The following is a 143,026-nucleotide window of genomic DNA, read 5'->3' on the forward strand; positions in this document are numbered from 1 at the left end:
CCGCATCTGGAGTATTGTGTCCAGTTCTGGGCCCCTCAGTTCAAGAAGGACAGGGAACTGCTAGAGAGAGTCCAGCGCAGAGCCACGAAGATGATTAAGGGAGTGGAACATCTCCCTTATGAGGAGAGGCTGAGGGAGTTGGGTCTCTTTAGCTTAGAGAAGAGGAGACTGAGGGGTGACCTCATTAATGTTTATAAATATGTAAAGGGCAAGTGTCAAGAGGATGGAGCCAGGTTCTTCTCAGTGACATCCCTTGACAAGACAAGGGGCAATGGGTGCAAGCTGGAACACAGGAGGTTCCACTTAAATTTGAGGAAAAACTTCTTTACGGTGAGGGTGACTGAACACTGGAACAGGCTGCCCGGAGAGGTTGTGGAGTCTCCTTCTCTGGAGACATTCAAAACCCGCCTGGATGCGTTCCTGTGTGATATGGTCTAGGCAATCCTGCCCCGGCAGGGGGATTGGACTAGATGATCTTTCGAGGTCCCTTCCAATCCCTAACATTCTGTGATTCTGTGATTCTGTGATTAATAATGTAATTGAAAAATAATAGAAGTTGCTATTTGTAAGAGATTCCAAATCAACCCCTTACATCTTCCTGTAGGTGATGGTTCTAGCTAAAATGTACAAGGAATACAGCTACATTTTAGACTGTCATCATGAGTGCTGCTGTCAGATTAACATGGTGATTAGAGTAATCTACATTATTTTTAACCTTTTTAAAAAGGACTCCTGATCTTTTATAATTGTCAAGAAGAAATATTGCCTTGTGACTGCACACCATCTTCCTGTTTTCTCTCTTTCTCTCTGAATTCTCCATTCAAAGTGTTTGGAGACATTTAAAATAAGAAAGCACACTCAAAACTAGCAGTCATGATAGATAGTTCTCTTCAGTATTTGGGCAGGCAGGAAGTAAAGGAGTCTCTTATCTTGCTAGTTTGTTTGTCAGAAACCAATGCAATAAAACGTTTTCTAGCCTTATTTACCTCTAAAAACTAACAACAGTTTGAAATGGCAAGAAAAAGCTGAAATGCCCTGAAAATAGCTGAAGGAGCCAATCTGCCTGCAGGCACATTGTTGTAGGTTCTTGTGGAAATCAGACATCATTCCTACCCACTGAAGGAGGAAATATTGGTAACCCAGTCATAAAAGAAAGCTCTGGTATGACTCTGCTGCTTGAGGCGTTGTGTTTTAAGATGTAAATGTAAACTGAAGGACTTGATCATTTGTGACTTAAAAATCCAAATTCCACTTTTTTGCATTAGCAGTAGGTTTTTCCTAGGTTTCTGGCCTACATCCAGTTAAAACAACTATATATGACTACTTACCTAAACATTCTCTTTTTGCTCAGTTGATTATGGTATTATTCATTTTCTCTCCTGAAGTGTTGAAATACTTTTGTACACTATTAAAAAGCTCCTTGCCTTCTCCTGGAGGTAGTTGCATTTCAATCATGAGTGATGTAATTCCTTCAATAGACTAGTTTGTAATTGGTTTGTAAAGTTTAGCATGCACTCTGGGATCTTTTCAGGAAGGGCTATAAACAAGTATCCATCATTCTTGCTCTCTAATATGTCATCCCTGGACCTTTCCTTAGCAGGTCTAAAAATTCCACAGCTGTGATTAAATATCACCATGCCACGGTGTACTGAAGCAATGTCATGATGTAAGGGCAAGAGTTTTCATCAGTCAGTAGGGAAGCAAGGAAATGAAAAAAGATTCGGTCTATTCACCTTAGAAATACAAAAGAAAGAACAGTGTGTAAAAACCAGCAATGGCTCATTCGAGAATATCTATGGAGAATGGGGAGTTGAAAAGTTTTATTGGAGTATAAACTCCAAGGTTTGGCTTCTGGTACGGTTAGAGAACTCAGTAATATGATTAGAAAGGGAAATGTAACTGGGAAATGTGACACTTGGAAAAATAAGTTAATTACCGAAAGACTAGAAATGAGTAACATCCAAGTGCTCTTCACATCAACAGTAGCATAGTTCTTTACTTTATAGTCAGGGAAGCAGTAATAAGATGTTACTACTTTTGACTTTGCTAAGTAATGATGTATGTCACGGTTTAAAGCTGGGCCGGCTATTAAACCTATGGCAGATGCTCTCTATTGACACTTTCCTCCCCCCAGGAAGGGAAGGAAAAGAGAAAAGGGAGAGAGACTTACAGGCTGGAAAATTAGAACAGTTTTAATAAAGAATAACAATGAAAAAGAGCATAATAATATTAACAGAAATAATTATATACAAATATATACAAAACCAATATCGAGCTCCCCCGACGGTAATCACGTCACCACCGGCACTGCAGGGCAGGCTCTGGGAAGTCCCGGACTGGACTCAGTGATGGACGGGAACTGGATTCAGGAACATATGGATTGGGATCGAGAGCAGGAAGAAAATAGACAGAGTCCTCTTCAGACGCTGGCCATAGAAGGAGAGAGCGAATCCTCATAATCCCTCAGCTTTAAACTGAATGACGTGTATGGGATAGAGTACCGCCCTGGTCAATTTTGGGTCACCTGTCCTGTCCGCTCCTCCCTGGAGGTGTGACCCTTCTATGACTTTTCACTTGTAGATAAGTGAGGAATTTAGCAGTAACCTTGGTTTCTCTAGGAATAAGTACAGCAAGAGCCTTTCTGCATACCATTCCAACCATTACATAGGTAATAACTATAAACTTCAAGCGTTATCAGTCCTAGAAGTGGACACTGTCTGCAAAACATGCAGTTAGTTTCAGAAAGTGCAGTTACTTAGAAGAAGCTTGGCTGAAAGGAAAAATCACTGAAAGGAAAATTGGTTCTTTTCTAGTTCAAACCAGGACAGTATGTTACTTCAAGGGTGTCAAGAAAAATAACCTGACATGACAGATCATGGAATAAACAAAAGTAGGTCTGTAACTAAAACTCACTGCTCTAAAATGACAAGCTTAATAATTAAGAGAACAACTGAATGAAATAAATCAAACTATGGAAGGGATTTCAGAATATGAATGTGAAAGATGTCTTAATTCAGGTCAAAAGGGGATGCAAATATTTGATCGTAGTTAAAGGTGGAAGCATGCGAATGAATGCGTGCAGGAATAGGCTTCAAACCTAATTGGTTAAACAACCATCTCAAGCAAGGTATTATGAATATGCAGAGTGTCAAAAAGCAATAGAAAAAAAGACTGATCCGTAAAAAAGTTATGTCTTAGAAGAGAGAAAATACAATGTAAAATACAAATTGTTAAAATCAATTTGAAGTAGTCTTAATGGAGATATTAAAACACAGAGCAAAAAGTTTTGCATGTGTGTTCAAAAACACAAGAAGGAAAGAAGCAAGATCTCTGTACTGTTAAACTGGAATAACGATTAAAAACAACAGATGGATGATGATTTTGGCCATGATGGCAAAGGCAGTACATCTTGCTATATTACTGCAGTGTCTGTCTCCATTTTTAAACAAGAAAAATGAAGCACAGTGAATCTACTTAGACTCCCATGCAGCTTTTGGTGTCACGTTACGGGGAAAAGTATGAACTGAGCTGGAGATGATGGAATTGGCAGAGGAAACATGAGGTGAACAAGAAACTGAAAAAAGGTTAGATAGTCATACATCATACTGAAAAGGAATAGTATCAGGTTAAAAGTCGCTAATGGTGCCTTCCTGAAAGATCAGTCTTGGGGCTGATTTTACTTATCATTTTTATCAATATCCTTGACATCACTCTGATGACAACATTAAGTCAGGAGACATCATGCAGGGAGAACAAAATGACCAGAACATGCGCAACAGGCATGCGAAGTGGACTAGTAAAAACAATAAAAGGCTACAGAATTCTCACTTTATAGTCAGTTATTTGGAAACCATTGAGGAAAAACTGAGGAAAAACAGCTGATCACAAAAAGGTAAGAAACCCTTTTTGTGAGGAAACGCAAACATCATCCTGGGATGTACCAGAAAAGTTCCAGGAGAGATAACGAAGCCGGTAAATTCTGCAAAGCATCAATAAGGCGTTACCTGGAGTATTTTGTACAAGTCACATTCAGGGTGAAGTCAGACTTGAATCCATATGTGGAAAGTCTAAAAGAGTGGTAATAGAAATGAAAAGCAAGTCTTATGACAGAAAACTTTTAAAAGCATGTCTTATTTAGGCAAAACAAAGGCTGATGAGAGCCTTCCTTTGTCTACAAATACATCAAGCAAAAACTATGAAAACAACCACTTAAGCTTACCTACTTGCCAGAAGAATAAGTGAGTATAAAACCTATCACCACCACATTTAGGCTGAAAATTACAAGGTTTCTAATCATTAGAGCACTCAGTGTTATAATAGCTTTTCATTAGAAATACTGATGGCAAGAAACCTAGCTACCTTTAGCAAGATACTTGCTCAGTTTAAGAAAGAGATCATTTGATGTGGTTGCCCGCTGGACTACATAGGTAAAGTGATTTCTTCCAGACCTCTCTTAGCAGTTCTGTCCTTGCAGTGATCCTGGTGGCTCCACTTCCTCAGATGCACCAAAACAGGGCTATTCACGGGTCCAGCACAGGCCTATGTCTCTTCCGTGATGCGGAGGGCCAGACATAGCCATGAAATATTTGAGAAGTTTATGGTGGAGACCTCTGACAGGCAGCTAGGAAGTTACAGGTTAAGCATCACTGTATGACAGGAACAGCACTGAATTCCAAATGGGATAGAGCCATACAGCTTAGTTAGTGTAAACAAATGGTTATGATTCCTGTCAAGAACAATTTTTCATCTCCATAAAGCCTAGTTTAATAACATGGCACAGGCACCACTGAAAACGGGAATATTAGCTTTCCAACAATTTCCCAAAATTGAAATAGAATCTGTTTTGGCAAAAACAGTACATTTGTCTACCAAGAAAAACATTTTAGGTAGTTATATAAGCAATAAAAATAAATGTTTTATAAAATTCACCCAGAAGGACTTATAAGTATTAAAAAACCCAATAATAATTAACCAGATTTCATGAAGTATGAAACAGCCAAAAATAACAACCAGTACAGCTGAAGATGGTGAAGTCATTTCTTCTACTGCCCTCCGAAGCCCGACCACCTGTAGAGAATAAAAAAATATATCTGAAGAATTAATTTTCCTAATATGGACACAGTGCAAAAATCTGTCTCTTAACATGACTTCATTTTGCCAAAGTAATGGAATTTTATGCAAACTTAATATGTTTTACAAGTATTTGTTCCTCTGGTGCAGAAGCAAATCATTGGGAAGACGGATGAAATGAAGGAGTGTCTACTGGGTTTCCTTTTGTGTTAAAAAAATGGTATTGTCTCCAGCCAGGCTCCTCCTCACCACTGCACCCTGAAGCGGCCTATTGTGCTCCACTGATGATGAAGGTAATTTAGGAAGAGCAGACATTGTTAACCTCTGTCAGAACCCGCCATTCCGACACAGAAGTGATAATCCTGCTCTGCATCAGATGCGGCATTTCCAGGAAAGGAAACCATTACTATCTCCTCACAGGCAAAGATCTCATTTAGTCTGTATGTAGACACCATGTTGAAAGACAGACTCTAACTCCTATCAGAACAGGTTCAGGAAAGAGCACGATAAGGACATAAATTAGGAGGCAACAAGGGTTAACTTTGTTGGCAAAATGAAGGTTGAGATGGGCTATGACAACACTTCGTATGGGGGAATAAATTAAAAGAAAATAACTTTTTAAAGTAAAAGGTAATACCAGTACAAGATCAGGTCCATGAATAAATTTACTCTGGAAATTGAAGTTTTCTGATCCGCTGAGTTTCTAGAATTGTTTTACATGCTGGACAGTGGAGCAAGGAACCTCAACAGTTTTAAGAAAAAGCTTGACGGTTTCATTTCTGTGATCCTTGAGATAAAATCTCCTCTTTGGATCTCTGATTATTAATCTTTGGATATCTGATTGCATTGACTTACCCCAAAAGACTGGACATACAGGACACTTGCTTACTACAGGCTGATCATAATTCTTTGCATGTATTTCTGGTATATTAATTATGATTCTCCATAATTTCTGTTGGCTACTTGAAAAGGCATTGGCTTTGAGGCTAGAGTAGCATGTTTATTTTACTTGGAAATATTGAAGGTGGGCCACAGCTAAAGGCAGCTGTAAGGCAGGATGCACTCATACTGAATTTTCAGCAAAGTCTTCCAAATACCTGGCTGGTGAGCTGGTGTCCAGCAGTTGGGTGAGGTAACACCAGTCGCGACACCTGCAGTGAGAATGGAATTGTCCCCTGCTGTAAGAGGCACAGAGATTCAGCATTTGCTGATCTTTTTCTGTCTGCAGTGTGCAGGCATAGTCCTTTCCCTAAGAATTTACCCAAACAAATTTCTTGTTACTGCAAGGACTAAGTATATTGATGACATCATTTTTTCCTCATATGAGTATGTGGAACAGATGTTCTATGAACTTTCAGGACAAAATATCTATTTCACAGTTCTTTGCAATCGAGGGTGAGGGGTGAGACCCCCCCCCATGAAGTAGCAACTTCATTTCTGTGTTTTCCTATATTCCTATGCAAAGCTGACCTATGGCGGATACAGAAATAAACAGAATAAACCCAGCTTCAAAATGAGTTATCAGCATTTATGAACTATGAGCTGTTCAAAAATCAAGTTGTTCTTCTGTAGGAATGGAAGATACCCTCTGTTTTACAGAGGCCATTTACAGTTGCAAGTGAAAAATGGGAATTGGTTATCTTTCCCTAGTTCCAGAGCCAAAAATAGCAAACAAGACACACCTCAACCATTAGATGTACTTAAGGTAACGAAGATTAATCTACTGGATTAGTCATGTTCTTTTCTCTTCTTTTCCCAGAACTAACGTTCTTTGAAATTATTATAAAAATAACGTTTTAAGATTCTGGCGTGTTTATTAGCATCGCCCTTTTCCTTCATTGGCCTAGACATCGCACCCTCAGGATTTGAGTGTTCAGTGCATTAGTAACTGAACACATTTCATGGGAATTAGAACTTGTACACCTGTCTCTCCTGCTTTTGATCAGAATTTGTTTCTTCATTTCTGTTTTGTTGTGTAGAGCAGATTATTAATCTGATCTTTCCTCTGGAATTTCCCCTCAGTTCTCAGTTCTGCAGAGCCTCATTTTCATCTGGATTTAGGAGTTCATAGGGCTGGACCTAAGGATGCCCTCGGGTGTCTCTGGCAAAGAACCACAGAAACATTTTCCTTCATAACTGGAAAAAAAAAGAGCTTCATTCGAGTATCAGTGTAAAGTCTTTCCCCCGCGTGCTTCGCTGTGGAATTGCCACATGGAAACTTCCTCAGTTCGTTTGGCTTCCTGCTAACCTGCAGCACAAAGGTGGGACTTGTCGTGATGGAAAAGCAATTAATTGGGAAGCCGACGCAAAAATCATCAGCGAGAGCAGCAGGTCCCTTTCGCATCAACGTGCAGGGACGGGCAGGTCACCTCCTGCGGGGGTCGCCACCCACCCTCAAACTGACGTAGTGAAGACTTTTAACACCGGATCAACCGAATCAGTGCGATGACACCAGGCGCACGTGATCCCACCGAGAACGGCAGCTCCCACCGCGAGCCAGCGCCCGCCTCCCTGCAGCAACGAGCCCGCCGGCGGCGCCGCCGCGCTGGGCGTGGCCAGCGGCCGCTGGAGCCGCGCTAGGGGCGGGGCCACGCCGGAGCCCTCCCGTTGGCGGGGTCGGTGACGCGCGTGCCCCAGCGCGCCCCTGCCTCCCCCACGCGACACCCAGCTTCCGCTCGCGGCGCCCGCGCGCCACGCAGAGCCCTTGGCCCCGCCCCCTTCCCCCACTGCGTCGGCCAGGACGGAGGGGCGCGCCTGCGCATGCGCGCCGCGGGGCGGGCACAGATGGCGGCGCCCACGCTCCCGACCCCGCGGTACGACCACGTGGGGCCGCAGGGGCCCTTCCGGGATGTGTATGAGCCGGCCGAGGACACCTTCCTGCTGCTGGATGCCCTGGAGCGGGACGCGGCCCCGCTGAGGGAGGCTCGGTAGGGGCGGCGGGGAGGGGCGGGACCAGCCCTCGGGAGCGGCCAATTGGGGGGAGGGGGCGGGGCCAGCGCGTGCCGCCAGGGGCGGGGGGGCGGCCGGCTTGGGGGAGCGCGGCGGGGCAGGGCCCGCTGCTCGCCTCGGGGGGCTTCGGCCTCTGAGCGGTGGCTGCAGGGCGGCAGGTTGGGGGGACACTGCAGGAGTCGCTGCTCGGAGGGCCGATTCGTGTTTTGTGGGCAGCAACACGCATTTGAGTGCGGTAAAATGTCCGTGTCTCAGCCCTGAAGAAGCTGCGGGAGTTGCACGGCCTCTTGGGCCACTGCCCACTGTCAGTGGCTGTCGTCTCCGCGGCTGTCAACATAACTTTAAACGCTGTAGAAATCGCCCAGGGAGTTAATCTTATGCGTGATTATTTTGAAATTGCCTGCTACCGCTGTTTGCCCAGAGCTGGCAGAAGCTCTCCTGAGGTGTTCTGCATTCGAGCCCTGCATTCGCTGTGTGGCCCCATGGTGATCTTCCGTAATTTCTGTTGGGAGTTCAGTCTTGTTGCAATAAACGTGTAATAAATGCTGTAGAAACACAGCGCGTCCTGTTGTGATATTGTTTAGTTAATAGAAACTTTAGTGTTAGGCATGGGGGAAACAAATGTGTTTCCCAAAGTGGCTTGTGGTAGCCAGGAATTGTCTGTATGGGCACAGGTAGACCTGGCAGCCGTGAAACAACATAACGTGGGCTTTGAAGATCATATGATCAGAAAGCCTTTCAGCCTGTTTGGGAGAAGGACACTGCGGCAGCAGGTTTTATAACACAGTCTTGACTAATTCTGCATCTGTTGGAGGTGCTTTTATATGTTACAAATAAAAGTCATCCAGAGTTTTCTGTCTTTAGAGTTGAGATCTGCCTTGAAATAGGCTCTGGATCTGGTGTGGTTTCAGCATTTCTAGCTTCTTCAATTATCGGATCCAGTGCCCTGTACATGTAAGTATAATAGCACTTGCTTAAACTGTTGTATGCAATAATAAAGAATACTTAGCCCTCACCTCTATACTTTTCATTTTCACATTTTAAAAACTCTTATTTTCACAAAGAAATATTAGCTCAATTCTACAGATTTACTAACTAAACTATTTACTTCAGGTTCTGTAACAATTAAGTAGTCGAGCAACTGAATTCCATTTTCCCACTGCATGAGACAAATTGCTAAGCTTACACTTGTGTTTGCAGAGTTGAATCCTAAATTTTAGCCACTGACTAGTCTTACTGATGACATAATATTAGTTACCTGGGTGTTGGCAGTAACTGAATTTTATTAGAGACTTCTATGCGTATACATTTATGCCGAGCTAGCATTGAAAAGGAAATCCTATACTTCAGCTTTCAGGCAGTCATTAAAACTTCCAGTGTAGTGTTGAGTGGTTTAGCTGCTGATACAGTGTGTATTGTAGTGGATATTTTTTGCTACTTACTTGCAAAGTAAAGGACGCTGGAAAGGATATTTTCATTGAGAGTACTTAAATTAGCATATGGTTCACAAGTTTAAACTTCCAGATACAGTAGCCAGTAACTTCATAATATTTTGCTTTTAGATGTACAGATATCAACCCGATGGCAGCTTACTGTACACTGGAGACAGCTCTGCTTAACAATGTTCACCTTCAGCCAGTCATTACTGACTTGGTAAGATAGATGTTTCAATAATAACTTCTTTATAGGTTTTGTAATTTTTTAATACTTATTAGAGATACTCAAAACTAACCATGAAGTCTAGAACAAACATTCTCTTAATAAGAACAGATGAAAAAAAGAAAACAAAATGCCAAAGTGTTTCTGAAAAAAGGGAAAAACAAACTCCTCAAGCTATAAAATTCAAATGTAAGCTTTAAAAATGAACTGAATTAATTTAAAAAATAAATTATGTAGATATAGTTTAGAAAATGCTGCACAAGGAACTCTGCAGTGACTTAACATTATCATAGCCCTTCTTCTAATGCTACACAGTTCTTGGTTCTCAACTCTTTCTGATTTCATTAGGAACTGTATATGTTGTTACTTTTTGTTTCTTACAAAATTTGATTTGGAGAAAAGCTTAAGTTTCTCCAAACAAAGCAAGACAGTTGTTTAAAATACCCTGAATATACATGTTTATATAAGATGATGAAGATAGATAGGCAACAATAAATGTGATCTAAAATGGATGAACAACTGCTCATACTTGAGAACTGATCTGCAGCTGTCACATATTGGTCATTTTGGGTAACAAATGTTAACCAATGATAAATTCTAAATTCTTTTATATCTAACTTAAGTTCTGAACTGAGCAAGAATAAAGTACTACCTTTGTGTCCGCATATGTGTCACTTGCTCTTCTACATCCCATACGTAACATAGTCTTAAGACTATTGAAATTGTTCTGCTGTGCACAGGTACTTCTTGATGCTTCTCTTGTACATAGAAAGCAAAGTTTAGTGTTCCTGAGTCAGGCTGAACTGCTTGGAATATCCAGCAGTATGTAACTGTACCTTAACAAAATGTTTACATTCTTTATGTTTCAAAAAAAAAATAACGAAAGAATCAACTTCATCTACAGGTCAAAGGACTGTCTCCAAGATTAAATGGGAAGGTTGATCTACTGCTGTTTAATCCACCATATGTGGTAACACCTTCTGAAGAGGTAAGAAAAATCTGAAATACACAATAAAAATGGTATTTCTACTGTCAGAGGAGAGATGGCAAATCAAATAAGCTCTGGCATGAAAACTGCAGGGTTTTTTTTAAATAGTAGAGGATGTTGTAGGACCAGCACTGTTTTAGTGAAAATTATTTACTAGAGCTGCTTATAAAGACTACATGAATAAGGATTGCTAGCTGCTGCTTCTCGATACCTACTTTCTCCATCAAGTATAAACCATGTAAGACTTCTGTTAGGCATGCTAAGGTATTCTTATAGAAGACTTTCAATAGAAAATGCATTTCTTCCCTGCAAAATAAATATCCTCTGCTTCTGCAGACTCCAACTCTCTGAATGGGACCCAGGAACACTTAAAGGGTTTACTGGCCACCTTTCATTGGCAAACAATTACAACAAAATACATACAAAGCATGTGACAAAATGTAGCTCTTTTAATTCAGTTTAAGAATAGAACCTGAAACAAAAGTAGTATGTTCATCGTGTAGAAAGTAGTTTTGAAGTAATTTTGCCACATAAACTATAATCTGCTGAACCAAAGTTGTCAGATTTCCAATGGCAGAAACCTAAAGGTTGTGGTGATGTTTCTCTTATAAGTACCACTAGCACTTCTGTCATTCTGTATTATGACAATCTTTTCTTTCGTTCTTCCTAGGTAGAAAGCCACGGAATAGAGGCATCCTGGGCTGGTGGCAAAAAGGGCAGAGAAGTAATGGACAGAGTTTTTCCATTAGTACCAGACCTACTGTCACCAGGAGGATTATTCTACTTGGTCACAATTAAAGAAAATAATCCAGGTGATCACTTTCCTTGGACCCTTAAACGTGCCAAACCAGATTTAACATTGTATTAGTCAAAATGTTGATCACAGCAATGTTCTGTAGGTTATCAGACTTCAGTAAACAAGAAAAAGTAGTACATAGCATCAGCTGAATCTTACACGTGCTAATAACAACTAATTGAAGATTGACAGCATGTATCAAAATTCATATAGGTGTTCTAGGTCATTTTTTAGAAATGCTACAGACAGCTAGCGTGTATCTGCATGCTTCATACAAACTGTGACATCTCCGTGGACTCTTCTATGTCTCATCTTTCAAGTTTGTGTGGGTTTCTAATCTACAGAGGGACTTTTTTACATAACCTAATGCCTCTTGGAATCCTTTTTTGGAATTCGTGCCCTGTGCATCCAGTATATGGTGAGCTAGACCAAAAATATAAGCAAATTTACCAAAACTAAGAACTCTCTAGGCTAGGTTGGAAAATGGTAGTATGTAGGTCCTGAGCCCAGCAGCTCTGCAAGACTTCAGTTCCAAGTCTGAAAGGTGACTGTAAGTCTTCTGAACTAAGCAACAAAGCCAGGCCAAACCTTTTTCATGAAAGAGAATGGCATTGTAAACTTGAAAGGCAAAAGCCTTTAGTTGGAAGTGTGAGGTCTTCCATTTTGACATGCATAGAGAAAAGACTCAGACTTGCTTCTTCCCATCTAATGCTTAATGGCTATACACTACCAACTAGTTTCAAGAAGAAAGATTATTCTTTCACACCTGATTGATGAAGCAGCTTTTGGGAGAAGATGCTACAAATTTCAGTTTCTCCTACAAATTAGCTTCATAATTGAATTGTTCATTACTATTAATAATAGCAAAATACAGAATTTCAGTTAGTGAATTGTAAACTTTATTTGTTCTTGGTGGAAGACTACTTTGCATAAAAATTACTGTCTAAAAGAGTACGAGGAGAGAGTTTATAATCATTGCTTACAGCTTGTGTTTGACAGATACTTTAGTGCTGCCTCCTATAGCAGATTTCTATATAAACTTGGCTGTAACACTGCACTTTCAATTACAGATGAAATTCTGGAAACAATGAAGAAACGTGGCTTAGAAGGCACCCGAGTACTTTCCAGGCAAGCAGGACAAGAGATGCTTACTATCCTCAGATTTAGGAAGTCTGGATAACTGCTTTTAACCCTCCAGCTACTAGGCATGAAGAAAGTTGAACAGAGAGTACTGAAGTTGTCAAATCAATTTTTAAGCCAAGATTTTCACCCTCTTAAGGTGTATCCTCACTTCCTGATTACTGCAGCAAAACTGATCAAGACTCTTATTTTTATTCTGGATGTTAACCAGCTATTATGTGCTGTCAGAGGTACAGTTGTCCTCTGGCTATCCGCAGGACAGTTGTGGGGAACTGTGAAATACCCTACACCTTGGTGCATTTGCACTTAAGCACTAAAGACTTTTTTCCTCTATAAATAGATATTTGTATATTTGTCATTGTGACTTATTAAAAAATGTGCTTGATATAATTCTTCCTGTTTTAACAGCTAATCTATACCTATGCTGGGTTTAAATGAATATTTGGAATCTGTTACTCATTTTGATGTAGTATCAGGCACTCTTACCGGTCTAAGGCACAATTACTGAGTTTGTTTCTATAGTAAGGAAACAGTGTACTTCTGAACAGAAAGATGCAGTAAGTGTATCTCAAGAGCTGGGACAAAGCCAAGCTATTACTCTCCTGAAGTCTTCTGGGCAAAATATTGTGGTGATTGTGCTCCCTTCTATGCCATTTTATGAGGAGGGTACTACTATGGAGATGTAGATTAGATGAAGAGTTCTCATCCATGAAAAGGTATTAAAGGGGGAAAAAAAGCATATGCTGTTAAAAAGGCTAGGTAGCTAAAAACAATGACTGTAAGTAGAAGTGGAACAAAAGTCCTCTCTCAAAATAACTACCCAGAAGAGAAAGCTATTTCCTGACCACCAGACCCTGATGAAGAGCTTTCCTCTGCAGCTTCCTCCCCCTCCCCGTGCCCACAGAAGGTTCCAATACCACATTGTCCCAGCGGCATTACAAGATGTGTGCTGTGTGGTGGGCACAGTCCTATGAGGAATGTGTTTTGCTCACATGCAGCACAAACGTGGAGACCATTCAAGTACGCAGCACCACCAGCCCCTGTCTGGGAGAATGCCTTCAAAGAAACTGACCTTTAAGGGTTTGTGTCAACAGAAACTAAGTGATGTTATGATAAAACATGAGATAGCTCTCTTATGAGGACTAAGGTCCAAGGCTTTTTTGGTAGGATGCTGAGGCACTGAAAAGACTATTCCATTTAAGACTTCAGAACTAAACTTACAACTCTTTACTTACCCACCTTGTACAAACATTAAAAGTTCTTCCATGTTTTGATCTGATCACCCAAAAAACTTCTCTAGAAGACTGAAAAAAGGAGTTTTTGGACAGGCAAAATAACACGCAAGAAGGGTAGGTACTGTTTGCAGAAACACGTGACTGCAAACCTGGCCAGACCATTTGAGATATTTTACCACAATGGAATGCAAGAAGCTGCTTCTGACTGATACAGGTCAAAAGTCAACTTACACTGGTCTGGCATAAAAGCTGTTCCTTATACCATCCTGAAGAAAACACAAAAAGTATTGGATAGCAGGAGGTTTGCAGTGTTGTTTTATATCCTAAGAGTCATCATTCCCCAGCTTTTAATTACAGCTAAAGAATTAGTTTTAAAAGAGGTAATCAAAGGTAAAAAAAAGGGCAGTCATCTGGCACAGTAGATCACTGCTCAACAATGTATGCAGTTTTAAATTATAAAGGACAGAATAATGAAAATCAGAACAGAAGATCAGAAAGTGTAATAAAACATAACATGCTTTCAACAAAACACGATTGCACTGGACTGTCTAACAACTGGATATTTGGACAAGAAAATATATGTGTCCACTTTAATAAATCATGAGTCAGTTTTCCTGGCCACACTGTATTGCTGTCTGCTGCAACTTCAGTGGAAGCACTTATCAAAACGCCATCCAAGTAATAACGTGGGTGTGTTCTGCAAGAACAGATTCCTATTATGCTGCCATCATCCTGGTGAAGACTGGGAACTAGCGATAGGCCAGATAACTTTTTTTTTTTAATTTTGAAACTTGCTATGTCTACACAGAGGCCTGCACGTAACCTTAGCATTTGCCAGGGCACACCAATTTCCTCTAGAAGACTAAAGAACACAACACTGTTTCTAGAGAGTTTTGGGAGGCATATTGCTGCATTCAGCACACATGAGAATAAGCCACATGGTAGACACAGACTTTCTATATAGTGTCAAACTTACCCAGAAGAAAGCAAAAATTCTGCTCCCCAGGCCTCTAGGCACTGCTCTGTCAGCAAATACCCGTCAGTGTGAAAAGACATACTGCTGCTTTGCCAGCACCTGCACTTCTTTGTTCTAGCAGAACCAAGAAAAAAGCTCTCCACAAGGCTGTTCCTAGTAGACAATTTGCAAGTTAGGGTCTGCCAGAAGAGTTTAAGATGCCTCTTTTCAAGCAATACCTGGTTAGCCACAACTAGCCTTCAAATCAGTTACTGAACTTGCAAATAAGTCAACTAGAATAACCAGTCTTGTCTAAATCAAAGTGATGCAATGGCAACAATCCCAGAGGTTTAGTATCAGTAATTATGAAAACAATACATCTTGCTCCTTAATCTGTGTTTTCACAGAAAAGTTAGACCTTTTCAATACCACTTTTAAATCCTTTCTGTTCTCTCTCTCTCAAAAAATGTCAAGAAATTTCTCTTCTGGAAGCCCAGTGTTACCTGTTAAAAGTATAGACTTAAGTTATCAACAGCTAAAAATCTTTTCTAGACCTGTCACCTCAAAAGGGACCAACTTTGAGAAAACATAGAGAATCTAAAAAAAAACAGCTGTTGAGGTCCAGCCAGTTGCGTACGCTATAAACTTGGCATCTGAAAATTTTTACTATTAATTTCTGAAAGTTTATCACACAGAGGAAGAGACAGCAATCCAGAGACTACAGAGATTGACAAAAGTAATTTATTCCTTCCCCTTTTATTGACTTTTTAAATAAATCCACCACAAATACCATCCAAGTTAGAATATATTAGTATGCTACTGCTGTTAAAAAAAAAAAAACATGAAAAAAAACGTATAGTTGAAGACTATTCTGATACATCTGTCACATTCACTTAAGAGTCCTTATTATTATGGGACAGTGGAAATACAATGTACATTCAGTGATAGTTAATTTGCCAGCTAATGAAGACATTAACTGAAATAATGAAAACAAGAATTGATCAGTGTGTATGCCTTCTCTTTAAAAGCCAATCGTCAATAAATAGGCAATGTTTTTCATTGTCATGCAGGAAAGATTGTACTCTCTCTACTTACTTGAACTTCAGAGTTTTCATGGTTTTAGGGTGCTCGATGGCTAAGGTTTTTTGGGAAAACGAGACTGTTAGAGATGAAAGCTCAGTTTATAAACATGTTAATTTAGAGCATGCTAAGTTTAAATTTTATGCTTTAACAGAAGGTTACCACCCTAGTTCCATGCCTTAATGTCCAACAGCAACAACATTTTTTCCTCTAAGAGGAACTATTATGAACGCTTAAATCAAAAATCAAGTCTTTATACCACCTATGTTAAATTCACCTGTTATATTAAAAGGCATGATCTGGGTTAAGTGCATAACACCATGTTAGAATATACCTAAAATAAGAGGTTTTAGTCAACTATGCTGTGGCTTAAACGCCACTTTTCAGACATAACTCTGCATTATTTCTGAATTTTTAACATCTCAATACCTTAAAAATATAAAAATTAAAATAAATTATTCTTATATATTTCTTTATATCAAAGAAGAATCTTCAAACTTACAAAAAACAGTCCAGAGGTAAATATGTGTCATATGCCCCTAGTCAAGAATTTAAAGTAACTGACATCATTATTCCAAGTTAGCTTCTTTCAACATACGGTTTATTGCATCCTCTTCATTTATTACTTAGCTCACAGAAAGAAGACAGACCGTTTTATTTCAGAAAAATGTCTCTCGACAGAGCGGACAGGTGGATTTGTTGCTGGATGTGAACCATTTGTACTGAAAGAGAAATACAACTATTTAATATACAAATGCAAGCTGAATATCAGGAACACTGGTTTAACCACCAGTAATAACTGTTATTTGCCAATTAATATAACTATCAAACATTAACTACAAGAAACACTAAAAAGACCCCTTTCCACTAGTGTGTGTATGTATGTATATATATACATGTGTATATACACATATTACACACACACACAAAGTTTTATTCTAAAAAACCTGACACAAAGGAATTCTTGTCCAGTCTCATTTTAGAATAAAAAGCTAGTGTTTTTAAAGCAGCAATGATTTCTCCATTGTATGGCCACACAGATGCCAACCTCTTCCAGTGTAGTCTGTAACCATACAACCAATGCCTATGATGACTTGGATATAGTTAAATATTAATTATCCAGATCAGTATAGTTTACTATTTATGCTGCATAAATTTGAATTTAACCTTTTTATTCCCGTATCTGCGCTGATAACAACAAGACGCTGTTGCTGCACCCTACGCAGATGTGATGGCTTATGTCTTAATGAGCACAAAACAGTTATCTGTGAAGTGTAGCAACCCCTTTCTCATTACATGCCCTTACAGCTTAATACAAAACCCATACAAGTACTTTATGAGTTCAGTTAATTCCAGGTACTCCAATGACATAATAGAGAATTCACGGTATTACAACAGAAGTTCCTGGTTCAAACTATAAATGGGTATTTTGCCTATTTAAAAAAATGTAGTCTAGGTACTTACCAAGCAAGCTGAATGAAACTTTTTCTTGCATGTTCTGCAAGCTTTTTTGGGAAGAGAATAGTTGGAACCATGAATGACTGAAAAACAGATCATGCAATCTTCAACGCCCTCGAAACGTTTATCCACATTATTTTTCCACAAAGACAAGCCTTCCATAATACTTCCATTCTAACAGAGGGAAAAGAGCTGTTAATGCTGTAGAATTCCTGTAGAATATTCTTACTGTTATTCCTAAGCACTGGAAGGAAACAAAGCCTGAAGGCTTTTAATCTGAAATTATACACAATATATGCAGTGAATAATTTATAAAGCCAACATATGAAATATAGATGACAGTCTAATCTATAGAAATGCAAGCATTTATCACAATGGAAAGAATGCACTTAGGAGCACTTAAAAGGGGATTTTAAAATTTTGAATCACTATTTCGTTTTGTTCTAACCACAGATGATGCAACTTCAGCAACCACCAATCTTTCAGAGAATTTAATGTACTGGATAGTTTCTGTCTTGTTTTTTTTTTCAAATTATAGTTGAGATGGCATTACCACACGGGGCAAACACTGGCCCATGTCTTAAGAGATCTAAATTTTCAACTTTGGCTATGGATTTAACAGGACTTATTAGGCAGATAATTTTGCCTCTCTATTTCAGCATCTGGAGAAAAGCAGATGGTAAGAGTAACCAGTTCTATGAAGTCCTTTGAGATCTACTGATGAGATCCATTATACAGATCTAAATAATATTACATTACTAGGAATATTTTTCTATTATCAGGATCTCTTAAGTTTTCAAAACTATGGGCTTTCTCTAAACTCACCTGATGTGTAAGATACGTGCTTAACTGTAGCATCCAGTTGCGCCATTGCTGTACAGCCACACCAACCCTCTTTCCACTCTCAACTGTTATGGATCCCAGTGGGTAATTTGATGGAAGCTGTATTATTAGTTCAATAAATATATCATCAACTGAATAGGTAGCAATGACTTCCCGTGCCGCAGACCGAGCTTTCACCTATGGAAAAAATGCACATATTAAAAAACTCCACAGAGATACATACCATCTCTAGTCTTTTTTTATATATATATATAACAAATACTTTATTATACACATTAAATAAGTTTCTTAGATCAGAAAAACACTTTTCTCAAAGAAAATAAAAATCCATTCATATCTTGGCAAACCAAAAAAACATTATCAGCCATTTTTCAATCTACTGATTGATTACATTTTTTAATAAACAAAAAAGAAGTATATTCATAAGTGTCTTCCACTTACCTCCTCAACTTCTCCAACATCATAAAACCCATTCTTTTCTACTTTTTTCCCAAACAGAATATTAATAAACATCAACTTAAAATATCAATGCCAAGCTAAATTATGTTTTTATCAGCCATTTGGAACAACAAAAATAAATATCATATCATATACACAACAATCATATAAAACACTAACACAGTCTGGTTCTGAGGAGTAACATTTCTTAAAATGTTTGCAAAAAACTAAAGTAAATCAAAAAAAGGACAAGACGTCTTACTAACCGTCATGCCATTAAATAACTGTGTGCTAGTCTGAACAGAAGATATTTCCTGTGAAGAAAGCACGCTGCTGACATATTTGCTTGTAAATTTATCTACAACGTTGAAGACACGTTTCTCACAGCTATTCCACCAAAGCCTGACCATGGCTGGCAAGTCTTTCAGCGTTATATGGTACACAGAGCAGGCCAAGTGCGGAATCTGGGATGACAGGACTCCTGTCCCTGGGAGGGAAAGAAAGGAAATTGAAATACTCTAACACATTAGTCACAAATGTTGGTTCCTCCACATCACATAAGAAAAATTTTGATATCGACAGAACTGTGGTAACTAGAATTCCATGTACATGCTCCTTCTAGATTTGCTACTATAAGTGCTTGTTTGACTCTGCCTTTCTCCATCAGTCTGGTTTCTTTTTTTCTTAGACTAACACTTCACGACTGGGAATTCATCTTCTAATTTCAAGATGAACTCTAGGTGGACTACCAGAAATCAAGAATAATTTTATATCCTAGAAATGACAAAATGCTCACAGTGACAGTCTGGAGTGAACAAACAGATTTTTGGAGCAGGTCTGAGGTTTGCAGTGTTCTATGGAAGTGCATAAAGAGATAAAGGAAATCTTTCTCTTGGGATGTCATGTTAGTAATTCTTTCTTACTGTCATCCAGATAAATTGTTCTGCAACACACAGTGATGTTCAAGCAAAAAATTAAGAAATGAAAACTCAGTATCTTTGCTTACATCTATACAGGTACAAAAAATAATTTAAATGAAGTAACTTTCAAAACTAATTCTCTTTTTCATGTTTCTCAGCTAAAAAAAACCTGTATCTTCTCTCATCATGGTTGATTAACTGGGTCTTCTGAACAGCGTGACAAAAACAACACACAATTTAACGTCTCAAACATTTCAAAAAATATATATTAAATTATATTTTAATTTGGTTTTATTTATGTACTAAAATAGAAGAAAAAATAAAAATTCCATTTAGCATTAAAAAAAATATCTAGAAGCAATGGAGAAGTCCCAGAATAGATCACACGTTTTTATTATTTTAGAATCTTTGCATACATTCAGGTTCAGACATTAGCAATGTATTATTTCTGTCCTAAGTAAATAATCTAAGCATTTCCTGTTTTGTTTTTTTTTCTTGATATTTCTGATAAACATTTCAACTTTGATTAAGATTCAAATGGGGTGTGTTAGCCAAAGATTTTTAAACATGTATGTATTTGTCTCTGTGTGTGTATCTATTATATAGGTAAGGTTTTCTAAATATGTATTTTTAAGCAGAAAAGCATATTTAAACTTCAGCAATATCAAAACTCTCTCAAATGCACAAGTACAATTTTTACTAACCTTTGACATCTAAACGAAGCTCTTCAGTAAAGAAGGTTTTTGTGTCCTTATTCAGAACTTCTGAACTTGGCCCAGAGAAGACAGGGTTTTCAGGCATAAGCCTGAACAAGTGATAAAGCAGTTTATTCAAGCTTTTAGTTCTTCGAAGGTATTGTGAGTAGAGAACCCGCAGCTGATAGTGTTAAAAAAAGAACAAAAAACACACGCACAAAATACAGATGAGACTTAACAAATATAGCTTACTTTGTAAATAATACAAATATGTTCCTGTAGGGCGGAAAAACAAGACTGCAATTCAGAACAAGTGTTTAGAAGAGTGATTTAGTTCTCTGCACCATTTTGAATGATTAGAAGATCATAAAATGTAGCAAGCTTGTTTGAAAATGCCAGAATCAATCATCTATTAATGAATCTTAATTATTTATTACTCTAATATGACCATCCTCAACTACTACAGTGCAGAAATCTAAGTCTATTGGTGCTTTCAGAATTCCACTAATTCCACAAAAAAAAACAAGAGGTAGGAAGATAAATAGTCAAAAGAATAAAAATGCTGGATGAAATGTCAAGATTCAAACTAAATAAGCATGTTCAGAAATTCAGTTAAAAGGAAAAGACTCTGAACATATACCTGAGAAGAAGCTGCTTTGAAGAAAGCTAATGTTAACTTCCAAGTGAGAAGATATCCTAGAACAAGGCAGAACTCATCGCTCAGGGGCTGAATAACTGCAAATTCTCCAACAGGAATGCATTCCAGGATGTTTTCTAGCAAGAGTTCTTGAGTGGCCAGGACAGACATAAGAGCCGCTGGAGGTGATCTATGGAAAAATGTTATCTGGCATAGTAAACTCAAACCTCGAGCAAAGCATTAACTGAATTTATATTCAAAGCTTTCCTAGAAACCTGTTAGTAAAGCCAGGTATGTAGAACATAAAAAGAACCTTTTAGTATGGGAAAATTTACTTTCAGATTCACACATTAGTGCTAGATTTTAAGATTTTAATTTTTTTTTTTTCCTGAAATGGACAGTTGGTGTTTTTACCTCTTGCAAGACGAATATAAACTGAATGATCACTTAATCTGAAAGTGGCCTATGACTGAGCTGATTTAACCTACATCACAGACAGCTGGTTTGCTTGCTTGCTTTCTTTGCCAAGTCACACCAACAAAGGAGCAACTGAACAATGGATCTCCTAACCATTTAATGTGTTGGCTTTGGCATTCAATTAAAAAGCCCTTTGCAGCTCCGTAGTAAAAAAAGGTATTAACCATTGCACTGAGGTAAAAAAAAAAAAAAACTTTTTTTTTTTTAAAACCAGTTACTACATTCCCTCTTCAAACTGTTGACTTTATGAGATTCAGGCTATATAAAACACCCAGGTCAAATTTGGAAGTTCAAGAAACTGAAGTTACCTGTGCAGCTGGACACATTCTGAACACAGCAGTCCAGTAAAAATCTGTCAAGATTTTACAATATGGAGCATATATGTTGCACTTATTCTAGTAACTGTACCAAGAAAACAATTGCAAATAGTTTCAAGTTCTAGCACAAAGGCAGACTTAACCAATTATATTGAATATTTTCAATATTTATGACCCTATTGTCATAGCCATGTCATTTTTTTTTTCTTTTAACATCTCCTGACAGACGACTACTCTGCTGCAAATCTCAAGTCTTGTAACGTATTTTTAAAATACAGAAAACAGACATAAAAAACCATGAGGAAAATACACACAATGCTGATTCCTCCTCTTCATCACCGTAAGATTTGAGGTCTTCATCATCAAATTTAGGCAATTCAGGCATTAATCTATAAAAATATGGAAAATAAATCAGATCTAATTTTTACTATTTTAATGTATGTGATGCATAGTTCTTTGCTTGTCAATATCAACATTAGTGATAAGCAACAAAATAATGGCAATTATTCCTTAATAACAACACAGAATCTTTAAGAGACACGTCACCATTGCAAAGTTGGTTCCTGAATGACAGCCAACGAGCACGTAGCTTCGCTTGGTTCTTTTCCAGACCTTTTACACTTCCTGAGTCAAGCTAAAAAAAAGCTTCTCTATCTCAGAATAAAGCTATTGCAACTTTACGCCTCAGTATAAGTGAAAGATAATGGTAGCTTCTTATGCTTAAGCCATCTGCCTCACAATCTGCATTTTGAGCAGTGAAATGCACATACTATTTTTCTAATTCTGTATTCTCTCTTTTGGTATTAGAGATGTCCAAAAACTTCACAATACTACTACACAATTTTATTCACTTTCTTCATTTTCTGACCTAAACTAGTGAAGATAAAAAGGTCATACTATCTAATGATACTGTCAGACCCATATCAAACCTGGAATATTTCAGTTTACACTTTAAGATTCTACGAGTGTTAAAATAGGGACTAAAAATAAATAGCTTTATAGTTATGATACTGATATCTATGTAACTGTGGTACAGAAAATAAAACTGTATCTTCATGTACTGCAGTAAAATTTCTCAGTATATATTTAGTCTACTTTTACAATTAAATTTAGCATTCATAGCTTTCTATAATGTTCTCCAGAACACAAATTGCCAGTCAAGAATTTTCTCCTGTAATGGAACATGACTTTGCTAAACACATCTATAAGTGCATGTTCTACAGCACATTTGAAAAAAAAAAAAAAAAAAGCAGGGGGGCAGGTGGAGGGAAGTGAGAAATTTGTTGATTCTTACTTATACAACATATGGTAGACAGAAATCTGTACAGGTCTAGCCCGGAAAAGCAACAATGGAGACAATGTATTTAGTAGAGTCTGGAGTTTATCTGGAAGATTTGTTTTCTGGCCTGCAACAAACTTCGCTGGCAATTTATGGTTTAACAACTGGTCCTTCGAGATGTATGTTAGAGCTTCACCCAAAGACATTAATACAGAGTTCTGAAACGAGCATTCAGATGCATTTTTGGTTTCTCCTATTTAAAACAGAGAAAATACAAGCTGTGTTACAGAACATATGGATAATATCATAAACAAACATTACTAGAAACAACTCAGACTCTGCTTATCAGAATCCATCTAACTTAAAAGTCACAATGTTAAGTGCAATTACTTTACTAATTAGCATGTAAGTGTTCAAAAAAGTGAATTTTTATAAGCTATGTTGACATAGTATTCCTATAAATTAAAAAATATGGCCTGTCAAGTTCTATTTCAGAATAGCCTGATGGGTATCACTGTTACCCTCCTTGCCATATACTTGCCTGTGACTTTCACCAACAAAGGTAACAGCAAATTGTGAATTCCTTCAGAAAAGAATTCTTTCCATTCACTGATCAAGTTCACAGGAAGGTTTTCAGTAGTTTCAGGAGCTGCAGCTTCAAAGTAAGCACTAAGGGCAGATGCCAAGTCACAACTGACACAAGCAAAAATCTGCACAAGCGGGACATGATAAAGCGAACGGTTTTCACTGGTTGTCTAAGAGGAAAAAGAAAAAAAGAGGAAGATTTCTTAACTATAAGTTTGCTTTAAAATATCTGTTTCACATTCCCTGTCTGTACCAGAAAGTGCAATTTCAAAGACAACTCAATTCCAAAGACCATTTTAAAACAATCTGGGGGAAAAATGAAAAAAGTTTAAAAATATAATCTGTATTTTAGTAGGACTTGCTGAAAATTATTTCCAAGCCTCATCAACATTTAGAATCCTGGATTGCTTCCCTTACATGACCTTCTTTATAATGACAGAAAGAAACTGCCACCAAGTGGATTCAAATAGAGATGTAGTAGCTGTAGCTTATCTGGAGCACTTGTGCAGCCAAGTGAGACAAAATTGGTAAGTGAAGTGCTCTCATTTTTCTCTCCCAAACATAAAAGCCATACCACTATCATGATTATATTTCCAAATTGTAGAAGGAAATTGGCAATGCACTATTGTAGTCTGGAAATTATTGAAGTGGTGATCAGGAGAATATTTGCTCTCCCTCAACATAGCTCCTTTCTATTTTTATTATTACTAGCTTCCCCAAAAAAGGAATATTGTTAAATAATAAAAATATTTAAATATTAACTGCCCAAGCACTTAATCTGTGCAACAAGTTTTTTCATATAAGTTTACCATTTGTGGGTTTTTTTTTTTTAAATAAAAAAAATAGTTTTGAGGGACATACAGCATAGGTAAGAAGATCAATCCTGAAACCAAGAAAGGCCACGTGGAAGTTTCCAGCCTGCCCTTACAAGTGTGTAGTGACAGAGGGTGCTATAACTATTAAAAAAAAAAAAGCTAGAGGGTGAAAGATTCTGTATCTTTATTTGAATAATAAAGTAGTAGTCAGCTTTTCACTCTAACCTGTTTTCTAACAGTGTTAGAATATAATTTTGATGTTTCATGTGATCATTTAGATACTGAAATGCAGATACTGCTTTTCATTCAGTTAGTTTTTATATGTCATGTTAGACTTTGGTCTCAAAGGGATATTATTTTTCAACATAGAGACCTACAGCAGACACATTTCAAAATTATTCTTCAATTACCAATGCCATTGCTAAACGTCGTATTACTTCAAGGTGGAAGTAATTTCGTCTCCATATACAAAAAGAAACAGGAGATACAGTATTGCTTGTGTTTTTAAGGCACACATGACCTTTGTCAAAAGTTCAATGAAAAAAGGATTTTGTGCAATTCTTTTTAACATTGTGTCAAACATTTGCTAAGCTGAGATAACTATGTGCCTGCCATAATCAGAGAATAATCTAAAAAGGTTCCATCTCCAGTTTTGATGTACTTACATTAGCACTCATACAGTAGTTCAAGTTTATGTTCTTAGTTCTGTATTTTGATTGAGATTTTTAAAATAAGTTATCTTTGAAATGCTGAGTACCCAGCTATTAATATTGATCATTACTCTAAAGTACTAAAAAATTAACACCCACATTAGACAAAACAAAGTTAAAACTGTTAAGACCACTGTGTTCTAAACTCTAAGTAAGAACCATTAGGAGCACTCTGATTTCTATTCCTCTTGGCAATCCTCATGCATCTTTGTTCAAATTTAACTGCTGCGTGGCATAGCTTCTACAATGTTTTAGTGTATCATCCTGATATCGAACTTTCCACTTCGTAAACAGATAGGTGAACTTTTAACATACAGCGTTCAAAGATTTAGGATGAAATGTCAATCAGACAGCCCAGTAAGATTATAAAAATGTAGTTATTTCGTAGCCTATTTTTTTAATCCCCTCCTCCCTTGCACCAGTCCAGTAGGTTCAGAGGGCATCAGGAGGATCCTATTAAAAGCTGCAATGCAATGGTTAGTAATAGTCTCTTTCATATTACCTCTAACCAAGCCAGCATGGAGCACATGATAAAGTCCCACTCATTATCAGCCAAAGGAGCTGTGGAATACTTCAGCAACAAGGGAAGGTAACGGATCATCTCTATGTTGAAACCAAGCAACTGAGCACTTGTTTCTTTCAGGTTGCTGGAATAAAAATACAACTAAAGCTTACACATCTTCATGTTGTAGACACGAGTATTTATATTCCTGCTTTCACTCCTCCTCTTAGGACAAATTAGTCTTGCACCAGGCTCTGCCCTATGTGCTTTTGATACTGTCTTTCAAAGCTGGAATACTACATTAGCTACCAAGTCTAAATAAGTCTGTCAACAGGTACAAAATAGTCTATCAGAGCTACTTGCTCATTTGCATGTTATACTGATTCCTAAAATTGTACAATGTACATATCCACTCAAGTAATATACTTACATAAACTATTAAATTTAGCAATTTCAACTAAATAAATGCAAGAAAAATAATCATTTAATTACTAATATTAAAAATAAATTATAAGCTCTCAAGTGTCCAAATCATGTACATTATTTTGAGATACTGTTGCCGGCATTTTTCTCACTATACTCAAGACAAATGAACTTCAGTATATTTTCACTCCTTGCTGGAAGCTTTCCAAGTTACATTTTCAGGTCCAGAATTTTAAAAAACAGACACCTAAGTTTGGTATCCAAGTTTTCTTTCTGCTACCAAATAAGCAATCAGAATTTGGAACTAAATATCCAGCAACACCTACAAAAGTCAATCAGTTCTGAATGCTTTTGAAAACAGTTGACATCTATGCGCATTAAAAAAGCTCCTAGTTTCCCAGCCTTCAACCACCCAGGTAATTTTCTTCAGTATAAGTTATTAGATACTTAAAGACAGGTATATTAAACTGAGGAATGTAGTTCTACAAAGGCTTAAAAATGTAGTATTAGAGTATTAGAGTGGGATGGTGGTTGTAACTCACAAATTGATTTTGTTTGAGTTAATAACCACTCTATTTTGGAACTCTTGTTTCAGAAATTTTAAAAAAAGTCAAATTATATCAAAACTGCACTCACCAGCTAAAGAGAAAGCTATCCTCATTATCATTTTTCCAAGATATCATGATTTTTAGTATTCCAGGTAGTAGGTGATCACAATCAATACTTCTATCATTCAAGCAGGAGTTCAAAATGGAAAGACACCCAAATGCTCCTGAAACATAATAAAAATATCATACTCAGTAGGTCTTAATTATCAAGACAAAACAAACATTAGAATGTGTGTCAATTGACCAGATCATTTTATTTGAACTTAATATCGTAAGATAGTTTGGATAATATCTAAGCTTTCTTCTTTGAACACTTAATCCAGAGATGCAATTGTTAAATCAAAAATACTATATCCAACCCAAACTTAAAAACACCCCAACAACAAAACCAAAAAAAAAAAACACAAAACCCTCAAACCAACCACAAACAACTGTAAGATTAATTGTTGGTTTATATGATTAACAAAAAAGCAAAATACCTGCTAAGATTTAAATCGTTGTGCTACTAAAAATGTAGTATGCTAAGCAATAACTTGGACAGATAATTAAGTAAATGTAATTGCGAGTTGTGAACTCCAGTATTATTGTAAGAGTGTTAATTTTTAATTTCAGAGTGAAGTACTACTGTTGCATTACTACTGTTCTCCATTTTTAAGGAAAACTGCATGTATCTAGGTTTCTTGGAGAACATTTCTTACAAGCATGATGACAAAGAAATGAGTTAATTAAAGTACCACTTATGCATAGCAAAAACCAACCAAACAAAAAACCCACTTCACTTAAGCAGCAGTGCAATGATTTACAAGAACTTTACCAGCACTTTCCTGATCTGAAAAAGAAATTAAAACTTGAATGGTAAGCCTACAACCTATGTCAAACTTAATGGGAAAATTTGGGTATATATTGTCTGCTCAGGAATCCCTAGGAAAATGAGAAGCAGCAGAAAGGAAAATGCCAACCAGCGTTACAAACAAGAGCACTCCACAGCAGGGGAGGAGTGAGGATTCTTTTTCCCATTTTCTGTTTCAAGTTTCACAGTGACATTTGGTTGGTTCACCAGTTCACTCAGAAAGCCAGGAAAGCTTAGCTAAGCCTGAAGAATAAGTGTCAGCGAAACTACCAGAGGAGAGAGATTCAAGATTCCTCTCAATTGCTGCATGACACTTAACACTGAAAATTTTCACACTTGGAGGACGTCCATTTGAAGAACTCATCTGAAAACCTGAGGACACTCCAAAGGGACAGATGTCCACAGTTTAAAGTCACCAAAGATTTTTTTTTTTTTCAATTTAAGTAAGCACATCCTGTTAAAAAATATGAAATCAACTTTCAAGTTTTTATACAGACTGATCAATAAGAGTATGTGCAAGAAAGCACAAAAGCAGTACTGAGAAAAAATAGAAAGTTTTTTCTTTTAAATTACATCTAATTCAAACATGTAGAAGGACTGTGTGTGGGCATTTCCAAAGAATCTTCTTGCAAGGCAATAAGTTTGTGAAAATATAAAGGCTTTCTAAAGGATATTCAAAGCAATATTATAACACACCTCAATCATCTAAGTAATTTTTCAAAAGCTGCTGAAAGTGTATGTACAGCAGTTCTGATTCAACACACTATATCCCATGCACTGGAAGAACTACTCAAAAATTATATATAAACTGTGAAAAAGTTCTTGCTAAAGCATCTAAAGACAATCATGACACTACCAGTTGACGATAGTAATATTTTTGCATGCTGTGTAAAGCCTAAATGATTAATTGAAGACTTTGATATTTACAAATGTGTTTAAATCAGATAGACCAAACAAGAAGTATGGCAATATCAAAATTATTTTCACAATATCAGCCTAAATCCTTTAGTTTTTAATTTTGCACCAGGCAGTATGGCTTGTACTTCCTTAATAAATCAGAAAACTACTACATCCAACAGCCTAGAAGAAACATGCAAACTGAGAAGATATTTCTTTCTAGGAAAAAAGATATTATTACAGTTAACACGTTTTACCTAAACACAAATATTATTACAAAATAATGTTCTTAAATTCTAATGGAGTGGACTCAGGTAAGAACACACTCACCATCAGTGCTGGAAAGCTCTGCCTGTGTGCATGTCATAAGTTTGGCCACACAGTGGAAGACAAGTTCTTTCTTTTTTTCCTCAATTAAAAAAGGTGATAGACACTGAAGTGTATGCAATCTGCCCTCTGTTAATGGCAGAAACCTATTCATACAAGCAAAACATAAGGAACAAAACAAACCCAAACATTTAACTAGTAAACAAAATGTCAGTTGGTTCATAATGGTCTAATATCCTATGATGTAACTAATCCCACACACTAAATCAAGTCTCACTTTTACACACCATACACATGTATTACCAAACTTTCAGTCTTCAGTTGCTATTCATCAGAACCAGTATCATTTAACGTTACCAACATTTGCAACAAACTAAAAGATTTTAGGCAGCAGTATTAAGGTACCCTTCTGTTGTCTTAAAAAGCTGTTTCATCTCACAGGATACAGTGTTTTCCAGACGAATCACTTTAGCCATGGTTAAGGACCAGAGTCTTCCATGTTCCTCTGATCTTCAAAGAAGACAGACTGGTTAATATATAGAGATGCACAGTTCACAACAAAAGCATTTGGATGAATTTTGAATAAATACACATAAGGAAATATAGTAGCACTTAATACTCTATACAATGCAAAATACAAAGACACAGTTAAGGGTTGTTGTACTTGTTCTTACATACCTATCAAATATTGTTTGCTGAAGGCTAGTTGTATCACTAAGCGTACTGAACTTCTCATACGTGATATGCATTTCTTCTAACATATGAAGATATTCCAGAAGCAGATAAGGAGGATTCTCCAATTCTTCAATCCATTGTAATGAGTACAACAGCTCTGCAACTAATTAAACAAAGGTTGTTGTTTACAAACAACTGCTGAATATATTCAGTGCATAAGCAAGAAGTTTCAGGTCAAAGTTTTGTTGTTTTTTTCAAGTATGTTTTTAATGCATTAAAAAAATTACATTTACATTCAATCTCAGGTGCTTCAGAGCATGAACTAGGTATTTGCCACTGCATCATAAAACACAAGATAAGAAAAGGCTACAATAATCTATTCTAGATGTTCAGGAAATTTTAAAGCAAATCAATCATGACAAGAACTCTAACTCTTCTCTATTATCTCTCTCTTTTTTTTAAATATATATGTTTCTTGCAGACAGGCAATCAAGATCTAAGTCCAGAAAAAAAAACAACCAAAGTTGATGCTAATAGTTAGCGTGTGGTTTCTTCATTAGCTTACAAAGACCCACACTGAACAATTACACTTCTCATCGTGGTGAGGCTTTTGGAGATAGAATTTTTAATTTGACAGTGCTGGCTCTAATTTGAGTATTCTATAAATAAAAAGAAAGAAGATTCCACCTGGTGGAATTAAAAAAAATTGCTGCCTCAAAATATTTTTACATTATGGCTAAACACTCAGGGCATTTATTTGATAGCATGGATACAGTTCCTACTGCCCACTCATGCCAATGCACCATGTATTTGAGCAATGAACAACTTTGAAGTTCATCATAAATTCAAACTTCTCCAAATTCAAAGTTCTGTTAAGATAGCATATATATAATCACAAAAGATCCTAGAAATACAAACACTATACTCGTGCATACTTACACTTTTAAGGACAACTAAAGAAAAAAAAAAAAACAAAAAACAACAAAAGGTAAAAGGATGGTTTCTCATACCTATGTGCCAGACTTTAACTATTCATTTCTAATTATCAGTTCAGGTTAATTTACAACTACTATAAAATCAAATTCCTTTAAGTTTTACCATTGTAACTTACTTATATTGTCAATTTTCTTTCTTTCAGCATCATCATTTCCATGGACTATACGATTTTCCAATACAAGTAGGACCATTTTACTTAGTAAGGCTGAAGTACACAGATGGCCTGGAAGTTTAGTTGTGCCACACAGCTTGACACATGATCCCACAAGTTCACAGTTCATACTAAGCCTTCCTTCCAAAAGAGGTTTGTGCATCCACTGTAATATGTACATAAAAAGCGTATGAACAAATAATTGACATTTTAATGATGCATAGAAGAGCTATGATCCAGAATTATTAAAAAATAACCATAAAAGATACAAATTAACACCAAAAGCACAATGGTGAGGGATGGCCCGCTCCAGCATATTAAAAAAATCTAAATGCACAGCAGTAACTTGGAACTGCATTGCTGCCTCAGAAATGAATATGTATCTTTAGAACGCTATATATTTTACAGGAAATACTAGGGTTATTGAAGATTGGTGGTGGGACAGGAAATTTATGTCCTTCTCCACTCTATGTATGTCAGCATGTTGTTGATAGTCAATGTGTCATGTTCCTCTGCAGATATTGACATCTTTCACAAAATTAATCTTATAGAAGAATTAACTTAAAGATAAGAACATCTTCATGACGTATATTCTGTCAGACAAAATGCCTGAATTGTAAAGTAAGTTGCTGGTGTTCAATGCAGAAAAGGGTAATTTCATAGATTTTTATTTTCTCCAGTAGTACTGGATGGGGCCATGAACACACAGATTTTGCCTTCTGTCATGAACAGAGGCTGAAAAGAACCTCTAGACAGGCACACGCATATTCATAACTGCAGTGCCATGTCAAAATAAAGAATGCTTATCACCCTAAAGTGCAGAGACTTGAGGCAAGATGGACTACAGCATGCAAGTTCATTATCATTTTCATACCTCAGTGGATAGAGACTCATGCAATTTTCCCCACTCAGTTTTGTTTGGCGTGACATGCTCAACATAAGCTCCCACAAGATATCCAGCCTGTCCATCAGCTTCCATAAGCTTAGACAACAAATCACTAATTGCAGAGATCAAAACCTGAAGGCTGAGAAAAGGAGAAAACACTGCAAACAAGTTTGGCACTATCCAGTAAAAGAAAGCTGCTTTATTTTACATTGTATCAATGCTATACATACACATTGTATCAATGCTATACATACACATTGTATCAATGGCATTTTAAGTTATGCCTTATGCCACAGTTCTCACCTCTGATAGGATGAAAAAACTCCCAGTAACACAGATACCAATTAAATAAAGAATACTATAGCACTGATCTTTGTTTCGGAGAACAACATATCATGAAATGGACAAGTACATCACAATTACCTTCTAACATCCAAAGAGGAAGATTGAACTTGATTCTTGACCCACAGTGCAGATTTATGCAAAAAGGTACTCTGTTTCTGCATATTCCAAAGTTGACGTACAAGTGAATTTACAGCAGACATCCAAGTGTGTTTTAATTTACATACAAGTAAATCTATTGTAGAGAAAAGAAAAAAAAAAAACAACAGACAAGCAAAACCACCACAAACAGGTAAACTCAAATTACAACCTACAGCATACAGCAACAATCACATGTCTAAAGGTCCTAGAGCAGAAAAAGAATTCTCTTTTCTATGTGGTTACATGCAAACTGTCACGGGCAAATATACAGGTTTCTTCTAAAACAATTTTAAATTAACTCTGACACACACGTAATATTTTATTTGAGATTAAGAGTGATGCTCCTGTTGTCTACTACAATATGTCCACATGGTCTTCAAAACGGCAGATCTTTTTAAAATACTGAAATACTGAACATTCACAACATCAACACCCATTTGCAAAGCAGCAGTGGTTTTCAGGTTAGTGTTGTTCTGCTTCACTTCTACGATAACACCGCAACATTTCCTCCTTTGTATCTGTCAGTAAATGCATATACCAATTTATCACTCAAATTCTGCATTCAAAGAACATAAATCAGGATCTTGGTCTGAAAATGAGACGCTAGTAGAGAGAGAAATGGGTCACAAGTTGCCAGAGCAACTTGACCAATATAAATTATTTCAGAATAAATATATGTATCTTTAATGAAGTGACTGCACACATTTTTTCATAGGAACATCACATTTGCAGAATGAACAAAAAAAAATTGCTCATTCTTTGTACTTCATAGACCTTAAATAATTTCTATAACACTCCAGAAAGTGTGGAATACCACAGCATCAAAGATAGCTGAAGCACAGGGATACTAACATCAAAAAACTTTAAAATCTTTGTAAAGATGGACAGGACTTGATGCTTAGAAGTAATTACTGGCATTGTAAGATAAAGCACCAATTTTCATGTCAATTACAGCTGCAAGTACTCAATGTCTGTGAACTCAATATTCTATTATATACTTGAATCTGTTTCACAAAAAAAAAAAAGAATAATTTAGATGTAATCATCAACCACAAAAAAGTTTGGATGAAGTTTTTTTCCAAATTACCTGTTAAGTGCGTAGCATCTTGCCTCTGAGCACACAATTGGAAGATGGTAAGCAGCAAGTCTTCTGCAGATGGCATCAGTAAACACCCTTTAACCGAGCTGAAAAAGCTTGATGCTACATCGCAGATGAAAGATACTGATGGTTCAGTATTCCCAGCTTCAGAAAGATCCCTAGCTTTAGACAGAGCTGCTTGAAGTTTATCAATAATTCTTTCAACACAAGTTTCACCAATCAAAGATTCTATTGGGGAGAGGAAAAAGACAGCATGCTTTGATTACTTGATAAACATGATCAAAGGCATCATATTAATAAGTACCAATTTGGTTTTTATTTACTAATTTTGAAAGCAAAATAAATTAGAGAGTCGTTTCAGTCTGATGTATACCGAGACTTTCTTCCTTATTCCACAGTCATCTAGGATCACTCAGCCAAAGTTTCACATTGCCAAGTATCCTTTCTCTAAACCAGCTGAAGCAGCTTAGACAAAAGGTATATAAAACAGAGCAAGTGCAGAATGACCCCTTCTCCTTTTATGCGTTCCTAGCTCCTGGCAATCAGTTGTGAGGCAGAGATTACACCTGGACCATTGCATAAAATTAACCCAATCAGACCAATCTTCCATGAATATGCTTAGTCCCTTTCTCACTGGATCGTAGTAGGCTAATCCCATTTATCCTCAAACTCCACAGCATCCTGGGCCAATGAGTTCCATTATTTCATTATGAGCTGTATGAAGAAGTATACTTTTATCTTTCCTCAAGCCTGCTATCTAAACATCCATAAGCAACCTCAGGCTCTTCCGTTTAAAGAAACAATTAAAAATTTCTTCCTGTTTGCTTTTTCCATGCAAATTACAATTTTATGGCTCTTTACCACAAGCCCATCCCCAATCACTTTCATTGCAAGATGAAAAATTCTAGTCTGTTTTATTGCCTCTACAAGCAGAGACCAGTGCATTTGCCTAACCATCCCTGCCATCTTTCTTTGGGTATATACTAATTCTATCACACATTTTTTTCAAAAGCATATAGCTGAACGAGAATACTGCAGTGACTAAACCACAGGCAGCATTCAAGATATTGACACACCAATGTTATATTTTCATTTGTCCTCTGTTCTTTTCATAGCAGCTCCTAATATCCTGTATTCCTTTTTTATTGCTGAGTACCAACCTGCCACTTACAGGGAACCATCACAATGACTGAAGATCTCTTTCCTGAGTTTTAACAGCGTAGAGCCTACCCTTGAATAGATACAGTTACAACTATGTCATTCACATGTATACTTTTGGTATTTATTGGTTTTGAAATTCATTTTTAATTATATCAGTTAATCATTCAGTATCACACCACACTGCTACAGCTCCCTGAAGTTTCAGTTTTGATTACTCTGAACAATTTATCAAAAACAATTATCATCCTTTCAGTATTTATCCTTTTCCTCCTTTAATTCCTATCATCTGATAGGTTACTGATCCATGAAAGGCCCTTCCATTTACTACATTACAGTTTACCTTGAGAAACTTAGATGAGAGATCTCATAAAAAATCTTTTTGAAAGTCCACACATACTCTATTTTGGCCTAAATTGCTATGTTAAGAAGAACCACAGTTCCTGAAGGTCACTTAGACTTCATCCAACGTGCACTAAAAACAGGTCACACAGCACTCAGGACAAAAGGAATACCTGAGCTCAGCAATACCTCCAGCTCTAGAACCAAACAGTGAAGTCACTGGACAATCAGCCCTAGGACACCACTGACTCACAAGTGAGCAAGTTTGTTGAACTCTCTCTGGAGAGAGGGAACAGGTTTTTCTGATGCTCCTCTACATCAGAAGTTCCAGTAACAGAAATAACAGTCTTACAACACCTTCAGGATGCATTATCTATGAACAACCCCTGCTGTCAACTTGTTGTGTGCATTTCTGAAACTTGAAAGCACCATGAATGTTCCCAGCATTCAGATAAACTGAAGTATGTTACGTCAGGGATCAAAGAAAATGCTGAGTTTAACAACACACAAATTACAAGTTTACATGGAAAACATCAAGAAAATTGAACTCCACTAGAAGTCTATATCACAGAAACCACAAAAATCAAGGAAGAAATTAAATAGGATGTTATTAATAAAAAATAATTACATATACAGCACAAGTGCATACACACAGTTTTTAAAATACATGAATCTAACTGAAAATGGTTCAAAGCAATTCATAGGTCCTGTAACAAGGCATTATCAATGCACGCTTGGGTCCATAACCATTGATTTTTGATATTCTAGTTTTGAAGGTGAATTTCAGATGGTATGGTTTAAAAGTTAATATTATTTTACAGCACATCAGCTAATAAATCAAACTTACTTAAATCTTCCTCAAGTTTTCCTTGACTCAAACAGGCTCGCAAATCTGAGTATTCTGGAAGATCTCAAATTCCTTTCAATCTTCTACAAAGCGTAAGTGCCGTATTTACACTTCACAAACTCCAAGGAATAAATATGCGTACCATTTTTAATGTGTTGCGACAACACTAAGCTCAGGAGGGTCCACCTTTCTGAAGAGGATGATTCTGATGAGGCTGCTATAGGTTCTAAACCCAGGTGACACAGGTCATCTGCCAGCATTACAAGTCTTTCTCCAAGCGTATCTCCTTTCAGCCAGTCAGAGACTAAGGAAAGTTTTGTTGTGCTTGAGCATGCCTGAATCACAAGAAAATAGACTAATAGTCTTTTGAGGGTATTAACTTTTATTACTAACTGACCATAAGATTAATATGTCAAACTTGCACACACAGAGTGGGAATCATGTCATCTGTCATAAACAATGAGTCTCTAGGTGTTTATGTCCACAACAATCCCTCCAACTTTCTTTTTGGTCAGAGACAGCAACTTATGGCTAGGTCAGACCTCTACTTTTAGAGTGAAACAAGTCACCTTCTGAAAGCTCTTCTTTTTCCTTTTATCCAACTATAGAGCCCAGGGAATGCGTACATTGGAGTTAGATAACTTTAGTTAGAAAGATAACTTTTGGATGACCAGGTTGGCTGACATAAAATCTATTTACAACAACAACAAAATCTATTTACAGCACCTGAATTTCTCTAAAAGGAAATGGAAGGTCACAGATCAGAAAAAACATTATTTTGGTGATAAGGCATTCTAAGTTACAAAATCATAAAAACTGAGGGTTCGTAAATAAACAGTATCTGTGAGAAAAGATATTATGGTCAATGTACTGGATTGTAAATCAAGTGTTATGAGCTCTTGTCCAAAAATTCGTAATACACTTCATATTTCATCCTAGGCAATCCCTTAGACGTCAGTCTCTCAATATCCTCTGTGAAAAAGTGGTATACTCTCTTTTCCTTGTAAGCATGATGTAAGGGTAATGATACAAATAATCACTTAAATTATTGGTCTAATACCCAACCCCATTCTCTCTAGCTTAGAACAGGAACAAACCAAGAATCCCCCTAGCCCAAAGAGCAAACTGACCAAAAATAGAAGGGACAAAAATGGTCTTGTTTTGGTATCATCATTTAATTTCTAAGACTGTCCCCAGCTTTAAATGCAGTTAAAACAAACAACACTCAAACTATTACTACAAGATTTTGAAGCTATGGAAATTATCACTACACTAATCTAAAAAAAAACAAAGTCATTCAAACACATGTAACTCCAGGGAATTATTCAAAACCATGTAAAAAAAGAACATAAAAGTCTTAAGAGGTACCTTTTGAATTATCTGGAGAAAAATAATCCATTTCAGATCCATCTGAAAAGAAAAACAAAATTTCACAATATTTAACAAGTTATTTGCTGAATAGGAAGCACTTAATACCATTTTAACCATTTTACAACTTTATTTTTGGCAGGGGATAAGCAGGAGTTGCTAAGTTTCAGTAACAAAGTTATTCATTATATTATTTTTGGCTTCCAAGTCTTTCTCTACCACACAGATCAATAGGGACTGTATTTATAAGAAAGGCCACCGATGTCTAGTATAAAATCACACTGTATAAAGCAGCAAGAACAGAGAAATTCTGATGTTACTTTTTTTTTTTTTAGTGATTTATACCATATAGAAAGGGACATATGTCATAACCTTTCACCCCAACGCCATCATGTCAACATTTCCTAAATCTACCTTCCTTACACTGAACTTATCCAAGTTCATATAGAATATCTTCTATTTCACAGCCCCAAAATAAAACTATTAGCCAACCATAGCCCACAAAAAGAATAGTGACTTTCATAAAAACTGATAACAAAACATACAAGTCATACCTTTGTTAAGTCATCAAGAATGATTTTCCTTTCATCATTACTGTTGCAACAATTAAGCACACTGTACAATATATCAACCAGAAAATGGGTATCTTTTCTCCAGTCTTCTTTCAGCCAAGTTATTAAATTTGTATACAGAAATTGTACAGATGGACTTTCATGGTGAGCTCTAATTTTGTTTTGGGATTCAGCTTGAGCAGAGCTTGCATTGTTTCCCTGCTCTAAAAGTACTTGAAAAACTCTGTTTGAAGAAAAAGAGTTGAGCAGGGCAGAGAGAAATTTCAAATGTTGTTCTGACTTCTCTTCATTGACATACACAATACTCAGTTCAGCAAGGTTGCAGACTAAATTCTCTAAAGGTTCTTTCCTTAGAAGTGAACTATGCCGCAAGTCAGCCTGTATTTCAGAGTCACCATTTCTCACTTCCATGAGCTTTCCATTCTCTGTGTTTCTTTCAGATTCATCCTCATCTGTAAATCTGATTTTTAGAGATTTTCTGTTGTTTGATTTTGTAGCACTCTTTGGATTCTGAAGAATTTCTAGCATATCAGATATGGCAAACAATGATTTCTCATCAGCATCCAATGTATCAACATGAAGTACACACATTTTTAAAAGATGGTCCCAAAAATTTGACAACAGTTTCTGGAAAACTTCATCTGTGCCGTCGTCACTGGGGAGTTCTGCTTTAGCTTCCCAGGAGCTCAGTGTTTCTGCTATTTGATAAAATAATGGTCCATTTTGTAACCTGGGCTCCTTAAGTACAGCATTGGTAAGAGGAATTAGCTATAAAGACAAAAAAATTATTGAAGAACAGTGATCCAACTAGATGATCACTTTATTCTTTATAATACCAGGAAATTCTACAATTTTGAAAAACATTCCAGAAGCAGTTCCGAAAACACCAGAATTACGCATGCTTGAACACTTGATAAAAACACACAGGGTGGCATGATTTTTTTTTAATATAATTTAAACTGCACAGTAAAAGGGATTATTTTATATGAAGGAAAAAATGGACTAAATTCAGTGAGATTATTTTTTTCCATAAAATATAGTGAAACTTTCAACAGAGAAGTAAATCCTCACAGAAATTTACATTTTTCTTTAACTTTAACCTGTTAAATGTACACAGACAATGTTAAGTAAATACCTGGTCATATATAAGCATTTGATGAATTTGTCTTTGGTCATCTTCTTCATCTATTTTCTGTAGTATGGCAAAGCGCAGACATTCCATAAATGCAGTTATAATTGCTGAACTTTCTGAAGGGCTGGCTATTGCTCGCTCACTTGACAACCTATTGAAAGGCAACATCGGAGGGAGGGCATGCTCAGTCATCTGTGCTTCTGAGAAACCCAGTATGTAGATAATGAATGTAACCTTGGTTATGTTATTCTTACTCAGACAACATCAATATGAGAATATAGAATCACAGAATCATTGATAGGAGTCAGATTAAATATGTCCTATTGAATTTGTTTTAAAGAGTCAAAACAAAAAATCCAGACATTTAATATAACTTATATTAAAATAACTTTTTCATCTAGTTTTAGCATTCATAAAAAAAAAAAATCTATGTAAATAGAGAAAATGTATCCAGTCAAGCATACTGTTTCAGCTGTTTGTCAAAACTCCTTTGCAATTTTCTACACACACCACAGAGGTTTAGAAGGGGTCACTTTCTGTCATTACAGAAAAAAGAAATAAAACTAAAACAAAAAGCCACCAAAAGACAGTTTCACCGTAGCCAGTTTGAGTCTGAACAACTGTGATTTGTCTGCTTTTTAATGAAAATTAGACAACACAAATTACCATACAAATATTACATCCATTTTACTACTTGTAATAAAATTCTATACACTTTTCAAAACCAGCCCATATATAACTCTCTTCTCCAACAGGTCTGCTAATGGCCATGCCAACATCAATCGAGAATTGATTTTTGTTTAAATAAGTTACATTTTAGTCTTTCATAAAATAACTTATATATGCTTTTCAGTACACAATGCACATGCATCTATTTAAATTAGATTTGATAGAAAGTTGGTTTTGACGTGTTTTAAAGGCAAAAAAGCAGTTTCAATCCTTTAAAAATCAGTATCACAAGAATTAAAGTTCCTGCATACAGGAAATCGCACAACCACAATGCTAATCCCCAATAACCTCTGTAATAATTACACACACTAGTGAGAAGAGCCTGGTATCTTCAAAGCCATTCTTAATTTTAAATTAATTTCCTATTTAAAAACTCATCATGGAATAAACATGAAGCTTTGAGAAGGAAAGTTAAGAATGCTTTAGGTAAGGAAGATGTCATAAAATCAAAAAGAAGGCTAAAGGTTTAAGAAGACAGGGACAGCCACAAAGGACTAACTCTAGTTTTGGATATTTAAAAGTATTTTACAAATATGATTTTCAAATATCATAGTGAAAGCAGTCTTTTCTCAAATTAAAATTAATGCATATTTAAATATCCTCAAGCCAAATGATATGTTACTTATCTTTCAATGCTTAAAGAAGATTAGTTCTCTTATTTCTAAACATAAAGGGGACTGATTTCAAAAAAAGTAAACAAATAAATTTGTGGCTCATACCCTTGAATTATAGAGCTGAAAAAAGTTCTGAAATACTCCAGCTTTGGTTCTGAAATGCCAGGAGGTACCTTGCTAATGAATGGCAAGAGATTTGGGTATATAACAGTAGCTAGTCCTCGTCCACCTTCTCGCAGCACTGTCCATAGCTTCGGTAGAACTCCCTTTTTGGTATTTACATGACTCCAACAGTCCTACAGAAAGAAATACGCTTATTGTCAATTAAATGAGAATATGTTGCCTTGGAAGAACTCCCAAGCTAGACATTTAATCTACCTCCCAATGTTGTAGCTGAAACAACTTATTGTAAAATTTAAATTCACTTGCCAGTATTTTTAAAAATCATTTTCTCCCTATTTCAGCTTGTGAATTTAAGAAGTTTATGTGATAAAACTCTTTCTGTACTGTTTAAAATCAATGGACCTTCCTTGTTAGTAAACTGCAGTTAAAGGCTTCTCTTTAATAATGCTTTAAGGATGCTTCATAAACATCATTATTGTAACTGGTCCTGTATTTAATTCTGAGCTCTTATTATCAAGAATAAGCAATGATTTCAAAACCCTAACTTTGGAAGTATCACTAGCTTCAATACTCCCCTCAAAAAACTTCTGATGGTTACAAAATACCTTGGCACTTTCCCCCAACACCCCAGTTTTTTGTCATCTGATCTGATTTGATCTGATTTGTTGGAGTTCCAGATAATATTTATAGCAAGCTGAACAAAGATGCTTTTTTTTTCCATTAATAGTTACAATTATACCTGCAGTTACAAAAAAGATCTGCAGCATTAAACCCTCAAAGCATCCCAGTCTATGGCAACGCTACTCATCCTGCTAATAAATTCAAAGCTGGTATTTCAATTTAAAGTAAAAAAAAAAAAAAAAAAAAAAAAAATTGTAGAACTAAGCATTAAATTAGAGGGGTAAACAAACAAACCAAAAATGCACTGCAGGTCAGTTTTGTAACCGTCTTTAACCAAGAAAAAGGTTTTAAGCATTATTTTACTTATTAGTAACTATTTTTAATCAAAGGGATTCAGGTTAATGTAATTAAACTTATAAAATAACTCTGATTTTCAGATATGCTGGACACAACATATTTGAAAGTTACAGTGAAACCCAAAGGAGGAAGAAGGAGCATGTAGCATCGATAAGTTCATATTATTAATCATAAAGAAAACCCAGTCAAGCTGTTCTTCCTAATTCTACACAGAGAACAATGGCACCTGGTGAAAAGTTAAATTTGAGTAAAATATCTGCCCCTTAGGTTTCCCACATTACCTCAATAGTGGTGACAGCACAAAGCACAGCTTCCCAAAGAGCAGGACACACCACTGCATCACTGTTGTCAATGCTGAGAAGGACAGCAGGACAAATTCTTGGTGCTTCACTTTTCACCAGCTCAGGCAAGTACTGGCAAAAAGCAGAAGCCAGCTCAAAGAAAGCTGAGCGAACCTAACATAGGCCACAGAAAAACAAAATTTTAGTCAAATGACAACACTGTCACTACATGTAGTTTATAACATTCCTTTTAAAGTCACTGTAACTTACAACACGTGGTCCCTGTATTTTATCACATCAGCAAAGATTTAAATATTATTAAAAATAAAGAAAAATAAAGAAATTATTTTATAAGCCTGTTTAATATTTTAAAGTAATTTATTTAGTGATAAAATGTTTCTCAAAAATTTTATTTCAATATACTTATCAAAAGGCATGTTCTCCCAAAAGCACCTTAAAACTTTTTAACAAAATACTACCAGAATCAATTCATCACTCCATGCACTATTGGTTTCAGCAGACCAAAGACCAATAAAATGGTTTAAAAAAAATGAAAATCTAAAAGCACTAAGAACACAGGCAGAAAGCTGATACAATTTGTAATTTTACATGAATTTGAAGTGGCGGCAGATTGCCAAGGAGTAGATGATGGTGACATGGAAATAACAAATTAGCCTACTGGGCAAATTTTAGAGCAATATTGTCTATTTAAGGCCTAGAAATTTGAAGGATGTTTCAAACATAATTCAGGAAAGTACGAACTTCATTCTTGTAGAATACAAGTAATTAATACTTGCTTAGGTTCAGTGTATTATCTTTAACTAAAAATGCCCAAAATACAGAAGAAATAAAAAAAGTCACCTGTGGTACGCTGTGTTTGCCGTATTTCCAAAATTTGTTTTGGGACAGAAGTGACATTAACTTTTCCTCCAATGAATGCATCTCTTTCTTTGGCAACATGCTAAGCAACTTTTTTAAAGCTAACAAGGAACATGTCAGAATCCGGAAAAATTTGGCTTCCCTTTCTTCCTCTGGTACAGTTCTCAGAAAAATAAAACAAAAAAAAAAAAATTAAAGTGAACCATAAATAAATCAGTAGGCTTCTCAAGCTCTTCTAAACTCTCTAAACTAAACTGTCTTCAGTTCTTCTGTGTTCTTCTTTTGATTTCAGATGTCAGCAATGTAAATATGTAAACTTTCCATAGTTTCTAATGCTACCAAATTACATTATAAAGTGTTAGAAAAAGAGAGAGTTTCAAGTCATCTCCCAGCTATTCAAAAATGCTACTCCTAAAAGAGCTGAAACAAGAATTATACAACTGATAACACTTTCAAAAGCATTTATACTTTAGTCACAAAGAAAGTTGCAGGGATCTGGGCTTTAACTATTCTGTCTCTTGAAACAAAACTAAGTCCGCTACCTCCAGGGACAGAGAACCAAATACAGACCAAGACTTAAACCATATACATTAAAGCAGGCTAACATACTGGGGGTCACTGAGCGTATCAGGTGTTTCTTTCAGAAGGTGATCTTGAAGTACCTAGGGGAAAAAAAAAATACATAAGAATAGATAAGAATCTAATATTTATATGTGAATAATATAGTCCATACATTATTCAGAAACAGCTCTACAATAAAAACTTGTAGAGGTGCTCTGAAACACTGCTTCGTGTTCTTCAGTCCTCTACCACTGCAGCTAAACTACTCCGGCACCATTATTCCATCTGTCAGCAACATTACGTGATGACTGAGCATCATTACATAGAAATGCATACAAGAAAGTTTACTTCATATTCATCCCTCTGGTTCCAGTCATTCTAACTGCAAGTCAAAAAAATAGAGGATATATCTTTGCCTCAGTCTTCTCGTAACATTAGCAGGAGCAAAGTTCCAGGTGAGAAAAATTTAACCATGAAGAACAGATGCGGGCAGGATGAGTTTTAAATGTGCAATAAAAGTTGACATATACTCAACACAAAGCCTTAAAGAAGTACATAAGTATAAACTCACATTAAGAATTTCATCTTTACAGAATGCTAAGGCTTCAGGTTGTTTGCTTGAAGGAAAAGCTTTTTCAAAAGCTACGTTTGAAGCAGAAGCAGCTGGGGAGTAAGTGTCACATTGAGCAATCAGCCAGTAACCCATGATACTTTTTAAGTAAGGAGCTAAGTGTTTCTTTACTTTAAGAATCAGTTGCTCAAAAGATTGCTGAGTTGCTTCTCGAACACGGCGATCATGGTCCTGTTAAAGCAAAAAAAAGAAAAAAGAGGAAGGTTTATTGTTTTAAGAAAGGTACCTTTGATGCTGGGTACTTCAAAGCAGCAGTGATGACAAAAAAAAACCAAAACCACAACAAACTGTCTCTCAATTCAGCCATTTTTGCAATGAATTGGGCTATATAGATTTGAAAATACGCAATGACAAAAAAGTGTTGGTATCCCTGGATCATGGGAGAGTCCTAACTTAGCAGCATCATATTCCTGATGTGTTATACATTCAAAATTATAACCTTTTCCTTATATCCCTAACTACAGCTCCTATTTCCATTTTATACAAACATTTAACAAAAAGACAAGAAGCAAGAGAAACACGAAGTCTTGAAAACACTTCTTGGATTAAAACGACCATAAGCCCACACAAACTGTGCATCACTATCCATTATTCGTATATGAATTTACAACATCATGACTTTCTATGCTCTTGGCTCCTGAAAGAAATACTAGGAATTGCTCTAACAGATCAGAATAGTGTCCAATATCAGAATTTTGTCCAATATCACATTTTCAACAGTAGCCAGTCCAGATAGTTTGGAGATGTAGTAAATATATCAGAAAATTATGGATTATCTGGCTACACATTGTCTTTTCATGTTTGGGGTTTGTTTTTTCTTTTTAATATTAAGTCTGGACAGATATTAGTCCTAGATCAATAAGATTTATAATTATGTGAACTGAACAGTACATTCTCTTGAGACATTCTGGAATCTACATTAAAAAACTTTTCATGAGAAGAAATACCATGTGATCTTTTTAATGTAAAGGTCTAACAAACAACCATCTCCATCCAGCAAGTACAGCTCAGGCGTCAACAGTCAAGATTCCACCCACTGCCAATACTGAAACATCTCCACAATAAAGAACACTACTTTGATCCAACTTCTTGTTTTTCCTAGAACGAGCCAGTAATTCCAACAGTTAGATATATCAATAAAGACTGCCTTAGAGGTTTTCATAGGAAGTACCCACAGAAGTTTTTAACTTAGATATTTTAACACTTACTAGTGAGATTTTACAGTAAATTCTTGGCCAGTAAGGAAGAACACCTTTAACAACTTCCACTTCTCTTTCCTTGCACATTGTCCCAAACTCTTGCATAGCCTAAAACCAAGATATCAAAAGCGTGATTTAAGAAGTCAGATAGATATGTTCTGTAATTTACCAGCTTCTACCAGACATTACAACTCTCATTTTCAAAAATCAACCCATTTCTTGCAATTGAGGATCTATAGAGTTAATTTTATGAATGCTCTGTCAGCATTACGTGATGGACCTATCTATAAGTCCTCCAAGATACCTTCTGGACTGCAGTTCTAGCAAATTTACCAATACAAAATTGGTATTAGCTACCTCCATTTATTCCTCTCCCATCCTTAAGAAAAACATATTGCTTTCCGATAAAAAAATGTATGGGGGATGAAGGATATACCTACTTTTAATTTTGTTGTGATATCCCTTTTAGAAAGTTTTCGCAACACCATTCGAAAATCAGCATCCACAAGGCTGTCTATTTCCTCTGCTCCTTGAACTGCAGGAACATATCCTAGATCACTCTGAGATGTTCCAAAGCCAATAAAGCCAGGCACTGTTCCACGTTCTTTGGCGAGGAGCTCTGCAGCTCGGCCACTGCTAGAAGGCTGACAAAAAACAGGGACAGAAGTCAGTTATTTATTTCAGTCATTTTATTTTATTTTGCACATTATCATGCATTTGAAATAATTATCCTATTTTTATTGTATAATTAACCTTCTATTTAAAACAAAGTCTCACAAAAAAAGGCCACCTATGCTTTAAACAGAAGTTTGACCTAGAAAATTATTCTTCTCTTTAGAATCAGCATTCCCGTCTCTCATAGTGATTTTAATCCACAAATACTTATGGAAAATTACATTGTTTTTATAAATATACAAAAAAGTATAACAGAAAAGTTCTTCTGTAAGCAAACAATTTATTAAGAAACCATTTACTCTCCATCACTACTTCTGTTTTCACTAGTTCTTCTCATGTTATTGCACATGGACCAGTACAGCTCCCAAGGAATGCTCTTCATATCATTGGGAAAAATAAGAACACACACCAAACAAAGGATGCTACCAGCAACAAAAGGGCTGAGAAGGACTTAGAGGAATGGAGCAAAAAGGTACAGATGTAACACAGTATAATACTATCCCATTAGTATTACAATGAGTGTTTTGGAGTTCAGCATCTCTTCTAGTTTGCCTCAGTTAACACCTTGCTCACCATATCAGTGGCTCATGTTTATTTCAACCACATTCTTTTGAAAGGACTGGCCCAAAACTGACTGATGCTTTAATGTTCTCTGTGATACCTCATACCCAAATATTTATTACTTCCCAACAACCGTTGCAGTTTTGTGAGTTTGTTGTTTTTTTTTTTTTTAAAGTAACAACAATTTGCTGAAGTTCATCGTACTTTTCTCATCGTCTTGAGGTACGTAAGCCATGTTTTACCTGACTACTGTATCTTTAGATTCAGTCATTTTTTCTGCATGTGAAACCTCAGCTATAAGGACATGCTTCTTCGTGTTCCCTAGTCTTCTCTAAATACATGAGAAGAGTTGTAGGAATTACACAACCTGAACGCACGCTTCACCCACAATTCTCCTATCCCGAGCGAGTGCCGCACATGACGGATGTAACAGCAGTTCAGGCCCGGTGGCAGAGACACCACGACAGGTGCACTCCAAGACTCTCCACAGCAAAACACACTCACGGTACCCATCGGTACCTTGCTGAACTTATACCCCTCGTGATTTTGCAGTTACACCCCGCTACCCCTGTCCCTCTCTGCAAAGCGCGTACAAACGCCAGAGAACGTCACAGTCCCACTCCCCTAAAGCACGGGTCCGGGTCCGGGCCCGGGCCAAGACTCGCCCCTAAAGCCCGGCGACGGCCCCGGCCCTAGCTACTGCAACCGGGCACGAAGGCAGCGCCGCCTCCCAGCGGCGGACGGGCTGCGGCGGCCTACAGCCCCCTTCCCGAGGCACCGGGAGGGGGAGGACGACCTTAACCCGCCCGCCGGTGCCGGAACCCCCAGCCCCGAGGCCTGGGCCCCGCCGCCCTCCCCGGCCAGGCCGCCTGCCGGCCGCGCTGAGGCGAGGCGGGAAAGGGCCCGCCGGAGCCACCAGAGAAGGCCCGGGGGCGCGGCAGTCCCGCGGGGCGCGCTCACCCGCAGATTGCCCTTAGTTCGCTGCTTGTTCTTGCCCCCCATGGCGATGGCGGCGGCGCTGGGCAGCGGCGCGGAGCGAGGAACCGGGGCGGGGGAGCGCGGCACTTCCGGAGGGCGCGGCCGGGCGCGCGGCGCCCACAGCAAGCCACAGAGGTGGGCGGGACCTGCGGCGGCGGCAGCCCCGGGGGCGGGGCGGGGCGGCCCCTCCGCCTGGCGGTGCCTCCGTGAGGGACGCGCCGGTGCTGGCAGGAGAGTTGCGAACAGCTTAAACAATGGCCAGCGCAGTTACGAACTATAACGTTGGTGTCATCTCGTTGAAACATCCTTAAACTTTGTACCCATCAGTAGATCTTAAAGTGCGGAGACTGCAACCAGATCTGGGGCCCTTTCTGAAGCCGCGGTGTTCCGGTGCACCTACAAAGGCTCACAGGATGGCCAAGTGTCAGGCAGAGGCAAATCTGCACTTGACGAATGAAATCTCTGCCCAGTATCACCGCAAAAGATGTCCCAGTCCACACCAGAGGTCTGAACGTGAGGATACATCTCTACTCCGCTCTCATGAGATCCCACCTGGAGTACTGCATCCAGCTCTGGGGCCCCCAACATAAGAAGGACATGGAGCTGTTGGAGCGAGTCCAGAGGAGGGCCATGAAGTTCATGAGAGGGCTGGAGCACCTCTCCTATGAAGACAGGCTGAGAGAGTTGGGGCTGCTCAGCCTGGAGAAGAGAAGGCTCCAGGGAGACCTTATAGCAGCCTTCCAGTACCTGAAGGGGCCTACAGGAAAGTGGGAGAGGGACTTTTTACGAGGGCAAGTAGTGGCAGGATGAGGGGGAATGGTTTTAAACTGAAAGAGGGTAGATTTAGATTAGATCTTAGGAAGAAATTCTTTACTATGAGGGTGGTGAGACACTGGAACAGGTTGCCCAGAGAAGTTGTGGATGGCCCCTCCCTGGCAGTGTTCAAGGCCAGGTTGGATAAGGCTTTGAGCAACCTGGTCTAGTGGAAAGGTGTCCCTGCCCATGGCAGGGGGCTTGGAACTAGATGATCTTTAAGGTCCTTTCCAACCCAAACCATTCTATGATTCTATGAATTTTAGCAGATCAACGCAAAAATATTTAATCAACATCAGAAGCAACCCATGTCTGCTTTAGACAGCAGACATGATTTAGATACAGAATCCATAAGCAAAGAAACAAATTAGCATTCATGGGTTGAAACCAGACTCAAAAACATATGCAGCATAATGCACTTTAGTGCACCACAAACTTGTGAACTCAGCAGGGAGAGGATCGTGTTACTGGTTTGGAGTACGCTGTACAGGAGCCCAATCCTTGGTGAGCTTCTGCTTTCACAGGAGAAAACAAACTAGATTCCTCAGCTACAAAAGTAGTGGAGCCACCACAGTATCTCTCTTACCTGCATACACACTTTTACCTATGGAAAATTCTTATGCCTTAGAGTAGGCATCCTGGCTTATCCTGTTTGCATGAAGAATGCTTTTATAAACTTGCTCCCTCCTCTTTTTTTTTTTTTAAATAAAACATTAATCTCATGGCTTAATATACTTTCAGGTAGAAAGCAGAAGAAAAAATTGTTACAAAAAAGCCTTAATGTAGTGTACGTAAACAGTAACAAATAGTGTAAACATCACATTTCCTCTCCTGAGATATCCACACTTGATTTTTGTCTCTTCTTATTACTATATTCATTCACCATAATTCCATCTATTCATTCAGCTATAATTCTGTAACTGCCCAGCAGGTTATCAAAAATATTTTCTTCCACTGCAGTTAGGTATGTACCCTATATGTCCTTAAAACCAGAAAGTGTAATAAAGCATTCATTTAGTCATTTTCATTATTCAGGATTTCACTGAAAATTTGTTTTCATTGAAAACTGGATTCATCATATAAACCACAAATTGTTAATACCCTCTCTGATCAACTGCTGCAGAACAGCTAAGGAACCTGTTACGAGGATTAACTTACAAATGTAGGCACTTGGACCTGTGGTGATCTTCAACCCCTTCAATGCCCTTCAACCCCAAAGTACATCTGAAAAATGTCAGCACATCCTTTTTCTTCTAAAAATCGATACAGCTGCCCCAAATCCATATGATTTCCTCTGGCACCATGCGCATCAAAACATTTTTCTTCCAAAGTGGAGAACTTTCTGTGTTTCTGAATCTCAGCATGTCCTCTGCCTTCCAAAGAAACATCTTCTCTGTGCCGAATGAGAATTCTTTTCCACGTTAATCTTCTTAGTCTGAAAGCAATTGGAGAAATATGTATCTATCTATAAAATAAAGACTGTTTTAGAAAATACTACATTTGTACATATATCTTGACAGAGATAATGGTTCCCTAGCTGATCATAGAAGTACTCCTCACATGCAAACACATCCATAAGCAGAAGCTTGTTTCTTTATATCTCCCCAGGATTCAAAATCCTTAATGTTATTCCTCACAAAATAATTGATGAAGATGTGGTTTCAATTTCAGTGCTCACTTCTGCCTTGCCTGTGCTAAGAATTCTCATATTCTCATACTCTCTTAGCTGTTATCATCAAACAGCAATGTTCATTAGTCTGCACCACCCAGAAATATAAATGATGGGAGCAGAATAAAAGACAAACGTAAAGCAATATAACAGCATGTGTCTAACACAACTGGGGTACTGCAGTCCATCGCTATACAACTGAAATACACAGGAAGGTAAAACAGAAATAAGCGTGCACCATGTGGCACTAGTAGCTTTGATTGCTGTAACCAACAGTACAGTGGATATTCTGAGTTGTAAATACATTATGATAAACACAAATACTTTGCAGACCTTTACAGGTTGAAAGGTGGTTGGATTTCCCACCTTCTGGACACATCTACAACATGATTAACTACTAATGGCATTGAAGTACAAAGGAAAACTAACCTTGACCAGAACTCTTCACAACTACTTTGTAGACCTTCTACACAAACAACACCTGGTTTCCCTGGCATGCAAAACCCTGACAGAGAGAGCTCCTTGGCCCAGTCAATAATATTCTTTCTTTTTTGCTTGTTGTAAATGTGATGACTATAGATCCACAATCGAGTGAACATGATGTCTTCTGACTGTATGGCATTTGATGTTGTCACTGCGGAAGACGAGAGCTCTTTGTCAACATAATCAGCTGCATGGTCTTTAACCCATTCCCTTGCACTCAACATGCAGGGCTCACCACTGCAATTTTGCATCAAATATGTTTTTAGATCAGAGTTCAGGTGAACCTGCTGAGAGCGGCTTAATAACGATGACCTAAAGAAAAAGAAAAATATAAATGCAGTTGTAATATGCTTACCATTTAGCATGTTCTTCAAACAGTTTTACTTCAAGCTGCCAAAAAAATCAGGCCATATTTAGATGGTATGCGCTTGCTATTGATCTTTAAGTCATATTAGCTATGAAAAGGTCTTAATTAGTATATAATTGGTGTGCTAACTCTTGAGTTCACATATAGTACTAACAATCTGTAAATCAAAATCAAGAAAGAAGCACTTGAAAAGTAAGTATGGTGGCTGAACTAACTTCCTGTAATATGCATGGCGACTTCTGTAACCAGATATGTTCCAATAAAAAATAACAGAAGCTTGGGAGTAACAGCACTTTGGCAAGGGAAGAATAAGACCATTGAGTAACTTTTCACTCCTTTAGTTAGTGTTAAACCTTGTCAAAATGGACAACAGTCTCTCTTCTTGAGCAGCAGACCTATGAACAGTATCTACATGTAACCCCTCTGTACCGAACATGGCACTCCTCCACGCTTTTCCCATTTTTCTCAATTATTTCCTGAGGACACCAGAGAAATCATAACCTTGTAAATTTGTTTTTCTTTGACATTGTTGTCAATCTGGCTTAATTTGACAGTAAACTGTCAAAAAATGACTGCTTTTTCCTTTTATAACTGTATTTATGTAGTACACTATAGCTTCTAAATGTTTTTATTAGCTGTACTTTTAATGCCATACCTCACAGTAATTTCTGGTAGAACAGCTGGATATTTAAATGGTAAAGCACAGGCCATAGAGAATTCCACCTAAAAACAAATGAGCAAATGTTTAGTTCAAGTAAGCCCTAAAATCCCACAAAATAAAAATAAAATTAAACAAAAAAAGGTGTTTACATACCATAGAGGCATTAGAGACCTCTGGCTTTACATTCAGTATAAACTGAACTTTTGAAGATGGCATCTCTGCAGACTCATTTTCAACATAGTGCTTTAGTTCTGCTACAGCCAGCTGGTCAGTCACGATGAACTCTTCCTCATAAGGAAACATGCTAGAGAGTAAATCCAATTCCGAAACTTGTAGCTCTGCTTCTTCTCGGTTAGTCATTTCTGTTGTTTCCTAAGCAAAGAAGATATTAGGGAAGAAACAGAGGGCTTGAATACGGGACGAAGTTCATTAATTACCCCCACGTAAATCATATTAATCCTTACAACCAAGCTCATCAAAACTAACTCATAGATGTTGGGCAGTCAGAAGCATGAAGATACTCTCTGACAGCCCACGAGGTTTCCATTGCCCTGAGATGGGACAGGACATGGTGGTGTGTCACCAAATGAACTTCTCTCTCACAGGGCCACATACATTGAGATGCTGGAGCGAGTCCAAAGGAGGGCAATGAAGCTGGTGAAGGGTCTGGAGAACAAGTCTTATGAGGAGCAGCTGAGGGAACTGGGGTTGTTTAGTCTGGAGAAAAGGAGGCTCAGGGGAGACCTTATCGATCTCTACAACTACCTGAAAGGAGGTTGTGGCGAGGTGAGTGTTAATCTCTTCTCCCTGGAAACAAGTGATAGGACAAGAGGAAATGGCCTCAAGTTGCACCAGGGAAGATTTAGATTGGAGATCAGGAAAAATTTCTTCACCGAAAGGGTTATCAAGCATTGGAACAGGCTGCCCAGGGAAGTGGTGGAGTCACCATCCCTGGAGGTATTTAAAAGACGTGTAGATGTGGTGCTTAGGGACATGGTTTAGGGGTGGACTTGGCAGTTCGGTTAACGGTTGGACTCGATGATCTTAAAGGCCCTTTCCAACCAAAACCATTCTGTGATTCTATACCTGGGGCGCAGCCGCCTCTGACGCTTTGGCGGCCTCAGGGGTGGACGTTTGCGCACCTGGGGAGCCCCCTCGCCAAGCTAGCCTGGCCTGCCAGCACCGCCTGGCCCCGGCCCCGGCCCCGGCCCCGGCCCGGCCAGAGGCATGGCCCCGCACCGGGCCCACCGGCAGCGCCGCCGGGCGGAGGATGGAGCAGGCGCCCGCGCATGCGCGGACACGTCCCCATCTCCGTTCCCTTCACCGCCCCCCCCCCCACGCCGTCTCCTCACGGCCCCACAATGCAACCCGCCGGAAGCGCGCATGGCAGCCGGTGACCGTCGCCCAGCCGCCTGGCGATGAGGTGAAGTTGCCGGGCTGCCCCGAGACGGAGCCATGCGCCGCCAAGCTGTTCGCCCCGGGGTACCGGCAGGTGAGGGATGGAAAGTCCCTGGTCCTGCCGTCGCGCTCCTACCACCGCGGCCGCCCTCCTTCCCCCGCCCCGGGACTCACTCCGTCGGCGCTCCGCAGCCTCCGTTCCGGCAGAGACACTCGGCTTTCCCTATTGGCTGCGGCGCCTGTCAGTGAAGGCGCGGGAGGCGGGCGGAAGCCAATCGGAAGCAGGCGAGGCGGGGCAGCGCAGCGCGGTGGTGTGCGCCGCGGCGGGGCGAGTGCGCGGCGGGGCCGGGGAGCACATGGGCAGCGCGGCCCGCGGGAGGGGGTGAGTGGGGCGGCCCGGGGGCGGCGGGGGGACGAGCCGAGCCGAGCCGATCACATCACCCAGCCGGTCTGTGCCGAGCTCTGGCGCGCACCTGCTTCCCGCCGCGGCGGGCCGTCCCTGCTGCCCTCGGGACAGGGAGCGTCGGCTCCCCGCTGGCGACGAGCGTCCGGCGGAGCCTCTGGGGCCCGGCCCGCTGCCTGGGGCAGGCCCCCGCCGCGCCCCGGTGGTTTCCCAGGCGTGCCTCCGTGGGCATTCTTACCGGGTTTCCTTCCGTCCGACGCAGGTGCGCTTTTGGTCGTTTGCAGAGCGCTCTGTCTTATTAAAAATAAAAGTAAAGCAAACGGCGGTTTTCTTGCTTCAGCTGTTGGGCTCCGCAGCGATTTTCCTCGCGTGGGCTGTTCCGTGGAAGAGGCTGGTGAAGAGCCTGTCGGACAAGTCTGCCCGGGCACAGCGCGGGTTAACAGCTACCCGTGTTCGTGCTGTCCTGCCCTCCTGGTGGGGGCAAAGTCAGTTTCGAAAGGGTTTTAACGGTTCATGTAAGATAAATGTTGTAGCTTTTTGCCGAAGAATGTGCTGTAGAGGGGGTTTGTTGGGTGAGCTGTCACTTCTTTTTCTGAACAGATTGAATGCTGAGTTGCAAAAGGTGACAATTCCACCCTTGTTGAAGTGGCTGCCTACCCGTCATTTCACAGCTGGTAATCTGTCCTAAAAGCATGCTTCGAAAAGGTTTTTCATACAAGAAGTCCTCAGCTGGTATCATGCCTAAACTCTTCCCAGCTTAGTTTCTCTCTGATTCTCTTGGACTGGTTCACTTGGCTGTGACAGCTCTGAGCCGGCAGCTGTTCCCTGTGGCTGGTGTGCTGCTGAGTAGGAGCTGAGAAATGGTTTTCAAAGGATGGATGTTACAAGTCAGATGTAGGGCTCTGCTAACATGTTTACGTGAAGGGTGGGCAGCAGGGTTAGGCCAGCCTGCAAAGACTTCATAAGACTGCAGAGACTTGATTTTGACTTTTGACTTTTAGCTTGCATATTTTCATTGCATAGCATATGTCAGTTTTTAAGTTTACCTGATCTTTTTGAATGATCTTTTGTGAGATAAGGCACAGGGCCTTACAGGGGCTGCAGACTGGAAGTGAAAAATGTCCTACCATATGTGCAGTAGCCAACATTTTGAAGGCAAGCACTTGGCCTAGGACTCCGTGGTGGTAGGTCGCTCTTGTCTAGAGGGGTCTACAGGCATACCAAGTAACAGACCCCATCTGAATTATTTGCTGGGTATGTTGGGAAGGCGATGATAAATCTCCCTCAGTGAAGAAACTGAAAAATCAGAACTCCCGTTGTCTGTATATTTTCAGATATGTTGGAGCGTTCGCGTGTGTCAGACTTCATCAAAGATACAAGGAATTTGCAGTAAAGAAAACTGAAAGATTGTAATTGCAAAAAGCTTCAAGATTTAATTGAGACAAACCCAATTCTTTTTCCTAAAATCCCTGTGTTATTAGTTAGTTAAAAGTCGTACAGGTCGTAAAGGTTTATAAGATTTTTGATACTCAAGTTTCCCATCTTGTTCTTTTGAGCAATGCTTTTGATTTAAGGTCTTAAATAGTTTGGTTTTTATAATTCACACTGTGATCTGGCCTCTACAGCAGTTGCGATTGTTTCATGTTAAAGTGTAATTCATTTATTTTCTTCTGAAAATGTCAGATTAAAACAAGCCAATTCACTTCAAGGAACGTCTTGGCCATAGAAATAATTTAATGTTTAGCAATGAACAAGTAAAACCAAAGCCTACTTTCTAATTTACTGTTTTTCTTTGCTAGGTCACTGTTCCATGTAAGACAAAATACAGACTGCAAATATGGGAAAGAAACGCATCAAAGGCAGAACTGCACAGTCTGATGAGTCTCCGGATACGCTGGGTATGTGTCCTCAGAGAAGTCTGCGGTCCTAATGTTCGTTTTAACCTCAAAGAGGCCTTGAAAACTCATTAATATTAGAAGGCCTTTAAACTAGTCACTGGCTTTGAAGTCTCATTTACAAAGTGTGGGTTTGTATAATTGAAACTGAAGTCTACCAGGAAACATTAGTGTTGCTACTTTTCTAAGTATGCTAGAAAATAATAATTCTGTCTTGAAAAATAGGATTATTTTCTAATTTTCAAGAAACTCAGACACACATTTCTTTACCGATACACAGATCGTATTGAATTGTATAAAATTGCTCAGAATATAACAGTGTTTGTAGAGTCAGCTGCTAAGCTTGTCACAATAGGTTTAAGTACCAGTTTCCTAATGAAGATTTTGTTGCAGAAGATTCCCGCTTCGGCAAAAAAGATTGTGATTGAAATATTTCTGTGAAACCATTTGTATTTACATGAGCAACTAATTTAGTACTGGCCCTGGACAGCTCAGCTCTCTAGTCATAGTACTTTTTGGTTAAAACTTCTTTCTCTTCCTCACCTTTTGTTCCTTCAGAGAAAATCCCAAATTGTTAATATTGTCCTTCTAGCTGTACTGGATCTCACCCCTGTGTTGAAATGTTATTTGTTATCTTATTTATTCTGGTTATTCTAGCTCTTGTTTTTGCTTGTGCTGTGTAGCATTCTCTTCTACCACCTTGTCTACCAGGTCACAGATTGTGTTTTGCCCATCTTTTTTTGTTGATCCTGAGTGGTGAAATGAGTTGAGCTGTGCTAAGTTAGCTGGGAGAGAAAGCACTTAAAGTTTTAGCCAAGAGGCTCAGTGAGATAGCCTGTTTATTTTAAATTCAACTATACTCTACTTTGGTTTCCTGGTTGTCCTGGTCTTCTGGTAGCTTCTGTCTCCTGTGGCTTTTTAGCTTTTGTCTTTTGTTTTTTTTTTTCTAGAGTAAAGATCAATGTCTGCTGTGACTGTTCCTCGTTTTTCTCCAGCAAAAAAATCAGTTATGGTGCAGTTGCTGATGGCATCTCACTTCTTTGGCTAAAAATAGACTAGCTTACCCCGACAAAGTCCTGTAAAGCTGCAAATGTAAACTTAAGACTGATCATTGTGAATAATTCCACTGTAATAGTAGTGGCCAATAAACAAAAGGTTTGTTTAAAAAAGACAATTTTTGAAGTCATAGATGAAGCTTATGTTTTTTAAAAAGGCTTAAAGAATGCATCTAAATATATTTGTCTCTTACTGGCTAGCATTTGTACTGTGGTAAAATCCTGTCATCTTGGACAGAAACAGAACTGTAGGTACAAAACTTTTCACCAGTTTCAGCTCATGTCAAGAAAAGTTTGCTGTCTTGAGGCTGTAGTCTTGCACATAGTCCTCAACAAAGATAGACTCAGAGCTGTTACGCTGTCTGAGCAATAAAAGTACCTCTGTAGCAAAGGACTTAAGACAGTTGAATTACATAAACAGCTATGTAATTCTTCTCAATAATGGTTGCACAAAAATGTGATTTTTTTTTTTTAAACATATTAAGTATATACAGCATTTTTCTTTTAGCATGGGTTTGTTTACTGTGTGCTTTTTGACTTTTAAGGTATTTATACTGTCAGATATTTGACCCTGTATTTGCAAATGTAGACATTTGAAACTGCAAATAGTGAAGAATTGTAGGCTGATGATGCTAAATGTCTTAGAAACCTACATGTAAAAAAAAAGAAAAAAAGAATTATGTTCCTCATTTTTTGTTTGAAAGAACTTGAATCAGTTTGCATATGCATTGTCTGTCAATTATAATTTCTCTATGCATGGCTTAAGCTTACAGACAGCTTTTCTTCACTCAGGTGACAGTGTAACCAGCAACCTTAAAAGTTAAACAAAAAAGAAATAAGAAAATTAAATTCCTGATAGTAGCTCTTAGCAACAGATGCCTGTTCTCAGTGTAACCATTCTTAGCAGAGTTTGGTTAATTACATGGAGTTATCATCAGGCCCAGATGGTGCAGCTGCAAGTAGGGTGTAGTATTGTAGTGCAAAGTGATAATGGTATAGGTAGGATGACTCTGACATTCTTTTTTACCATAGTCTGCTGCATAATTTCACTGAGGCAGCTCTGCTGGAAGTGTAACCTCCATAATCTCCACTTCTATAGGCCAGACAGGTGCTGCCTTGGTGACTGGGAACCATGGCAGTGGGCTGTGGCTGCTCCCTGGGAGATGTGGGAATCATAATGCCACAATAATAGAAGCCCACAGCCTGACATGGTAGGTAGGTTTATATCCAAAAGTTTTGTCAGCTCCTCTGACTAGATGTAGATTTGAGTGATACCTTTTTTTTTTATTATTTTATTTTTTTAAGTAATGCAGTAGTTTAGGATGCAGCAACAATATCCCCAGACTGTGAATGGGGATAACAAAGGGATTCTTTCAGATATGTCTGCTAAATTGTCAATGTTTCTTTGGCTCTAGAAGGGCTATCCTAGCTTCTGCATTGCTGCCTGTATCTTTGAAACCTAGAGACGTTTGCTTTTACTATGATACTACATCCTCCTTGTGCTTTTTATTTCGTAGAACCTGTGTGCAAGCATATTCGTAAAGGATTGGAACAAGGTCATCTGAAAAAGGCACTGCTGAACGTGGAATGGCATGTTTGTCAGGACTGCAAGGCAGACAATAAGACACAAGAGAAATCAGACGAGGAGACTGATGAAAGCCCTTCAATATGGTTATGTCTAAAATGTGGCCATAGGGTATCTCCTGTTTTGTTAATTTGTCTAATTATTTTTCAGTGTCTCATAATATAGTGGAACAAGAGAGCTTCTAATTGAACTCTTACATTCTCTCTTTTTTTTTATTTTAAAGGTTTTATTTTAAAGGTTTTTTTTATTTTAAAGGTATACATAAATGATTTTATATACCGTAGTGTGATTTAAAAATGTCTGCTCTGAATTGCAGCTTAAATATTTAGAAGCTTGGCACAAAGGCATTTAGCAGGCTTAAGGTTAAAACACCATCTTGAAGACTTGTTTTCCTAGAAAGTCCAAATTATTTTGCTGAGAAAATAAAAATTTCTGTTAATGCTCCTAATCTGTGATCTTTACAATAAGATCTTATGCTCACATTAGTTTATTAAACTTAGAACTCCGCGTGCTGAAGAGGTTTTTGTTCTGTTTCGTTCTTCAAGCTTTTCAAACTGGAATTTGTAAATTAGATGTTCAGTCCCCAAGCAGCTTTAGTTGTTCTGCACCCAGTAAGTTACCGTTCTCTCTGCAGAAATAAGCTTCTTGAAATAGAGACCCATCTGTTCATCCTAATTAGTTTAACATAATTAATCAGTTTTCATTTTAATACTTTGTTTCAACTCTGACTTTATATGTGTTTCATTGATAGTCAACTGGATTTTGTGACACTTCTGGTTATCAACATTATAGGGCTGTGGCAGAGATTCTCAAGAACAGCATGCTTTAAAGCATTATACAACGCCAAGATCAGATCCCCATTGTTTGGTTCTCAGTTTGGACAACTGGAGTGTGTGGTGAGTTTGTCAGGCAACAGTTAAAAGACGTAGCTAGAGGGCAACAGAGGCTGGGATATAATTTGTGTTTTCTTTGTGAACTCTTGGATTTATCTCTAGACTTATATAAAGCATTTCCACACACAAAAATCCCAGCAGTCTTTGAGATTTGCTGAATAAATATTGTTTTCTTGTAAAATTCATAGCTAGAAAATTTTCATAATTGAAGTTGAAATCAACCAACTAGTAAATGCTGTTGACTTGATGTTTTAATGCTTTTGCTTGTTCAGAATAGTGACACGTGGAAACAAATGTTGATATGTAGCTCTAAATCTTAACTTTCAGCCTTGGGAGAAGCTCCATTCTGATTCACACTTAGTGACAAACTTAATGACTTATATTTTCTCAAGAAATATGATTTGTTAATACCATACGTGCAGTTAAGAAGCACAACTGTAAAATTACAAGATGCTACTGGATCAATCAATACAAATTCCAATCTCCCTGGTAGTATTTCCTTTCTTAAAAGGAATAGTACGTTACTATATAAGGGCGAACCTTGATTTTTCTAAACTGTGCTATACAGAAATACTGTGCCTGACATAAAGAGTTTTCATTTTGCTTAGTAACCTTTTTAAAACATATTGTCATTATGTTAATTTTATATAACATTCTCTCTTTACTTGATCATATTTAGCACTTTTATGTGTAATGATTGGTATTTTTATTGAACTCTAGAATAGAAATGGACATTATTAATAACATGTATTACTAATGAACTAGTGAACTTCTTTTTGTGAATTTAAATTAGTGTTAAAATTATGGTTTTGAAGTCCTTTATTTTCTCTGTTCCAAAACTTACATAGTTTTAAAATCAAAGTACTTGCAAATGAGAGGAAGTTGTCTAAGCAAGATGTTTTGCTTCTTTCTAGATTTTCTTGATTGCACAAACTTGCACAATAAATTATTCAGAGATTGATATATTGGGTATAAATTATTGTTATAAATCAAACATACAGTCAAGAACTGTATTTCACAGTGAGCCTAGTACATAAGAGCAAAAGCAGTTTTGATCAGAATTTAATGCTGTGAAAGTGTGAATAAATCTCTCTATGGTTTGCATGCATATGTGGTTGAAATTTTATTTAAATAGTACCTGCAAACAGTTAAAAGAAATGTTTTGAACTTGGAGAGGAAGAGGAGAGTTCTAGTAATGCATTTAAGTTCTGCTGTTTTGGGTTTACAAATGCTATTGTATGCCTTTTCAGTACTGGTATGACATAGCAGTTGGATCTACTTACGTTTTTTCCCCCACTGGTCAAATGGCCATTGCTGAAAAAACTTATTCCAATCCCTTGATTCCTTCAAGGTTACCTACAAAACTTTTGACGGCTGAAAGGTTATGATGTTAAAATTGCCCATGGAAGTAACTATCATTTGTTATTCCAGGAGTGATAATGCCTATTTTTATAATTAACCAGACAAACAATAAACACATACTCAGGGATCCAGAAGTTGAGCCAATTTTTTTAATGAGATATGAAGAAATGCAAAAATTGCAGCTAATTCCAGGTATGCTAGGGATTTAGGAAGCACTTTTCTGCAGACTTCTGCTGCTTTTAATATCAGAAAATAGAATCTGACTTAACGGTAATCCTGAAATCTGCTAAATGCATTTGTGCCTAGGAACTATAATTGGTATGTTTCAAAGTGCAGAAGTACTTGCATTCTCTTTAATACCTTTTGTCACCTCTTCAAAGAGCTGATTGGGCAGAAGTACAAAATCGGTACATACAGCTCTCCCTTCAGCTGTATGTGTTCTGGCAGAACTGTACTCTTACTTGAACCTTTATTGCTGCAGCTTCTCTCACAGTTTTGTTTAAAACAGATTATTGGCCTAACCATGAACTTTTTTGCTCATAAAGAGACAAATAGTTTTGTATCAGCAATGGAAGAGCAAATAAAAGTGTGCAGGACTAATGGAGGACACTGATTTTTTTCTTATGCAATTTAAATATAAGGAAATACATGCCTGGGTAGAATACTCAGAATATTTTTTCCATGCCATAACATTTGTAAGTCATTTCCTTTAGGGCCTGATACTTTAGCTTCTTGATTTTGGCAAAATTTTCCATGCATTTATTTTTCTTGCAACAAGGTTTCGAAGCACATCTTTTAAGAGTCTAATTTATACTTGTAAATTGCAACCTCCAGTCACTGAAATAATTTAGTAAGGATAATTTTTAAACGTTTTATTTTCTTGATCAGAAATAGATTGAACTCTTCTCTAAGACTTCCAAATCTTAAAATAAATCCTGTAATTTTATAACTTTGTGTAATGAGTTGCATCAAACAAGCAAATAGTTTAGGATTTTTAAACAATAGAAAAGAAAACTATTAATTGTTTTTCTCTTGGGGGGGCGGAGACAGGTGCTACATCTGCGATAATGAAGTTCCTTATAATGCTTCAACCCGATTGGGCCAGACTGTGGATTATGTTAGAAAACAAGTTTGTATTGACTCATTACGTACAGGTAAGTAATTATAGCATACACACAGTGAATCAGAAAGTCCCTTAAATGTAGGAGACAGTACTATAAATCCAGAATGTACACTAAAATAGATTTAACTTTTGGAGCACCTTATGGTAAAGTAAAAAGCTGATTTATTCTTTTTCTTTTTACTTTGTCAGAATTCTGATAGGATAAGTAACCTGTAGCCCATGGACCTTATTGGACCAGGATTTTGCTCAGTGTCACCTAAACTTTTACAGATCAGATATACAGGAATAGGAGGGAAAAAAAATACAATGTTACTGTGACTTTTTTTAAAATGTGACATTTGGTGGTTCTGTGAGTAAGGAATTGACTTTCAGTACTTAGAAGTGCTGTGTTTATTCATCAGTATTGCTCAGTTTGTCTTGAGATCTGAAGGAAAATTGCCTTTGCTTAAGGATAATTTGATTTGATTTTATAAAAAGTATTTTTGTAGGTATTTGTGAATGTATCAGCTGGAATTACTAAGTCTCCAGCAGTTGCAGGACATTTCCTAATGAAGGAGTATACAAGAGGATTTGTGTGCTGGGTCTGTACATTTAGTATAGGTAGCTGCAGTGCATTTGGAACTCTGTAAAATAGAGTGTTCAGCCTGCAGTCTATCTGCAAAATGTGGTTGTTTAAAAGGAAACAAACCCAGCAATCCCCCCTAGTTTCTACAATGGCAAACTATTTTTGTACAAGGCATTTCCACTAGAAAACTCGGAAGAATTTGCATATCAAAATAAATGCTATAACTCGTGGCTATCAAAAATTCCAACACCGTCCTACATTTGGGTGAAACCATAGCCCCCTTTGGAAGTAGATCACGACCATCCAGCAGTGCCAAGTGGCTATCTCATAGTATTTGTTCAGGAAGCAGCTAGCTTTTCCCCAAGGACCAGAATATTTGAGTGGTTTTGGTCAGTCTTTCCCAGACACGTAGTTTCTCTACATGTAATATTTGAACTTATATCGGTTGCCAAAATTTTCTTCTCAGGTTTGAACTGGAAAACAGATTAATACCTGTGTGCAGTTGTCTATTTCAGGTGTTCCATCTGTTGTCCATCCATCGCTTTCTTGTCCATCTGCAAAGATTGTATTCTCTGTTTTCCTTGCTTTCTCTGAGCTGGCCTTACTTTATTTTGAAGTTAGTCTTGGCTCACGACCCTATTTATCAGAAACCTAATCAATAGTAGACTGACAGACTGGTAGAACCAGTGTGGGTGTTACTCTTAACTTTACCTGGAATTCCCTTATGGTTTTATTAAACAGGTCATTGAAATTTTGAGCTGTACACCAAAGTAACTTTGGAAAAAATATCTTTTAATGTGTCTTGAAGAATATAAACCTTCTAGTTTCATCTGTTTAGGTTCATGAAATGAACATGAGAATGCTTCGACAGTGGGAGGCCTGTGCATTTCATTTCAGACAATAGTGCCATGTCAAAAGGGATATCATCTCAGATGACATCTTATTGGATGTTGTATAAAGCCCTAACATAAGTGATTTTGCAATAGGAATGAAATTTCAGATAACACATGCAGAGATTTAGAGATTGTTGGCATGAATGGCTTGTGGGCCGAGTGGCGCGTTTGAATTTCATGCTGATCTGAAATGGCATTTTGGGGATTTCTTGATTTTGTTTGTTTGTTTTGTTTGTTGGTTTGTTTTGTTTATTTTTAAACTCCTGTTACCTAGACAGCTTAAGAACATAAACTGGTAGAGTTATGTTTATACAATTACAGAATTAATTATCGTATATTTTAGACATCGTAGATTGCTGCTGCCTATCATAACTTTTCCCTAGCCCTAGATTGTTACTGGGTTAATATGTGGTATGATTTTTTTATTATTTCAGTAGAAAAACAACAAGAGAACAAAGAATTTGAAAATAAAAAAGTAGAAAAAGACAGCAAAAATGAGCAAGAAAAAGAAGTCTCGCTTAAAGAAGAGAATTCTCATTCAAGTACTAACTCAGAAGTGACTGTGAAAGGACTTAGTAACTTGGGGAACACATGTTTCTTTAATGCAGTGATGCAGGTATGGTAGTTATTGCTGCTCTTAAAAAAACATTGAATAGCAAAAAAAAAAAAAAAGGCACACAACAACCCCACCCTCAGTATTTTACAATGACACAATTAGAATGTGATTTTTATCTGCCAAGAATGATGGGTTCTTTCTAAAAATAGTGTGTTGGCCCAGAGAAATACGAAGAAATGGAGCTGCAGGTTCAGACTTGCTCTAAGGGAAAATATAACAAACTGCCTTGTCTTTGAGGGACAGCATCTTCCACTGATGTAGATTAAGGGTGCCAACTTCCTAGTTTAGCAAAAAAAAAAAATAGTCTGGCACGTCACCCTTGCTGACCTCTTAGAATGTAAGAGATTAATACCCGAAGACTGAGGGTGTTTACTGAAACAAGTGTCTCCCTCGGCAACAGGAAATCAAGTAGAAGTATTAACAGGTTGAGCATATTGCATTGCTATCTTGTGTGTCTTGCTCAGCTGAGAAGTGTTTGGATAGAATAAACTTGCTCTTTCATGTGTATTAAAACCCACATATAGTCTTGTGCTCTTTGGCTCTTGACACTGAAGGTTTACTCAAAATTCCCACTGTACTTGCAGGTTTTAGTAAACCTTTTTTTTTTTTTAAACTTGTTTGAAACCAAGCAAATATGCACACTGCATTTTACCTTTTGATTTTAGAAACAGACACTAATAAATAGACTGTCAAAAGATCAGTCTGTAGAATAATAGTACATTTAGGGTTTCTGCAATCTAAAGAAATACATAAAGAGGACAATTGCAAGTCCCGTTAGCTGTATGGAATGTACCTTTAACTGTTAAACACTGTTAGAATTTCCAGAGTGGTAGTTACAGCTCTAGTTCTGTGTTTGGGAAAAATACATTGCTGCTAATCTGGTTGCTACAAATTCCATGACCAGTGAAACTCTGCTGCCCTTCCTCTTGTTCCCCAGTTACCAATCTTTTTCTTTCTTTTATGTTCTACAGAATTTATCACAAACTCCAGTCCTGAGGGAGCTGCTTAAAGAAGCTAAAATGCCTGGCACAACAGTTAAAATCGAGTCACCTGAGTTATCCATGGTATATATGCTTTGACCTCTGTGGTGTTTCTCCCCACCCTTCCAATCTGTTAAAGAAGCAAGCAATACTCATCTCTGGATTTTAAAGTTGTTTCAGCTAAATACTAACAAGATTAAGATGTAAAATCAGTGGGAATGTCACTACTGACATCCATAGAGTGGCTTCTGAGGTTAGCAGAGGTCTTTCCCTCAAAGTGAAAGAGCAGTGATTCAATACTCTTAAGTATCAGTTGTCAGCAAAGGAGTAGTTACATTATGATTAAGTTATTTAAAGGATGAAAAGGTATAACTTTTGCTATAGTGTCACTTGTCTAAACGCAGAATAGGAAACTAGAGGATGTTTGCAGCAATAACTTAAATAACATGCCTATCATTACAGTTATGGATTTGGCTGGAAAAGAAGGGTTGTGCATTTTAAGAAACCATTTTTTCCTTAATAAAATCGAGAAATCCAGAGTTGCAACTAAGCAATAAATAATTAATGATTCTTAGCTGAATGTTTTGGTATAATCTCATGAGAAACCATGTGTTGATAGTTACTTTTTGTCAGGTTGACTTATTGCCATTTAGGAATTTTGTGTATTCTGTTGTATAATAATGTTATCAAGAACTGAAATGTTTAGATAAGGAAAAACTTACTCCAAAAGGATCTGTCACCAAATTAAGGCAAAACAACTTTGTTGCTTTTGTTTAAAACAGGAACCTCAGCTGATAAAACTAGATCAGCCAGGTCCTTTGACATTAGCCATGTATCAGTTCCTGACAGAAATGCAAGAGACAAAAAAAGGGGTAGTCACTCCTAAGGAACTTTTTGCTCAGGTTTGTAAAAAGTGAGTATCTGTACAATTGCATGTCATAGTGAGTATGAAAAAAATTTATTAGTTGTTTAAAAAGGTCAGTTTTCTCCCTTTTTTTTCCTTGAGCTCACATCACAGCTTATAAAATTTGTATAATACTTAACAAGTTTTGAAAGAAAAGGATAAAGAGCAAAATATAAATGAACAGAAGTAAAATGAAAGATACTCAGTGACATATCCTGATTAGCTAGCTTCATATTTTTAGAAAATACCGTATGTAGACACTTGTCGCTTTTATGTACATAAATGCTTGAAATTTTGTCCTTTTGCGTCTGGTATGAATTGTTTTTACTTTGTCTGTCTCTAAAGTTCAGTTATACTTTACAATTATTGTTTCATTTAACAGAGCAATACGATTTAAAGGTTATCAGCAGCAAGACAGTCACGAATTGCTTCGTTACTTACTTGATGGAATGAGAACAGAAGAAATCCAAGTGAGTGCTAATTTCATAGTTGTACATACCTTTCCTCTTCATACCCCAGATCAAGACTTTCTCCTCTGCTGAGGGGAGAAAGAACATTCTTTCTGAGATAAGTCAAATTCTGTAGAGTGGTTTGTGCTGCCCATAGCATGCACTTGAAGCAGATCAGCAACAGAGCTGTAGAGCCGGGCAGCCCCTAAGCAGTGGGGTTGTGAACCATGGGTATTGCTATTTTAATTTAACGAAACTATTCAAAGAAACAAGTTTGTTTGTGGCCTGTATCTCACATATATTGCACACGTTGTTTAGGTTTCTAAGGTAATGATGTTTTCTCCCTTTTTGGAAAGTAGTGTACTGGTTACTCTCCATGCTCTTCTAATAAAATCAAGTAGAAAGGTTCAGTATTGCTTGCTCTAAAGGTCTTTGGTTAATTCAACATTTTTAATATAAACGTCTGTTGTCCTTCAGAAATAGATTGACTTGTCCAGAACTTCTATAGAAATAGTGGATTTGGCGTATGTATAGTCACCCTAAAGAATGTCCTTTTGTCTTAATTTCTGAAATGCCTGAAAGTTCACTTGTGGCAATTCCATGATTTTTTTTTTGCCAGTTTTAACATGGGAAAGTATTTCATCCTTAGACTGATTTTCTTGCATGCTAATTGCAACATGACAGTTGTAAGCTTCTTTCTTCGTTGGTTATTTTTTTAATACTCACAGGAACTATTTTGTGTCTCTACAGGCAGTTGTGTTGTTTGTATTGATTATCTTAATTGATGAAGATTAAACTTTTTCCTCCGCTTGAAACATTTTTGTAAAACTAACTGAATTAATTTAGGAAATTTTACAGTGTGTATTGTTTTGAAAATTTCAGCGAATAAGTGTTGGAATACTGAAGGCATTGACTGATTCTAACAAACAAAATGAAGAAGAACTTAAAAAGAGAATTAAAGGTAAAACACACATTACTGTTGTGATAATCTAAAATCTTCTGTTTCATTGAAGTACACAAAGTAACACTATTAATATCAACTAAAAGATATATGTTTAATTGTACAACTTTGTGATATATCTCGAATATATGTGTATCTAGAATATAAGGCTCAATAATATTAGTCTATTTATTTAAATGCGTTACTGGCCTTGGTGGCATTTCCTTCTTAACAGAGTAAGAGAGAGTTGGTTCTATAGTCTAAAATATGTTTGGGTAGTATTTAATCATTCAAGTAATTTGTAAGAAATTAAAATATTAGCACATGAATGTAATGATTTATTCAGTCCTGATAGCCCATTGTTACTTAACATTGCTATCAAAAAAAAAATCAAACTACTGAACAGAAGAAAGTTTGAACTTTTCAACAGGACTTACCTTAGAAAATGAAGAGCAAGCTTGAGTTCAGAGTATGTGCTGCACTGAAAATATAACTTGAGGAAATTGGTTTTGTTTATAGGGCACCTATACAGACAGAAGTTGGTGCTTGTCTTTTAGGTTCAGGCAGTTGTTTGAGTCAAGTCCTGAGAGAAAACAGGAACCGTTACTGGGATGTGGTACTTCTGAGAAAACAGGGAAATACGTTTCAGTTGAGAAAGTGGTAAAGGTGTTGATTCAGCCAAACTGTCTTCTTCAAATGTGTTTTCTTCCCCATTCCTTTGATATATGAAAGGATCTTAATTTAAGAATCTTGCTCTGCTTCCTGAGGAAACTAGAACAGGCTAACATGTTCCATCATTCATCTTGCATAATTTTAGTTGTTTGTATTTGGTATGCCATAACTAAATTGTTTGCCACTATTTTATTTTTAGTATTATTAACTTTACTGTATACTTTGTCAATTCTCAGAATATGAAAAGAAAAAGGGAATACGAAGTTTTGTAGATCGAATCTTTGGTGGAGAATTAACCAGTACAATTATGTGTGATGAATGCAGAACTGTAAGTAAACTGCCTGCTTTGAATAGCCTAGAGTATAATTTTTTGTCATCTGCAGGAGAACCCCAAATTAACTACATGTAGAAATAAATGGAGTTGGAGAGGTTTGCTTCAGTTAATACACTCCTAAGAGTTGACTAACTGCTGCTTTTCAAAGTGGTGCATGGTTTGGCTGGAATCTTTCTTCCCATATGTTATAAAGCTAATCTTTAAGTCCCTTTCAGAAGACTTCCAGAAAAAGAGGTCAGCAACAGCAAGCTGCCTCTGCTAGAAGAATTCACTCTCAGGTTCCTGGTAAACACCTTCCAGTGGTACAAATTGTAGAGTGGATGAATTGTTCTGCTACCAGCAATATGCTGCCAGGGACCCTTTCCGTTTTCATCAGATGATTAGGTCTCTCCCTTCTCCACACTGGAATGACCATGGGATTGACAGAAGAATAGTTAAGCAAGAAGGCACTACTAGGATAATGCATCCTGAGAATTAAGTAATTAAGGGTATTAGTGAGTGGGCTAGGTGAATGTCATTAGAGATTGCAGATATCAGTCTCGGTCCATAAATTGGGTTCTCACATTCTAGGCCAATAGAAAACTGAAATTTGTAAAAGTATTTCTTGCTTATTTCTGTGGTAATATGACTGCTGGATTTTGGTCATGGATAGCTGTTTGTGAAGGTAGATTACCTGTTTTATGTTTGTGTACACAAGGGAGAACATGCATTGAATGCAAACAAGGCTACATACAAATAAGCCTATTGACAGCAAGCCAGCCACTTCCAAACAAAATTAAATTGAACTCTTAAATATTCGTTAAAAGGTATCCTTGGTCCATGAGTCTTTCCTTGATTTGTCACTTCCTGTACTAGATGATCAGGTAAGAAATTGTACATACTTGCTTTTTGGCTTAGTTTTTGTTTGCTTATATGAAAACACCTTTATTATATAATTATTAGGGAATGAATTTATGCATCTTTTTAAATGTCTCTTTTGAAAGTTAAACAATAAATTTGCCCAGAGAGATAGAGAATAAGATGTTAATGAGAGTCATTTCTGTAAGTTGTGGCTCATAAATTGTCTCTGGAAAATCACTGATGGACTGTTGGTGATCTTGCTGCTTTGTCAGGTAATGCTTCTAATGTAGAGATTGGCTTAGGGAATAATCTGTGTTCCAGTGTTGTCTCACTGTTGTAGAAGACTGAGTTGCAAAAAACAGTGTTTCCCAATTCACCTTCACTGTTGTAAAACTGAACTAAATTGCATGACAGTGAGGGGTGCCTAGTGGTTGCTTGAATGCTTTATTTTTATTTTTTTTTACTTTTTTCATCCATTCTTCTGCACTGAATGCCAGAATACTTCTCATAATATCCAGGTTATTGAATAAAGTTAAGAAACATTGGTAGCATAGTATGTGAATACTTATTGGATCAATATTGATTTTTATTCGATTGATCTCTAGACACTAAAAATTTGCTGTGTGTTTCATATTGATAATCTGTATATGTAATATTTCAGATTTGTTATGTAGCATTGCTCACACAAAAGCTAATGAGTGAATACTGAAATGAAACCCCCTCAGCCAAAGGGATTGTATGTCTTCTGCAACAAACAAATTTCATTTTAGCAGAAGGAAACAAATTCTGTAGCAGGCAGTTCAACTGAAAATGTCTCCACTTGTGTAAAATGTTACTCTTCAGTGCATTTAATGAGATTTAAATCTGTTAGAGCCAAAGGTAATGTTGCCCCTTTACAGGTCTAGAATTTGGCTCTTGATAGCCTTACTTTTTCATACTGCTTCATTCTGCAAGTTTCACATTGACTCCCTCTGGAGTGAGTCACCTGTTTTGTAAACATTAGGGTGGCATAAATGAGTTAGTTGTATGTTACAGTCACTAAAATGTTATATCTTGAGCTGAAAACTAGATAACATCTCATCCCACCAGCTTTCTTTGGAATACTATTTTGTTATTCAGGTCAATAACATCTCTACTTCTGTGGTTATTTTGTGGCTTTTTGGGTTTTTTTTGGTAGAAAGTAAAAATTACAAATGAGAGAAACATTAAAAAAAACAAAGAAAAGGAATCTGAAGATGAAGAGGATAAAAACAATGACTGTTACCTTAAGCAGAGGGATGAGCCCCCTGGTACAAGTAAGCACCTTCAGAAAAAAGCAAAGAAGCAGGCCAAAAAACAAGCCAAGGTTGGTTTTGATAAGTATTTCACTTTTATTAATGACCTGCTTGCACCTTCTGGTAAAACAAATTCTTTTTGCTTCCTCGGTTTAGATGGAGGAGGAGGAAGAGACAGTTTAGTATTTCTCCTCACTCAAATGCACAACTGAAAAGACCAATTGTATCCATGCCTTTGCTATTAAGAAGTTACATGTTCTGTTAAGAGTTGCTGCGCTAGGAATAAGCTAGTATCCAGAGGAGTGTGGAATTTGTGTTGCCTATCTGAAGTAGCATTCGTTTGTATCAGGCAGGTGTTCTCCAGTCATTGATTGCAAGAATATTCACAAAACTCTAGAATACAGACATAAGAAAGGATCGGGAAGATCTAAAGGGAATCATTAGTTGTATTTTGAAGATACTATGTACAAGGAGCAGTGGGAACTGTCTCTGAGTGAGGATAAATTCAGTATTGGTTGAATTTATCACCTCTGATCATTAGATCATAAATTACTCTCCCCCCCCCTCCCGCCCTTTGCATCTATGGCATGCTGCAAAAATTTTGGTAAAGAAATGGTAAGAAATGATAAATATCACTTAAACTTGCTCTGTTTTTTGTATTGTTGTGTACTATGTATTGTGTTTTGCAGAGCCAGCGCCGCCAGCAAAAACTTCAAGGAAAGGTGCTTCACTTGACAGATATCTGTGCAACTGAACAGTCAGAAAAAGATGTTGAATATAACCAAGAATCAGAGGAGGAAATTAACAATGAAACTCCTGATGTGAAGCAAAAAGAGGAATCATCGAATGATTGCAAAGATCACTGCTTAGCTCAAAAAGACTCCAGTATACAGGGAAATAATACAGAAGTTCAGAGCATGCATGAAAACACAGGAAAGCCAGAACAAGAGCGTGTAGAAAATGAGTCTCTCGTGGATCTCCCTATGGAAGGCTTAGATTCTCATATAAAGTTTGTCAATGGCTTTGACAACCTGTCTTTGAAAGATGAGGATGATGAAAATGAAGATGAGGAAGAGCTTGCTACTGACTTTTCAAAACTACACTTGGGTGCCAATGCTGAATCTGATACGAGTACCTTAAATGACCTTCAAACTCTTCCCATCAAGACATGTGAAGTATTGACTGAAGATCCAGAAACAGCATTTTGTACCCTTGCGAACAGGGAAGATCTGAACCTGGAAGAAGGTTCAATCCATCACTGTTTGTATCAATTTACCCGTAATGAAAAACTTACTGAGACCAATAAACTACTCTGTGATGTATGTACACAAAGACATTGTGGACCAAAGAAGAACATAAAAAGTATGACAAATTACCTTTTAAAAGAAAACTTTAAATATGTCACTATCAGCTGCTTGGGTGTATAAGGCGGGGAATGTCCCTATAGTAGTATTTGTATAACTTTAACTTGGATCAGTTGAACACTAGTTCAACTAGTCTTCAGTGGGTAGGCTGTGAGACCCTCTTTCACACAGATTAATACGAGTAAGTTCTTAATTGAGCAGAATAGTAGGCTCACAAGCTTGGGTACAGAATACTGCAGGGCTGAAAAAGAAGAGTGAGCAAAGAGGGGCGGGTTTGGCTTTGGGGGGAGGGAAAGGGCATTTCAATCTAAAAATTCATTATGTGGGTGAAGGTAGGGAGTAGCTGTTTAGCAGGTGACTTTTCTGTTCTTTCCTCAAATGTGAAAATTCTGTGGTGACCATCATAGGGAAACCATGTTGGTGTTTGCTGAAAAGGCCAATAAAAGCTGCGTGCAATTTCTGATTGTGAGAGTTGTAGACAACAAGCAAGAATTCATCCTGCTTGTGTTGACACTGCTCGGACACGGTGTGAGCGGTTACTTTTGTGATACGGGATCTGCAAGATGGCAGCTGTTGTACATGTAACATGATGTGAAAAAGGGGAGTGTTCAGTTTCTCAGTTGTTGTAGTAGGTGACATTATAACAGTCTAAATAGTGAAAATAAGGAAACTCTTGCTGTAACATTTGTTTAGACATTAATCATTGGTGGGTTTTCTTTTCTGCAGGTGAAAAGAAGTACGTTTATACTAATGCCAAAAAGCAGATGCTAATTTCTCTTGCTCCTCCAATTTTAACTCTTCACTTAAAGAGGTTTCAACAGGTAAGTAGCAGGCTGATATTGCAATAATGTGTATGTATATATGCACATAGTACTAGCTTAACTTAGAACTGATGTTAGCATGTTTTCAATTCCGATAAGCCTGGTTTGTTTTGTTTTGTTTTTTCCAAGGTTTGGAAGGCATTGGTGTGCAGCATTGGTTTTTGTGGTCTTTGAGGAGTTGGGGTGTGTTTTCCTGAAAGAATATTCCATTAGTTATCTGGAAAACACTGTTTGTGAGCTTATTTGCCATATATTCCCTCACCCTTGTTATTGCTTACTGTATTAAGCAGTATCCTAGCATTAATTGTTTCCTGCTACTACAGCAGTTCATGGACTTTTACATTTCAGTACAGACAGAATAGGATTCCTTACTAAATGCATGTAACCAATAGGTCAGTAGAATGGGAAAAGAGAGGATTCCGAGCCTTACTGAGGGGGCGGGGGGGAAGGGATGAATGGAAAGCAATGCAACTTAAGTCTTACTTATAGACACCAAAGCGGCTTACCTTTTTTCCAAGTTGTAGGAAAACTTTTAATTTAGGGCTTTAGCTTTTCAAGAAAGAAAGAGGAAAGGAATAGAGATGGGAGACAGTATTGCCTCTTTTAAATTTAAAGCTGTTCAGTACTTTCATCAAAATACTTCAAAAATAAGGGAGGTGACTTTAAGTAGATGAAAAACAATTTCACAGAGAAAATGGAAATGTGTAGCCTATGCCAAGAGACTGTAACATGATTAAGGAAATAACATTTGTCATCTTTTCCTTTTGTTCTTCCAGTTTGATACTGGAAGATTATTTGAATAAGGTGGGAGTAGAAGTTAAATCAGTTTTGACAATATAAAATTAGATCCTCAGGCATATTACAGTATCTGAGAAGCAAGAGATGTCTTCATAGTTACATAAGTACATTAGAGCTGATTCTTTTTCCACTTTTGCTACCATCAAGTTACCATAAGAGTGAGTTGAAGAGCTGCCTCAACCTGTGCTCCAGTGCAGCATGTGGGAGCAAGGAGGTAATGCTGGAAAACCTTGAGCATTGGAGAAAAAAAAAGAACAAACCCAGTGTTGCTTTTTCTTACTTTTGTGTAATGTAAAACTAATTTTGTATTGTTGAAACTTGAACTGGAAACATTTAGTAACTAAGCATGGTTTTAACATGCTACATTTTAACACTATGGGGTTTTCCTCTACTTTGTTTAAGGCTGGATTTAATCTACGGAAGGTTAACAGGCATATCAAGTTTCCAGAAGTGATAGACTTGGCTCCTTTCTGTACAGCTAAATGTAAAGTAAGTGGGGAAAACAATCAGATTCTCCTTTCCCATGTTCTAATGTGCTTTCACAATTAAGCTGCTCAGCAGAATCTTTGTAGAATGCTTGTCAGGCTTCAGTTATTTTGAGGTGGATTGAGAACTGGCTGAATGGCAGAGCTCAAGAGGGTTGTGATCAGTGTCGCAGAGTCTAGTTGGAGGCCTGTAGCTAGCGGTGTTCCCCAGGGGTCAGTACTGGCTCCAGTCTTGTTTAACTTATTCATCAATGACCTGGACGAAGGGACTGAGTGTACACTCAGCAAGTTTGCTGATGATACAAAACTGGGAGGTGTGGCTGATACACCAGAGGGCTGTCCTGCCATTCAGCAAGACCTGGACAGGCTGGAGAGCTGGGCGGAGAGGAACCTAATGAAGTTCAACACAGGCAAGTGTAGGGACCTGCGCCTAGGGAGGAATAACCCCATGCACCAGTACAGGCTGGGGGTTGACCTGCTGGAAAGCAGCTCTGTGGAGAAAGACCTGGGAGTCCTGATGGGCAACAAGTTCACCATGAGCCAGCAATGTGCCCTTGTGGCCAAGAAGGCCAATGGTACCCTGGGGTGCATTAGGAAGAGTGTGGCCAGCAGGTTGAGGGAGGTCGTCCTCCCCCTCTTCACTGCCCTAGTGAGGCCACACCTGGAGTACTGTGTCCAGTTCTGGGCCCTGCAGTTCAAGAAAGACAAGGAACTACTGGAGAAAGTCCAGTGGAGGGCTGCAAAGATGATCAGAGGACTGGAGCATCTCTCTTATGAGGAGATGCTGAGGGAGCTGGGTCTGTTTAGCCTGGAGAAGAGAAGACTGAGGGGGCATCTTATCAATACTTACAAATACCTTAGGGGCAGGTGTCAAGAGGACAGGGCCAGACTCTTCTCAGTGGTGCGCAGTGACAGGACAAGGGGCAATGGGCACAAACTGAAACATGGGAAGTTCCATCTGAGTATGAGGAAAAACTTCTTTACTTTGAGGGTGACAGAGCACTGGAACAGGCTGCCCAGGGAGGTTGTGGAGTCTCCTTCTCTGGAGATACTCAAAACCTGCCTGGACACGACCATGTGTAACATGCTCTAGGGGAACCTGCTTTGGCCAGGGGTTGGACTAGATGATCTCCAGAGGTCCCTTCCAACCCCAACCATTCTGTGATTCTGTGTGAGAATACAGGATAACTTGCAAGTGCAACTTGTACTTGAGTCAGTGTACTTCCACTGGTCATAGCTGCAGTGCTTGCATGAATCTCTAATGACCAGCTTCCCTTTCATCAGCAAACAAATCAAAGTGAGGACATTCTAGCCTTATTTAAAACCCAGTACCTGACTGACATACCTAAACTTTTGCTTTTATAGAATGTGACTGAAGGGAATACGAAAGTACTGTATTCTCTCTATGGAGTTGTTGAACACAGTGGAACAATGAGGTCTGGTCACTACACTGCTTATGCTAAAATGAGAAGTGTGAACAACCATCTCTCTGATCTTGTCCTTCAAGGACAATCTCTTCAAGGTAAATAATTAGAAATATTTTACAAATTATTTCTTACTGCAGAACAGTAACAGGATTGCTTGCTTCAACTCTTTGTAATAACTTTTACTCCCAAATTCTTCCTTTCACAGCTTTAGAAACTGAACCAGTAAAAGGGCAGTGGTTCCACATCAGTGATACCCACGTACAAGCTGTGTCTGCATCAAAAGTGCTGAGCTCGCAAGCTTATCTCCTGTTCTATGAGCGACTGCTGTAACTCATCTGAGAAACCTTCTGGTATGTGCAGCCATCTTCAAGTGGTCTGAAAGAAGGCAGAGACTTGCAAATCATGTTGTTAACATCTTGGAGCTACTGTATACAACTGCAGGAATATACTTTATGCTTCTTAGACACACTGACTAGTGGTTAACTTATACTTTTTCCAGTGTTTTCACTACTTTTAAATAAAAGTTTTTTTCAAAATTACACCTTTTGGGTTTCTATTGAGTAATTTGTGTGTTGGCACAGACAAGCAACCACTACTTCTAGTTTCCTGCAAGTGCTATGCATCTTCGTCAGCAGCTCTTTCACTTTAAAGGGACCAGCTATAATTTTGAGCTATAGTTATCATCTCAGCTATCATCTGTTCCACGTGTATTTTAGAACTGGGTTCCAATGTAAGAAGCTGTTTCTTCCTACACATATTAGAGCTGAGACAAATTCAGCATCAGCTCTCTTTCCACTGTCAGTTTATGTCCAGTAGAGGAGCCCTCAGTTTGCGAACTCTCTAGGAATTCTTTTGCATGGGAACCCTAGGCTGGTATTTTGGCAAGGCTGGGGCTCAGATCTCTCCCTTTTGCTACAGGCACTCACTCTAGCGTAGCCTTTCAGCACTGGAGGGTTAAGGGAACTAGTGCACTAGTCAGTGCTGCAGTGACTTGTAACTGTAAAGTTCTCCCCAGGCTAGGCTTCACGTGGGGTTTCACATAAATAAAACCTTGGCTCCTCTACGCTAAAGCAGCAGCTGCTTACATTCAGTGCGTTAGTAACGTTGTTTTTAAGAAAATGGGCAGTCTTACGTGTTCTTGTTACCCCTACAGTCCTCGGCAGTAGCACTTGTGCAGCTGACTACATCAGTATGCCAATCCTTCTGAAAACTTGCTGAGCTTATTTTTCAGCCACACCAGCAACTGACTATAAAGCGAGCATTAGTGTAGCTGTTGTATGTCAGCCTTATTTAGGCATAAGATAGTTGCAGACCTGATTTAGCCTTCCACTCCCTTCTGGCTGTGAAATAGAGTAGCACTGGCAAGAGTCATAAAAGGATTAATTATTGAAGTGGCTTGAATTTCAAGTGCACTTGAAATTCTCCTTTCAAGCTACTCTGAGACACAAGCTGTTTACTTTCCAAGAAGAATCTTAACGGGGCTTCAGCTGAAAGATTCCAGCACCCTGCATCATGCTCGCTGTTGCTGCTCGGTGTTTATTTTTAAGGCCTTTGGAACAAGATGCAGTTCACTGCTGTTAGGCTGCCATTTTGAGAGTGTGGAGACTCAAAAGGATGAGGATGAAATAGATGCATGTAACAAAAACAAATGTAGGCATGGACCACAGACCTGCTGCCATACTTCAATACTCATTTGACTTTTTACACTCAAATATTGGGTAAGGAGCCACATTAAGAGCACAAAGAGCTGCAACAATTATGGATGATGCTTTCCTGAAGTTCTGAGCTCCCTGCAGCTGGCTCATGGTCAGTCTTTCTCATCCACTGTACTGGGTGCAGGTGTCAAGATGGTAGGGCTGCAGATGCAACCTCTGTGTGGAGAGGCTGGGCATGCCTGATGCTGGACACAGCCAGCTCCAACAGACCCACTGCAGGGCACAGGTGAGCTCCTCGGCCAAGATGGCGGCACCTTAGCGAAAGCCTGTGCAAGAAAGGGCAAAACACTGCCCAGGAGTGAGGGGAAAAGTGTGGGAAACAGCCCTGCAAGCACCCAGGTAAGAGCAGGAGGAGCTCCAAGCACCTGAGCAGGAATCTCCTGGAGAGACCATGCTGGAACTCCATGCTTCAGCTGTGGAGGCGCTCAGGCCAGGGTTGGTGAGTATGTGCCTTGAATGAAGCTGCAGCCTGCAGAGAAGAGCTCAGACGGGGGCAGGTGTCCCTGCCAGAAACTGCAGCCCAGAGGACCACACAGGAGCAGTTGTTCCTGGTGGACTGTAACTTACATAGAGGATGCCCATGCTGAAGCAGCTCAGGAGGATTGCACCCTGTGGGAGGGGAGGAGGGGAAAAGCGTGCCTAGGAAGGAGCAGCAGAGAGGAGCTGTTATGGACTGACCCCAACCCCCATTCCTCGTACCACTCAGGGGGAAGAGGTAGAGGAGTCAGGAATGGAGGAGCACAGCTGAGTCGGGGAAGGGGGGTGAAGAGGAAGGTGTTTTAGTTTTTGTTCTTGTTTCTCAACCTCCAACTCTGTTTTTAATTGGTAATAAATTAATTTTCTGCACATTGAGTCTGTTTTGCCTGTAACAGCAATTGGTAAGTGATCTCCCTGTCTTTATCTCAACCCATGATCTTTTTCAACTTATGTTCCCTCTCTGTCCTGCTGAGGAAGGGGTGTCTGGCAGCCAGCCAGCCAAGGTCAGCCCCACCATCCCACAAAAATGCCTGCATAGTCACATAGGGGGAACAACCATGTCATGACAAGTCCAAATAAAATGACAGTTAACATTTTAGCAGTGAGCACGTTTATTGAAGTGTTTGAAGTTCTGCACTCCACTGGACACCATTCATAACTTAAAGGCAACAGAGCAAAAACATTGTGACAGACTCGAACTGGAATATTAAAAAACTCACATAATCATGTCACTTAAGAAGTACAGTTAAATTGCTCAATCATTTTGGTCTTCATCCCAGTCCTTCTTTCCTGATGGAGCTTTAGGGCCACCAGCTGGTTTTGCCATAATGATCTTGAAGATAATAGGGAAGCAGAAAAAGATACGGTTAGAATCAGACTCTTATCCCACTCTTACTTACAGCCATATGATGCTGACTGTCAACATTCATTAACTCATGCAGTGTCCCTACTCTGAACCTAAGCCAGTGAATATTATCCATCTAATAGAGATATTCACAAATTAGGTTTTTCTTTCTTGAAAACGGCACAAGCTAAGCCCTGATACACAAAAAAAAAAAAGGGCTTTTACCTCATTTTTGCATGCAAATTAAGACTTCAGTTAGTCTACAGAAAGTGAGTGCTTAGACAGGCTAACTGGTGACTGGTTTACAGGATGCACACTACAGAAAGCAGAATTATCAGCTATTGTTCTGAATTACTGAGTCTAAACATCACACTTTAAAAGTGTGAAGTCCACTAGTCCCACCACATTGAAGGCTCATTTTCTGCACTTGCTATAGTGACAAGTAACATAAAACTAAAACTGCACTTGTCATCCCTTCAATAAAAATTTAGTTTTAGGAGTAAAATTCATTCGCAAAGGCACAAATACAAAAATGTAGCAATAAGCACACATAAGACAGCAGTGTTACGTGTCCTCAGGGAAGATATGATTTGCCATGTGCTTGTCAATATATCCATGCATGCACTCACACACAGATACCTCTCTGCTAGAGACACAGAGCTTACTGCATACTATTTTTCAGGCTCATCTTTCCAGTCATCCTTATCCCAATGTCCTTGTTGCTTAGGGGCTTTTGGACCGCCTGCTGTTTTTGCCATAATAATCTAAAGAAATTTTACATGCAAATACGTTTTTCCTAAAGGTCCACAAAATATATAAAGTTATGACTTTTGTCATTAATATTATAACCTCCATTTTTCCTAAAAGTTGGATTTTCATGTAAAAACAATGTATGAGAGAAGGTTTCTTGTGTTAAATCTTGTTCCCACAGAAGTTAGGGTAACTTTCTAGATACAAGCATCAACTGTCAAATCTTAAAAAAAAAAGGAACATTAATAGTGCTCCTATGGAAGCAGCAACACTGCAACATTCCAAATTATGAGCTCTTGAACAAACTGCTTCCTGCCTTTCATAAATAAACGTTTTCAAGTATGATATTTTTATGCCTTGCATTCCCAGAAGATTCACATTTTTTGCATTGGTGTTCTGCACACTGAGTTAAAGGCTTCAATTCAGCACCCAAACTACTTGTAAGCTTACCTGATCTACCCTTAGGACAGTCACTGCTGCATTTGTAGCTAGCTTGATACCCCAGGATTTTCCAAGGTATGTGTCTAATACACCAGCTTCCAACATATCCTTCACAGCAGCAGCTTCAGCCTATCAGACAGAGGGAAAAACATTACTCAAAACTTTCTCAGGCTTCTACGTAGCAAGTTATTGGGTTTTCAAGGTTACGGGTTTAGAACACTTTTCTGATCTCATCTTCGCTCTTCAGAAAACCTTCATTCCTAATCCGTTAGCAGGAAGACAAAGTAAGTAATTACTAAAGACTTATCCTCCATCACATTAGCTCAGTATCCCACTTCACCTCCTACATAAGGCTACTACCCTACCTTGAATTTAACTGCTTGATGACGAAAAAAAAAAAAACACTTCAGTATTACAATTTTAAGAAGTTCTTCTTCTAGACTGTGCAACACAGCGCTTCAATGATCTAAGTTAATCTATAAATACTTCATATTGATAGAAGTACGTTTAAATATAACCCTGTACTGCAGAGCACCAAGCAACGTGAAAGACTATTTACCTCAATATCAAATCCAACATTTTTGTTCCCTTCCTGATGCACAGCATAAAGTTTGGAGATGACCTCATTAGCCTTTACTCCAGAGTTTTCTGCCAGTGCTCGAGGAATTGCTTCAAATGCCTCAGCAAACTTCTTGATGGCATATTGGTCCAGCCCAGGACAAGTCTAAAGTGAAGTTGAAAACCATGTCAGCATTTCAAAAACTGTAAGATAGGGAGGTATTTTCCCCTACATTTTTTACTGATTTATACGCATTAATACACATACATATTTTGGTATAAAATAGTATGTATATATTTTTGTAAGTCACATATATATTTAAGTACATATATGTGTGTGTATGTGTGGGTGTGTCTATAAAAACAAAAAGGCAAAAAGCACATTTGCTGTACCTCTCCGTAAGATGTGATCTGCTTGGCTAATTCAATCTCTGTTGCACCACCTCCAGGAACAAGACGTTTATCCTGTGGACAGACCATCCCAAAATGTAAAGTTTTGCTTAAAGCATCATATTAATTTTTACTTTTTAGAATTTATATACTCTATCAAGAAGAATACAACAGAACTTTATCCCACACAGACTTACTAAGAATCCACTTCAGAACAAACATGCATTATAAGAGAAATTTACCACAATTTACTCATTCATTCCAAATGTCTTTGAAGAAAAATAGCTTCCTTTGTAAAAACAAAAATAATAACGCAGTGGGTTTTGTGTCTGAGGTTTTGTTTGTTTGTTTGTTTTAAAAAAAAGGTAATTTCAACTCTTTGCTTACTAATAACAGAACTACTAGATTTTTTCATCTTTTCTGTTAGCTTTTTGGGAAATATTATCCTTTGGCAAACCAGCATCCACTTAAGAACTCCCAGTCTTTTAAACAGAAAAGTAATCATCATAAATCAGAAGCTAGTACAACTCCTGGACACAATCATAAACGCACGGTCTATGGCTGCTTCCGAACTCTAAATCGATGTGCATGTGCTGGCATGTACAGGACATTAAGTGTCAAACAAAAGTTTAACATTTTTTGCATGCCACCTTCCGAGTAAATACACAGACATTTCCCTTTTGCATTAATAAAAAAAAAGGAAAGAAGAATATTCAAGTACACAAAAGCTGCTCAGAAAAAACTCTGAAGAACTGATAAACTGATAAAAGAACTGATAAAGCGTATCTGTAGTATGTGGAGGAAGCGTGTCTTGTCACCAATGAACTAGAAATTTAGTTTGCAACCAGTCAGTTCCTCCTGACCCCCTGTGACAAACAAAGCTATCTAGCTTTTCTTCTGTGCCTGGTTTCCAAGGAACATTACAAAACTTTTAAGGAAATAGTCAACAAAGAGCTGACTGCCATTAGAAAGTGGTAGAACTCATCTATCTTCAAGAACTCACCTCGTCACTGGAAAACTGAGTGCAGTTACATGCTGAGCACCATCTTTTACACACACTGCATTCTCAAGGATGTCAGCAGCAACCTTCCCTACACGGCCCTCTACACCTCAATACTACACAGCCTTCTCCACACGTCAAGGCGGCTCCTAAGCTGACAATGTAAATATCTGCCACAGCCTTTATAGCAAATGAGCACAAAGCAAGCACAAGTATTGCCTCAAACTGACCCATAGCTCAGTTTTGGTAACTGAAGTGTTCTGGTTACTTACCCTTGTGAGTACTTTGAAAGTATTTACACCATCATCCACTGCTCTCTCTATGTCATCCATCAGATTGTCTGTAGATCCACGAATGAGTATAGTAGAAATGGCACCATCCTCCTTTTCTGTTCAGACAGACATGTGCATTACTGAATTAAGTTTGTTAGATGTGAAACATGTATGAACAACGTGCTTCTAGAAGAGTACCATTAGGAGTTCTACAGAACATACATACCATGCTTAAACACAACAACTTGTGTATCCCCAACCTCCGATAAATATACACTATCGCAGTGACCCATTTCTTCTAGAGTAGGGGGAGTCTGGAAAGAAAGACAAGAGTTAAGAGGTGAACCTGCTCATCAGTTCTCTCCCTTCTGCTCCTCATTTGAGAAGTCCATACCAGTCTGGGTAGGGCTGTTGCACCAACAGTTTTGCAGAGTCTTCTCAGATCCCACTTTGAGTTCAACCTTTAAAGACAAAAACAGCCTTTCTAATAACAAGTTTCCAGAACAAATGTTAACACATAAAAGTAGGTATTCCCTTAACTTGGCAGCACGTTGTAAACTAATGACATCTATCAAAATTTACTGCATCAAGTTATAAAGTCGACTCATCGATTTTTTTGAGTTATGTTTTCAGAGATGCTGTGCAAAGCCTATTTTCTAAGAATTTAAAAACGAGTAAGTAGTTCAAGTACATGGAAATTATCAAACTTCATCTGCTAGTACATAAGACTTGAATTGATCTTTACAACACCTCTACAATAATCCTTCTTTGTTATGCAAGAGATTACAGTATCATGCTCCATTTTGAGAAGTTCAGACTTTTTGGACACCACCAATAAAGTTACAGCTTTCAACAAAGGACAACTTATTTGTGTGAGATGTGAGAGCTGCTGCTAGTAATTCAACTTTATGTTTTGCAGGCTGTATTTCAAGGATGAACAAACATACTTTATTTATAGATAAGAATTACAGAAAACTATTAAGAATTAGTTCTTCCATCCACCAATACATAAGTGATGCACGGAGGTGTATCTCATCATTGCTAAAGCATCACATGAGGACTGTGACCAGGAGGAACCATTATGGTATAGCCTTATGTGCCTTTGAGGCCACATTCCTCTTTGCTAGATCCACACATTTTGATATTCTTGATTTCAGTTGTGCTATAAAGGCACTTCAACCAGAATAACAGTACCATATACACAAATTACACCCCAATTAGCTGTCATATAGAGGCAAAACACTGTCAAGAAACATAAGCTACAAAACAACCAAGTTGCAGCTCAGGTTTTGATCCACTAGAAAACCAAAGTGTCTGCAATATTTTTTTTCTAATTCATTTGAGAGGCAAGAGACAATTTGGCAAGTACATTTCACAAATCTGGTAGATCAAATGTTTTTATGCTCTTACAGTACTCACCTGACTAACATAAGATTGTATTTGTTGGCATAATGAAGCGCCATGTCTGCCACTTTGCCACCTGTTACTACTACGTTTGCACCACTATCGGCAATAGCTTTGACTTGCAAATCCATTAGATTTTCTTCTCCCTTACTGAAATTCATCAGTTCTTCAGCATTCTTTATAAGTACAGTGCCCTAGTAAAACACATACACTGTTACCAATTCAGCATTAACTACATGCCTAAATGTTTTTGACAAACTATTTTGTCTCCCAATCTATCCATAAACCTCAGAAGTCATCCTATTTTATAATACTGCCACCCTTCCCAGGCAATGGAGTAAAACAGGTCCAAAAAAAAAAAAAAGTTCAATTCTAGCACTTGTAGACAACTTTGAGGTTCAAACATTCTAGCACATACTTTGGCTCAAATAACCCAACAAAACCAACATCATCTCCCCAACCACAAAACCCCTGTAAAGCAAAATCAGGTTCAGATGTTTTCTATGAACATTTTTAAACTAATGAACTCAGTATTAACAAAAATATCTCAATCACCAAGTGTCAAGAATATTTATAAAAGTCTAAAAATAAGAGTGCATGAGCATAAATAGATATATATATCTTATTTTGAGCTTCTACATACCTTAGTTTCAGTTATCATACTATCAAAAGGGCAGGAATACACAGCTATTTTTGCATCTTTGACAGAAGTAACATCTCCTTCAGTTTCTTTTTTAAAAACCATGCCATGCAGTACTGAGGAAGCAGAGATACCAGCACCCTGAAAGAAAAGAAATGGAATGGTAGAAAGTCATATTATTGACCATTTACTGTCAGAAAGCTGCACTACCCTTTATGAAAAGCAGTCCCTATATTCATTTGAATATAACAACCTAAGTTTTCATTGCAGCACAAAGAAATAACACTTAAGCTGATTTAGCAACATCAAATATTGTCTTACAGGTTCCCATTTTAAGATTAGTTGGCGGTCCAGGTTAAGACCTGTGACATTCATTTTCTGTGCTCAACTTGTTATGCATTTAGTAGCTCTGAAGAAAACCACAGGGGGAAATTCATAGTAGATATAAACTTGTTCCAATCCTACATACCATACTGAAGTCTAATACCCCATTGACAAAAAGAATGCACGATTAGACAGCTACACTTCTGCCAGCCTGCATCTTAGCCTAATCTTGTGACTGCTTCTACAACAAAGATGCAATCAACATCCCCATGTATCTGATTCAGTTAATGTATCTGATGCAGTGTAAACTTTCAATATGAATGATTTTTGTTTCTGAAAGCTGCTACTGGGCACTAAACAAGGAATGTAAAGACCAATTTCCAAAACTTATTATGCATGCTACAACACAACAGAGACTCAAATAGAAAAGGCAGTTTTGAAGTTCAAAGATCTAAAAATTAACTTTCATTAAACTGTGTCCCTTAATAATACGGCAAAGCCAGCTACTTCCAACTTACCACAATTTTGCACACTCTGATATTATCAACGTTGAAATGACCAGAATCAGGAAGAATAGAAACTGTTTGGAAAAAAACAAACAAAAAAAGAAATAAAAAAGAATTAATTTGTATTGCTTAATGAATAAAATAGAACAGTGACACCATACATGATGCCTGGAGTTTTTCTGAAGCACTAAAATTCAGTGGTTTGAGATGCCTGCCTAAGTGTAACGCAATTACAGTCTGCTAATAACTTGCATCAAGGTAAGCAAAATTTTGTTTTTACAACGTAGTAATCAGAAAGCAATATCTATTCAAACTGCTCAGTTAAATTAAGTCCGAATATCCATTTATACATGTACGTTCAAGAGCGAAGTCTGACGGAGAATATTTTGAGAAAACACTTAAACTAGACATGCAAGTTTTTTCTTGGAAATGTAAAGGGAGAAAGCAACAACTCAACACAATTATAGTCTTGCTTCGCTTGTTCTGTGGCTGAGACTAGTAACAGCTTATCTGAAGTGTAATACATCTCCCTAATGATAATAGAAAGCCATTTCTGTAAATGATTAGTACAAAATACAGACCTTTTCTGAGCCACAATACCAACGAAGAGCTCAACACAAGAAGGTTATACTAATTTCAGAGTCTAAAGCATTCCATCCAATCCAACCTGATAAACTAAAGATACCTTTTATCTTACTTGAAGACGTTAGTAAGGATCATAAGCAAACCTACTCAGTTTTTTAGATGCATGCACAGATCTGCTCTTGTCCACTTACCACAGGCCTGAGCAATAAGTCTTGCCAAAAAATGTTCATTGCCATATTGTTTGCTCATCACTGACGTGTGCAACAAAGATGCCACTTCTTCAACATCTCGAAGGTTCTTTGCAGAACAGCACACCAAGTCTGGAAGAATTTCTAGGGCTTTCTTGGAAGCCTTTTCATATCCTTCAATCACCTGTGCAGCAAATAATAAACATTCACTACATCACTTCACTATGCATTCACACTGCTTATATCTCCTTTTCCAAGGGCCATAAAACATTAACGGATGCAAAAGCTTACAAGGGAAGCAAGCAATCATGAGCAGCAAAAGATATACTGTTCTTCTTCATATATCTGTATCTAAAAAATTAGTTCAGAAGGAAGCAGATGAATCACAATATTATGAGCCAAGAATACTAACCAACAGCAATCTGAATTCAAGCTATGGGCATTTTAATAACAATATAACTTGCCTCTGAGACTGATAAACCCATCCTCAGAAGGTCTTCTGCTAACTCCAGAAGAACTCCAGCAAAAACAAGGACAAAGTTTGTTCCATCTCCAACTTCTTGCTCTTGCATGTGGGAAGCCATCACAAGCATTTTTGCAGCAGGATGCTGAACCTTTACAAGAAGTTACACATCTTAGTTACTAACATCCCACTTAACAGTACAGCTCCAGGTTTTTCTGTGCATCCAGTATAAGCTCTCTTATTTCAAATTGTATCTGAAGATACTAGAATGCACAAAATTGGAAAAGAAAGCACCATAGATTACCTTAATTGACTAACTTCCCTAATAAGCTAAAGTACAAACATATATGAAAACAATATCAGAGAACTGAACATTCCCCCTATGACATGAATTAGACATCCTTGATATTGGTTCCGTGCTATTTTTACAGGATGCAGTGGCTTCACAATCAAGCTCTGCACCAGGAAAGCAGCCTGAAGTTTAGATCTTCAAGCTGAACTCATGTATGTAACAAGCAAAGTAGATGTATAAATTACAGGTTAATTCTAGTGTTTTTTCTGCTTGAAGACTGCACTGCTTTCCCTTTCTTTCCAAGAAATGCAATAAAAATGCTGTATTCTTGAATATAATTAGAACAGCTGTCATTTTATCCCAGAAAGTAACATGCAAGTCTCATTAGATTAAGTAACTAGTCTGCAGATTATTTTTTAAAAACAGAACTGAGACTTCCACAGTTATTCTACTTAAACTAACACAATGCTTTAAGTAAGGAGATAGTGTAAGTATTAACTATCTCTATCAGTAAGTATAGAATTCAGTAAAACACTATTTGTGTTGTGATACAAATTTGATATTAAAAGTTAGGACAGGTCAGTCTTTCCACACTTTTACTGTATTCACAGGAGAATGCTGCTCTATCCTCAGCTTCTTAAATTTAATTAACGTATTCTAAGCAGACAGGAGAACATGGCAACGACCAGCACTGGGAGATTACACAACAGCTATTTCATTCAGAATTTTCCAAACACTGTATTGTCTAGACATACCCTCTTCTAAATCTGCACTGGTTGTGGGGAAAAATATAGGCAATTCTTAAGCATCTCCTGCAACTACTAAATGCTGCTTTACAAAAGAGTTCTATTCCTCACTATGGATACAGCCCACTGACTTCATTCAAATCCAGTGAAAAATGTAAATGATTTACAAAATATGTAAATCACCTGGCAGGGTGACATGTATTTCCTTATTAACATTCAGAACCACAGCAGCCCACGAACAGAAACACTAGTTCACAACTGACATCTTCTGAAGCAAGAAAACTTACCTCCAGCTCTCTCAAGATAGTAGCAGCATCATTGGTAACAAAAAGCTTCTCCAGATGATTTATAACCATTTTGTTCATTCCTAATGGGGGGTGGGGGGGGATTTAAAAAAATCATTCATTAGGCAAACATCATTTTGTACACAGATGCCGCTTCATAACTTTCAGGTATATCTTACACGTTAAAATGTTAGCCCTATTTATAATTCAAGAACCTAAAAGATTTTTGCAAATAACACTTGGAAGTCTGTTACATTAAGAAAAAATCAGTAATTTCTGAATAAGCAGTTCTCTCTTCAGAAATATTAGTACATAGTTTACTTAATCGATACTGGAGAACACCTTTTGTCTTGGTATATCTGACTGGACACGGTATGGTTACGTTCATTATGACTATCTACCAAGTTACTGTCTTTCCTTTAATTTTTGTAGGTCTTCCATATAGCAGTAAGACAGCAAAGAGGACACAGTAACTAGCACAAAAACCTGGCAAAGGCAGGTACATTGTGCATAACTCAAAAGCTAACCAAAGTCTGACCTGTATAGCCACAAAGACTATATTTAGAGTTCTAGAACAAGTCCAATGTGTTTTCTCCAGAAACAGTTGCTTCTTTGTCAAGGTGGGTTTAGCCTTCAAATATAACGTGTTGCTCAAAAACACTACAATAATTTTAGTACTTATTTACCATTTGGTCCATAAGCTGTACGGGTGGTTTGAGCAAGTTCTTTGCATGCCTGGATGTTCCTATAGACAGCTTCTTCTAGTCCTGAATAATGCTAAAAAGAAAAACGTGGGCTTTTTAACAAAAAAAAGAGAGGGAGGAAGTAGTCATTTCTCATCAAAGCACAATAATCTACTGAGTCCATGAAAGTGTTTGATTAATTTAGATTTGGTGTTTCACTTAAAGTTTTAACAGAAACTAAACCTTACCCAAATACAGTGAGAAAAGAACTAGTGCATACTCTTTCTCAACTAGGCATCTCAGCGGGCACAGTAAGTTTCTGAACAGAAAATTGAACAGCGATTCAACTTCCAATACAGTTTGCATCTCTTAAGTCTTTCAAAAAAGTTTCCAAAGGGAAACAGAAAATAGCTGATACCAGATTGGAGAGGAGTATGGGTTTTGTAAGCATGTGGTTTTGTACATGCCTCTTTACTCATAACTCTGTATTCCACAAAAATCATTTAACTCAGTTCTACATTCAAACATGTATAGTTTGAAATTCAGAAGCAGAATGATTCACAAAATATTTGTGTTTGAGAAGCCGATCAGCCTGGCTTCAGTTTGGAAGCCTTGAGAAAAGAAGGGATCCCCAGAAAGGGCCTTAGGAAAGAGCAGGGCACAGCGCGGCCTGTAAGAGCATAGAGAAAGGTTCTCTCTAATAACATTTACTCGCTACGCACAAAAGAGACATCTCGGAATGCAGCTGCCTCCTCGCTTTGTAAGAGACAGGCCCTGTAGAAGGCAGCGGCCCCGGGCCGGGGGGAGGCAGGTGCTACACCGGCTCCGGCAGAGCCTTCTCGAAGGCCGCGTGCGCCAGGCGCCGCCCTCCTCCCGCCGGCGGCGCAGGCCGGGGGCGGCCAGATCCCGATCCCGCCCCACCTCAGCCTGCCCGCCACGGCCGCCGAGGGGACCGCAGCCCGGGAGCGGAGAGCGCGAACCCCCTCCCCCGGCCGCCACCCTGCCCCACGGGGCGCGTGGAGCCGCCGGGCGCCGCGGCCTTCCAGAACCTTCCCCGCGCCGCCACGCTGAGACCTCCCCCCCTCCAATCCTCCTGAAAGGGGACTTCTCCCCCCGCCCCGCTCTCACCTTCGCCCCCTCCTTGAGCATCTGGGCGAAGCCCGGGGCCTTGGGGACGTGCAGCGCCATCTCCGCTCCGCTCCTCACCGGGCAGACACCGCGCCGCGCCCGGGACGACGGGAGCGAGGGTGCGCGCAGGCGCGATAGGGCCGCGGGAGCTGCCGGCAGGCAGGAGGAGTTGCGCGCAGGGACGGTCGATGGCGGGGCGGGGCGGGGCGCCGGGAGCCGTCAGGCGCGGCGGGGCCGGGGCGGGGGCGCGTCTCCTGCTTCCCCTCAGAACCAGCGGCGGGTGGCGCTCGGGCGGTGGCGGCGGCCCGCACCGGCTGTCCTCTGCGGCGGACCCCTCGCTCCTCAGGCCGGGGGGTTTCTTGAAAGCTGGGCCCCCTAAAACACCACCCCGCCTGACACCTTTTTCTCCTGGCAGCCGCGGCGGAGCCGGCCCGGCGGTAGCCTGACCGCCCGGTAAAGGCCCCTCGGCTTCTAAAAGAGAACGAGGATGGATTTAGAGCTGCTAACCTGAGGGGTGGCAGGCTTGTTCCGTGGCTGTGCCTTTTGCTTTAGGTAGATGAAGTCTACAAAAGTCGATGGTTCATCTCACTTTTTCAGTATTTACATAACATTTATGTCATTTATCTAAAAGGAAAAGAGCCCAGACCATGTTTTTTCTGAAATAGGTAAGATAAAGTTGCTTCAATCATTGTACCATGTGCAACTCAGTACCTCTTTTTGCCAGGGGTGCTGAGTGGTGGTGTGCTTTCCTAGGAAATGTCGTCCATGCAGTAAAGATGGGCAGTAACGTGGCGGTGGCTGATGCTGGCTCCTTCAGTGTCTCTCTTTCACTGTTGGGTTCAGCATACTCTCTCCCGGGCATTTCTCTGAGTACATTTAGTGATACATGTCCCAGAAACAGTTAAGAGCCTTCATTGTCACTGATGGCAACAAATGGTCATAAAATGTTGCAGACTCCAGTTGAGTATTTGGCTCAGTACATACCTGACTTGCTCAAATGGAATCGAAATGTACTGATAGGAAGACTAAGTACAGTCAAGTCCTCACTACCCAGAGTAATCCCAAGTAATATGTGTGCCATAGGACATGCTGAAGAGTACTTTGGAGGCTCACCTTGACATCTCTACAAGTAGCTGAGGTCCAGCCAGGAGACAGTGGAGCTGCTTTAGGTTTATTAAGTTTTATTAACTCTGCTTCTGTGCCACACAAAATCCACGTGTGAGCTGACACAGGCAGGACACAGGAACAGCCACAAAACCACGGATAAAATGCAAAGAGCAAATTTATTCCCGTTACCTCCAAACCGGGGGATCTCTGAAGCAGCACCTGGGGCAAAGGCACGCAAGCGGGGACGCAGGCACCGCGGAGCTCGGTTCCTGCTAGAGAGAGAGAGAGAGATTCTGGGCCTGCTGCCTTCGCCTGTATATTAAGGGTTTCTAGCAGGCAGTAGTTTTCCACTGCACTTTGATCTTTCTCACAGCAGGGCAGGAATCTCAGGCATGAACAATTAGGTGCCCCTGAGTCTTATCACAGGCCTATGTTATCTGAATGCAGATGTTCTACTTGTCCAGCACACAAGACTAAACAACAGTTACTAGTATGATATATGTGTTTTTTGGCACCCCAGGTGCAAGTCACTTGAGCGTGTTTACAATCCTCCTCGCCAATCTTCCGTTATATTACCACAATGCAACATACTGTTTCAAGACAAGAAATTTAAGGCCTTAGAAATAATACTGCTGCCTTTAGGCCATGCAGTGTCTAAGCCTGTAACCTAACAGAGACTGAGTTTCTCACCTCTGCAGCAGAGACAGGCCACCTGCAAGGTTAATTAAATCACTTGATATGTGTTCCTTAAGCAACCTCAAGAGGACAGACTTGGGTTAGTTTTACCATCCTATAATTCTAAAAAAGTCAATCAGTTTTAACCTGTAACACATCATGTCAGTGTAAAAAAGAGTGGTGATAGAAAGCAAAACTACATAAAGCACCCCATGAATGAACTTCAAAAAATCTGTATGCAGTTTTTCTAGAAGTACTTAGAGGCAGATGCCACTTGAAGCAGAAGAGGGTACTTATTCAGTCCTGACTATCATGACCAAGGAGTGTGGGCGCTTCCAAAAGGAAGTGCTGGGGTTTGGCATAGCGGGCATAACCCCATTTATCCCTCTCTTCTCTCTTCCAGTGTATCTGCACCATAGTGCAGCTAGGAAAGAAGGAAATGTCTGTCCTGTTCTACAGCCAACATACCAGAAACTATTTTATAAAGCAACTTCAGTAATATATTGTTAGCCACAGAGGTCAGAGGAGGCACATACTCCTAAGTCAATGCAGAAGACTTTTTATAGTCATTAGCATGAAGTCATCTGCATTGTATCAATAGTCGAATGCATTCTAGTCAGAGACATTCATTTTAGGGCAGAGAGGAAAGATGGTTCGAGTGGTTAGACTGCGGATCTGTAACTGCAGGATGTCTTTCAGTTCTCTGTGACTAATACCCTGCATGACCTCAGGCAAGTCTCTAGTGATTCATCAACACTTAAAAGTTTTGTCTTTTTTTTTTACTGTATATTTTACATTCTCAATGCCATCATCTGGATGTAGCTACCTCATTGTTGCAGGACTTAACATGAGTACATTTTTTTCCAGATAGGAAATAGAATGGTTAAATGATGAAATGTCTTCCCGGAAATTTTGCAGTCTTCAGCCAGGAAGTCCATGGCTCTTTTCCTGTAGGATCCTATCACGTGGCTAGGTGGATTGCTAACCTGGGCTTAAATTATGATGCTCCAAACAGCATTGATTTGTATTAAAAAGAGTTTCTGAGCTCATTGGTATACATTGGTATTATTATCCTTCCTTGATTTTCACCAAGACAAATAACAGAGGAATCAAGGCAACAGTGTGTAGGATGTTAAAGAAATGGGATTTTACTATTAAAAACACTTCTCAAGTTTACATTCATTATAACCTTTCTGTAACAAGAAAGGCTGAATATTTATCTTTTTGTAACTTCTGAACTCTGTTCTCTGATTTTTCAGGTATGGCCTCTCTAAAGCACTCTCTTCGTCAGAACCTCAGTAAATGTTAGCTCAGAAATTAAATCAAGGGTTATTATTGCCTGGATATGTGGCGGGTTAACCTTGTGAGCATTCATCCTACTAAGAAGGTGACATTCCCTTTCTGAGTCTTCAATAATTAAAATGCTGTTATTTAATTAGTCTCTCAAGTGATTATATACTGGAAGTGTAGCTTGCATAACGTTGGAACTACAGCAAAAAGCAAAGTTGGCTCACGCAGGCCAATTGTAACCATCGCAGCACTGCATGGCACTTCTTGTTAGGTCAACTCTGCTTGAGTAAAATAAGCAACTTGGGGGTGAAAGACAACTCTTCTTATTCAGCACTTCACCTGTCCAGTTCACTCCAGTTTAGGCTTCTTCCTAGTGTTGCTTTTGCTTGGAGAAGTAAATTTACCCTTGTTTGTTTCTACTCATAATATTGCAGAGTCATAAAGTCAGTGTTGTTCAGCAATTCTACATTCCAGGTCCAGTATTTTAAGGAAGGACAGTGGCCACGAAGGCAGTCCCATCTCTGGCTGCTTGTTTCACCTCTGCATTCTCATTCCCCTTCTCCCAAATCTTCTCTTGCCAAACATTTGTGCACCCTGTGATGAACCACATCAGGGAACTGATCTGCGTTAAGACTAACCTAAAAGAAGCCTGGCCAGCTTTCAGCTTTCCTGCTCATTACGCAGCCATGCAAAGCCTTGGACTGGCATAAGGAGAGATGAAGGGAGACAGGGCAGCAGTCTCTCTGTGGCAGTGCTGCCTTATGCTATCTTCAAATATTTCTAGAACTGCCCTGATGGTACAGTGCCTTTATTGAAGCTTATGCTAGCTCTATTTTTAAAGCCAGAATACCACTAAAGCTAAAATATACATCTATGTTTGTGATTATGAATATATACATATATATAAATCTGTATTAAACTATCATTAAAATATCTCTTTCTGTTGTAATCAGGAGTTATTTGGGACTCGCTGTCTAATCACGACTTTGACTTGGCCTTGATCTTTTTTTAGCTACTCATCTACACCATTTATATTCTGCACAGACATTGCCATGCTAAAAGACCATCCAAAGGTCAGAGGGTTGGCTATTGGCAGTTGGCTGCCCTTTCACCAGCCGAAATCTATTACTGTACACATGGAAATCCCCAGGTTATCTGTAGGCACATGTTTGTCAAATTCTAGGATGGTAAAATTTTAACAAGATCTTGTGAAGTTCATAAAAAGGACAGAATGTTAATTTCTGTTTGGTTATTCAGCAATAACCTGAATTGGTGGGAACCTGAGCAACTGGAATACAAGGGATAGAAAAGTATGTGCTGAAGTTGTGAGTATAACATCTGACTGTGTTTGTCCAACAACACTGACGTGTGGCCAATGAAAAAATGTGAGTGGCATGTTGAAGGAAGCCTGAGGACCACACCTAGTTTTCAGAGAATCATGCTTATACCTGAAACAGAGAATTGTGAACCATATAGAGCTGAACATTCAGGACCAACATAATTCTCTCAGTAACAACAGCAGCAGTTACCTCAGCTTTTCCCAGATTATGCTTATCTCACTTGTGACATAATGAGAAGGAGCACTCTAATCAACTAGAGTACTTCTAATCAACTAAGTACTTCTTAGATCATTTGGTCCACAGCTCCTGGGTTAAATGCTACCCTTATCCTGGGCTTATCTTGCTTGCTGGTGCAGAGGATTGCAAGCTAGACAGGATAGCAAGATTTCCTTATCGTTTGTGTGTTCTTACCTCAGTATATGTGCTTTCTGCTACAGATAATCCTATTACCTCGAGTCACTGGAAAGCATTTCTGGGGATTTTAGAGAAGTATTGCCTTTGCTTGGGATCAGTAGATTAAATTGTTTGAAAATGTTGACATTACAATAGTGATGACAGTTCCCAGATGAGTTAAGGATCCAGTATGTTTGATTCTACCTGCACAAGTGACAAGAATTCAGAGGTTCCTCTAAACAAACAACATTGGAAAGGATAATAGTCTCAGAAAGGAACCAGTGATGTTCATATTGATTTTGTATTGCAGGTACAATCAAGGTATAAAATCATGCTGTGACACTGGTACAGTACACACCAAAATACAATTCAAGACCGTCATCTACTTCACGAGAGAAAGCAAAATTATTGAGGTCTTTCTGGTTTTGATGTTGTAGGAAAGAAAGCATAATTGGGCAAAAATGACATGTTTTCTAGGTGGTGAGTTCTGTTTTGCATGAGGAAGTCAAATTCAGGATCAGATAAGGACTAGAGAAACATTTCCCTTCAGTTTTCAAAGTGGTTGTATGGGAACTTTTTTCCAGTGGAGTACACAGGAGCCTGGAAATACCTGGAAATAAAAGCCAACTGCTGTTGAAAGTTTGGCTGTTCCTATTGGGGTGGGAAGGATTTATTGGTACCTATGGGATGTGGAAACTTGGAGAACATCAAACTGAGGAGTGAGGGAAATAGTAATTTTAGGCTGTAATTAGAAAAGATAGGAAATAATGGAAGAGGGTGGCAGGCTTGGAATTGAATAGCTGAAGACTTCTGTAGAAATAACACCCAAATGAAGTAATGAAGAGCAAAATAAATAACAACTGTCTCCAGACTTCTGGAAACAAGCTGCTATCACCCCTGATTTTCATTTCTTTCAGCTCTGCAGGCACTAAGCAGAAAAAAATGTAGCTAAAAGGCAGAATTCTGAGATAAAGACCACAACTTACGCTGGTTGGCGCCTGGGCCACTGAGATCTGTGGTCTTCTTTTTTCACTGTTTCATGCCTGGACTTGGATGCCCAATCTGGAATTTTCCAAGGGTGGTCTAAAGCAGTAATAGATCTTCAGGACAAAGACAGGTTTTGCCAATTTTTAATACTTTATTTCTCTATGCAAATAATTTTAAAGACCTTGTCTGAGTAACTACAAATTTTGTTTCTCATATTGCCCGATTCTTTTTTGGGGATTAACTTTAGGGTTCTTAATTGTGTGTCATATGAATATGCCTGTTGAGAAATCCATTGATTGTCCAGAACTCAGGTCTGTAGGAGTCTCCTGGCCTACCTGTCTCTGAATTGTCTGCAGAACACTCTCCTTCTTGCTGCCAGCACAGAGCGTGACCCACCAGCATGACCTGGGGAACCTCTGTGTGTCCCATTATCTCCTGGCTACTCTGTCAGCCCCATGTATCTGCCAGCAACTAGGAAATTGGCCTGAATCCATGCTTGGTTGTGAATCAAAAGAATTCCAAAGGCACCTTTGCAGCCCTCCTTTCTGCACTGCATAACCTTCCTAGCTGTAACTAAGAATCATAGATCACACAGTAATGCATAGTCTTTCCTACATGATTCTTGAAGTGTTTAAATAAATGTTAATGAATAAATGCTGTGCACTTCTGCAAAGCAGGAGATACTATACCACGTTGTACAAATAAGGGAAACATGCCATCGTGCAGTAAGGGCCAAAGGCCACGGAATGGATTCATGCCAAAAGTTGGGACTATCACATGGGACTTGTTCCCAGTATTGCATGCTAAATCCCAAAAGTGTGATCTCGTGTCTGAAGAGTAGACTCATCACTCACTGCCTAAAAACCTGTTAAGTTGAAGACTATACCGTTGCTATTTAAGTTCCACAACAGAGAAAAATAAAGTATCATATCTATATGAATAAAATAATTATGGACAGGTACCAAAGTATCATTTAAGCAGTGCAACACAGTTTACATATAAAGAATAAGCAGAGAACTTTTTTTAATAAACAACTTCAAAACAGGTAATTGTGAATGTACCAGTGTTGTAATGTGTACAACAAAAGAGAAGTTAATGTTCTGGAGGTTTATTTAATAAGAAAATAACCCTAGTGTATATCTAATCAGCAGGAACTAATGTTTCCACTGTGCTATGACCATATGTAGAGCTACCAAAATCCTGCATTACTTTGTTCACTCAGATTCACATGTGTTTGCTAAGTATTTGATCTCCGGACACTTTGCGAACTACACAATGAATGGGTGAAATGAGAATGAGAGAACTAGGCTGAGGAAAGCAAAAGGATGTTACCAGTCATCAAAGTTCCAAGGTGAAGGTGGCAACACCACATCCCTGACTCAGAAGTATGCAACAGTTTTCCTTGTTGGCTATCAGCCAGATTTAATTCTGAACCCTATATTGGGGTTAAGATTCTTTCAACAGTAAACAAGCTGTAAAGAAATCTCTGCCTTTTTTGCTTTTGAAGGAGAATTGTCCCAACTATTTTTCATTGTCAGTATTGCTTACCTTACCAATTCTGCAGGCTAGGTGTTCATTGCTTAGCAAAGAATGAGTTTTATCTGTGATGCATTTGAGCTTCTTCATTTTTTTAACATAGTACAGTTAAGTGAATGTCTAAATGTTTGTTATGCATCTTTATGGTCCAGGTTCTGAGTTCTATTGACTAAAATACGGGCATCAGTAAGCCATGTGTGAGATTCATGACAGATTCTCTGGTAACCATTCTCTTGCATGAAAATGGTCCAAAACATGTAGTACAGCATCACATCAGTTATTCTGATCCACTAACAGATGTTCTTGTTGTCAGCCAGCTGGCAAAAAGATGGCAGAAGACATTAAACTGGTGTTTGAAGTGGGACAATATGTGGCAGCAAGCCATATCACCGCTCTCTTTCCGTGAGCATCAGCATGTTGTGGATTTAGGAGGGAGTCATCTATGTTCCCAACACCTGCAGAAACTCTGAGAGAGCAATTGTCTCGTTTGATCACTTACAAAGGCTTTGGATAGGTTGGCCCAGAAGACACCACCTTCACAGAAAGGAGTGGTGGAAGGCAGAGTGTACATGACTCCAAACCATACTGCTATGTTTTTGCTTCATTTGAACTTGATTTGCTGTATTAATAAAAGAAGACATTTGACAATTAGACTTCCTTTGTGCATGAACTCAGAAAAATACAGTGGAATAGGGTTCAGAAAGATATCTTTGGGAAAGGCAGGAAACACAAAGCAAACATTCAGCAGTGTGTGATTCCATTCATGATGCTGTTGAAAACACAAGTGTAACTCCCTTTGCTCTCATCAGCAGTTTGATGCCTGCCTTTCAAGCCTTCAGAGTCCCTGAAATTTGAACTCACATCTAGTGGGGTACTTCATTGTGTCTCCATGCGTCCAATCCTCTATGATACAGTCTAACCAGCAATTTTTCTTCAACCTTGAATTTCTGTTACCACTGGCATGTACAGGAGAACTGCAAAAGAAAATGTTAATTCTGATGAGACTTATAAATGATTATAAATTTCGGAGCTAATAATTGATTTTACATACTGGAATTACAGTCCAAGCTGAAACAGTGAAACACAGAGTGTATGTTTTTAAGGGTGCCATGTACAGTATTTTTACTGGAAAAAAAAAAAAAGCAACAAAAAAATTTCTTAGGATTTTACCCACTGATGATGTACATTAAGTTACTAGTAACGGTGTGGTTTATTCAGTTAATCTGTGGTCAGACGTAGTAGTTAAAATAAATCATCCCAAGACCATCAACAGGGTGAAAACAAGGCAACTCTTAGAAGAAGTGGGATTATAGGTTTTTTACTCTTGTATGATAACTGGTTCCAAAAGCTTCCGAATGCCCCAATGGCCCTCCTGAAGACTTCTCAGCAGCTATAAAGAAATGATTGTTTTCACTTGTGCATCTATCTCTAGTTGCCTGTGTTAAAGGATTCCAGATATGTGTTTTCGCTATTCCTCCCATAAATCTCGGAGAAAAGAATGAATCCTTGGCATAACATCTTACACTCTCATAGAAACCTACTGCTTTAACTTTTTGTGTCTATTTCTTAGGAGGCTTAAGTGAGGTTATGGTGAAAACTGTGAGTGGTAGCATGAAGATGAATAACAAAAACCTAGTAATGTTTGGATATTCAGAACTTTAAAAAAAAGGGGGTTTCATCAGCAAGTGATATTTGACAATGTTTCTCAATTCCACTCTTTTGTAATCATTATGGCAAATTATGGTTTGTAAAATATAGTTTTAAGAAAACAAATATTTGAAACAGCTTTCTTTTTCTCACTTTTTTGCATTTTTAAAATTCAAAAGCAGTCTGTCATGTCTATATGCCATGGTTTTTGTAACTTTTGAAACCCATGCTTTAAAAGTGAAATGTCGTCAGCCACTAATCTGTGGTAGTACAAGCTATCCAGTTCTAGTAAACAGCACTCTATTACTAGATTTAATATTTCAAGAATTGTGGACTTTATTGATAGCTGGTTTTGTTCATTTTAAACCAATGTTATTTTATTTATGGCTTTAAAACTGTAGGAACTAAGTGAATGGAATGGGAGTAATTTTCATTTTAGGTATTTCAATAGTAATTTTCTAATTTTGCACTGTGTTTGGAGATTTGTAATAAGTGGCAGACAAGTTGATGATCTGAACTGTAACTTGGAACGTACATTTTTCCCCAAAAGTGTATGTGCTACCCCACATATCTTACAGCTTTTCTTATTATGCCATTGACAGCTACTTGAGACTGCAGTCTTGTGTTTCATCTGAAGTGGATAGTAACCAGATGTTACGATCTAACTGCTCATTTAAAGGCATTCAAGGTATGATGAAGCTTCACACATAGAGATGTTGTATTTTGCAAGATGAGAATCTTAAATGTTTTTAAGGAGCCCATAATTCAGATAATTTAGAGATGGGTATTTCTTGCTGTCTCCCTGTGAAGGTGGCATTCCTATCACTCTCACACAAGAATCAGGGTTTAGAGAGCTCAAGCAGGAGCTATGGCAGCCTGCATGCAGTTCATGGTGTTAAAACTATTAACTGGTACTGCCAACAGAGCTTAAAAAAAAAAAAAAAAAGGAAAAAAAAGAATCAGTGCAGCTTTAGTTTGGAGGTTTCATTATGTTCTTGGATTATTGTGGATGACCACATGAAAAAAATCATAAAATCAAAACCGTGATATCATTAGGGGCTTGCATGAAGGTGGTTTGGGGAAACAAACTTGTTTTTCTGACAAAAATTTCTGTAGCAAACGTAATTTCTTAAAGTGATTGGGGAGTTTTACGTTAATATGCCATACTGGTGAGCAGTCAGTATGAAAATAGTCAATAGGTTTCAAGTGGTGCAACTTTACACTGTCCTGATCCCGTTCTCCTTGTATTGTCTTCAAAGGCTTTCACATGAGAAGGATGAATTTCCTGAACGTGTCCTCTAAGGGGCAGCATTGAAGAGCAGGTCTCTGTAAACGGCTGCTTCTATTCGTAATATGGAGGGACTAACAAGTTAGTGCTTATTCTCTGCTGTCTGGAATTACGGGTTTTTAAAGGTAACCAATGTGTCTGGGAGTCATTACTACTAATTTGTCAAAAATCCTGTAGCAGACATGTTTCAGTTTAAGTGATAAAACCATTGTAATTCTCCCCTGTGGAGTACTCTAAATCGTACAAAAAGGTTGGGTATTTTGTTAGGTTTTTTTTTAGTAAGGAACTGATGGCAGAGCCTATTAGCATTTCTTTCTTGTGAGAAATATCAATATTATGCCGTTTCTAGAAGCAATATGTCACCTTGACTAATGCTAATTGGATAGTGTCAAGTCTTTCTTGGCAGTAGTGCACTTAAGGAGGAGTATTGTGTGAGTTAATTAATATGGGAATATTCTGGACTATTAATATCACTGGCTTAGTCCTGTACATTAGATCACAAGAATATCTGTTTCTTCCTTATTAAAGTCCTGTGAAAAGAGGAAGAGTGTGGCATTAATAATGACAAAATGGTAGTGCTTGGTCCTTCACTTGCAGTCAGCCTCAGGGGCATGGCTAATCATTTGGGAAGAACAAAGTTCAAGTGCTCCTTTCCCATCTAAAAAAGAAGCAGTTTACTGCCATTACACTACTTTGTCTTGTCCATGTCCCAGTAGAAAATTGGTAGACTCTTATTTTCTGGACAGGAACTGTCCCTGGGTAAGCTGGGCTTTGAAATTGTCTTGCATAATTTTATCTGCCTGAGTAAAGTTTTTTTTTCCTCGTGTGCCTTTATAAAAAGATAATATCTTTGGATTTATAAAAATGTAATATATTTCATTGGAACAAGCAATTTTGGCTAACTGAGTTCTTGTGGGGAAGTGGCATGAGCATCCATCATTAAAGACCGTATCAGTAATGCACAAGGGTTGCAAACGAACTGTAAATAGGGAGGCAGGTCATAAGTCTGACAGTGTTTGACTTTGTAACCATAATGTTTTATTGTTTAGTGCGGTTCATTCTACAGGACAAGATAAATTCATGCACACACATCCTGTCATTGTGTGATAGTCATGTGCCTGATACGTCTACCGCACTGCTGAACGGTCTGCTCTGCTCTTGCTGGTTATAATATCGTATGTTTTCTCTTCAGGAAGGGAAGGAGGATAAATACATAGAGAAGGTGTGAGGACTTCCTGGACTATTATAGGACGCATTTAGTAACAAAAAATTTTTGCTAATAAGTATCCTATTGTTTCTCAACTTCTTCTCTATGTTTGCAGCAGGCACTGTTAACTAAGGCAGTTTCGGTGCTGAATCAGCAGTGAGGTTTCAAGTATGGGCAGAATACCAGCTGCTGCTGGGGATTTCACCACACTTTTCTGGATGCTGATTTCTTCCTTATAGCGGCAAAACTTCATGAAAAAGTGTGTTGACTTAAAAGTCTTTTGCTTGTATCCATGAGAGCATGATGACCTCAGCCATCATCAGCAAGGGAGGCTTTAATACCTTGTAGTGTCCTCTTCAGGTATGTTCTTAAGCAAGGTAAGCTAAGCATTCCCTAAAGGATGGCAAGTACAATTGAAATGAAGTGATTACTCCACTTTTACACAGATATGAGAGAATTATCTTTTTATCCTAGGACAGTTGGATGTGGTTTAGTAGCACAACGGGTGAGAAAAATTGATGCATTTGTGTTTAAGTGCTTGCAAGAAAGTGCCAGTGTTTCCAGCTAGTCAGTGCTAGCCAATGCTAGCTTTGAACATTTGGCTGCTAATCTGCCAGTGAATTGCTGCACACTGTCAATCCATATCCTCCTTCATCATTCCCTGTTGAGATGACATGCCACCATTCTTCCCATAATTAGTTTCTAAAGGTTATTTCCATCTCTTTGGTGATGTGAGTGAAGCATGTAAGTTTGTACCTGCTGATCTCTGACAACAGTGAGGCTTTTCCTGTAATATTTCTAACTTCAGCTTTCATCTTATTTTTCATGCAAGAGATATGCATGGATCTTTGGCAGCATCGTATCTCAAAGGCTTCAGTTTTTCTTCCTCTCAGCAGCATTATCTTCCCACAATTTCTGTCGAGAGGTTGCTGTGGAAGCAATGGAGTTTTCCACCAGTCAGGCTTTCAAATGATTCAAGATGCAGTTATTTCCAGATGGAACCTGTGTAAGCTATTGCATTTCAATTTGCCATTAATTATAAAGTTTCTTATGTGCTATTTTTTAAGTCAGTGCTCAATGTATGTTTCACACTGTTTTGAATGACTTAATGTCCTCTGATAGGGTTCAGCCATCTATGAGTGTAGAGCTTGGAGGAAAGTATATTATTTTACCTGTGTTAGAATACTACCTAGGCAAGGAGACTGGAGGTAGTGTCTAAGAACAATAATGAAGTGCTCTGTTGGCTGCTCCAGTTGTGAGGACTTTGGATGTCAGGTTGTGAGTGAGGTGCAACAAGACTAGATAATGTATATTTGATCTATATCTTTCCATTATCCAAAAGACAAGAAAGAAGTATTCTTCTCTGGTTCTGGATTTCTGGCTGGGAACATTGTGATTTTATTACATCATATTGGATGTTCTGACCTCACCTAGCATAATTGCTGCTGTAGGAAAAAAACACTTCTCTACCCAGTTCCATGCAGACTTGAAATGGTTATCCTTATGGACTGCAAGAAGAGATAAGGTCAACAAAGAAATTCTATTTTTTGTGGCTGGTGTGAGGGCACTTATTCAATTACCATTGCAGACAAATGGAATATACCATCTCACTTTTCATATTTGGCAGATTCTGAGCCATGCAATCCAAGTGGTATTGGAAATGCTACTGGTAATGTGGAGTTAACAGATGAGACTCACCAATGTTTATGTTTTCAAAATCAATTCTCTATAGCATAGAGCAGCTTCACCCTGATCAGCCCCAATGTCAGTAAAGGGGATCAAATCCCTCCCACAGTGGGATTTTTAACAAATTTTGCTGCAGAAATAAGTTAATCAGAAATTGTCAAAAATGGTATTCTGTTTGTACTCAGAGGAATCCATAAAATGAAGATTTTGCTCTGTGTGTGGTTTTACACAAAGCATTTTTCTTTTTTTTAATTTTCTCCTTGGAACATCTTCCATATGCTAGAATATTTAAAGTGTATTTTTAAATAGTGATTGGCAATCTGTGAAACACCATTTTAGCATGAATGAGGTCATATGCTACTAAAATACCACTTATGCTAGGAAACTGAGATGAATTGAAAGTAGCACAGCTAAAAAAGGGAAGGCAACAGGTGTTTTATTAGATTGCAGATATTGGCTTTTTTTACATCTGTAGAATAACTCATACTTCATCCTAAGAATTGTTACAAATTTGCATGTTTCTACTACTGAATATCAGTAAGTCCCAGAGTTCCTAATTTAGAGTGTTTCTTTAAGGTGTTCTTGATGAATAAAACATGATATCCTTTTTTAGCATATCACCAGTTTCATAATGTGATACAGGATTGAAAGAATTTTGCTTGGGTACCAGGCATCTGATGACTAAGAGTATGCCAGAAACAAAACAGGGCAGCCTGTTCTCCTGCACAAAAAAAAAGGAAGTTATCAGCATTCTGTAATTTTCACAGATACGACTGTAAGGTGTATGTGCAGCCCGTTACAAAGAAGTATTTTTTTGTGTTGCAATAAATGGGAGAGTGAGTTTCTTAGATGCACAGATTTTAGTCACCTGCTTAGTGAATAAGAGAAGTGGGATTTATCTCTACCCAAAATGTACAATGCCTTTGACTGTTAATTGGAGCAAGTCACGAAAGTGAAGCACCCTGGACTTCAATTTCCCCGTTGTTTAAAATTGAGATCTCCCCTCATTTATTGTTATGAAGTAATTTAGAGAACCTTTTAAAATGTGCTGTTTAAATCCATATTGTTGGGGGGTTTAGCATCATAGCCCAAATAATAAACAGATGATAAAATGGTTACAGTCAAATCATTCATCCTGATGCTTCAAATTTAACGTACAGAATGCTAGAATTTTATCACATTTTGAAAATACGCTATCTTCCATAAAGTAGTAGTTTCAGGTGACTAATCATTGTGTAAAGCACAGAACTGATATTTATATGCAAATCAGGGGTCTTTTTGGTTTCTGCAGGTTGGTATCTTAGCACATGATTCATAGCTTTCGGAAGCAGCACATCCCTAGAAGCAGCACATCCCACTGTACATATTAAGTGAATACAGGTGATTCCCCCTTCTTTGGTAAAGCGTGTATAATAACACAGATTTAGCTAGAAACACTGACATTTAAAAAAACATGTATACAATGGATACAAAGCATAACTGAAGTGTCAGTCTGGAAATGTGGAGCGTCAGAGCCATCTGGAAAAACTATCCCTGGGCTATTCAGCCATCACTTCTGTTCAAGACCCTTGCTGTCATGGCTATTGAAGATTTTCCATGTCTTAAGATTTTATGTAAAGAGGCTTTTTTAGGCTTTACTGCAACGGCATGTAATGAAGGCACTCATACCATCTAAATACCATCTGTCCATACAAAGCAGAAGAGGATCTTATGATTTGGGGGAAAGTCTGGCTCTATGGAAACTGAAGCAGAATATTTTTAGTGACTTCACTGGAGCCAGGATTTTCTGTATCTTCAAACAAATACTATCACAGTAATTGGACCTGGAGCTGGAGACCAATATCAACTGCTGATGGTATGGAGCTGTAGAATGTTATTTGCAATAATGGTTACGATCAGAGACAAATCTTTCTCCCTCTCCTTCCAAAGGAGACATATTGGGAGGAAACGTCAATCTTTTCAGAAACAGATCAAGAGAAAATGGTCAGCAGGGTCAGAGGCACAGTCCCGCTTTTCACGAACTTTTCTGGAGAAAGCTCATAGTCTGCTCTGAAATCACACTGCAGTTAAAAAGAGCCTCACAAGATACCTACCTAATGGTGTAGCTGTCTGATACCCTCCCGGGTCATTGCTGGAGAAAGGCAGTGTGGGTAGAATATCTTTGCAGTTTAATCATTTCAAAGTATGGAAAAGGTCCTTTGAGGCCACAAGGGTAACTGTTGGCTTCCTGAGATATTCACTGATTAGATCAATCCTGGTCTCGGGCCAGAAGGTGGGAGGGTGAGGAAGGATGAAAATTTGACTTCGGACCTTCACATCTCTATTTGTCCTGCAACCTCTCTATATCTCAGCTGAGCCAAGAGAATCTAGCAATGTGCCTATATGGGAGATCTGGGTTAAATAAACCTTTTCTATTTGGAATTTAAAAATATAAAATATATCTTCAAAATATATTTTGAAATATAAAAGGAGGAGAACCCCCTTTTCAAGCACAGAACAATAAATATAAAGATATTCTGTATAATCAGTCCGTAATTGTTCTCCATTTTTCTCCATTTGTTCTAAAGACTGTGATAGCAGTCAATCAAAGAAGTTATGTAGGCAGTACACGTGCGTGACACAGCTACAGAAAATAAAAGTTTAAGCTGAAGAAATTAATCTCTCTTGTGATACTTCAAGATTTATCTATTAATTGTGTGCCTGTGGTTTCAAAACTGACAAAAGCTATCCAAAATCGCACTAGGAAATTCTCTGAGTTCAGTCTAATCTCTGATTTAGTCAGCTCTAGCTATCACTGCCATCACCAGCTCGTCTATAAATACATCTGCTTTCACAGTGTATGCATTCTGAAATTTGCCCGTTGCCTCCTCAGAAGTGCAGGGCTATCGTCTGCTATTAGACAAGCCCAGCTTGGCCAACGCCAACATGAACCTAGCCTAACACGCCAAGCCCATCCCTTGTTGTTAGGTTTGATAGTCACTGCTATCATTTGATAGTTTGCTTGTAGCCAGTCCAAGTTGGCAGTGTCAGCCCAAGCTGATTGGAGCTGCAGACATTTTTGCTGACTGGAGTCATGCTATCTTTGCCAGTTTGCTGGAATAGACACAGACACTGATTGGGTCATGCTGAAAACATTCCTGTCCTATGAAGCAAGTCTGTTTGTATTTTAGGTTTGCCAGGACTAATGAATTAAAAATCTTGGGCTCGCCACAGTTTGCTGCTTAATAATGCCTGTGACAGAAGGATTTTTTCCTCCGTGAAGCATGACAGCATCATAATCCCTCGTCATTGGCAAGGAGAGGAAGGAAAAGCGGAATTGTGGAGAAAAGCGGAAAAGGGTGATCTTTTGGGACAGCAAAGCCTATGGGAAGTGCAGGTAGCAGCATGTTGCCCTGACAGCTGTCTCAGCTTCTCAGACCTTGTCAGTTTGTTGCTATGCAGCAGGTGCAGCCTTTTCTTTTATTGAAGCTTTACTCCATAAAGGCAACGACAAGCCAAGGCAGTGGCTGGCCCTGGATTATACAAGTGCAGACGCTCCACTAAGTGAGGTAAGGCAACAGGTGTGAAAACTGAACTAAATTGATAGAGCTGTAACAGCACTTAATCGCAGTTCTGCTGCAGATTTTTTATGGAGAAACAGCAGCCAGTTCTGTAGGCAATTGTCGTGAAGAAGGGAGCTGCTCATTAAATCTCATTAAATTCCACGTTGCCTGCTCACCCTCATCTCTGTCTACAGAGATATTGTTCTTCATGCATGGAGAAAGCAGCTGGGGCATTGGGGGCAGTCGGTCTGTGTGTTTCCTGTATCACCTCATTTGCACACACACTGCTTCCATCCTTCTCTCTTCCCTTTGATTGCTTTTTGTGATGAAGAGTTTGAGGATTCTGCACAAAAAGGAGTGAAGGGATGTATGTTACTACAAAAAAAATGGATAGCAGGGTAATTGCTGTGTATAAAGATGAGATTTCTTTTTGTGGATTGGAATAAAACGAGAACACTCTTGTGTTATGATAGAATTCACCATTGCTTATTGAAGGGGTATTGATTTTCACCCTCACATAGTAGGTGATTAAAAGAGGTAATTTAAAGACATCACAGACCACAGAGTATGTGACTGGGATAAGACAACAGATTTACTCCTGGCAATATTGTTATGGCAACTTTAAAACCTCTAGCAGAATGCAGCATTTTGATTTCTTAGGCTATGATACGAAATGTTAAGTATACTCTTATGTGGAAGACTACTTGAGACAGTAAGCAGATGTCAGAGGAATGTGTACCACCAACACAGAATGATGAACAGCCTTGTTTCAAGGATGTGCTTGTCATTTAAATTCTCTTTTTTTTTTGCTTTACCTTGTATTGGGAGGTATGGAAGGGAAATATTATAAAGAATTTTGGATTAGTAGTTCTGTTGCTTTTTTTAAAACAATGAGATGTCTCAGTGTTTCTTATAAAATGAGGGTCTGGGGGAAAAAGAGATCAATAATGCTCAGAAGGTAAAAGTTGTTTAGTCTAATGCAATGCACTTCAAAATAGAATATTTCAGTCGACTCCAGGGATCTATTCCTGAGTCCAAAAACATACACTGCAGCAGTTTAGTTGATTTTTCTTTGTCTCTGCCTAATAGATATCAGTTCAATTTTTGTGTGTCTTGATTATTAGTAATGGGGAATAAAGAATGATCCCTGATATCCTTCATGTATTACTAGAAAGAGACACTCTCAGCTCCAAATACAATTTATTCGATGTAATGATTTTAGAATATTTGTTGTTATTTTAAGAAAAGATTATGCACTTCAAATAATTTCTTGTGTAGCATTCCTACAGAGTAACCTTATCACTCTGCTAGCTAAATATTAAGACAAACAAAACAAATAAAAATGAAATGCTGAAATTAATGGGCCAAATGCAAACTTGATACTCTTCCACTGATTGCAAGGCAGGGATGCCAGGGAACAGTTTGATTCACTTCCTTCATCAAGGAAGATTATAATCCTGAAATATTGTTTTGTTCTATTGACTTTCTGAGACTACCAAGTAATTAAGTGTAAATTAGAATGAGTTGTTGCGATTTCCATGCAATACAATAGCTACTTTGCTGAAAAACTGCAAGATTATTGGCTTAGGAAACTGGCTTTTGTTTTCACTAGTTAAATAGCGTGTTGTCTACTGACGTGTGATACAACTTTTAGTAAATTCATTGTATTTTCATGAAGAATTTGGTTTCTAATTGACTGAGGAGTTTTTATGGTAATTTAAAAGCTACTCTCATAATTATCCGCATAGTTGGTATGGGTACAATGCACTCTGGATAGCATAATCTTCAGTCCTAAAATAATTTCTTCATGGGCATATCTTCTGCATGCATGAAGTCCCACTGACTTCATGTTCTTCACACGTGGAGCTAATCAGAAGATTAATATCTGTGAATTTTAGCAGCTTTGTGCTAGCTATACAAGGAGATTAAGTTTGCGTTCAGCTATTTAATAGTTTAACCAAAACTGTTCATTCAAAAGGTTAAATATACATAGTAGAGCTCTGAGTACAACTTCTGAGTGTTCAGAGATGCTTTAATTATACCATTACAGATCAGTAGTAGCTAATTCTTTTTTTGCTCAACAATTCTTTAGTGACCTGCTTGAAATGAACTAGCAGTTTTCTTAATGGACAGGGTTTCATCTCAGTAAAACCACTTTTTGGAGTTGGTGGTCTCAGAAGAAAGACCGAGGACTGAATAAGGTCCCAATCCAGGAGTCAAACCCATGCAGACAGACCCCTACATCTGCACAGAGTTCCACTGAAGAATCACCACCAAGGTTTGGAGACCCAGTAACTTTATGACCATTAAGTGTGTGACTCTCAGGCACAGTTTGACTAGGGGAGTATGGGTGGAAGGTAGGAGGATGGGTGCCTCCTCATTGACACCATGTGGAGTGGTGTGCACGTTTCCAATCACATGGCAGGCTTGGGGTCATGTTACTCTCAACTCCCCACCCCTTCTTCCTTCTTCACCTTCAGAACCAGGCAGCATTGCCACGAGTCAAGGCTTGCTGAAGGGGCAATGGCGGGGAGCAAGCAGGTGAGGAGATGGGAAGCTTCCTTTGCCATCGTTCTTTCTAATCTGTAAATAGCAAAAGAAAGGCAGTCTCTGCACTGAATTTCACTTAAATCCTTTTTAAATGGAAAACTGAGATGGCAATCCCTTGACTTTGATTCTAAACGTTGCTTAGCTAGAATGGGAAAGGTAGCTATGAATGCATGAAAAGCATTAAAACTCATTTGTTGAATGGTGTCACATGCTCTGTAATAAATATATTGTTTGTATTATTGCAGCTGGAACAAACAAGTAAAAGCATTGACTCAAGTGCCCACATGATCACCACCGCCAGGGTACCTGCTGATAAGCCAGTACGAATTGCCTTCAGCCTGAATGACTCTGCAGGTACAGTTTAATTTATGGAACAAACAACAATGAAATAATTGCTTTTAAATTTTACATGTTCTTACCAGCGTTTACAATATCAAATGAAGTCTAGTGTTATGGGTGGATTTTTTTCCTGAGTGATAGTATGTGATCAGTTTTCCTGTCTGATAACTTTTAATGTTTCCATTAACAATTTCATTAGACTAAAACCACTAGACTGACAATTTAGATCTTAGCTTGCTTTCAGTGGCTTGTGGAATATAATTAGGACTGTAATTAACTATCGAATTTACTTGCATATGTAGTATGTCCCATTCTAAGGAATTTTAAAACAAGAAAAGTAAGAGGACATTTTGTATTGAGGATGGGGCTAGAGCAGGAAGAGACTTTCCCTTCAGCAGGAAGGTTGGAAAGTGCCGCACGTGCCCAGCTTGGTGAAAGGTTTCAGGAAACGAATGCCCCACATGGCATGTTCCCCAAGAAAGCAGCAGAAATTTCACTGATGATTATCCTGTCAGCTAGTGCTGATTAAGCATGAATTTCCCCAAACACACCCTGTACATACATGGACACTTTGGCCTTTGGAAAAGATGAATATTATTAGTTTGTAACTTAAATATTGTTAAGGTCTAGAGAGCTGTTGCCAAACAGTAAAAGTCAGAATGAAACAAAGTAAATCAAAAGCTGGGAAGCATCCCAAAAAAAGTTGGCTGTGCTGTTGCTAAAGGTGAGTGCGTGGAGTCAGGGTTGAGATGTGTTTATGGCATGGAATATAAGGATCTCTGATAACAATAACTGAAACCCACTGGTGATGAGTGCTTTATGGGACGGTATGCGTTGTAGGATAATGTGTGAGGCCACTTCCTGAGCTTTGTGTGAATGGAGTCTCAGCTTGAAAATGATTTTCTCATTTTAAAAGTATTTTAGAATATGCATTATCTTTCCTAGCTAATTGTTGTGTAATATTAATTTGCAGCTACAAGCCTGAAATAGAATCTCATCCCCTATGCAAGAATTTAAAACCAAACATTTTAATATATTATTGCACATAACTTTCAGCTCCTAAAGATGAGTGACGCAGAATACTACAAGGAATATAAAGAAGCACATGTGGCTGTCTATGTGCTCCTTTTTCATAAATTAAAATAATATGGTAATTACATTTTTATTACAGAAAGTAATAATGAATCTTTCTCATCTCTCAAGATATAGTAACATGGTAAATTTCTTACAGCAGTTATGGCAAAGATAGGTCTTGAAGAGAGATGTAAAAGAAAGGGGCATGCTCTTACAAATTATGGAAAAAGAATGCTTATGTGACACACTGAAAACAAGTCAGGGAAAGCTGAGACCATGGGAAAATCAAAGGGGGTAGAGTGGTTTGTGACAAGAGATGGCAGTAGGAAATGACAAGGTTGTGAATAGCTTGGAAGAAGAGGACATGAAAGGCAGGAAGCCTAGCTTCCTTAACATTGCATCATATTTTATTTTTTACTTTTCTATCCGGCTAATAATTCCAGCCTCTCTCTTAACATTTCGTGAAAGAAACCTAATTACAGAAAGGTAATCTTTTTCTGCTACATTTTGTTAAACTTTTCCATAATTTTGAGTCCTTCATTGTATATATACAAGTGTTCCTGCAGAATGAAATCCAGAATCTCTGTGAGTACTGATAAAACTAAATAGCAACCAGTAAAATGAGTGCCATGTTCTCCTCTGCATCACATCCCCTTGGGGGCTACCAAGAGGTCTAAATCAGCATACTGTTTTACCACATCACAAGAATTCCACTCTTGCTCTTAGTGGTAAACCTGAACATGGTTATTGTACTTGATATATTTAAAGAAGGCAAAGGAAATAAACTTTTATCAGGTTTGAAAATTTCCAGCAACCCATAGTTGAATCAAGAGGGCACCAATAACGGTACTTTTAAGATGAGCTGCAAAAATATTTAACAGATAGACCTTTAGGTATTCCATACTTGGCTTTTATTTTCTCCTTATTTTTTTATATTTCTTTAATCTTTTTTCCTTCTTGACAAGGATATTTGTTTTCAGTTCAAACAGGAGTTACCTGGTGTAGGTGTGATAGTAAAGCATCAAATGAGGCTTGTGTACTGCTAGGGTGTATACAAAAAGTCCTTCACCAGGGCTAAGTGGTGAGGGAATCTGTTGGACTTAAGCTTTTCCTTAAATTTACCTCACTTGAAAGGCACAGTGACAGATTTCACCAAGTAAGGCTGCATTCTCCTTCCGGGGGCTGTACAACTGCTTACTAGGAGGAATGGGCAGCCTAACTAGATATAAAAAGGGGAAATGGAATGTTTCTTCTGGGTGGTGATTATCTCACTGGCTAGGATTGTAACCAAGCACTGGGTGTGAGAAGCAACGAAAGGAGAAACTGCTCTCAACTCATGAGAAGAGATTACTTTGTGTTAACTGACCTACAAGAGTGGAACTGGCTTATCCTGAGTGTACAAGAAATAATTTAATTGTGTTATATTATTTGGCAGTCAACACATGATGACTGAAATCCTGGCCAGCTTTGTGCAGTATTTTTAATGTGAAAGTAGGCTAGCCAGTTCCTTAAAATTCTCAGGAGCAGCCCATCAGCAGGTGCTATATAAGAAGACAGTTTTATAGTGTATCTCTTATTCCTGTATATATAGATATCTATGTTTGGCTCTTTTACTCAAGTTCACTTAGCTGGCATCAAACATAGGTTTCCCAGGGTGTGTCTGCACACCGTGTTGCACCAGTTTGACTTAAGGTACCATTTTAAATTCATGAATTTGAAACATATTATTTCTGCCTATCTTATATCACTTGGAAACTAATGCAAGTTAAACTGAATATGGTGTTCCAAAATTTAAATAAGTATTCCCAAATAGAAAGTTTGTTGTAGTTTAGCAACATCAATTTAATTAAAGCAATGAAATTCAATATGTCCTAATTTATATCACTAACTCTTATTTACTGGACATGTCAAGATAGAATGATTATAACAGGAACTTTATAGGAACAGAAACAGGCAAGTGGATTTGTTTTGTGTAATATTTCTAAGGGAGAGTTTATAGGTAAACATCTCTTCACTCTCTTCCCTCCCAGAATAAAAGCTTGAATCTAGCTGAAAAGTTCACATGTGGTGATAAATGACTGGTTTTGAAATTACTAGTCATTTCTTTTGTTTGAAATTAGTCTACCTCTGATAGCACTCTCCAAAAAACTCACTGATAACAAAGGCAAAATATATCTCTTCTAATGAAACTGACAGACAGTGGAACAGTGCAATATTTTTGCAAGCAAAGCAAATTACTTATTTTACTCCTCTTTATGCCTTTATTATCCTAGTGATCATGAAGAATTTTTTGCTTTTATAGTTGATCATGCAAGACTGTTTTTCTATGGTTGCTTCTTCAACAGCAACCTTCAAATCCCTACTCCATCCTCATTTTGGTTGTAATGGCAACAGAAGCTTTCCAGCAGATGATGTATTGGTTGAAAACCAGTGGGGATTGATAAAATATATGACTAAAATTTATAAAGCTAGTCCCTAAAAATACACACAACCTACAAGTAAGTGGCTTGATCTTTGGGAAGTTAGACATGGACTTAGGTGAGATACCCTCAAAGAGACAGTGGCTGTGCGTTCATCAGAGGATGCTTTAGGCTTAGGTGAAGGTATATGGAGTAGGAAGGTTTTGCTCTTCTCTCTTCTGTTATGGACCGTTTCTATTTTTGAGAGGTCCACAACTCTTATTATTGAGCAAGACTTCATAGCCTATTCCTGGGTCAGGCAGTGACCGTTCCCCACTATTTTACGAGTGAGGTAACTGCGAGGTTGTGTAAGGTCACATCAGGCAGGGCTGTGAATAGAAGCCCAGGAGCTTCACACATCAGTGCCAAGTCGCAGTCACTTAGCCACACAGCCTTCCAGGATGAATTCAATGAGTCGATGCTTGTCTGTCAGTAACCAGGGCTGGAGCTGCTGGATCTCACCACCCTCCCAGGGCCAAGACTGGTCCCTGATACACAGTTTGCCAGTGTTGTCCCACAGCGAGTTGCAGTGCTTGCAGTTCAGTTTGAGCACTTTTCCTGTGTAAGGGCTGATCCACTTACAGGATAACAGCCTACTTATGTTACCAATTTAATTCTTTAATTTAGGGGGAAGAGATCTGAATACACTTGCCCACGCATGTAAGAGAGAAAAATAGTACCTGATTGTATAATTAAAGACTGGATCATAACTCAGTTACTCAAGGAAGCAGAGCTGTGATTGGCATTTCCTAAATTTCAAGTGCTTGATTTAGCAGCCTTAATGTGCTTTCAACACATTTAAATTTTTATGTTCTATTTCTGTCTATCTTTGTGAAGATCCTAGAGAAACTGTAATTTGCGAGTTTATACCTCAAGTAAATCAGATGTTGTTCTTAAAGTATTTATTCATTAACTATTGCCTGTAGCCCACAGTTCAGCTAAATGGAGCAGACATGTAGGAAGAGGCTGGGGTGTTACGTGTCATTGTACCAGACATTGTGTCAGTTAGACAGTGAAGTATGAGAGATTTTGCTCGTTTGTCTACATTATGGAGGTCTGGGCTATTGGAATCTCCAGAAGGCCAGAACATGATTAAATAAGTGAAGCTTTCCAGAAAGCATGATTAATTCTCAAATGTGCAACTTTAGCATATATCAGGGGACTGAATGCATCAGGACATCACTGATAAGTAGTAAGCCTTTTGTACGAAGACAATCAGTCTTAATACAGTTCAGTGTTCTAAATCAGATGGCTTGTGTGGATCTCCGTACCACACATTAGAAGCCCATCTCACGTTTGTATTAATAGGTGCTATCAGCAGAGAGACAAGAGCTCACCTGGACAGAAGGTGGAGGAGCTTAGCCTTGTTGTCCTTACACAAAGCTGCCCATCACACCATTTCAGCAGGAAGGTGCATTGGCTGGGCAGCATGCTTAGGGAGCTTGTTCTTTTGTTATGTTGTTAGTTTTGCTGTAGGAATGGTCAGAGGGCTGGCTCTGACATAGAAGGGTACTTTGTCTCAGCCTGACTGAACTGAAAGCAAAAGGAGGAAGTGATTTCCCCGGAGACCCTCCCTCAGATGCTCTCTGTTATAATGACAGTTTTCAGCAACAAGCACAGATAATGTATGAACCTAATGAAACAAACACGAAAGTCAGACTATTCCATGCACATGAACCAAGTCTTTGGTTAAAAAACCATCAACTGTATGTGCAGAGTTCATCTTATAATCACACTACAGGTCTTTACCTTTAGTGCACTTTTAAATGTAGACCTTCAAAATTAGTTTCGGGATCTATGGGAAATCAGGAAGTGCTACTCATTTAGAAATTGTGCAACAGATGACACTTTAATTTAGGTGGCTGTGATGAAGCCCCTGATCTGACTCTTTCACATCACAGGTTAGTGCTGTTGAGTTTGCTGGGACGGCCATAACATTCATGTGTATGTTCTTGTTTTCTTTTGACCAGAATCTGGACCGTTTTTCAGTTGCAGCAAGTTGCAGTCTCTGATTTTTTTATATATTTTTATTTTTAAACAAAGTATGTTTTCAACAACCAGCTTGAATTATAAATCCTTTTTCTTTACAAGTGACAGGGAAGGGAGCAGTAAAATAGTGACCACAGGGGTGAGATGCTGTTTGTATCTGGTGAAGAATCAGCCTAGTTATTGTCAGGGTTTTGTGGTACAGAAAAGCCGCTAACTTTATGATAAAGGGGGTCTTTGATTATATCCGTGATTCCTTATAACAATCTAGGCACTCATTAAATATTGATAATAAAGTGAGAAAAGGAGAAAAAGAGATATTTCTATTGTCTAGTTAAGGAGATGTGGAGTAGAAAAGAACAAATACAGACAGATAAGGGGATAGTTATGAGAGTGTTTTGATAGTTATGAGAGTGTTTTGATAGTTATGAGAGTGTTTTGATCTTCACAATATTTTCTTTGTCATTTCAGGCATTTTCAGTGTTTCTGATTTTCTGAGTCGTAGGTTTTTAAGGCTAGAAGCCAATGTGATTTTTTCTGATCTCCTGCGTACCACCCAGTATTCAAGCTTGTAAGGGCAATAGTGATTCTTTTGGAAGAAAATGCAAGAGTTTGTATCTTTCCTCTTGACTTTCTGAAAACATCCTGAAAAAAGTTTTAGGAGGTGAATGACTGCTGCCATTTGCTTTCCCCTTGTGTGAAATTCTAAACATGTTTAGTTTTTACCAAGTGATTTTTGTTATTGTTGTGGTTGTTACTTTGACAACAGTGAAATACAGACTAACCATATGCAGTAATTTATTTCACTGGAAGCTCTGGGGACAGTTTTTTGTTGTTCTTTTTGTGGAAAACAAGATTGCAGTTAGCTGTGAGGATTTATGTTAATTTTTGTAAACTAAATACTTCAGCTGAAAATTTCAGAGGAGCCTAAGAGAATTAGGAACTCAGAAAAATTTCAGGCCACTGAAGTCCCCAGCTTTTCTCAATGATGTTCTGCACATCAGATGATGATTTAAACAAGTCTTAAACTAGCATAACTAAAAAAAACCCTAGCAGCTGTTCAATAGATGCTAGGGCAGGCCCATTATAAAATGTACTATGGTATGCCATAATCGTTAGGATACCAATATGTCCTATTTTTAGTACCATTGACTCAGTCACTTGAGTTCAAAAAATAAGCAGGGAACATCTGTTTATTGAAAGGATTTCCTCTATAGTAATTTCTCTCTCTAGTCCATCCTTTTAAAAGTATTTCCAAACTTTTTTTACTGGTTCTTTTCTGAAGATAACCCAATGTATTTTCTAATATTCTGACACTGCATTAATTTTGTTTTCTTATTAATATCCGATGCAGTGAAGAAATAATTGTTGGCTGATGTTTCTTTAAAATTCTTGGGGTTGTTTTTGCTTTGTTTTTCTTAAGTTAAAATTGTTCGAGGTCCCTCCTTAAAGCTGCTGTACCAAAGATTGTACTGCTGGAATTGTCAAAACAAATAGCAGCTTAACTGCTGTCCACGACTGTGGTCCAATATCTCTGTCAGAATATTTAACAGCTATTCAGCCAAATATTTGTAGAGCAGCTGTACCCCTAGTCAGACTGAGTCCTATTCCGTCCTTCCTTTTAGCCTTGCTGCATGATTCATCTTTCTTCTTTTAGAATATTAGTCTATTTTTAAATATTGAACAAGAAAGCAACAGCAAATTAAAGGTAAACACTTGCATATCAGCAGGATACAATTCTATACAATTAAAGCAATTTAAGTATTTTCCAGAATGGACACATTTGGGACATGGTGTGAAAAATAAAGTATTGTAGGGGGGGCTGGTATGACTTATTCATAATACTAGTAAGACCCCTACACCCGGAAAATATAGAACTTCACTTTGTTTCCTGAGGAAGGTCAAAAGCTCTTGCTTTTGCCCTCTGTATCACTGTATTTTTTTTTTTCTTCTATGGGCATCCCTTCCTAGAGGTGCCCAGCTAGTTAGTTAAAGTAAGGCTCTGACCATATGTTAGCCAGTATGTTTAATCTTCATAGAATAAGGTGGCTTATTTTACTTGTTCCCCCTAACCTGCTTTGCTGTATGACCACTGAGGGCAAGATAAAGAGATAATAAATATTTGATAAATAATTTAAATCCTAGACTTTACTCTTGAAGAATATTCAGAATCCTGCTTTGATATGTGGTCCTTTTAATCTTGTTCGGGTTTTGTTGTAGTGTACAAGTCTGCCAGCACAGAGCAGTGTGCAGGTTCTGACCCATGTTAGCAATTTTCTCCTATGAGAGCCATCCTTGTTTAATTTTGACACATTACAAATAACTTACTCTGTAAGCTAGCTAATAGTAACCTTCTCTTCACCTCTCATAACCTGTAGTAAGATACATAAACAGTCATCACAATCCAATGCAAAACTGATAGTGTGAAAGTCACTGAGAAAGAAATATTGCAGTGGCTTGCTGTGACGCTACCAAGTATGATTCGTATTTCTGATCTCAGTCCAGCTACTAGTGGGCAGGTGTCCACACCACAACACTGACGTAACTGGCACAGTCTGTCCCACCTTTGCTGGAAGCCTGTACTAAAAATAAAGAAATAAACAAAAACACAGTTTGGCTTGTTGCCATGAATGAACTAACTCTAGCCCATAAGGATTGGTATCTACAGGTTAAAGACATTTCTTTGCAGAATGGAGAAATGGAGAGATTTGTGGTGCCTTCCCCAGTCTCACCACGTCTGTGTAGGTAACAGTCTTCTAGTTACAGTGTTGCCAGGCTGGTTTGTGTGTTCTTGTGGTTGCCTTTGGGTGGTGTGAGAAAGGTTTCTGTTATTGTTGGTTTAGCCCTGGTAAGTCGTTGTATTGTGATGGGGAAGGTATCTTTCCCTTCATTCAGGTAATGAACTCTTTGGTAGTAAGGATGCTGTCCTTGGAAGGTTCTTTACTTTGCAGCATAATGGAGAGCTCAGGAATAAAGACTTTTTGGATTTATTCTTTTTATTAAATTCTCACATGTTCTACTGCTCTAACTGACTTTGTTTTTTTTCTTAATCACTGCAATACAAAGTAGGCTTTCTGTCTTTCCAGCACCTAAACATTTTCTTATTGCCAACCCACTAGTATTTTCAAGGAGTCTATTAAGGTATCTCAAGTGTAGAAAGATAAGCAGATGTGGAGGTGTTTGCAGAATCCTGATATTATTGTGAATATATGCGATGTAGAACTACATTAAACAGATCATTTGAAATGCCCTTTTTGGTAAACATTGACTTTTAACATCGTGTTTACCTTTTAGATGATGCTTCCTCTGAAAACTCCTTCCCTTTGGCATTTCCAGAACTAGATCAGCAGCTGCAGGTAAACGTTTTTGGTTTGTTTGTTTGTTTGTTTTTAAACTACAATTCTACTTCCAATTCACTAGATTTGTTATGATAAAAAAACTCTGGTTCTTACACTAAGGTGAAAGGTTTCAGTGGTGCTTCTCTAATCTATTAATATTTAATAAGACTATATTTCCATAGAAGAAAACATTGTCTTTTCAAGATCTGCAGAAAAATTGATTTGACATTTTTAATCCAATCACAGGGAAATTACTATTTTAACAATCTCACCTGCTTTTAAAATTTTTTTCACAATTTCTGTGCAAAACACAGCACGTACTGCTGCACTGCAATGAAGAGAGTTCTTGTGGTTTTGATGGGAGAAGGAATGAGCCAGGTATTATATTCTCATGCTTACAGGCTGTGCTAAGACCAGTATGATCAGCTTTCTCTGACGCATTCCAAGAGAATGCAAAGGTATATTTTGTAGTGCCATTTTATCTCTAACCTTGGGTAACTAAAGCCAGTCATCAGGACTGATGAGAGCCTCCTCAAAGTAACTCTAGTTCATGCTGCATAGCCAGCAACCCTAAGAGTTGCCCTAGCAGGTGTCTGCAGACAGCACAGGATAAAAGTGGTGAATCCTTTCGTGACCGGTCCGCTTTGTCAGCGTAGCACAATGGAGCCCCGACATACTGGACAATCAGATGGCAGTTGATGGCAGCTCCATGGCTCACCAGGCACAGAGCCAGTTCTGTATCCAGGGATTATTTCCCTTTCCTCTGTAGCGGTTCAGGAGTGTTTGTTGGCTTTTGTAAACTACTTCAGATCATCTGTTTCCCATTTAGACTTCCTCTGATATTTCAATATGAAGGCAGTTGTTTCCTGAGTGTAAATTGAGAAAGGCATTAGCAGACCTTGTTGTCCAATGATGTCATCCTTCCTGTCCCCATAAACTAGTGAGACAACACTGGAGGGCTGCTGACTTAAAGGACTGACATTTCTCTCCTGCTGCTGTCATCAAAAGGATGACTGAGGAAGGAATGGAGGATGACAAAGACTCTTCTTGCTCTATGCCTCTAATCCCGAGAATAGGGGTAGGTTCCTTAGGCATAACTAGGAAAGATTAAAGGAACAAATAGCAATTTAAGATTTGGGCTGAAAGGAACAGGGTAGTATGCTGGCCTCCTTATTCCACTGATCTTCCAGTACAGCAAAGACAATTGATTTTTTTTTCCCTCAGAAGAATTCAGTTTGAGAAAAGCAATATTGTTTTGTTTCTGAAGCACTGAATTGAAAGTAAAGAACCTGCATTCTGTTTCCAACTCTGTCAGTGACACATTGTGTGATCCTGGAGGAGCTGCATCATCCCTCTGCTCATCTCTGAAATGAGGTTAATAATTTTTACCTTCTTTGTTAAAAAGCATTGAGCTCGGTGGGTGAAGACTGCTCTAAAAGAGCAAAGCATGATTATCATTACTGCTGTTGGTACATAAAAACAAAATTACTAGTGTTAGATGTAGGTACTTTACAGACCAAGTGATGATTTTTTTATTAGGACTTTTATGACCCATTTCTGGAACATATAATGTACTCTAAATGTGTAATTTCATGATAGACTGAAATTGCTCCTCGGGAAGCATTCAAGTCTGCTGGATAAATAACAGCCGTTCAGTAAAAGTTTTTTAAGTACACACTAGAGCAATTCCACTAACTACACCCTCTTGGTCTGTTAAGTACCTGACATTTTTTTCAAGAGAACCTTCCTTTACTCTCATGATCTCAATATGATAACAAATTCAAAGAAACAATCAAAGGCTTTGATTCAGAAACTTTTTCTGGTAATATTGAGGTAGTTGAAAGGGTAACTTATGAAGACTATCTGGCTGACTCAACCACTCAAAGCAAGTCAAAAGTATAAAATTAGTGGTAGTGCTGCATCCTTCAGCTTTTCAAGCTTATGTGCATATTTATATTTAGATGCCTTTATATTCAAACAGAGGCAGTTAAGTCAGTACGGGGTTCTGAGCTGATGCAAAGGTAACAGTGCACTTAGCTTTAGCAATGAAAATGAAAAAAGCAATGAAAACTTGAACTTCCTTGCTTTTGTCAATCAGGATCACAGCTTAAATTTTTAACTATTTAATGTAATTACATTATGTTTATATTGCTTTAAGATTTCAAACAAGCAATAACTGTAATAAAGTTATAATTTACCTGGTTACATTTTCTTATTAATTACTTTTTAAAATTGCTATAATCCAAACTGCTAAGGGTGTGTCAGCCCTGTATAGCATGTGGTTGCTGTTTATGTTAACGTAACTATACCAGCTTTGAAACAGGTAGCTCCTATATTACAGAAGCAAACTACAATAACATGATCTTTAGCAGAAGTACTGAATGGTGGTGTCCCTTGGCATTCCATCCATGCTTTTTTCTATCACAAAGTTAGCTAGCAGAAAGCAGCACACATGAAGTGTCATGTAAACGAGCCCTTTAATCAACTGTAGCATAGCAGCCTGAAATGCTTGAATTTCTAAGAATGCTGGTACATATTTTCATAATAAAAATATCACATCTAGAGCCACAAGATTTTCATCACCATGCCATTAATACAGTCAAAAGCATTTGTATTTTATTTAAAGAAGCAAACTATAAATGCAGGGTAGGTGGCTATATAATAATAGGCACTTTAAAAAAAAAAAGTATTAACTTTCCAGGTTTTAAACATACAAAGGAAAACTTCAAAACCTGTTTTAAAAACAAAACCAAAACCAAAAAAAAGCCAAATTAGCTGATCTTCAGGTTGGATTTTGAAGGCAGCTTGAAAGCTATGTAAGTTCACCGAGTGACTTGGAAAGTCAGAGCCTTAGAATTTTATGCATGCAGGCAGCAGACCACAGCCTGAGTACCAAGCAATTTACACCTCTGTTTTAGGCTTCAAGCCCTTGTCCTTCTATGTTAGGCCCTGGCAGACAACTTGGCTGTTTGAGCAGAATTACCTAGTGTTCCCACTTTTCCTACCACGATCCTACCATACCTACTCCCTGGGCACTGGTATCCGATGGCAGGGCAAAGTTCAGTGCAGCCTCCCCCTGACAGGGTAACAAACCCTGCTGTCCAGGCACCGGTGCCAGCTTTACAGAGGTAGAGGTAGGATTGGCTGGAGAAAAGATATTTCTAGGAGACTAACTGCAAATACCTAATTCTCTATAAGGACTCTTACAAGAGGACAATCCTAGTTGAAAGTTACGGCTTCTTTCTGAAGAATAAAAATGATCAGTCTAGTGTTCTGATCTACTAGCTAGGTTCAGACCAAAAATGTTATCTTTTCCAATTACCTTTTTGAATGTTACATTTTTCTACTACTCTGAGAGGAAGAAACTCCAAGAAGCAATTTCTAAGAAAATAATATCAATTCTCTAACTCTAACGTTTTGCTTTTGTTTTCTTTTTTTAACTTAAAAAGAAAATTAATGTATGGCCAACCAGAAAGAAAAGCCCTACATATAAGAACAGAGCAGTTTAAGCTATATACAGGAAAAGCCTCGTCTCTTTTGCAGCTTTATTATCAAAAAAAACTACGAAGAAGTTCCTGATACGTTATCAGTGACACAAAGCTCATATTAATATATTTGTTGCTTTCAATTCCTTTTCTTTGCAGTATTGGAAATTATTCTCTTCCCACTGATGAGCAACACTTCGAATGAGGCTCAAGCACTTGCCTGTTTGGGCTTCAGTGTCATTTCCCCCCTGCCCTTGTGTGAGCAATGTGGTGGGCAGTGCAGCGAGAATAGGCTTGCTACATTCAACAGTTATTGGGAAACGTTAATCTTTGCCCCGTGTAAAAGTTGGACTGGGCCTTGGAAGGCACTTCCTTGATTAGCTGCATAGTGGGTGGTGGACCCTCTGACAGACGCTCTACTACGGGTTATCTTCTATATTTAGACACCTACATCATCCAAGGCCTTGTTGTTCAGGTCACTGAATATAGAGGAAGGTATCTGGTGTTAAGTACCCGCATTACTATGCCCTGTGTGCTGTCTGTCCTTTTCCAGCATTTCCTGTGACTTGCTCAGTTCATCTCCCTCCTCTCTGTCAAAGTCTCTATTCCAGCTGGGAGTTTGATCCCGAAGAGGGAAGAACACAAGTCACATAGGGATGCACAGGGTGTTCTGTAATTCTTTATCATCTCTTCTCTTGAAACTGTGAGCTTGAGAGAGGCATTTATGTCATATTTTATATTACGCATCTGTTGAGATCAGTGAAGTTAGATGACCGTAAAATTGCTGCAACAGAGAAAAGGCTCCAACCATTTATAATATCAGTTTGTTAAGTCAAGGGGTAGTTTTTCATGCTTTAGTGGGAAATGTCTGTACAAAAGAAGCAATGAAAATATTATGAAAGGGACAGTTTGTTGTGTGCGGTACAAGCATTTAGCAGAAACCTTCTTTACTCTGGAACTTTAATAATGGAACTATTGCTTCTACTGACTGCCAAGACTCTCGTCAGACACATACAAATGATTTTAGAAAGTTTAAAAGTATACTGTGTTTTTAAAGGGTTTGCTGTATTTTTTCAATATGTATTAAATTCCAAGAGAATTCCTAGAGTACCGTGGTACTCTATAATTAGACTTGATTGCCTATGAACTTGATAAGTCTCCTGTAATGCTGCTGTGATAACTATGATATTTTATTACATTATGTAAGACATGGATGTTTACAAAGTCAGAGCATCATATTAAGGTATGGAAAGAATAGAAAAACTCTCAGGGAAGGAGAGCAAAACTCTCAGTGGCTCCCTTCCAGTTGACTCGAATTGTTTGGAGAAAAGAGAACTGCTTACTTTCATAGTAAAACTAGACTAGACTAGATATATCCTAGACTAGATATTTGAAACTGGTTGAAGAGTTCCCATTGCACAACAAAAAGTAGCTGCAATGTGCAGCTATCACTTTTGTTCCGAATAATGTGGTTTCTTCCACCATGGAAGACTACACAAGGCCATATAATGAACATGGGCCCTATGCAAAATATTGGCACTGAACTTCCTGGTTTTCCAGAATAGTATAGCTGAAAATTACCAAATTTACAAAAAAGTGAGACACCACTTTTTAATTAGACCAGTGCTAAAGGCTGCCTTCTAGACAAGTTCACATGCTCAGCTGGCAAAACTGCATGATACAATTTTTTCTTTAAACTTCAACCTTTTCAGGAGAAAGTTTTAATTTTTTTTCTCAGTAGAACCAAAAAAGTAAATGCAAACAAATGAAGGTGAATAAAAAAATAAACTGTTTTAAAGTTTTTGAACACTTGGGTGACACTATCAACTATACAATTTTTGTGGATGTGGAATGCTGATATTCATATGGCAAGGCAAAACACTTTGTCATGTGAATGAAGCAAAAAAAATTACTGAGAACTGTCCTTTTGTGTCCCCCAGCAAAGATTTCAATTAGAACATCTCCTTCAGCCTGTCTTTCAAAACAGGGAGAATTGCTCAAGTTCTTTCTGTTTCTTCATGAACTGCCTTTGCATATCTTCTTCGAACATCTTTCATATCTGGATTCCAAACAAAAATCTAACTAAGTAGTGCATATGTCTTGTAAAGATGTACATACGTATGTGCAGTTACAGAATAACCTGTAGCAGGATCTCTTTGTGTTTACTTGCTGGATTCTGTAGAAAGTTTGTCAACATCACAGTGAGTTATTCAACAAAATACAATGAAAAATCAGACCTTGTTGAAAATTTGGCATAGTAGGATAGACCACTAGTATCACTAAAAACTGTAGCTTTTGTACTAGCTTTGTGAACAAAATCAGAGATTCTGTGTGTGCATATTTTGCCAGCACAGGAAAATGAGGATTGATCACACTGAAGCCTGAAATAAGCAGGATTAAAAGTAGCAACTGTTGCCATTAAATATAACTTTCTTTGGCAGCAGTGTTTTTTGCTTAGGTAGCAGGTATGCTTTTATATATATTAATTTACGGATGGGCAAGGTACTTCATGATGTAACAAGCTCAAGGTGCCCTAAGGAGAAATTAAAGTATTGCTGTTGGCTTCTGAATGAAAAAAATATAACTGCAAATTGAACTTTATTAGCTCAAAGTCCGTTGTAATTAGTTGCCTGGGTAAACTAGCAAACTCTTAGTAAAAAAACAGTGTACAGACTTCATGGATGAAAAGTGCTTTCTACTGGGAATTCCAGTTCTTTTTGTCTGCCGCGGGAATGCCATCAGGGTAGCATCTGCAACACTTCCCATGGCCTGGCCACAGGCATTCAAAAAAGTCATTCCAGGTGGAATGGGCAGCAGAGAAAGACTGCTTGGATAAGCTAGGGAAAATGGAAATGTCATCTAGGATGGATTAGAGGAATGCAGCTTTAGCGAGACATAGGTCTTCAAAAGTACATGAGAGCTCTCTGTAAGTACAGCTCAGGGGTAAAACAGGCAGGAGAAAGAACCACCATTTGAATGAAAGACAGTACTGGCACAATAAAAGACTATACAAACTTGTCTTCAGCAAAACCGAAGTGGAAATGACAAAAATGTTTCTAATCCTTGGTGAGGCTGTGGGCCAATTTTACAACTGAGGCAGGGGACTTCAGTTTTTCTAAGACAGAACTGGGCAAGCCTGTGAACTGCAGGGTTTGCTTCTGATAACAGGAGACTCAACTCGCTGATTTTGCGGGTTCCTCCCATTCCCATTTAGATGAGTATGGGCTAGTCCAGTAACTGTTACTATTTTCTTTTCTGTGGAAATACGTTAATACTCTAAATGTCTGCTGGCTAGTTGGAGTTACCCCTTTGGAACAGGCAAGTTTTGCCTCTGTTTCTGCATTTGTTTTTCAGGAGTTTGCCCTGCCATCTTCTGAAAACGCTTCTCTTGGTGGGAACAGATGTATCATTAATTCTTTGCACTCTTGTTTATGTCAAAAAAGTAGTCTGTTAGACATGGGTAAAATAATTTCTCTGTGTTTTTGTGTTGGCTTGCATTTTCTGGTAGCCAGCAAAGAACTGACTAGACTTGTATCTCTCCATTTTTTCTTGTGATTGCAGTAGAGATGTTTATTAAATAATGAATGTATAAGCCTGTTTCATGTCCTACTGGCCAGAAATTACTCATGGATGCTGTAGGTACTATCTCCAAAAACTTTCTTAGAAATTTCAAAATTACAAAGGAGCAAACCAAATTGTCCAGTCATCTAGTCGTATAAAAACATTATCAAATTTACATTTTAAAGTAAAAATACACTCAAAGTTAAAAAAAGTCCTTGATATAGTGCTTAATAGCATCAGACAAGATTGAAAAGAATTGTATGAACAGAATATTAGTAAACTGATTGTATCTTTTGTTGTCAGTTTATTTTGAGTGATATAATATCAATGTAAGAAAAAAAGACACTGAAGAGGAAACAATGATAGGAAGGGGTTTGAAAGTCAGCAACTGGTTCTAAGTGGGAATTAGATACTAAGTCTCAGCATGACTAGATAATTTTTAGCTCTCTATATATATCTTTTGAGTGGGAAGCTGGAATATAGAAACTGAATGCTGCTTTAATTTTTAAACTGGTTTAAACCAGCTGGATTTGCAGAAACTAAGTTGGAACCAAAAGCAATTTTTTTTTTTTCTTTTGAAGTATCACTGTTTGGGGACTTTCCCCCTGGGTACTGTTCGAAATTGTTTTATTGTGACGCATTTGTTGTTTGCTGATCTCTGGTAGATACCAGAGATGCTACTTTGGCTCACCCTTGCATTCTTGGATTAGAGCACTGAGACTTCTATATTCTGTCTTGTTAAATTTATGCTTATTATTTGGGTGGCTATATGAATGGTGCTATTGCTCACCCACATTGAAATGGAATTAAAAGCCCTTTCCTAGGGACTTGATTCATCAAGTAATGGATTGCCCTTTCCCTGGGGTCCCAAATTCTCCGAGCTCAGAGGATAAAACAGTGTGCTGTGAAACAATTCTGCCCCAGCATTTTTACATTTAGAACATGGAAAATGAGTAGCTGTTTTAAAATTTTAGTAAAGAATCACGTACCATCTACTAGTACTTGCAAGGTCCGTACACTAGTTATATCTCTGTGTTGGGGTATATCTGAAACCAACTTCCCCTGCCTCCTTGATAAAAATATTTTTAATCTTTGTCTCTGAATATGTTTAGTAAAATTTAAATTTCCAGTTTAGCTTAAAAAAAGGTTCACAAGGTCATAAATAGGAAAAGTCTGAAGACTTGTGCTTTTCTTTTCCTAATAATGTCATTGAAGGAATATTATACTACAGAGAAGAGTCAAAGTAGGACAACAAGAAATAAAAAATAAACTACGTATGTTGTGAAAGGCAATTAGCTGTTCTTTGACTGGACAGTAAAGGAACTATTTTAAGTGTTTCCTTTTACTTCAAACAGGTGGCTCAAGCGTGCTATTTGGAGTTCATTTACAGTCAATTGATTCATGGCTAATAACTTAAAAATACTACACTTCCTGAAAGTATTACAGCCAAAATATGACAGTCAAGCCTGAAGCCTGAATTAAGTTGCATTCTTTTTAAGGAACAAAAAGCACCGACATTTAACCAAACTGTATTTTCAAGATCTTGGTTGAAATTCATATGAGGAGTGCCTGGACAGAGTGGTTTTAATTGCCATATTTATTACCTCCAGTATGCATGGAAAAAAAATTAAAATCTTACTGCAATAGTGTTGGTATTTAGGTTAGGAGGCACAGTGCTTTTGCTTTCACTGTGTCTTTTTTATCTGATTTTTTTTTTTAATTGCTGTCATCCTCCTACTCTCAATCTCACCTGCACCTCTCATGGAAATTTAAAACACTTTGCAAATATAGCTGATATAACTCTTATAACATTTCTGCTAACTAAGTATATCCCCTTCTACAGGAAATAGAGATGCAGACAAACTGAATATGATCTTGAGCAAACTACTTAACAGCTTGAGGCATTGCTGGAATAGAACCCATTGTGAAATCTTGGCTGCACTAGAGTCAGCAGTAAAACTCCTGTTGAGTCCAGCAGAATCAGCCCCAGTGTCCCAGTTCACAGTCCTGTCCCACTTAGTAATAAGCTGGAAGAAGCACTGCATCTATGAAAAAAAAAAAGAGTGTTTAGTCAGTAGTTTTCCATGTCCTTTCTTTCTATCTTGCAGAATTGGAGAATAAGAGCTTTTTTGCACTCAAATTACCCATCTGCTCAGTGCTGCATTTTCTGCAGTGAAAACACACTCGTGTGTGTTTTTATGGGTCTGACCAATGCATCAACTTTAGCATTCTTATATCACTGTAGCTGAAAAAGAGGGAGGTAAGGGAGAAATCTTTCTGTGAACAATCTTTAGGGATACATTGCAAAGTTGACAAGGAAAGTTCTGAAAATCCTTACAAGGTTTGAAGGTTTATGCATATTCTTATGCAAGGAAGTGGGTTTTTCCCTTCTGTGAAAGGCCATCACTAGGAATATTTGGCTGTATCCTGCAGTTAGGGTAAAAAAAAATTCTTTAAGTATTCTCACAGGAATTAAGATAAACACTATCTTTCAAAATACGTGCTTTTCCCTAATATTTCATTCAAAACAGTATATATATTTTTTTTCTTCTTTTCTTAAAGCCGCTGCCTCCTTGTCATGACTCTAAGGAATCGATGCAGGTGTACAAACAGCACTGCAAAATAGCAGAAGAGTATCATGAGGTCAAGAAAGAAATTGCTCTGCTGGAAGAAAGAAAGTGAGTAACTTTCCCGAAGTATTTACTGTTGTATATTCTCTTTGTAAAATCCTGTTTTAAACATGAAGGTTTCACATCATGTTTTCTGACCTTGTACCTCTCCCTGATGATCACAGTACAGCACAGCACAACACAACAGTTAGGCCATTGGTCCATAGGATCAACTGGGACCGATAAGGACACAGAGTTGTCCTAGCTCTGGGCCCTCAGTTATACAGATGTCACTCAAAATCCTCATTGACAGCTTCCAGGTCACATAACAATCTAGTTCAGCTGATGCAAGTCCCCTTTTTAGTTTTGGAGATTTTTTTTCAATTTAACTTTACACATTTTAATGAAGAGCATAATGGATCCTCAGTTAGGTTTAGAGTACTTGACAATATGAGTAAATATTTTTCTGTGAGGTGCATTGTCTCTAGGTACATTGACATTTTAGGTGTTCATATCCAAAGTGCACAAGCTGGAGACTTTTTTCTTGTCTATGGACTACACTCATACCCCTGTCATCTTTGCATGACTATTAAATGACAAAGTGCACTCTGTGACTCTCGGTCCCTTTCCGCAAGAAACTTGAAAAAGAAATTCAGAGAGAGGAAAGAGGGTGAGTAGTGAAAGTTTTTAACAGATAACCAACCCTAAGGAATTAACAGTTACTGCTAAGTAAACTTTCTCTTTCAAACGCTTTTTTTATCTTTACATTCACACTGAAGGTGACTTCAAGCAGTTGCCTTCCTCAGGGAAAGTAACCTCAGTGCTGATCGCTGAGACTTCTTGTGAAAATGAAGACCACACCATCGTTCTTCCAAATGCTGCTTGAACAGAAACATTTGTAACATAGCAACAGGGGTCGAAAGAGCTCTGTTGAAGAGTGGACTTTGAGTAGAAGGTGGACCACTGTATCTGTTTCATAGCAATCTTCACACAGCTGACCATGCAGTTCAGCCAAGTTTGTTTCCAGGGGAGTCCAGCTGCAGAAGCAAGCTGATGGGACAGAAACTGGTGAAATCCTGTAGCCTTACAAGTAAGATAGCCAAAGATTTCCTTGAATCCAGACTATGCAGGGTAAGAAAGTGAGATTTGTCCTTATTGGGGTTGATGGCTACAGGCACAATATAGTTAGTTGTTGCCTAAAGTGTCGGAACTAGTTGAGGTTTCCCACTACAAATCCCCTTCCACTGTAGGACCTGCATGGCACTTAGTTGCCGAGAGATTGGCACAAAAGTGAAAAAAGAAGAAGATATTAACACTACCTTGTCCCAGTGTTTGCATTTGATTCACCATTAATTAAACTTGGCCAGTCAGAAGTAGTTTTTAAACGGCAAGATAACTGTAGTTATCTTTTCTACATCTTTTTAAAAATGTAGAGAAGATAACTAATTCAAATAATTTTGCAATGATTTGTCAAATTTGGTTGTCTAATGTAAGCTGTTTACATGTGTATTTAGCAACCAAGTGAATTCAGTGAAAACCACGTGTGTTTGTCTTCTCTGAAAATCCAAACTGAATATAAAATATTAAATGGTTATTTAAGTGCTTTATATACTTTAGACATATAAACTCAAAAGGTAGCCTTAGATCCTTTGGTTTTTAAAGTCTGCTAATATAACTGCATTATTATTACTGACACATCACTGAATCAGTTATGCACATTTGTGAAGTCAGCTTGGAGCCCTTGAAAACTAGACTGACAAATATATTTTTGCATTTACTAGAATGAAAAAAAATGCTGTTTGAATGCATTTTCATTTATCTATGGAGTCTGTGGTACTAGCTGAATTAGAAATATTTTGCTCCTTGGGAATGGCAGATAGATACATGCACAAAATTGCTTAGCTCAGCTCAAGACTATCCTAATCAACCTCTGAGCCTAGAAGTCAGCCTCTCAGCAGTGGTTATTCTGGATGAATTAAGGGGCTTCAGACTGGCGTTTTCCTTCATTCCACCAGTGCATGTCAACAGTGGAACAACACGAGGAAGCTTCCATCACTGCTACCTTTGCTGAACCTGTTCTGTGAATAGAAGATTTCATGCCCCAGTAAACATATGTTAAAACAAAAGTAGCTGAATAAGGCAGCAAATAGAATTATATTATTGTGATTCTTATGTGCCTTCTAATTACATATTTGTGGCCTAGATATTCATAAGCTACATAGCTGTGAAATGCCTAAAGATCACAAATACCAGTGCAGCACCTTTCACCACCTTCCAAATCTCTTAATCTGAAGAAGTGGTCCTACAAACACTGGGATTGAAGATGCTTAATTTCCTGCAGGTTGGTGCACTGTGGTTATTGGATTTTGAGGTTTAAAAAGCTGCAAGTGCCAACTGAAGCTTTTTTCCTCCACTATTTATGACGCCTCCCTCCAGGTAGATTCTCCATTCTGTAGTATTTTGGAGAGGGTCTCATGATACTGCCTTTCCCCTTTGGGGTGTCTTTCCTTTTTGTAGCAGTCTGTTTCTATAAAACCTTCCAGAAACTAATTGGGACCTCTTCACCGCATGAAGTTTGGTTGAAATTGGAAGGTGGATTAGAAAGTTGTTAGGACACATACACCTTTACACACATGTAAGCATACACAACCTGAACACATTGAACTTGATTTTTGTATAAAACTAGATAGAAAGGGTGTATAAGTGTGGAGGTGAAGGAGTAAGCCAGAAGTAAAAGAGAATTTTGGTCTAGTGATCACTGATTGATATCTAAAAACGTTCTCAACAATTACGGTTTGAAAGTTAAAGGAAGTTTATGGGTAGCATGTGCTGAATGAAGAGTGGATTACAATGGCTGGGGTGGTACACGTATTGAACATTCCATTCTCAGAAGGGAAGGATGCTTTGACTTTTCTAAAAAGTCTGATGAGGTGCACAGCTTTTAGCCCCTAAAGCAATTATAATCAAATGGAAAAGATGGAGCTGTTTGCAGCTTTCTGAAATTTGCCCTCGTTGTAGGTGTCTTTGTCTTCTTCTGCATTTGAATTTGAATGTATGGAAATAAAAAAGAGCCACAATTGCCTAATACACCTGCTACCTATTGTCCATTTCATTTAAATATTATTTTGATAAAATAGACAGAGATACAGTTTCATCCCTTGTAAAGGGAACAAACAATTTGTGCAGTCTTCTTCAGTGTACATTTTTACCAAAGGCAACCCGAAGTGCTGTTGCATGGTGCCTCTGCCAGTGCTCCCAGCTTCCTCTCCACAGATCAACTCAGCTGTGGAATTAAAATGTCAAGTCCCACCTGGTGGTGTCTGCACCTGTGGTGCCAACTGATAGTACACTGTCCACACAGAATACTGAAGACAATGACTGTCAGGAAAACAGTAGAAAGTGGATTGAGCAAATTTTTTTGATTTGTTGGCTAGGAGGAAGAAATAATGTTAAGTTAACCTGACATAAGTGTCCGTACAGGTATTGGAGCTTTTTAGTAAAACAAAAAATGGAATAGTATTCATTCTACTTTAAACAATTTTTGTTCCAACCTCCAAAGTTCAATGTAACCTTTTACATACGAAATAATACATGCAGGTATATTTCTAAAGGAGGGATCTTTAAGAAACAGAAAGTTTAATAACATTGTTTTAAAATAGTCAAAAACATTTACTCTTTTGCAACTTTTCCAAGGCTTTTAATTCTGCTTAGCTTGTTGTGTCTCTCACTGTAGTGTGAGGATTAAGTATGGCCAAAGTATAGAAAGGCAGTGGTGTGAAATGACAAGGGTTGCTTTTCATCAAGGCAAGAACAGAGCTTATTTGCCAATTTCTCTTGTATGCAATGTAGATGGCAAGAGAATGTACTAGGCTGGGAAGGGGAGAGAAGACAAGTATTTCATTGGGAAATGATAGAGAAAGGGAGGTTGCAGGTTCAAAAAAGGGAAAATCAAAGGACAAAGCAAATAAGAAGGGGAAAAGAAATAACTCAGGAAAAAGACAAAAGGAAGCAAGAAATTGAAAGAATTTAAAAGAACATTGTGTAGATTTTTTTGCTAATATAAATCGTCATAGCTTTGTTTGCTGTCTTCGCTCAAACTCTTCCCATTTATGCCAGCAATAGGTAGTACAAGGAACAAAATCACTCTGGAATGGGAGACATGATTAAAAAGAAAGAAAAGGGTGTGGAAGCGAGAACACACCACATTTAGGTCACAGAATGTAATTTAATTTATGTTCCAGAAACACACATGTATTTCCATAACAGATGTTTTTGGGTATCTAAGTTTGGGTGAAAGGGATGGGATGGCTGGTTATTTTGAGCACTTGTTATATTGCTATTACTAGATAATGACCCAGGATTATGTAGTTAAATATTAGAGTTGCCATGGTTGCTAGCTATATCTTATATTCTTAGCACTGGCTGGTTTTCTCTTTTTCCTCCCACAGACAATTCTAATATAACTCTCCAGAAAATATCATTTGATCACCACCTGGTTTAGGATCACTCCTTTTCTTTGCCATGGATATGATTTCTTTTCCTTCTTTACACATATTACAGTAGACATGCAGTGGAGATGTCTGCTTAATTTTGTGGGATCCTCCCATATGCTTTAGTATGCTCTCATTCATGACCATAGGACTGTTTCTAAGGTCTCAAGTTTAGATGGTTCTCCAGGTACACTATTTCTGGAGTGTCTTTCCCAACACTGTTAAGACAAGTAGTCTTCAGACTTTCAGGTACTGCAGAAAAAGATTGATGTAAACCACAAAGGCAACCATTTATCCTAATAGTTTTCCTGTTCTAGACCTGATTTTTCATCTCACATGTATCCAAAATATGTGTTACTTGCCAAATAGTGGAAATTACAGCTTTTCTAACACCAAGAGAAACCTCAACTTGTGCTATTGCAGTGATGAATACTTATGGACCTTTTATGTGCTGGCATCTGAGACATATTTTCACTTACATTAAAACAAGCTGTCTCATTGTTTTAAAAATTAATTAGTAGACTTTGAACATGCAAGGGAAGTCTTCTCAGACAGCAATTATCTTACAGGGTCTCATGATTCTTTCTGACGCGCAAGTCATGTCAAATACGGGAAGAGTAAATGACCTTATGGCCACCAGAACACACAGACACATGTTAGGTGGGAAGAAATGTGTAGTACCACAGATGCATGATCCTGAATATGTCGTTCACAGCAGGAGAAAGACAAGTCTGCCTCTTTGCACTGTTGAAGTAATTTTCCTTGAGTTCACTCTATCTCCAAATACACTTATCTCCAGATAGATTTATCTGCTTTGTCTGTCACTTTTCTTGGTATTTATTCATTGTTAATATTACTGTAAAGAAACTCTGTTCTGTGCATGGTCAGTCATTAAGGCCAGGACAGGAGAAATAATTTCCCTAAAACTATGCTGGGTTTTTCTCCTGCTCTGGTATGGCTTGTGTTTTATTGGTTTATGATGCAAATCACACTCATCTTCTCTTCCCACCCAAACCCCTCTCCAAAAAAGAACACTTTAAGTGTTCATTACAGATTGTCTCAAATCTTCAAGTACCTCAGAACCATTTTAGAAAATACCTTATCAATGCTGTTAATATTTAAACTCAGGGTAACCATTAACAGAAAATACAGATTACACAGTGCTAGATCTATTTATTAAGCATCCATAACAAAGGCTAGATGGTGCAAGAGCTTAGTATGGTGTTCTTTAACCTCTGGAAGCTAAGTTCAAATTCTGGATTAGATCAGAAGCAAATGTTAGTTACTGTCCTCATCCTTTTGTGAGCTTCATAAACCACACCATTCATAACATTTAGCAATTCCCTGGTACTCTAATTTTAGATCTCTGTGGCAGGCTGGCAGTATTTGCCTGAAACATCACCCTACCCTGTAAACAGGTGTTGATCCTGATGGGAAGGGAACAAGTAGGTTCTGCTGACTCAGAAGTGGGCAATTTTACTACCTCAGTGCAAGGAAACTGCTTTCTGCGAGGGAGGTCCTAGAGTGTAGAGTACAGCAATGAGTATATTTTTATCTTAATGCATTTATATTTTGTTTAATAGCAAAGCTAAATCCCAGGGGAAAAAAAATGTTATCTGTGCTGCTTGAGTGTTACTGGAGGGCAGCACAAAAGCCATGCCTGTACACAGCCTCATCTTATCAAATCAGGATTGGCATTCATTAACAGAGTTGTCTGAGTTTGCACACTGTCTGTCTGTGCCACGCCTGGCTCAAGTCCAAATAGAGTAGTTAGTACCTTTCTTTTACATGTACTATAGAAGTCCCCATGGAAAAGGTTTAGCTGCTTTTAAGATGATTACTTATTCACTGTTCACTGCATCTCCCTTTAAGAACCTCGTAAGTGTAAGAAAAGCAAGGAAGAATGATTCTGAATTAATTTGTTACGAACACTTCTGAGTCAACAGTCTATAATTTGAAAGAGCTTAATTTAATCCTTCAGTCCAGCATTGCACTAGTAGAATAATTGCAAAGAAATATTGCTAAAGCTCTCTTTTGGTCCTAAGAGACAAAAATCTTCAAGAGGAAGCCCTAAGAGACTGAAGTGATTAAAGCTGCTGGACTTGTAAAACCTCATTGTCCATAAATGCATTTCTCACTCTCCAAAGCATACATGCAATTACTCCTTTGTGGCCTATAGTCCCATTAATAGGAGCTGGAATATTGAACTGTCTAGCAAGATCAGTTCATCTGGGCCAATTTGAAAACTGGTTGATCTAGCATGGCCCAAGCAAAGAGAAATGAATTTCTTAATGGCTTGCTGCTTTTAAAATTTTTACAACTATGTTCTGCCAAATGTTAATAGAATTCTGCTGAACAAAAATATGCTCTTGATATTTTCTCTTGAAGACCTGATTGAATATACTTTTCATCTGGTGAAAGGAAAGAGAAGAGGCTTTGCTGCAGCATAGCTGCTATGCATTACCTCAGTGGTATAAAACAAAGTGAACATATTTAGCTACAGGAGGGTCTCTATATACTGCAGCTTTTGGATGATTTAAAATTGCTGTAATGGCTGCTAACTCTTCCCTTCTCTTTTTTTTTTTTTGTATGTGAAACACAGTTGGGAGAAATGAGTGTGCCAGAGGTTTCTTCTACTTGTGACTCTTTGAACTGCAGTAATTGTGACTGTAAACAGTCAGCTAAACCATGGGCAAACTGGGCTACTACTGAAAGCTGTAGTCAAGACAGAGGGAGTTCAAACCGATCCTAAAAGAAGGCCAGATAGAAATGTTTTGCAAAACCTAGCTGCTTACAGTTTTGCTGCTGTAAGTGGTAGTTTTGCAGCTATAAGTAATGATGTAAGTGATCAGCAAATACTGAAATGTTATCATTTCCTGAGTACTCTGACCTGTGGCCATAGAATTACTGATCTCTAGGAATTTCCTGTCTGAAAGCACTGGTCTAGCTTGACAACAGGGCTCCTTTAAAGACTGCAGCTAAAGCTATCTGCTTTGAAAGCATTACATCTTCCCACTGATGATCTACAAGCATTGCTTTGACATGACTGAGAAATAAAGTCACAGGGCTATGAACAGTTAAAGATTAACTAATCTCTGAGATAGAATGATTAAAAGAACTAAAAAGCTTTTAGAAGAGACTTCCTGTAGCAGGGGTGGATAAATGATTTGACTTAAAGGGGAAAAAAGCAGAGGCCAGGCTAGCCTGCTGGGTAACTAAGTGGAGAGCGATTAGATACCCTGTGAGTTACTCATGCCTTCAGCGTGTTTTGTTTTAAGACCTCTTTTATCTTAAGTTGTGCTGAGGTAATTTCAGTTGATACTATACAGGAGACTCCAGCTCCTGGCCAGCTCTGGGAATACAGAGCACTGTGTGACTCCATCCAGAAAGAAGAGAAACAACTTGAATCCTACTGTGTCTGCCCTCAAAAAGACCAGGAGGGGTCAGGTTTGCAGCTCTGTCACTCTTCCTCAGCAGTAGGGCTAAGGTCTGAGGATAAACACATTATAAAAACAATATATGTAGTTCAGACTCATGTGCCTAGTATTCACTAAAATAATTTTTCTTTGTAGCAGAGAAACAGAAAACAGGTGTATTTCACAGTATTTACTGTGAAAGCTAACGAACCAAACAAAAAAAATCCTCACTCTCTTTCAAATATGTTTGGTATTGAGAGAAAAATAAATTGTTATTCTTCAGGCAAAATATTAGCATGTGGTCTCCAGGAACTTGATTCTCCCCTGTGAACTGCATGTTCAACTCTCAAGTTAGAGATACTTGAAGGTCCTCAGGATTTTGCAGGCTTGGCTGCTAACAGCAAACCTATCACAGATTTTGGCAGCTTCATCTTCTAAAAGGAAAAGGATTCTAATGGATTAATTTTCTAGGCCTCTATTTCACAACAGCTCAGGTAATACCATGTTAACAACCTATAGTCCAGCTTTAACCTAACACATGACAACAAATTTTTGCATCCTGCCACTTTTAATCTTTGTTTTTTTTGTTGATTTTTTTTTTCATAATCGTCAGAAAGGAGCTGATTGCCAGGCTGGAACAAGTGGAAAAAGAAAGCATGGATGCTGCTCAGCTGGCTAAGGAGTACGCGGAACTGACAGAGGAGAACCGAACACTGAAGCTGGCCCAGACACAGTGTGTAGAGCAACTGGAAAAGCTCAGAATACAGTACCAAAAAAGACAGGGGTCCTCATAACTCTCAACTAGCTTATGTGAGGCAGTTAATACAGGATTGGTCCTGTGCTGGAAAGAGATTTTAAAATAAAGGTCTGTTTAATATGTTATAATACTTTACTACAGATACAGAGTATGTAGAAGTCTATATTTGATTTAATGCTTGCCAGCCAGTAGCTTAATATAATGGATATTTCATCCATTATATAATGGATATTTTATTTCAAGTAACATAATTGAAGTTAACCTATCCCCATTATATGTTCTAGTAGATCAGGTTTCTTTTCTAAACATATTTCTTCCCATTTAAGAAGATATGGACACACTAGAAAATGATATAAATAGTCTCTGTGTTGGAAATTTGGACCATACTAAGGCATACAGCAGGGACAATGTTAATATATGGAATACATGTATGTTAATTTTAGTTTGGTGAAGATTTTTTAAATTATTTTCCTCATGCCTAAAGTGTTTGGAAGTTATCTTAAAACGGATGTCCTCATGGGTAAAAACTATACTTTATTATCCCATGTCAACTTTACATTGTTGTATAAAATCTGAGAAATTGCACATTAAAAATTGAAGTAACATAATTATTTTTTATCAAGCAAGTGAACTGCCAGTCATAATTTGCAAGTTATGAAATTAAAAGGAAACAGATGAGATCAATCTTTCCTTCCTCAAGTGTAAAGATAGCTTGAGAGTCTTTTTATTATACTTTTTGGCATGCAAGAAATGAAAAATTAATATATGAATACTACCATCATAGTTTCAACCGAGAATATGTCAGTAAAAGTACTGTGAGGATATTTTGTTCTTATTTTCCAGTCCGTTTTGAAACTTAAGTGGCTGTATGTAGGGACAGGAGTTCCGTGATATACAAATAACCTGGAAGTAAAATGTTAGTTTTACTTGCTCTATTTATCCCTGTATTTTCCTAGGTCAACTGAAAATTCTTTGTTATACTTCCATTTCTATTCATACAGTATTTTTTTCATTAAAAGTGGATATAGAAAAGCCATTTTATGTGCTGAATGTTCTTAAATGACCCTGTATTTTTAACTCTGCTTGACAGATGCAGCTTGTTACATCTTCATGAGGTTGGAATTCAACTTGATGTGTCACTAGTACTGAAATGTGTCTTAGTAATTGAAAACAATGAACTTAAGATTTTCACCAGAACTTTAGCTTTGACTGTTATCACTGATCTATTTTTGAAATGGGATTTTATGTTAATCAGAACAATTCCTGGGGAAGTCTTTTGGCACCAAAAGGTTCCCTAGTAATTCCAGCAGCAAAGGGGATAAAAAAATACAAGCTGCCCCTTAATTTCTCTGTGCTAACTACCTACAGTATTCTGTGCAGCACAGGTGTGAAAACAGGCTCCGCGTTACTGCAAGCACCTGACGTTGCAGTAGGAGAGTATGAGGAGGTAGCGGGAGAGGACAGCCTTGTCCCCACTTCTCCTCCTGAGCTGCCAGGGCAGGGGCAGCGTACGTGCCCGGCACTGCTTACTCCCTTACCCTGGCCAGTGCAGAGACGTGAGGGAAAATCACCACTGAGGCATGTGCTTTCTGTGGGGATGCTCCATGGGCAGCATAACACTATCTGTTCCTCTTTCAGAGCACATATTGTTATCTGAGGGTCCAGTTTTCACTATATCTTGTGAAAGTTGGAGAAAAAGAAAATGAATAAAAAACACTTGGGAAGTCAAGCCTGGGAGTGCTGGAAAAGCCTTGTCTGAGTTGTGTGCTGATGGCAACTATAACCTGTACAGACTTCAGGGTTTTGCTTTGAGCACAGGGTGCTGCATAATCTGGGATATATTATTTTTATCTGTATTTATGTGTTTTGAACAACAGGGTTGTAATTTTCAAAATTAATTTGTTTATTTAGTCACAGATTTTTCTATCTAGCTTTGAAAACATCAGCCAGTCTGGTGATTTCAGTAAATTCATTGGAAACTGCATAAAGTACATAAAATTATTTAGTTAGCAGTCTGGCTTTGGGTGCAGATGGATCAGACAGCAGAACTTGACTTACAGATAACTTTGTTCATCTTGAAATTTTCTATTTAAGTGCAGCCATTATGTTTCAGCTGTCAGAATAATATCAGATCATACTCTCTGAGAAAAACCTGAGGGAGAGCCAAAGTCAGGTAGAGAAGGGAAGCAAGGCATCATTTGTGACACAGAGCAATTTGAGAGTAGCCAGGGAATACGGCTTTTTTAACCTATAGAGACTGACCAGTATGGAAGTCTTCTGGAAACATTTTTTACAGGTGTACAGACACCAAATCTGTGGTGCGGTCCAGCTACCAGCCTGGCTAAATATGGAACTCTTAAAACATCCCAAACTAATTGAAGTCAGAGATCTGTATTTAATCTGGACTGGGGCTACTTGCAATCAAATTTTCCTCCTACTTTTAGTTACAATGAAATTAAAAAATAACTGCTCTGTATCAATATATTTGCCTGCCAGCACGGATGCTCATGTGCCTGAGAATAGTGACTCAGAGAAATTGCATCACGATCCAAATGAGTAAAACTGACATAGAAGTACCAAGGAAGAAAAATTAAAGTATCATCTCAGGAAAACAAATGTTAAAAGAAAAAATAGCAGCAAGATGGGATTCAAAGACAGAAGGGCAGATAAATGGAATTTTCCAAAAATATTCATAGGCAAGTGAAATTAAAATGCAGAAAAGTCAACATAAGCCACAAAATCATTCAAATGTTGCAAAGAGTAAAAATGGCTAGAACAGCCTTCTGACAGGTAACTGCTGTATCTATCATCCATCTCTTGATTTTTTTATCAAGAGCATAATAATGATAAACATTTTCATATTCAATAAATCTCCAATTTTGACATGCTGAATTTTTCTCTAGATATTACTTTGAACTGTGTTGCTCTGCTGACTCAATAGATGAAATTAATTTTTTAAAGAAAATATTTGTCATATTTATGCTGTATTTTCCAAATAGAAAATATGATTTGTGTCCTTCTGCTATTTAAGGAGAGACCTTAAATTGTTCTGACAGCTAGGTCCATTGTAAGTATAGCACTGTAAAAAAGCGTTTTGTACAATAATTTCAAAGATGTTTTTACATCGTATTTCACCCAAGAACTTAGAAGTCAGTTTCAGCTTTTGAGTTCAACTGCCAAGGAAATCTTCAACTTCACAACTTCTGAGTTGAGTACAGCCTGTGACAGCTGCAGTTGTATTCTACAAAACAACAGTGCAGTCGGAGGCTCTTGCTCACAACTCACCAGTGGTCAGAAGGCAAGGCAAGGCATGGGAAAGACTCGGATGACAACAGAAGTCACTAAATGCATAGAGGTACGTACATACAGTCTGTTACACAGATTAAGTGTGTTTCTTGCTGTTATCCAGGTTATTCAGGTTAGAAAAAAGTAAGCATGCCACTGCAATGACAAATGCATTTGCTTCAGACCACTTAAGAAACCAGTTAGTGAAGTACATGGGTTCAAAAAAACAAGACCTGTGCCTTCCATTTCCTATTATTACTAACTAACTTACTTCCATCGTAACAAATGCTGAACAAGCTCAATTTAAGCATTCCAGTTAGCAAGGATATGACTCATACAGTCTTGAAACAGACAGAGGCCAGGGCGATTTTACACTTGAAAAGTCTGGAAGATAAGAACGTGCAGGTTTGGGTTTGGGGTTTTTTTAATGTTTCCCTTTCCAGGATTATCTTTATTCTGTCTGGGTTTGTGAATTCGTGATCTTTGGAAGTGTGTCACCTCCCTCCAGAGGTTTATTGCCATCTAGGCCTTTGTGAGCATTACACACTGTCCATAGCAGGTACAAATATGCAAGGGTATGACACAGAGGTGTCCTCAGCCTTCCTTTGGGCTGTGTAGTTGGGGAGCTCTGGCACGTGTCCATTTGCTGCTCGAACTCCAGTCACAGACCAACTTGCAGAAACGAGCGAGTCTGATGCAGTCTTAGTCATGGGGTCACCTGGTGTTTTTTCCTACACAAAATTCTTTGCTTGTTCAACACACAGGAAAGAAGTGTCTAGAGGAGCAGAGGAGACTATTGTCTGGAGGAACCTTGCCTCTCTTCTCATGGAGGGTGCAAGATGTGCAGTGATCGAAGAAGAGGATCGCAGGGAAAGGAAGTTTGGTCCAGGCAGTGATGTAGCAGGGGGAGCACTGGCCCTGGCCAGCAGGATTATGGGAGCTGACAAAACCTGTGTGCTGGCATGACTTTTCTCTCTCATGAACATACTTCCACAGACATACATCCACACCCACAGCCCTGAGGGTCTTCTCCCTCCTGTTAGTGTGTCCTGGCATGTATATGCATGGATAATATGGTGATGAACATCCTTGAAAAAGCCATGATGAAACTGTTAACTGTCTTCATGACAGGCCTGGAAGGTGTGCGGCAATGAAGGCCCAGGACTATTACTGAACAAGTACTGAAAAGCTGGCCCCCATTGTGTATCCTGCTGGGCTTCTCTGGGACAAGGACAGACATTGTGACTGCATGACTGTACCACAGTGCACATTGAGAAAGGAGGGAAGCAAGGCGGAGTTGGCTGGGCAGCATCAATCTTACCCTTTCCTCCACCGAGTCCCGTGTTTTTGCAGTGCTAAACCGGAGTTATTGAGATGGTCCTTCAGGTGCACAGCAAAACTGTGCAGCTGACATTTTAAATTCAAAGAAGTTGATTATTTTGTAAGAATGAAAAAAATCTACCTTGCTTTGGACTGTGCCAGTCACCTCTAGGTTCTTCAGTGCTCCTTACAAGGAATGTCATGCGTTACTCATACCCGTACGAATGAAAGATGACGGTCATTCACAAATTACTGTTAACCTCGACCCAGGCTTTCTAGACTGCACGAGCCAGTGGCTTACACTGTAGAAAGCACAGGATTTAGTGTATGAGTCACTCAGCTTTTCTACATGCCAATCATCAGTTCCCCCTTCTAAACCTCAGTTCCTTTAACCCCCCACCCCGACCACAACCCATGCATCTGTAGCCCCTACTGAGTAAGCAGCATCACTCTAGAGCTCAGATCCAGTTGACTGGTGATCTCATGATGTGGTCTGATGATCTCCATGTGCTTGAGATGGTTTCCAAACGTTACAGTCGTACGATGTTTTGTGATTCAGTGCTGGTATATGGCAGCAAGGCACTCGGCCAACGTGCAGGTGCTGCCCGTGACATAAGCTGTCTTTCTTTGAACTGTTTAGGAAAATATGAGAGCAGGTGGTCTGTGGATTTAGTTATTTTTCTGAATTTTTTATTAAATTTTAATACAGAAATTAGGGAAATGAAAGGAGGATGTGAGTGCTGATGTGACAAATGTGCGGCCAGATGCCAGACTGTGCCTTGGGTGCTCAGAATAAGTAAAGTGATATGAGAACTGTAAGTGACGGAAAGGAAGTAGTTACAGCTAGGAAGAGGAACTGGTGAGTGAGCTGTGTGCTTTAACTGCTTGCTTTCTCGCTTCTTATGGCTTGCAACAGTGGGATGCATAGGCTGTTTTCCTTATCTCAAAATTAAGAAGCTTTTGTTTGGATGTTTCCCAAGGCTTTTCCAAGCCTATTCTACACAAACATTTTATACCGGAACATTTACTTCATCTAAGGTTATATTTTTGTCTAATATGCCTAGCATCAACAGAGCTATACTGTGATAAAGATGCTCACAGCGCTGCAGATGGTTCTTCTATAGAAAGAGGAATAACTAGTATCAGTGTATGACTCTATTCTGCTAATCATGGAATCATAGAATATCTCGAGTTGGAAGGGACCCATAAGGACCATCAAGCCCAATACCATGTCAGCTGTTGTTATTTGCATTAAAGATAAATAAATTACAGCCTTGATAAATAGCTTATGTATAGTAAACACTACACTGAAGCGAGAGCACGTTTGTACTGAAATAGATGCATCCCCACTAATGGGTTTTTGCTGCTTTCATTGCACAAGTAGAGTTTGGTGCTTTTATTAACTAGATCCCCAGTTACCCACATGAAGGGATAGTGATGTGATGTGATGTGATCAAAAACCTTCCATCTCTGTCTTGTGACTTTCCTACAGGCATATGACACATCTCAGTGCACAGCCCAGATTTGCTTTTGCCTACAGCCTTTCTCCACAGCCATTTCATTGCCGTGCTCTCCCCAGCTTGTTCCTTTGACTCTTGCCTGTCACATTTCTCTGCTGTGTTTGGATAGCTGAAATAAGTCAACCACTCTGAATTTTTAAGAGTAGAATGAAGAAAAAGTGTAATTTAAAAACATTACCTGCTAAAAACCATGACTGTCTTGTGGTCAGACCCTTTTGTATTCATGTTCTGCAAGTACGTCAGTATATACGTTTACTGATTAGATGTCAGTACAAAAAAAAAAAACAAGGCAAATGTTAATATTCATGGAAGACAGAGGCACCTTTAAAAATACTCATATAAATACTGTTCTAAATGTTAGGCTTATTCGGGGAGCTCACTCCCTGGTTGTGTGTCTAATCAGAAAAATAGCCCACTACTCACATATGAAATGGTACCTGCTTATGAAGTTATCTGCACCAAGAAGAATGTGAACATTTATTTTCGACATAATTTCAAAAAAAGGAGTATTCTTGCAAGGAAAAAACCCACATAACAGTTCCCAGCTAATGTAAATTACATCCAGTTATGCACTAACGGCTAAAAATGTGCTTAAATCTATTCATAACCCTTTAAATAGCTCTCATTAGTTTACGTCCGTAAAAGATAGCCTTATATGTGACTGTATGAGCTCCCTCTGGTGGGTAATGTGACATCTACTACTATTATTACAAAGCAAACAGAGATACCTCAGCAAATGTTTTGGGTATACGATTGTTTATCCCAGTGGAATTTTGTTTATTTAAGTGTTTATAGCTACTAATTCTTTATATTATCTAGGTATAGGACAGCATACTAATTTCTCACCACCTGATCACATCTGAAGCTACCAGAAGAGTGATATCCAATATTTTTAAGATACTAGAGATACTTGCACAAAGGTGTAGTTTTCAACAACACATTGGACAACAGCTAACATGAGCACCCCAGTTAAATGAGTCCTGGCATCGTAGAGAAGCTCAAAGAGTTCATAAGACTTACAAATTATATAGTAATATCTTTATTTGTCCGAATTACTTCTGTTGAGTTCAATTGGATTTATGTGCCTGGAAATCTGTCCTATATGACTTTACTTTTTCAAAGTACTAGACAGTACTAACTGCAGACACTTTATGTAAAAAGTATTTATTTAATGGTACAAAACCTGATAATCAAATATGCTTTAAATAACACAGTACAGAACAGCTGACTAATGTCTCTCTTTTGCTGGCAAATTTTAATATCCCTTAAATCTCATACAGCGTGGTATTCATGAGGTACACTTTTATAAAAGAAAACAGAAGTGTTATCTTCTTATTTTTCTCTTTGTATTTAAGTTAAATAATCTGAACACAGGAAGTGTTAGACTTCGGAAGAGTGCCCTAATGCATGGGCAATGGTCCAGCCACAGTTCTGGGTTTCAATGACCCAAAGTGGTTGCGCTGGAATATTAGGATTGTTTTACCAGCAATGAAGTTGTCGGCCCTAGCACACCCCACAGGTTATTTAAACAACCATGTTTTTGGAAAATTTGAGATCCTAGAGTGCTTTGGAAGAAAAAAGAGCAGAAAAAGCATGCTAATAAGATTGCTTTTCTGCCTTAGCTGTTTCAGAATTCCCCTTTAATTAACAAAACGAGGTTTATGTTTTGTCATTTGGCTGAAACCTGGCAAGAGACAAAATTCTAGTTACATGGTATGTAAAGGTGAGGCATGAAAAAGAAAGCAAGCATAAGCAGGATTTTACCAAAGGCAGTGGACAACATTTTTACCAGCAGTTTGTAATATCTCCTGAGTATGACTCTACACGCAGTGTTTTCAGATGTTTATGATATTCCCCTAATCCTGTAATTTCTATTCAAGAGACTGTTAATTCACAGTTTGACTGCCAGAGTGCTCTGGTGTAAACCTACCACTATATTACTGTCCAAAAGGGAATTGTCACTGAATTTTTATCATGAGAAAGCGGCATTTTCAAGTGCTTAACATATTGCTTCTGAAATGAGGGTGTCCACATCTAAGTGAGCAAGGCTGCCTGGTAGGTAATCAGCAACACCAAGGCGGCACCACATGGTAAACTGGATTTAGGCTCTGGTTCAACAGAGCACTTAACTGTGGGGCACTATGGCCACATCAAACAAATCTCTTGAACACATACCTAATTTTAAGCGATGAGTAGTTCCCACTGATTTGCCAATAGGACTATTCACAGTGGTACAGTTTTATTCATGCACTGAAGTGTTTTGCTGGATGAAGGCCAGAGAGAGTAGTACCTCAGCTTGAAACTCTACTGTTGAAAGTTCATTGGAATTTAATTACGTGCTCGAAGCGTTTAAACACCGCGCTGCATCAGGGCCTTTCTGTTGAGCTCTCTGTCAATGAGCTGAGCAGGTCCTCACAGCACCTAATAGTGGGGAGGACCTTCACCCTGTGAGGTGCATACAAAACTTGGGCATCTTGCTCCGGCGCCTTGAGCTGGGTCTAGGTCCAGTTGCAGCTGCCGAACAAGCCAGAGGCTGGCATAAAATGTCAAAAGTCATGAAGAAAACATTCCCTTTTGTCACTCCTGGCAAGCACATTTGTTCCCACTCGCACAGCTCCGCCATGCCAACCCCTATGAAGTGGCTCTGCAGGGTCATTATATAAAACTATATGAGTTTAAAAAAAAAGCAAGCAAACACAGAAGAAATGTCAAATATTTACAAAGCACTATAAATCACATCTAGAAATGGCTCTTAACTACAAGAGTAACAGCATAATACTGTTAAAGAATTTTAGAAATACTCTTCTTG

General features: G+C 38.4%; 6 protein-coding genes across 19 annotated transcripts; 3 read left to right on the forward strand and 3 right to left on the reverse strand.

Moving 5' to 3' along the window:
- The first annotated feature begins 7,837 nt into the window (after positions 1–7,837).
- On the forward strand, positions 7,838–12,992 carry N6AMT1 (N-6 adenine-specific DNA methyltransferase 1). Its single transcript, XM_068425477.1, has 6 exons — positions 7,838–7,997; positions 8,884–8,973; positions 9,582–9,672; positions 10,583–10,666; positions 11,337–11,478; positions 12,533–12,992. Exons 1-6 carry the CDS (start codon positions 7,855–7,857, stop codon positions 12,640–12,642), a joined length of 660 nt encoding a protein of 219 aa, XP_068281578.1. The 5' UTR covers positions 7,838–7,854; the 3' UTR covers positions 12,643–12,992.
- Positions 12,993–15,543: 2,551 nt separating this feature from the next.
- LTN1 (listerin E3 ubiquitin protein ligase 1) lies at positions 15,544–46,634 on the reverse strand. Of its 3 annotated transcripts, none has more exons than XM_068425475.1 (30): positions 46,554–46,634; positions 44,798–45,001; positions 44,367–44,465; positions 43,099–43,329; positions 42,576–42,628; positions 41,949–42,129; positions 41,088–41,261; positions 39,811–40,001; positions 38,366–38,513; positions 37,213–37,998; positions 36,659–36,700; positions 35,433–35,625; positions 32,932–33,171; positions 31,785–31,938; positions 31,350–31,500; positions 30,440–30,641; positions 29,332–29,407; positions 29,059–29,163; positions 28,657–28,799; positions 26,608–26,743; positions 25,549–25,693; positions 23,478–23,691; positions 22,952–23,189; positions 21,972–22,046; positions 20,867–21,053; positions 20,236–20,407; positions 18,878–19,098; positions 18,156–18,350; positions 17,337–17,504; positions 15,544–16,594 (listed from the first exon to the last, which is right to left on the reverse strand). In XM_068425475.1, exons 1-30 carry the CDS (start codon positions 46,593–46,595, stop codon positions 16,532–16,534), a joined length of 5,229 nt encoding a protein of 1,742 aa, XP_068281576.1. In that variant the 5' UTR covers positions 46,596–46,634; the 3' UTR covers positions 15,544–16,531. The 3 variants fall into 3 exon arrangements, with proteins under 3 accessions (XP_068281576.1, XP_068281575.1, XP_068281577.1); XM_068425474.1 differs by having other exon boundaries at positions 29,332–29,491; XM_068425476.1 differs by lacking the exon at positions 29,059–29,163 and having other exon boundaries at positions 29,332–29,491.
- A 1,424-nt stretch (positions 46,635–48,058) lies between these two features.
- On the reverse strand, positions 48,059–52,172 carry RWDD2B (RWD domain containing 2B). Of its 2 annotated transcripts, none has more exons than XM_068424915.1 (5): positions 52,137–52,172; positions 50,718–50,936; positions 50,559–50,626; positions 49,483–49,848; positions 48,059–48,819 (listed from the first exon to the last, which is right to left on the reverse strand). In XM_068424915.1, exons 2-5 carry the CDS (start codon positions 50,922–50,924, stop codon positions 48,582–48,584), a joined length of 879 nt encoding a protein of 292 aa, XP_068281016.1. In that variant the 5' UTR covers positions 50,925–50,936; positions 52,137–52,172; the 3' UTR covers positions 48,059–48,581. The 2 variants fall into 2 exon arrangements, with proteins under 2 accessions (XP_068281016.1, XP_068281017.1); XM_068424916.1 differs by lacking the exon at positions 52,137–52,172 and adding an exon at positions 52,051–52,119.
- On the forward strand, positions 51,932–74,179 carry USP16 (ubiquitin specific peptidase 16). Of its 7 annotated transcripts, none has more exons than XM_068424908.1 (18): positions 51,932–52,056; positions 54,165–54,263; positions 56,833–57,011; positions 57,693–57,796; positions 60,206–60,309; positions 62,171–62,352; positions 63,324–63,416; positions 64,115–64,245; positions 64,619–64,706; positions 65,568–65,646; positions 66,534–66,625; positions 67,438–67,494; positions 68,649–68,816; positions 69,435–70,107; positions 70,836–70,930; positions 72,131–72,217; positions 73,579–73,735; positions 73,846–74,179. In XM_068424908.1, exons 2-18 carry the CDS (start codon positions 54,203–54,205, stop codon positions 73,968–73,970), a joined length of 2,475 nt encoding a protein of 824 aa, XP_068281009.1. In that variant the 5' UTR covers positions 51,932–52,056; positions 54,165–54,202; the 3' UTR covers positions 73,971–74,179. The 7 variants fall into 7 exon arrangements, with proteins under 7 accessions (XP_068281009.1, XP_068281011.1, XP_068281008.1 ...); XM_068424910.1 differs by lacking the exon at positions 51,932–52,056 and adding an exon at positions 52,264–52,344; XM_068424907.1 differs by lacking the exon at positions 51,932–52,056 and adding an exon at positions 52,351–52,627.
- A 2,246-nt stretch (positions 74,180–76,425) lies between these two features.
- On the reverse strand, positions 76,426–87,474 carry CCT8 (chaperonin containing TCP1 subunit 8). Of its 3 annotated transcripts, none has more exons than XM_068395188.1 (16): positions 87,331–87,474; positions 86,206–86,296; positions 85,523–85,602; positions 84,199–84,348; positions 83,738–83,918; positions 82,974–83,035; positions 82,135–82,272; positions 81,507–81,685; positions 80,482–80,548; positions 80,314–80,401; positions 80,088–80,203; positions 78,819–78,890; positions 78,427–78,591; positions 77,877–77,996; positions 77,349–77,440; positions 76,426–76,664 (listed from the first exon to the last, which is right to left on the reverse strand). In XM_068395188.1, coding segments are annotated over exons 1-16 (1,662 nt in total). In that variant the 5' UTR covers positions 87,391–87,474; the 3' UTR covers positions 76,426–76,663. The 3 variants fall into 3 exon arrangements, with proteins under 3 accessions (XP_068251289.1, XP_068251288.1, XP_068251290.1); XM_068395187.1 differs by having other exon boundaries at positions 77,342–77,440; XM_068395189.1 differs by lacking the exon at positions 77,349–77,440.
- Positions 87,475–103,670: 16,196 nt separating this feature from the next.
- On the forward strand, positions 103,671–135,128 carry MAP3K7CL (MAP3K7 C-terminal like). Of its 3 annotated transcripts, none has more exons than XM_068424995.1 (6): positions 103,671–104,034; positions 106,162–106,306; positions 106,824–106,932; positions 115,731–115,792; positions 125,383–125,498; positions 133,949–135,128. In XM_068424995.1, the coding sequence occupies exons 3-6, from the start codon at positions 106,863–106,865 to the stop codon at positions 134,127–134,129; spliced, it is 429 nt and encodes a 142-aa protein (XP_068281096.1). In that variant the 5' UTR covers positions 103,671–104,034; positions 106,162–106,306; positions 106,824–106,862; the 3' UTR covers positions 134,130–135,128. The 3 variants fall into 3 exon arrangements, with proteins under 3 accessions (XP_068281096.1, XP_068281097.1, XP_068281094.1); XM_068424993.1 differs by lacking the exon at positions 106,162–106,306 and adding an exon at positions 106,509–106,569 and having other exon boundaries at positions 103,992–104,034; XM_068424996.1 differs by lacking the exon at positions 106,162–106,306 and having other exon boundaries at positions 103,962–104,034.
- Positions 135,129–143,026: the final 7,898 nt, after the last annotated feature.

The sequence above is a fragment of the Nyctibius grandis genome, chromosome 2 (assembly GCF_013368605.1).
Source record: "Nyctibius grandis isolate bNycGra1 chromosome 2, bNycGra1.pri, whole genome shotgun sequence".
Classification (NCBI taxonomy): domain Eukaryota; kingdom Metazoa; phylum Chordata; class Aves; order Nyctibiiformes; family Nyctibiidae; genus Nyctibius; species Nyctibius grandis.

Coding starts and splice junctions, on each gene's coding strand:
- USP16 (XM_068424908.1), top strand. CDS start 54,203: ATGGGAAAGAAACGCATCAAAGGCAGAACTGCACAGTCTGATGAGTCT. Junction 64,246..64,618: donor TTTGCTCAGGTTTGTAAAAA/GTGAGTATCTGT, acceptor TTCATTTAACAG/AGCAATACGATTTAAAGGTT. Junction 72,218..73,578: donor TCTGTACAGCTAAATGTAAA/GTAAGTGGGGAA, acceptor TTGCTTTTATAG/AATGTGACTGAAGGGAATAC.
- N6AMT1 (XM_068425477.1), top strand. CDS start 7,855: ATGGCGGCGCCCACGCTCCCGACCCCGCGGTACGACCACGTGGGGCCG. Junction 8,974..9,581: donor GGATCCAGTGCCCTGTACAT/GTAAGTATAATA, acceptor TTTTGCTTTTAG/ATGTACAGATATCAACCCGA. Junction 11,479..12,532: donor AATTAAAGAAAATAATCCAG/GTGATCACTTTC, acceptor TTTCAATTACAG/ATGAAATTCTGGAAACAATG.
- CCT8 (XM_068395188.1), bottom strand. CDS start 87,390: ATGGCGCTGCACGTCCCCAAGGCCCCGGGCTTCGCCCAGATGCTCAAG. Junction 77,997..78,426: donor ATGTTGGATTTGATATTGAG/GTAAATAGTCTT, acceptor TCTGTCTGATAG/GCTGAAGCTGCTGCTGTGAA. Junction 77,441..77,876: donor CTGTCCTAAGGGTAGATCAG/GTAAGCTTACAA, acceptor AAATTTCTTTAG/ATTATTATGGCAAAAACAGC.
- MAP3K7CL (XM_068424993.1), top strand. Junction 115,793..125,382: donor AACTAGATCAGCAGCTGCAG/GTAAACGTTTTT, acceptor CTTTTCTTAAAG/CCGCTGCCTCCTTGTCATGA. Junction 125,499..133,948: donor GCTCTGCTGGAAGAAAGAAA/GTGAGTAACTTT, acceptor CATAATCGTCAG/AAAGGAGCTGATTGCCAGGC.
- LTN1 (XM_068425474.1), bottom strand. CDS start 46,595: ATGGGGGGCAAGAACAAGCAGCGAACTAAGGGCAATCTGCGG. Junction 18,351..18,877: donor AGTTATTTAATGGCATGACG/GTTAGTAAGACG, acceptor TTTTTTCCATAG/GTGAAAGCTCGGTCTGCGGC. Junction 17,505..18,155: donor GCACGTATCTTACACATCAG/GTGAGTTTAGAG, acceptor TCCCTCTGTTAG/AATGGAAGTATTATGGAAGG.
- RWDD2B (XM_068424915.1), bottom strand. CDS start 50,924: ATGACTAACCGAGAAGAAGCAGAGCTACAAGTTTCGGAATTGGATTTA. Junction 50,627..50,717: donor AGGTCTCTAATGCCTCTATG/GTATGTAAACAC, acceptor ATTTGTTTTTAG/GTGGAATTCTCTATGGCCTG. Junction 49,849..50,558: donor CTACCAGAAATTACTGTGAG/GTATGGCATTAA, acceptor CTTTTTCTTTAG/GTCATCGTTATTAAGCCGCT.